Consider the following 144,179-nt stretch of genomic DNA (forward strand, 5'->3'; position numbering starts at 1 on the left):
TCTGCATGGTTTAATACACCTTCTAAGTGACAGGTTGGCTCAGAATGTCATTAGATACATAAGGAATAGGAGCAGAAGTAGGCCATTCAACCCCTCGAGCTTGCTGCATCATTCAATAAGATCATGGCTGACTTTTCTAACTGCCCTATAACCTGTCTACAATCCCCACTGTAGAGCTTGAACACATAATCTAGGCTGATACTTAAATACTGTACAAAGGTACATTTACTATGTTAAAGACACTATATGAATGCAAGTTATTGTTGCTGTTGTTGATCCTGCTACCTATGCAACTCCACCTTGCAACCACTGCCTCCCCACAAATGCCCATCTGTAAGTTTCCACTCTTGAAATCAAATTGCTAAAGACTATTTATTCCACATACTCTGCTTCTGGATCAGTGTACAAATGTGAATTCTCATTGAAGGTGAAGGTTTCATTTTGATGGTATTTTGTTTGGTTTTTTTTTGATGCACCTGCTACATTTTTTGGATTGTTTCCAGTTGACATCCAGTTGGTGCCTATTCTTAATTCATCAGACAGCAGAACACGTGAGGTTGCTTAAAATGACTGCAGTGCTCAGGCATATGATACAGGTGCCGGCCGGGGGAGGGGGATTAATTAAAGGTATTTCTCCTGTTACGACTGGTCCCCGGGTGAGGTCCCCCAATTTGTTATGATCCCAGGTAAGGAGGGATGAACTGGCTCCACTTCTTTATTCAACCCCCTTGGTTGGTCACAACAAGGTCAATTTAAAAAGGATCCCCCCCACCCGCGTGGATATCCTTTCCCAGTCCAAATGTATTTATGTTTTAAAAGGAGCCAATTTAACCAGGCTTTTTTGGGTCATAAAGTTAGTTTATTAGTTACTAAAAACCTGAGAAAATTTTTTTAAAAACCACAATACATATACACACAGATCAGAAATGAAAAGTTGAGTCTATAAATAAAAGTTTAAAAAAGATATACGAATCAGTCTTTGGCTTGTCTGTGAGGAATAGATGGTGAAACATTGTGGCCGTTAAGTTAGGTGATTCCGGTAGAGCTGATTTTGGCAGTTGAGCATTTGTTTGGAGACAATTAGTTCTGCAGGCTAGCTGAAGGAGCTATCCTCTTTCCTTTTTGACTGTGGCTTTGCTGACTTGTGACTTGTTCCCAGCAACCGAGAAAGACATTTTTACCGGCAAGCACACACTAGCACACGGAACTAGAAGATCAGAACTAGCACACACATGCCAGGTTTGCAGCTGTTTTTTTTTAACCTCTTTTCTTGTGTATTTCTGGAAGGGAAAAAAAACAACATGTCTTTCACCCAAAATCTGCTTTCTTTCAACTCAGACCATTTCCACATTCTGAGATATAACTCAACAGGAGATGGTTTCTGCTGAGATGGTAACCTGTCTCCATTGTCTCAGCCTTTTGTATTGCATTTCTCCCTTTCAATTGTCTCTGTCTGAAGTAGGCTTGACCTTTCCAATGCAACATTCGATTCTCTCTGGACTAGTTGGTCAATTGTAATCCACATATAAGTTTTCCTGCAAGTGATTACTTTACATTCTCAGCCAGCTTTTACTTGTAGGTTTTTAAAAAGTTCAATATGTCCATAAGTAATTCAGGCAGTAATCTGCTGTCATGACACTCCCCACTGTTACATTCCTGATAGCCAGGTGGTGAAGGAAGGAATCAGAGCCAATCTTTCCTTGGACTAGATTTATTCACAGAGTGAAACATTACAGGCATATACCTCTTGACTCCATTCTCCTCCTGTGTCAGTATGTGCTCAAGTAACTGCCCAATCAATGCCCTCCATCTGCATATATATTTAACTTCAATTGATACAACTAACACCAACAATCCCCAGAAAGGCATTGAATTTTAGCAACTAGAAATAACCAGCTCCATGTCACATAAAGTATTAGAAATCAACACTGCATAAACAAATTTAACAGGGAATCAGACTGGTATTTGAGGATGAGGAACTTGCAGGGTTACAGACAAAATGTGGGGCTTTGGGATTAAGAGCGATTGCTCTTTCAAAGAGTCAGAATAGACATGATGGGCTGAATGGCCTACTTCTGGGCTGTAAGTCTCTATGATGCCATTAAAAATGTATCAAACTGAGTAACCAACAGCCACAAGAACTTCCATTTATAAAGTGCCTTTAAGATAGGAAATCATTCCAAGGTGCATCACAGGAGCGTTATTAGACACAAATTGATACTAAGGACAGATAGGCAAACTGAAGACACTGCCAAATGCATCCAGAATAGAATCGATTCCCTAAAAAATTGGATCAGGCCCAAATCAGCATGAATCCTGAGTGTGGATAATGAAGTTTAATTCACATGCCTCATTAATACTGAACCAGCCAATGGGGTGCCACTCTTGGCCCCAGCTAAGAAGCTCCCAATCATGCAGGAGCTTTTATAGGAAGAAGAATCAACAACAGCAACTATGTGTTCTTTCAAGAGATGTGAGCATTGCTGGCAATGCCAGCATTTGTTGTTCATTCTTAATTGCCTTTGAGAAGGTGGTGGTGACCTGCCTTCTTGAACCCTGCCATCGAAGTGCTGTAGGCACCATGTACCATATACTGAAAGGAAGGGTGTTCTGGGATTTTGACACAATAACAGTGAAGGAATGGTGATATAGTTACAAGTCAGGATCGTGTGTGGCTTGGAGTGGATCTTGGAGGTGGTGGTGTTCCCATGTTTCTGCTGCCCTCGTCCGTCTAGGTGGTAGAGATTGTGGGTTTGGAAAGTACTGTCGGAGGAGCCTTGGTGAGTTGCTGCAGTGCACCCTGTATATGGTACATACTGCTGCCACTGTGCGTCAGTGGTGGAGGGAGTGAATGTTCAAGGTGGTGGTTAGGCACCAATCAAGCGGGCTGCTTTGTCCTGGATGGTGTTGAGCTTCTTGAGTATTGTTGGAGCCACATTCATCCAGCCAAGTGGGGAGTATTCCATCACACTCCTGACTTGTGCCTTGTAGATGGTGGGCAGTCTTTGGGGAGTCAGGAGATAAGTTACACGCTGCAGAATTCACAGCCTCTGACCTGCTCTTGTAGCCACAGTAATAAGGTATGAATAATTCGAAAGTGCGTCACAGGACTGTTCTTGGACACAAATTGAAGCCAAGGACAGACATGCCAACCTGAGGACACTGATGAACATGCAGTTAAATTTCTGGCCAATGGTATTCCCCAGGATGTTGATAGTGGGGGCTTCAGTAATGGTAACACCATTGAATGTCAAAGGGAGATGGTTAGATTTTTACTTGTTGGATATGGTCATTTCCAGCCACTTAAGTACAGACAATGTTACTGGAATTTAGATTCCACCAGCTGCCATGGTGGGATTTGAACCCATGTCCCCAGAGCAAAGGCCTGGGCTTCTGGATTGGCTGGTCCAGCAAACATCACCACAATGAGGTAATTTTTTTTTAAAAATTAACTCACTTTACAGATGGCAACCTCCAGTGGTGCCTTTTAAGCATTGCTGGCTGGGCTGCTGATTGACAGAAGAAACTGATCATAGCCTGCACATAGAAGCAGCAATCCTTTGCAGTTCAGATTTGCAGAGGCCTGAATTAGACCTTGGGCCCCCGATTTGCATATGCAATCTCTAAGGCATAATCCTGGATGCCTACAAAGGAAGCCTTACCCAATACAGCAGCGATGAACATCAAGTGCTAATTGAGTAACTGCACACTTCCTGCCATATTAGACACTTAGATGCCCATTTTATCTTATAAAATGGGAGCAGGGCGATCTAATTTCTAAGCTGGTGGCTCAGGCACTGACAGTGACGGTGGAAGTGCAGACCTCAACAAAATGTAGTGCTAGGTGTACGGACAGATTTGGCTTCCTTGCTCCTTCCTCCCCCAGTTTTAAAATGTATTTTAGACCCTTACCAAGGATAAGTAACATTTCCAGACTAAGAAGATGTGGAGGTAATCAACTGATCAGATATCACCCATCCTTTCTCAAATCATGGGACCCATTTCACAGAAAAAAATTAAGAATTAAAAATAGACACCTTTATCTCTGGATTTTTTTTGATAAAGCATTTTTAAAATGGCTATAAACAGGATTCACACTTTTCTGCAAAAATAACAACAATAATTATAAACCATAATGCTTATGTGCGGTTCTGATTTTCAGTTTTCATTTCCTGAATTCAGGTCAGGAAATCAATTGAAATCAACAGTAACCAGATTTATTTTAGGGTCCTAATAAAACAAAGGCTTGGAATGGGAAAACTTTTGACCTAAATATGTAGAATCAACAAAATAATTTTGGATGAAATTTATATAATATTTAAGTGATGAAGAGCAATGCCTGTCTTACTAAGTGTATTGCTAAAAGGAGTTGACATGCTACTGGATAAAGGGGACTAAAGTTGCACTCTTTGTGGATCTGATAATTTGTATGGGTGAGAGGTTCCTTGACTAAACAGGAAAAACATCACTGCGGAAAGCAGTCTGTCATTGATGACATTTCCAGGCTTTAGTCAGTCATGGCTAGGTGGTTAGTATCTTGCCTCTGAGTCACAAGGTTCTGGGTTCAAGGCTTACTCCAGGGCTTGAGCACAAAAATCAAGGCTAACAATCCAATACTATACTGAGGAAGTGCGGTGCTGTCTCTCAGGTGGGATGTTAAATTGAAACTCCTTCTGCCTGATTGGGAGGATGTAAGATATTCTGTTGCACTATTTTGAAGAAGAGCAGGGGAGTTGCCAATATTTATCCCTCTATCAACATCTCTGAAACCAGTTATCTGGGCATGTTACTTTGTTGTTTGTGGGAGTTTGCTGGGTGCAAGTTGGCTGCTGCATTTCTGACATTACAATAGTGAACGCACCTCAAAAGTACTTCATTGGCTGTAGAGTGCTTTGAGACATCTGTTTTTTTGTGCTCTATAATGCATGGTTTTCTTTAGAGAAAATGCATGTATGAAGTGTCTTTCATGCCCTCAGTATGACCCTGTGTATTTCACATACCAATGAAATACGTTTGATGTGTAGTCACTGTTTCAATTTGTGAGGTGCCCACAAGTTGCATCAAAATGTATGATCTGATAACCTGTTTTAATGATGTTGGTTGAGGGATTAATGTTGGTCCGGACACTGAAAGAATCCATCCCACTCCAAACAAACTTTTTCTTAGAACAGTTTGATGATGAAATCTTTCACGCCCGTCTGAATGGGCAGATGGGCCTTGGTTTAGTATCTCATCCGAAAGGTAGCACTTCTGACAGTGCGTCGCTCTCTCAATTAGATTAGAATTATGTTTAGATTGCTGGGGTGGATTCCTTGGAGGTTGTGGCGCTGTGAGTTGGACCTGCCTTTGGGAAGAAAATTGAAGATGATGTTTAGATTATGTGGTCAAGTCTCTGGAGTAAGGCAATGTGGTTTAACCCCAACTTTGGAATTTATCTTTTGGAGCAGAGCTATTATGTTTAATCCTCAAATCAGAAGGTTTACTCAGGTCCGCTACATTCAAAGCACGGACTGTATCAACATTTAGTAGAATTGAGCAGCAGAGGAGCTGAGATAGGAGAGGAGATAAGCACTGCTACAAGAGCTGAACAGAGTTGTCTTAGTAATGGATAGGACTTGGGTTTAAAATACAGTTCAGGGTAAAATCAAACATTAACGTTTTGAATGATTTGATTCAGCCTCAGCAAGTAGCTAGCGAAGATGTCAATAGCAATCTCATTCTGAGATACGGAGAATGGGAATACTGACTTCTTATGCGGTGCTAGGAACTTATTTGCCTTTGTGTGTGTGCATACCAAGGTCCCTCCATATCTCTGTAACCTTTTCCAGCCCTACAACCTGCCCAGGTATCTGCGCTCCTCCAATTCTAGCCTCTTGAGCAAGTATGATTTTAATCCCACTTTTGAATTAACCCACAATGAGCACTCAAACTTGCTTGAGCAAATCTTCAGCCAGTCAGAAAAGATGTTTAGCAGTTCAGGTCACCAATGTTATCGGACTGACACACATTCCAAATCTCCAATTTCACACTGAGCCCCATTCATGAAGATTTCACCAGAGCCATTTATCCAGAAGAATCCAAACATGGGTGGAGACAAGCTACCAGAAACCAATATCAGCCATGTCAGTCGTGACTCACTTGGTAGCACTCTCATCACTGAGTCAGAAGACTGTGGGTTCAAGATCCACTTAAGGGATTTGAGCACAAAATCTAGGCTGACACTGAGGAGGTGTTGCACTGTTAGAGGTGCTGTCTTTTGGATGAGATGCTAGAGCATTTGCCTTTCAGATGAGTGTAAAAGATCCCGTAGCACTGTTTCAAAGAGGAACACGGGAGTTCTCCCTGCCTAACATTCATCCCTGAAATAACATCACTAAAGCAGATTATCTGGTCATTATAGCATTGCTGTGTTTTTGGGAGCTTGCTGTTTGCAAATTTGCTGTTGCATTTCATACATTGCAACAGTGACTACACTTCAAAAGAACTTCATTCAAAAGAGAATTGAAGGAATGTTTGAAATGAAACAAAATACAGGGTTACAGTGAAAAACATGGGAGTGGGATAGCTCCAACACAGGTATGGGGGCTGAATGGCTCCTTATATGCTACTCTAGGATTTGCTGTAAAGCTCTTCCAGACATCCTGAGGTTATGAGAGGTGCTGTATGTGTAATAAACCATGGTTTAGTTGTCTTTCATTTCTGGGTGGGGCTCAGTTGGTAACTCTCTTGCCTTTGAGTCAGAAGGTTCTGGACTCACGTTCCATTCCAAGAACATTTTTTTATCCTGTCATGGGATGTGGGTGTCGCTGACAAGGCCAGCATTTGCTGCTCATCCCTAATTGCCTCTTGAACTGAGTAGCTTGCTCAGCCATTTCAGAGGGCAGTTAATTGTCAACCACATTGCTGTGGACCTGGAGTCACATGTAGGCCAGGCCAGATAAGGGCAGCAGATTTGCCTCCCTAAAAAGCGAGCCAGATAGGTTTTAATGATAAGTGATGATAACTTCCTGGCCACCATTACTGAAACTAGCTTCTAATTCCAGGTTTTTTAATTAATTGAATTTAAATTCCACCAGCTGCTATTGTTGTATGGAACTCTTGTCCTCAGAGCATTAGTCTGGGCCTCTGGATTAATTAGTCTAGTGAAATTATCACTACACCACCATCACCCCCTGCATTAATTTGGGCTGACATTCCAGTGCAGTACTGAGGGAGCACTGTATTGTCAAAGGTGCCATCTTTCAGATGAAAAGTCAAACCAAGGCCCGTTGGCCACTCAGGTGGTTGTTAAAGATGGCACTATTTCAAAGAAGAGCCAGTATTTATCCCTCAATCAACATCACAAAGTACAGATTATCGGGTCATTATCACATTGCTATCTGTGAGAGCTTGTTGTGTGCAAACTGGCTGTTGTGTTTCTTACATTACAACACCACCAACACTTCAGAACAATTGGCTGTAAATTCCTTTGGGAGGTCCTGAGGTTGTGAAAGGTGTTTTATAAATGCAATCCCTTTCTCTCTTTTAAAGCAAAATACTATGGGTGTTGGAAATCTGAAACAAAAACAGAAAATGCTGGGAAAACTCAGGTCTAATAGCGTCTGTAGAGAGAGAAACAGAGTTAATGTTTCGAGTCCGTATGACTCTTCTTCAGAGTTAAAGAGATGTAAAAATGTGATGTTTCTTTTTCTCCTCTCAGAATAAAAGCAACGGTGGGGGGGGGGGGGGGAGAGCCCCAAAAGCTTCTCGTGCATACAGCAAGGCAGAATATGCAATTTGAATCTGAAACAGGCACTTATTAAAACTCAAACAGTTAAATATCTAAGAATGTGAGCCTCTTCTGGAAAAACATTTTCTGTTGACCAGCCAGGCAGACTGGTGGCTGGATTCCAAGTCATCTGGAATCAGGGACACTCAGATCTTTAAAGATTTGGCTGTTGGCTCCTGCATTAATGAGCTATCTGTTCCCTGTTCCAAACTGGAGGCTTTAGTCTATTTTTGTGGGCTAATCAGGGTTGCCCCAGTATCACCAAACAAGAATCAGCAGAACAATTTCCCCTTTTAGGACACTACAAATATAAAAATGAAACATATAGTCCAATCAACTTAAAACACTTTCACCCTAAGCAAAGGAAAATCTCAACAAAAGCAAATGGTAGCTACTCAACTGAACCATTGTGCTGTTATCAGTTTTATTTCGTCCACCACCTTAGACATTCACTTCTTCCATCACCAGCACAGTGTGTACCACTTACAAGATGCACTGCAGCAACTCGTCAAGGTTCCTTTAATAGCACCTTCCAAATCCATGACTTCTACCACCTAGGAAGACAAGGGCAGCAGACTCATGGGAACACCACCACCTGCAAGTTCCTCTCCAGGTCACACATCATCCTGGCTAGGAGCTTTATCACCTCCTACCGAACAGTGGGAGTACCTACAATACAAGGACTGCATCAGTACAAGAAGGCAGTTCATCACCACCTTCTCAAGTGCTACTAGAGATGAGCAATAGATGCTAGCTTTGCCAGGGACACTCACATGCCATGAATGAATAATAAAAAAAAACTCTATACCCTGCAGTGCCCAATAATCATGGAAGGTCTGAAACATACCTTCAAGGTTTTGGGCTGGAAGAGGAAATTGCATTATATTCATAGCACAGAAACAGGCCATTGTGCAGCTGGTCTATACAGACATGTTCACTCCACCCAAGCCTCCTCCCAACCTAGTGCACCTCCCCTTATCAACATATCTTTCTAGTTCTTTCCCCTCATGTACTTGTCTAGCTTCACCTTAAAAGTAAGTTTATGGGTTTCAATCCCACTCGAGAGACCTGAGCACAAAATTTTATGCTGACACTCCAGTGCAGTGCTGAGGGAGGGCTACACATTTGGCATTGCCATCTTTCAGATAAGACATTAAACTGAGGCTCGGGGGCAGATGGGAATGTGGAATTCGAAACAAAAACAGATCAGTCATAATCTTAATGAATGGCAGAGCAGGCTTGAAGGGCCAAATGGCCTATTTCTGCTCCTATTTTGTAGGTTCATATGCCCTCTCAGGTAGACAAAAAAGATCCCATGACACTATTTTGAAGCTGCTGATGTGGTGTACATGGGCTTCTAAAAGGCATTTGATAAGGTGCTGCAGAACAAATATGTGACCAAAGTTAGGGTTCATGGAACTAAAGGGGCAATAGCAACATGGATATGAAGTTAGCTGAGTGACGGGAAAGCAAAGAGTAGTGCATGTTTTTTTGGACTGGAGAAAGGTTTATAGTGGAGTTCCTCAGGAATCAGTGTTAGGACCTTTGCTCTTCCCAATCCATATTAATGAAATCATTTTTCACACGATTCTTTTGATTCTTTGAGGACATAATAAGCAGGATGGATAAAGGGGAACCAGTAGATGTGGTGTATTTGGATTTCCAAAAGGCATTTGATAAGGTGTCACATAAAAGATGACTATAAGATATAAGTGCTTATGGTGTAGGGGGTGTGGAGGATTATTAGCGTAGATAGTGAACTGGTTAACTAACAGAAAGCAGAGAGTCAAGATAAGTGGGTCATTTTCAGGTTGGCAAACTGTAACCAGTGGAGTGCCACAGGGATCAATGCTGGGGCTTCAACTATTTACAATCTATATTAGTGACTTGGATGAAGGGACCAACTGTATTGTAGCCAAATTTGCTGACGATGAAGAGATCGGTAGAAAAGCAAGTTGTGTGGAGGATATGAAGCGTCTACAAAGGGATGTAGACTGGTTAAGTGAGAGGACAAAAAATTGGCGGATGGAGTACAATGTGGAAGATGCAAGGTTGTCCACTGTTGCAGGAAGAATTGAAAAGCAGAATATTATTTAACTGAAGAGAGTCTAAGAATGCTGCAGTAAAGAGTGATCTGTGTGTCCTTGTACATGAATCACAAAAAGTCAACATGCAGGTAAAGCATGTAATTGGGAATACAAATGAAATGCTGGCATTTATTGCAAGGGGCATGAGGTATAAAAGTGGGGAATTCTTGCTACAACTGTGCAGGGCATTGGTGAGACCACACGTAGAGCATTGTGCACAGTTTTGGTCGCCTCACTTAAGGAGGGATGTACTTACATTGGGAGCAGTTCAGCAAAGGTTCACCGGACTGATTCCTGGATTTCCTTATGAGGAAAGATTAAACAGATAGTGGGGAGGCAGTGGCGTAGTGGTTTTGTCATTGAACTATTACACCAGAGACCCAGGGTAATTCTCTGGGGACCTGGGCTTGAATCCCACCATGGCAGATGGTGGCATTTGAATTCAATATTTTTAAAAATCTGGAGTTAAAAATCGAATGATGACCATGAAACTGTTGTCGATTGTTGTAAACCCATCTGGTTCACTGATATCTTTTAGGGAAGGAAATCTGCAGTCCTTACCTGGATTGGCCTACATGTGACTTCAGACCCACAGCAATGTGGTTGACTCTTAAGCTACTCATTTCTCAAGGGCAATTAGGGATAGGCAATAAATGCTGGCCCAGTCAGCAATGCCCACATCCCAAGAATGAATTTGTAAAAAAGATTGAGCCTATCCTGGTCTAGGGAAGTTGCTGGGAGGATGTTTCCGCTTGTGGGGGAATCTAGAACTAGAGGGCATAACTTCAAAATGAAGGGGTCTCCCATTGTGATGGAGAGGAGGAGGAATATCTTCTCTCAGTGGGTCATTAGTGTTTGGGATTCTTTTCCCCAGTAAGCAGTGGTGAGTTAGACAGAATTTTTATTGACATGGGAATCAAGGGTTATGAGGGGCAGACAGAAAAGTGGAGTTAAGGCCACAATCAGCCATGATCATTTTGAGTGGCAAAGCAGGCTCAAGGGGCCAAATGGTCAATCCTGCTCCTATTTCTTATGTTCTTTTGACCTAGGCCTTGGTGTACAGGGCATAATTTCAAAATCTGGAATGATATGAAGCTTAGAGGTATTGCGAACCATGACGGGGATAGTGTAGAACTTCAAAAGCCATAGACAGATTGGTGGAATGGGCAGACAAGTGGCAGATGAAATTTAATGCAGAGAAGTGTGAAATGATTCATTTTTGTAGAAAGAACGTGAAAATAAAGGGTAGAATTCTAAAGTGGTGCAGGAGCACAGGGACCTGTGGGTGTATGTATATAAATCATTGAAGGTGGCAGGACAGACTGAGAGAGTGATTAATAAAACATACAGTATCCTGGGCTTTATTAATAGGGGTTTAGAGTAGAAGAACAAGGAAATAATTTCAAACCTGTATAAAACACTGGTTCAGCTTCAACTGGAATATTATGTCCAGTTCTGGGCACCACACTTTAGGAAGGATGTGAAAGTATTAGAGAGAGTACAGATAAGATTCACGAGAATGGTTCCTGGGATTAGTAACTTCAGTTACATATAGATTGGAGAAGCTGGGACTGTTATCTTTGGAGAAAAGAAGCTGGAGGGGAAATTTGACAGAGGTATTTCAAATCATGAGGGGTCTAGACAGAGTAGATAGGGAGAAACTGTTTCTATTGTTAGAAGGATTGAGAACCAGAGGGCACAGATTTAAGGCAATTGGCAACAGAAGTATGACAACATGAGGAAAAGCTTTTTCACACAGCGCGTGTTTAGGATCTGATTACATTCCCTGAGAGTATGGTGGAGGCAAGATCAATAGAGGCTTTCAAAAGGGAATTGGATTATTATCTGAAAGGAGGACAAAAATTGCCAGTCTAAGGGGAAAAGGCAGGGGAGTGGCACCAGGCAAATTGCTCCTTCAGAGGGCCAGCACAGAAACGATAGGCCAAATGGCTTCTGTGATTCTATATTTGGCCAATCATCGTCGGCGGTCGCTTGGAGTTGAGGATGACATCTGGTCAGGCTTGGTGAAACTTCAGATGACTGAGGAGCCCAATTCTGGATCCACATGTTTTTCCACAGTGGGGGCACGTTGTTGCGCAGGGGAGTGGAAATTGCAGCCCTGGGTTGGCTTCCTTCTTCTTCCTCTGCCACCGCTGTTCCACCTCACTATTGAGTCACTGAGCCTCGAAGTGGTTTGTGCCTTGGAGGACCAGGTGGTGCCATGCTGAGAGATGGGCAGCATTCTCCTCCCAGTCAGTGGTGTTAATGCCTCTGTGCTTTAGGGCAACCCTGAGTGTATCTTGATACCTTTTCCTTTGGCCAACCTTTTGAGTGTTGGCCAACGGAGAGCTGTGAGAAGAGACCTTGCCGAGGGAAGTGGTTTTCGGGCATCTGGATGCAATGGCCCTTCCATTGGAGTTGGTTCTGTAGGAGCAGGGCTTCACTGCTGGTAATTGCAGCTTCATGGAGGACGCTCGCGGTAGTCCAGTGGTCCTTGCATTTGATTCCCCAGGATTTGACACAAACACCGCTGGCAGAAGCACTTAAGGCACTTAATGTGGCGTCGGCTGACAGTCCATGTTTTGCTGCAGGAAAGAAGGGAGGTCAACACAACGGCCTTATAAACCAGAGTCCTTGTTGGCTTCCAAAGGTCCCTGCTGTCAAAGACACCTTGGTGCAACTTGAAGGCATAGTTGACTCAGAGATAAAAACAAAAAACTGCAGATGCTGGAAATCCAAAACAAAAACAGAATTACCTGGAAAAACTCAGCAGGTCTGGCAGCATCGGCGGAGAAGAACAAAGTTGACGTTTTGAGTCCTCATGACCCTTCAAAAGAACTAAGTAACAATAGGAGAGGGGTGAAATATAAGTTGGTTTAAGGTGGGGGGGGGGGGTTGAGAGAAGGGGGGATGTGGTTGTTGACTCAGTGTTGGTCTTCCTTATCGATGGTAGTCGCTTGGACGAGGTGGCTGCTGAGATAAGGGAAGTGCTGCACACACTCCAGAGCCACCCCATCTATGTGGATGGTGCGGAAACTGCTCAACTGACCCAGGGAAGGTTGGTGAAGGGCCTTTGTCTTGGCGATGTTTAAGGACAGGCCAAGCCTCTTATATGAGGTGTTGAAGAGGTCAAGTGTCCTTTGCATGTCCTGTACAGAGCTAGTCATCAAGCAGCAGTCATCCCCAAACTGAAGGTGATGGATGTCCATGGTGGTGAGTTTTGTGTTTGCCCAGAAGCGACCGGCAAACAGCACAGAGACAATGGGCCAAATGGCCTCCTGCTGTGATTTTATGTCTGGCCAATATTTATCCCTCAATCAACATCACTAAAGCAGGTTATCTAGTAATTGTCAGGTTGCTGTTTGTGAGAGCTTGCTATGGACAAATTGGCTGTTGCATTTCACACATCAAACAGTGACTGCACTTTACAAGCACTTCATTGCACGTCCTGTGGTGGTGAAAGGCGCTAGAGAAATGAAAGTCTTTTCTTTCTCAATGCATCCATGTCACTCGCCTCATCCATGTGCTCGCCAAGGTCGGTATTCAGACCCTCGTCAAGTTTTTACCCGAATTCCTCGTTTGATTTTCATGAGTGATTGTGTCACACTTGTGCCTCAGGCCACAGCCAGAACTACGATGCCCAGAATGCTTTCCGGAGAGTGGGTTGCGCAACTCACTGGCGTACATTCCCCTTTCGAGATCCCTTGTGCCTGCCCACTCCCACCAACCTCCCTCCCTGACGCGGTGCGGGAGCTGCCCTATCGAGGCTGAGCCTGAGCGCCCAGCTCCGCCCGCTGCCCAGGAAGCTGTGGACTGATGTTAATGTACTCGGCACGATTCAAGAGAGACACAGAATTATCAGCAGCTGCTCGCTCAGCATAACAAGCCGTGGAATGAACTTGTCTGAGACTTGAGGAGGGCAGTGTGGCGATATCCCGTTACTCTTCTTCAAAGTGGATTTTAAGCCTGAGCGAACATTGCAAGATGCTGCTGGTCTCTCAGCGAGTTGAAGCCCCTCGCATGGAGCAGCACATCTCGGTATGTAGAATCCCAACTTGGTGGTGGTGGTGGTGGTGGTTTGGGGGGGTGGGGGGGGGGGAGGTTAAAAAAAATCTTCCGCACGGGCTTTTCTGCTGGTGAGGTCGACCCAAAGATTGAGGGAAAGGGATATTGAGTGAGAGGAAAAAGCCTGATTTTCAGCAGGTCTTAGAATCCTCCGAAGACCTAGAAGGAGCTGTAAGGCTAGGCAAAAAGAAAAGCCCTCGTACAAAAACACTGCTGCGGCGTGAATAAACAGAATTAACTCAGAATAAGGGAGTTTGTCGTTTGTAAATCGGGACGATTTTTTTTTTAAAAAAAGCAGTGAAATCTCAATAGGTTTGGCCGGCATCAGCCCCCGGGGGGCACTCGCTCCAGTGACATTCACTAAATATTGCGAAAGATGTGTGTGTGTGTGTGTATATATATATATATATATTTCCTGTTTTTGTCTATTGTTGTCCATCTCGACGTCTGGCACCTTGTAGTTTATCTGTGTAATTAATAATCTGTTAGCAGCTTCCGATTCAACAGAGGCAGAGTGGGGGAAGGAGCTGGATCTTGATTTATCCTGGATTAGGATTGACTGCACAGGGATTAAAGAGGATTTTTTATTTTTGAAACTAGCAATAAACTCTCTTCTATAAACATTGTTTTTGTGTTACCCTTGCTCGCTCGCTCTCCCTGGAGCTGGTAATTGGCAAGTGCTTGTTTGTGGATGTGTATTTGCCAGGGATCTCTTTAAATGTGGATGAGTTTGAAGGAACCAGTAACAGACCCCTCTTTGTCTCTCGTTATCAGTGGGGTATCATCACTTGTCTGAAGCGGGGAGGTTACCTGGGACAGCCAGTCCTGAAAATGATTTAAATGTCTTTTTAAAGGAATGGGGCTTCTAGTTATTTTAAATTTCCTGGCGCTCTCTCTCTCTCTCTCACACACACACTGGAAAGGATGTCTTTTTGTTGTCGATCTGCAGGGGCGTTTTGTCGTTTATTGTTGTGTAATCTGGATTTTTTTTTGGAAAGCAAAATGTGCATTTTTTGTTGTTTCAAAATGGTAAAATAATCTTTGGTTGTGAATTGAGAACACGACGAGGTGGTTGATTGGTTCTGAGGGATCATTACCCAAGGTTAACACGGGATTAACTTCAGTTTGATTTCCAACCTACAGATAATTTCCACACAAGAAAATAATTGTTGCAGATGTTTTAAACAGGGACCAGTGTCAGTTAACCACTGTTGCACATCGGTTCTTAATTGTAACATTTTAGCACGGATTTTTTTTCAACAACAAAATGAGGAAGATCTGAAATGATGGGGGGGGGGGGTGTGGTGCTGAACGGGACAAACGGGTTCATGTTTAAATGTTCAGAAACTTATGGATTGGGAGCAGAGAAAGCGACGGAAAATCGCCCTCTTGTCTGGGATAAGCGGCATTTGTAAGCGGCTGGTGGCGGGGCTAATGGTGTCAATGCGGGGCCGAGTTTATGGTAATTAAGTTTGTACATAGACTGCACGCTGGTGGATGGGGGAGCCGCGGAATATTGAGTCGCGGATTGAAGTTGGAGAACTGATCACTTTTACTTATTCATTCAGCCATGTGACGGCGGTTTTTTTTAACTTGTTTCCGTGCATGAGGCAATGCCCTTGAATATACGTCACATTTACTGCTCTCTCCCAGGAAACCACGCGGAATATGAAGTCAAACCTGAAGGGGGCCCAAAAATAACAATAGAAAGCTGAGGCAGTGTTTAAAAACATGTTTCACACCCCCGCCCCCCCCCCCCAGCTCCTTATATTCATGGATGCTGATTTGTTTTAAGACATTAAGTCTGGACTAAAAGTGTGCGGTCCCCTCTTTGATCTTTGTAAGGAACTAATTGCACTTAAAAAAATGATTTATAATCATTTGGAAGCCGATTTGTCGAACAAACCTATCCTGAGATGTAAAGAGGGGGGCTGTGAAACTGTGCTGAAATTGACAAGTACATCACTACTGCAGAACTGAATATGCTGATATTTCATATAACCCTCCGTTTATTGTCCCATGGGCAGTAAATGTGTTTTTTTCAAAGTGAGCAGGCTTTTGCATTAAACCAATGACCGAGACCGAGCAAGGCATCTGGAGTGTTGTGAAATGTAGGCAGGTCTATCAAACACAGGGAGGAAAGGTGGGTGGGGTGGGATTGTTATGGGTTTGTACTTTAGAGAGAGCAAGGGATGAGTCGCTCTCGCCCTCTCCCTGTTCCAGCTCCTGTATCGCACTGGCTTAAATGAAGCAGCTGACCCGCTAACTGCAGCATATGGGGCCCGACGTGGAGAGGAGACTTAAATGGCCTTGAACCTGGCTGGGCAGCTGCTCTCTGCCAATAGAAGACGCATCTGAAGTCCCGAGAAGGGTGGGAGCAGGCAGGGTGCGAACGAATATTTACTACACGCATGGGAATATGGAGCCTGGCTCTTGGAAATGTGCGGGGGAAGGAACGGTAGACTGAACACAACTCCAATTTAGGAAGCATGACTTTTTATTTTTTTTTAAAATCTAATGTTTTCCTGCTGACGTGCGTGGCAGAGCTGTGTGGGTGGGAAACGTCACTGATCTTCCAAAGGCATTAGGCGGAAGTGTGTCTCCACTGTTGCTTAGCTAAAGTCAATAAATAGACTGTTTTGCAGTGTCAATATTTCCTCTTGTTTGTGTCACTCCTTGATTTTTCCCCCCATTACATTAGATCCTCGCTCTTGGCTCTGATATGAACGGACTCTTTTTATTATTGACAAAATATCAACCACGCTTTTAACTGATTCGACCTCCTTGCGTGGGCCAGTGCTAATTGTAACACGACACCCAATCTAAGGAAAGTAGTTTGTGAAGTTTCATAAACGGATTGTTGTGTTTTAAACAGTAGCGAGAATGTGTGCCATCTGTGTAGTTAAAGAAACATTCTTATGTGGGGCGATCCAATGTGTTGTTTTCGCTCCTCCTGTCTTCCGTGTTGTAGAGTTTTGCACTCGGCTCTCGCCTGTTATGTAGCCAAGTGCAGCAGGGAACAATCTTCTTTGCTCCACACGAGTGACTCCAGATCCTGTGTTACTGTTTCTTGCTTCGCTTTTATTCTGCCTCTTAAAAGACTTACCTATGGGGAAGTACCAGATTTCGGTTGATATGCCCTTGTGCAGCACCTTGGCATGTAAAAAGACGCTGTATAAATACACCACACACAGGGGCATGCAGCAAGCAAGTAGGATCATCGCCACAGCTCTGACAGGGCACGATCCCAGTAGAGTGGCCAAACTCCGCAGGTCTGCACTCGCATCAGTGACACTGCTTGGAATTGGTCTCTAGGGGACATTTACAATTCACTAAACTACGCTCGCCTCCACAACGCCAAACACGTTGAATAGGGTGTACATTGTTGGTTATGGATGTAATGCATATTAAGTACATCTATAGATGGATGTGAGCCTTGGTATCACTCACCTGAATGAGAGGTTGTAGTTCTGCTCCAGAGACATGAACAGGTAGTCCGGCTGACACTCCAGTACTGCACTGTCTGAGGGACAATTGTTTCCATGGGACATTAAACCGAGGCCCCTCAGGTGGATGTAAAAGATCCCATGGCACTGTTTCAGTGAAGACCCTGGGAGTTCTGGTGTCTCAAACAACATCACTGAAAACATTACCTGATCATTATTACTCTGCTGTGTGTGGCACCTTTTGCTGTGTGCAAATCCGGCTGCTGTGTTTCCTACATTATAACTGTCTACACTTCAGAAGAACTTCAGGGGCTTTGAGACATCATGAGGATGTGAAAGGCACTATATAAAATAAAACCTTAATTTTACTGATTGAGCAGTAACCAAAGAGCTTTTATAATTTAAAAAAAAATTCTGGCAAGCACTTTCATTATGCAACTGCAGCTAACTGGACTCTGCCATGGGTACCACAAAATGCTAAAAGGACCCATCCCACTCCATCAGCAAGGTAACTCATTAGCACTTGTTGCTTTAATAAGCAGCCTGGCAGTTTGGAAAAAGGTTTCAGGTGGAATGTCCAGAGGTGCTAGAACTGGAATGGTACAGCTGAGTCATGAATATGTGAATCATGGCTGCTTGTGTATGCTATATTTTTGTATTCTGGGTGCCCTAACTAGATATAGAATATTTCCTCCGGTCCCCATGTAGGCATCAGACAGTAATGTGATGCCAACTAGCTAATGTCCTGCCTTGGGAGCAAGTTGCTACTTGAAGAGTGGCTGAGATTAAATTTAGTTGGTGTAGAAACTAAATTAGATGTGACATGTAAAAAGGGATATTTGTCGCAAAGTCCAAGGTATTTCATACACGTCTAGACAGATAAGAGATTACAGTACTGCTGTTAATGTCATGTAGTTGTTTATAGGCCTGCGAAAGTCATTTGTTTTTCTGGAAATTGAATCAAGAATGTTTTCATTTCGAGGGTTGGATGCGTCCCATCAGTATGTTGAGCTACTGAACTTTAAAACTGATATTCAAACATTCTGAAAATGGTGATAAGAAAAATGTCAGGAAATCATTTCAAGCCAGCTGTAAAACAGATTCAAATGAGACCACATAAAAGAGTAAAGCATGCCTTGTATAGAGATTTTCCTCAGTGTCATAGTTACAAAGTGGGTAGAGTGGAACGTTTTAATTTTGTTTACGCTGCTTATTGTGTGGACTTGGTGCCACATTTGTTTCAATTGGCTTGTCCCTTTAACAATGAAGGGAAAGCCAGCATCCAAGTGACACATGTGTAGTCTGTTTTGTTTTGCACCAATACTTATACCGACTTTGCACTGACCAAACCTAGGGGCATAAATGTCAGTCACTAATCAACTCAGATGGAACTTCTTTATCCGGAGTGTGGTTCGAATGAAGAACTCACTGCTACTTGGAGTGATTGAGGCAAATTGCATTTAAAAGGAAGCTAGGTAAGTACATGGTGGTTGGGGGGAGGGGGGGAATAGAAAGCTATGTTGTTGGGGTTAAAGGAAAAGAGGTGGAGCCTAAGGTTCGCCAAACTTAATTCCTGGGATGGAGGGATTGTCCTATGAGGAAAGATTGAATAGCCCGGGCCTTTATATTCTAGAGTTTAGAAGAATGAGAGGTGATCTTGTTCAAACATACAAAATTCTTACAGGGCTTGACAGGATAGATGCAAGAAGGATGTTTTTGCTGGCTGAGGGGGGTCGGTGGTCTGAACCAGGGGACACAGTATCAGAATAAGGGGCAGGCCATTTAAGACTGAGATGAGGAGGAATTTCTTCACTCAGAGCGGTGAATCTTTGGAATTCTCTTCCCCCAGAGAGCTGTGGAGGCTCAGATGTTGAGTATGTTCAAGACTGAGATCGATAGATTTCTACATAATAACAACATCAAGGGGATAGGGCAAGAAAATGGTGTTGAAGTCGAAAATCGGCCATGATCGCATTGAATGGCATGGAGGGCTCGAAGGGCTGAATGGCCTGCTCCTCCTATGATGTTCATAATCACCGCCATGGAACCGGTCAACCTACTGAACTCTTGCAGCTAACTCCTTTCACTGGCAATGTGTCCACCAAATCTGTACTGAGCACAACCTGCCCACTTAAATAAGCCCTGTATCCGTACGATTTGTTACTGCCTAGAATGACACCAAGTGTCATTCCAGTCGTCCGCATCGTGTCAGATGTGCGTCCGGATCCAGATCACAGTCTTTGTGTACTTCAGTGTCTGCAGTCAACATCAACAAATATTCATCAGGCCTTTTTATTTGGAATCTGAGAGGAGGGAGGATTGAAATGGATCAGACACAAAAATAATAATAGTCGCCCATTTGTCTTGTTTAACTATTACCATTTAAGTTAAATGGTAATTCTTTTAAGTTTGAATGAATAATCGTGTTTGATGGGTATAATTATAAGATAGCTTGATCTGAGCAGAAAGGATAGGTGTTTCCAGGGACACATACAATGCAGGGAGCACTCGTAGACAAAGCCATATGTCACTTGCTAGGAAGAGAAATGATCGATGAACAGGGACTGGTTACTATGGATCACCATAATAAACCAGTCCCTCTGTCACTCAAAGGTAACCTTGGTAACACCGCTCCAGTGCGGGCTTTTTTTTTGTTAAATAGCAGAGTCGCAAACTAATGCATTTTGCCAGGCACAGAGCGATTGTTTGATGCTTCTGACTTCGAACACCAGCTTTCAGTCAATCACTTAAGGACAGGACAAATCTACGTGGGTCTGGAAGGTTATTTCTGGCTCCCAAGATCGAAAGTTGAATTTGCAAACCTTTGACCCAATGTTTCACTCCGGTGCTATTAAAGGTCAGACTAGCATCCATGTTGCTCTGCAGGAAGGTGCATTGGCTTCGGGAGAAACTTCTGACATTCTAACTCATTTTAACTCTGGCTCCCGTTTGGCAATCTGCAGTGTGCTCGATCGCTGATCGCGTGGAATCTTGCTTTGCAGTGAACTTGGTCCCAATCGAACAGCCGCTTTTTTTTTCACGCATTGTGCCAGGAAGATAATTTGTATCTTTTGTAAACGATAGTATCCGAGTTACATGAATGAAATCCACAGGACAACATAGGCAAGCCGGCTACACTGATGTGGGTTCAAGAATCCTCTCAAAACCGATCATACATGTTTTGGAAAAAAAAAAATCTGAAAAATACATTTTTAAAGAAAATCCGTTATCAGTGAATTTCCCCTCGCTATTTGTCATAACATTGAGGCAAATTAATGACTAAAGCAATGTGCTAATCAAGACTTCGTCTGCATTTAAGCATTAAGGTGACGAGATTGTTAATGTCATTTAACAAAAATCTTATTTTAACCATTCCTGACAGAGGGAAAGAAATTTCCTTTTTTTTAAAAAAAAGTTGTCTTTTTGAAATTAAAGGGAAAATGAGATTATTTCTGGTGATTGTTGGGGGTTTTGAAAATGTGTACACACTCCCTATTACACATATTTCTAGGTCAAACACTTGCTATACTTATCTTGAACCTATTACCCCTGCCATATCTCTATTAACAGGCTGCTAATTGAATTACAGCCACACGCTCGCTTGTGTTCAGGGTACCAGCTAGTTTTCCTTGAAGATAATTAGTTGAGAGCAAAATCTTGAAAGTTTGGCCGATTAACTAACAGGAGATGTCACGTTGGAACGATGTACCACGTGCCAAAGGTTAAGCAAGGATTTTCTTTGTCCTGGACGAAGGATGTAGCACGGCGTGCCTTCTTCAAATCCGTGCCTTAAAACCGAACATGTTGGGCATGCAGAGCAGGTCTATCCGCATCTGAGTGAATCCAGGTCAACATTTAAGGCGCAGGTCCTTGGTCAGAACATTTTGGGGTTTTCTCTTCTCGGCTCCGATGTTTTGTAGAATTGCCTCCCCCCCAAAAAAATTAGATTTGTTTCCTCGAAGCAATTTAGAGATCCCTTTTCAGTCCAGTTTTTACCCAGCCTTGCTGATGAAACGTCATCCCAAGAATCAGGATTTAATCAGTTAAGAGCATTGCCTTTTTTTGTGGGGAGGGGAAGGAGGGCTCCTGCTTGTGTTTTTATTGGTCACAATAGTCGTAAAAAGGTGCGAGTTGACCTGGATTGCCTGCAGTTCATGGCATGAGATATTCACAGGACGAATGCAGCAGCTGTGCCGAGTACAATTTCATCTGTACCTGCATCAGTGCTTAATCTAAAGCAAGTCTCTCCGGTATGACTGTTGGCTGTGTGCTGTCTGCATAAGGAAAAACAATCAATGGTCAGAAATTAAGTTACCTGATGAACTTGTCACTAAGACTCGGGGCAGTCTCTTTTTCAATCTTGCCCTTTCACAGAAGATGTGTTTTGTTTTTTGGCTGGCCAGGAGTTCAATCAGTCAACAATATCCATTTTAAAAATTAAAAAAAACACACAGAACAGCTGGGACTATTTTGATGAAAGTTCTCGAATTTCCCAGATTCCATGGTATGATTGGTTGGGAAGGAACAGGGAATGTTGGCGCGCTGCAATTTATCTGACCAACTAAACATTTTTACTCTCTCTTCCTGCCTCTCTGCCTTCCAAGATCGTATAAAAGCGGTGGAAAAGGGTAGAGGTCTAAATTGAAAATTCACCTGTTCCAGTTGATTTATGGATTATGCACAGCCGTCTGATTTCAGTTAGAGAGAAAAATTGGCTTAATGAAAATCTGCCCAACAGAAGTTTTTCATTTATCTGCCTCTCTAATGTTTGTGGTAACAAAGAAGGACTTGGATATCAAAATCTAACCTAACAATTTGGGAGTGTATACAGCAGGCTAATAGTCACTTGTTCCATGTCTTTTAGTTAACAGGACTACAGCAGCGAGAGCAGCATAAGGTTCCAATAAATCCAAATTGCCATTCCACATTGTTTGTTTCTCCAGCTGCAAAAAGCCCATTTACTGCCGCTTGATATGTCCCTGTAGTATCTCTGTAGTTTCCTCCCACTTTACTGTCACATGTGGCCCAGTCTGGCACAGGGAGGAGGAGGGGGAGATATGTTTAAATGTTGTTATGAACGTATTGCTATGTTTTTTTCACGTAGGAGCTCTTTTTAATGACTGGATTTCCAAATTCAAATCGAAACTAGCGCTCATTACTAAAGTGAAAAATGTCAGAGCATTTAAAATGTACTATTAAAGACCTGAACGAGGACGATAGATTCCCCTCTCTGAGTCCATCATTTTAGCATTGGTTGATTTTAGAAAAAAAAACGACCTTGATTTTTTTTTGAAACAAAGTGAAGGGATCCTCAAAGGCAGGAGTTTTGAATTACATTCTGCAAACCCTCCTTCCAAATTGGAAATGGGTACAAAGAGATCAGATGTCAAGGATGCAGATAATCTGCTAAATCTTTTAAAGGTCAATTTATTTGAAGCAATTTGCAAGCAGGTTACAACCAAGCTCGTGTAAGCCCCTAGTTGGATGGAACTGACCGATTTGCGGTTCGGAGTTAAACTGTTGTGAAAATAAAGCGGGTGCATCCCAACTCCCGATCTGTTGTGTTTAAAGAATCTACAGGTCCCTCTCTTCAGACCCCATTGCCAGATTCTCTTCCACTGTCGAATCTCATTTTACAAATTAAATTGAACAAAGACATCAGATCCCTTTTCTTACAGAAGGGGAGGGGAAGGGAGTGGAGTGGGTGGATGGGTGGGGGGGGGGGGGGGGGGGCGGGGGGGGTGGGGGGGATAGTAAATTGCTAGCCATGTGGAGAGGCGGAGCTTTAGCTGACCCTCAACAATCATCTTTGAGGCAGCATTCGTCAGAGCCCCCAGCGCACAACAGATCTGGGCATCTTCATTGTATCTGCTGATCTTATTCTGCAATTGGAGGAAGAGAGAAAAAGGACCCTTTACCACCCCGCTCTCCGGAAATGCGTGGAGCAGGGATGTTATAAGCGTTAGCTGAGGAAGTCCGTAAGGCAAGTGCTGCACAAATGCAGCTACGAGTTGCAATGAGCAGCTGTGTGGCCTCTCCACCTGCTGAAGGAGCTCCAAGTCCTGAAGGATTTGTGCTATCTGTGCCCTTCTGTTAGGCTAACAAGTATCACATCTGCCATAAATCGTTCAAGGTTTAAACTGGGCAGCGAAGAATTCTAGCAATTCGACCAAACAATAAGGATGGAGTAGGGTCCTGCACTAAATACATTCAACATGATCCTCTGGGTTAAAATGGAGTGAATATTAAATGTAGCCAAACAAAGCCGTGGATGGCATTTAGCTGCCTTGGCTAATGTCAGCTTCAAGCTGATTGTCAGTAAAAAGAGGACAGAAGATGCTGATATGTATTAAGTGGATGATAGATGGGAGGATGGGCTCGCTTCCTATCACGAGGATAAATTAAAAAAAAAGATGCACCGAAGACAACTTACGGCTGTTTGTTCTGTGTCATTTTCACTGTCAGTTTCTGCCTTTCCCCAAGAAGGCTGTCTAATGGGATCTTTTCGTGCAAATTACAGGCTGTGCTGACCTACTTCGGTCCTGTCCCCGCAGGCTGTTGCAGGCTGCAAGAGTGCATAGTGTGGAAATAAACAATCAGAAAAGAGGATTGGGCTGTTGCTGTTTGATACACTACCTTTTAATTAGAAAGCACGGCTCCTTAGAAACGTTATGCTGATAAATATTGAATGCGACGAAAACATCAGAGTATTTAATTGGAGTTGCTGTATTTCTACTCCGACCGCTCATGTTGGCTCAACATTGTTAACTTAACTGGAAAATCGGAGGATCCAATTAGTCCTAAAGTAATGCCTCTGAATTTGAGGATTGTGAGTAATCTGCCTCTATACTCGGGTCTGTAGGAAGTACAGTCCATTTACCACTGAACTACATTTGTGAAATTATCCTTGGTTCCCTCCTCCAAACGTGGAAATCAATCTAGAACAAAGGCCAATTCATTTAGATGATAAGCTTCAAGCACTGCAGCATTTTAACGCTGTCACGTATATCTTTTTTCATTCAAGTGACTTAAGTTACGAAACGCTTGGCACACGCACAAGATCGTTGTTAAGATCATTTATACAGTTGCAATGTTTCGTGGAGCTGCTGCCTTTTGCTTATTTTGAAATGTAAATTGGTTCTCAGTACTGGAAGGCTGATTGAAGTGTGGGAAATATCAGCCAGGTCTGACAATAGCTTTTGTTATGAAGGCGGTGTGGAGTTGACAGAAGCTGGATCTACCAAAGCTTGTAACAATTTGGCAAATTTGCATAAAAAACAATTAAGACAAATTTGTGTCGCTGCCGTGGGCCTCCACCATCACTGAGATTTGCATTGGTTCCTTGGGTTAATTAGGCGAATTGGTTTGGCAAATCTGGAGGAAAATTAGCTCAGCAAACTCGAGGAATTTCAAGCATTCACTCGGTTAACTTTTAGCTTCCATTCTGCCGTCTGAAGCCTTTGTGGAAGCGACTTTTGTCCTTTTTCATATTACCTAGTGCTTTCCTGTGACCTCCTGTATTTCATCAGCCAGGCTGCCGACAGGCTAATGTGTTGGACGCGTAACTGTTTCAGAACTATTCAAAAACTAAACACCTCTCTTTGAGTCACACAAAACTGGTCGCTGTTTAGCCGAGTGGCAACATTTTATATTAGACCTATCAAGATGAGGGATCTCCTTTCCTCTAACGTTAAGCTGCTCTTGGCTTCTCCTTTTGCAGGGACAAGAACCGCACTATTTTATTACATCTTTGTTAATGAATGAAGAGAATTGGCATTTACTGTGAGGTTTTATTAAACAGACAGAATGCAAAATGATCCAGCTGTGATACATGTTTGTCACATGTTTGTGGCCTTCTGTCACTTTCCAGAGTATTTACCCTAGTCCGGCCATTATCACATTCTGCTTTCCACTCTTAATGTCACCATTAGCACCTCCTTTAGCCAGTACCACTACTATTAACAACCCTTTGACCTTTTATTTATGATATCTTTTGCAATCTCTCCTTTGCCGCCACCTGGCCTTCGATCTAGCTTCATCTGTTTCACCACCGCCCCCGCCCCCCCCCCCCCCCACTCCATTAAACGGTATATATTTCACCACATTTCTACTTCCCTTTAGTTCTGAAGAAGAGTCGTACGGACTGGAAACGTTAACTCTGTCTTTCTCTCCCCAGAGGTTGTCAGACCTGCTGAGTTTTTCCAGCATTTTTTGTTTTTGTTTTAGATTTCTGGGATCCGCACTATTTTGCCTTTATCTTAGTGAAACGTGTTTGTTTCCTTTACCTCTACACCTGGACCTTCCTTGAAACTATAAAATGCTCAACGCTGAGCCCACTTTTGAATTAGATTTTACCCTATGCCATCGCCAGTCCTGTAGACTCAGGTTATTTTTATTTAATTACATGTATTATGCTTTATGGAAAGAGAGAGAGAGAGAACTGGTTTGCCAGTTGCATTCAGCCCCAGTGTCAGTGAATCTGTTTCTGCAATGTAGTTTGGTAGATTCGTGTGATCCATCAGCCCCCGCCTTTCACAGATACTTTCAAAAACGGTTAAAGTCAGTGCGGCAGGTGCTCCTTTAAAGGGAGGAAACGAAAATATTGTTTTATTTAGCAGCTCTTAATTTTATATACTTAGCCGAGTCTGGCAGAGATTCAGGTTTTGTGTGTATCTTTTTTGTGTGTGACAAAACTGGTATTCTGTCTTCAAGCCAACCTTGCACAAACTGTGCTCTCTTTGTAAACTGAAACAAAGCTGAACGCCGTTATTGTTTTCTCTGCTTCACTCCTCTGTGATGTAGTGGCTGCAATAAAAGTGCCTTTGTTTCCTGATCCAGCATCTTTCAGTAACCAGCTCATTTTTAAATGCCTTGTTTCACACTCGGCTCATTTTCTTTCGTCCCTGCATTGCCATGCAGTCTTTTAAGGTGGGGCGGGGGCGAGGGATTGTGGGTTTAATTGGAAAATACTTATATCTGTTTGGTTATCAGTATAAAACAATATATCATTTACTAATCAGAGAAATAAGCTGTGTTGTTTTGCTGCTTTTAGTATCTTGATCGTGGTCATTTCAGCGTGGATACAATTGCAATGGTCAGGACCAGACATTAAACCCCTTGGGTGCTGTTTAAAAAAAAACCTCACATAGCACTATCTGACAATGAGCAGGCGAGTTCTGCCCGTTTCGCGACCAATATTTATCCCTCAACTAGCAGCACTAAACGTATCATCCAGCCACTTATTTCGTTGGTGTTTGTGGGGCCTTGCTCTGTGCACATTGGCTGTAATTTGTCCAAAATTCCAACAGTGACTACTACGCTTAACATTTGGGGATGTCCTAAGATTGTGAAAGTTATTACGTAAATGCAGACTTAGCTGTCATCTCTCTCTAACTGAAGTATCACTGAGGTTTGGGACTTCCCGCGAGGAATCTCCCCATCATTTAGCTTGAAAGTACACTTCCTAATATCCAACCCATTTTAGGGGCTCATGCTTTCAGAGCCAGCAGTCTCTGCATTCTACTTTTCTACTGCACTTCCAGGGTAATGGAATCCTTGGGCTGCCCATCTGAGACATTGCAAGTCAAAGTCCTCATTTATAGACCGTATTCCAGGCTCAGCAATCAAATTTGGGAAGACCGGTTTAACAGTGTTACCCAATGTCAGCTTCAATGGATACATTTATTCTATAAATCTATTTTTACATGTTCTGCATGTGTGCACAATAGCAAATATTACACCTGTTTCTGTTAACAGGTGACAAAGACCAATCGAATTTCTATTAATATATCGCCTCTTAGGATGTCCCAAAATGCAGCACAACCATTTTGAACTTGTGTCATCACTGTGTAATGTAGGAAACATGGCAACCAATTTGAACATAGGTCCAAAAGACTGCACTGTGATCATGACCAATCTTTAAGTGCCGTGGGATCTTTTAGATCCATCGAGCGGATATGTGGGACCTCTGTTTAACATCATGTTTGCACGATACCTCAGACCAGTGCAGCACTTGCTCAGCAAGGCACTGAGGTGCCAGCCTAAAATATCTGCTCAAACCCCTGGTGTGGTACTTGAACCCACAACCTTCTGACTCGAGGTGAAAGTGCCACTACTGACAAGCTGAGGTCTGTGGTAATTCAGGTCGTGAGTCAGCTGATACTGACTGTGAGATCTGCCCCTTCTTGGCTACAATTGCTGAGCACTCCAAATCTTGTCAATTTGAGAAAAATAAAATTTGAATTTTGCCACAACACAATTCTTCTGCATCTCCTGTTACGTATATTCTAACTAATCAAATTAGGCTCTTTCCTACGGTTGGAATGGCATCTATTTATTTATAACATTAATGTCACAAAATAGATTTAAAATCCCAGCAATGTTACTAAATAAATATTTTAAAACTTTTTTTTTATAAAAATATGTTCAATGTTATAAGGTGAGGGGTTCAGTTCCTGTGGGGGAGGGAATGGGCTAAACTAAAGCTAACTTTCCCATTATAATCCCAGATCAATGCCTTATGGAAAATTTGGGAATTCTGACGTTGGTGAAGGGAGGAATATACAAAATTCAATTGATTCTTAATTCAGTGATGCTCAGTTCAAATGATCTGATTTCTGTTGCTGTTTGCATTGCGTCATTAAAATAATTGAATGATCAGTGCAAACAAGGCTTGGAATGACCAGGAGTACACTACAATATTGACTACCTTTTTTTTAAAGCAAAGCAAAACAGAAAAGTACTGTTATCATGTAATCGAGAATTGTTATTAGATGTGGCAGTCTTTTCTGTTTATGCTTTGTGTCTGGATGTCAAGTGTTTGAATGTCCCTCGGTGAATAAATCCTTGCTAAGTGCTGCCGTTTCAGTATGAAACTTGGGCAACAGATTCTTATTAGCATTGCCATGGCTGAAGTCTTATCGCATTCTAGACTGAAGGTCATGGTAATGTGTTCCAGCAAATATGCAATTGTTATAATACCAATATAAACTGGATGATTCAGTCATAGTACTGGGGTTTACTCAGGTGGGCTAGAGCTTGTACCGTGTAAATAGTTAAACAGCTTTGACTTTTTATACCCAGCGTAAGATACAAGAATCAGCTTAGTATCTGATTTGTCTCTGTCTCTCTTTCTTTGTCTCTCTCTTTTACCAGTGCTTTTTTTTTAGTAGTCCTGAGAATTTTCCCCTCCTGCTAAGTTGTAAAGATGCATTCCAACTGGCATTTATTTCTCTTGGATCGTAGGTGTCCAGACAGTAACTCTGTTTCCAGTGTTAAATCTGGTGTTTTTCTGTTCCTGCAGCAGTAAGGTGGGTTTGTAATTAAGAAGTGGGTCCACACTACTGTTGTTGGGGTGAATTATATTTGACAGCGTAACACAACAGTGTAAAAAATACCTTCAGTATTCTCCATTTACCCTACCTCATCCTAATGTTGAGATTAAGGCTCTTTGCATAGCATTCTGTTTCAGCTTCCATTTCCCTGAACCCCCAAACAATGGGACCTATTTTCACCTCCAGCACCTGTGTGATAATCTGGCATAGTGAATGGCCTACACAACGTAGAACCTGCTTGATTCTCATGCCACTGAAATACAGAATACACAAAGTTGATGGGAAGGGAAAGACCAGCAGGTCTATCAAGCCTGTTCAATACTGTGATGGATGGAAGGTCTTCCTTCCTACTCCAAGCTCCACCCCACAGCCAAGCAATCTCCTGGGAAAGGCAAAAATAGGGGAAAGCTCTTGGTCCTAAGACCTAAATCAATACAGTGAAAATCGGACAAGTTCTACAAGGAGGAGGGAGTGAGAATTTTCCTGCAGATTCACACCCAAGTGGTGAAGGTTTAAATTTACCCCATTTTCTTCCTCAGTCTGTCCTTCCTCCTCCAATGAATTATATTTTCAAAATGCCAAACTCGGTGCCATCCAATCACTACTGCCTGCTTTATCCAATTTGTATTATGAGCCTTTGGACTTCATCTATGTCTTGCAATGCTAAATGAGGAAAGCACAGCGAGCAGTTGTTTATCTTTGAAGCCTTCCTGCTAACCCACTAGTCCATGTGAATGGTCTGACACCTGTGGTTTAAAATGACTAAGCGTTAATGAAGTTCATTCAAAACACAAAAATCACTAGCTGTTTAACTAACGTGCCCTCAGCATTAATGACTGCTGGTTCAGAAGCTGTTGTTTGACCAGCATTGCTTGTAAAGGTATAACATTGCTGTTGGTAAATGATTCGATTGGAGAACAACACAGAGCTACAGATTGAAGTTCATGTAAAACTACTAGAGACTGGAGGGAGTTAAAGGAACTGAAGTAGATTCATCATTGTTTACCTTTTCCCAGCAAAATGATGTAACCAATGTGTAGAACTCCAACTGAATGGATGTCTTGCAGCCAAATCCTTCTTTTGTTAAAGATGTCTGGGCATATTAAAGCATGCTTTGGCTATTCCTAGACATTCCATCAATCTTAATATTAAAACATATTTTGATGTTTCTGACATGGTAAAAGTTCAGACTAGACGTCTAATTCTTCATTTTTCTGCCACTAATTCACACACTAAAGTGGTTCTTCCAAACTTGTATTTTACCTGAAGAGTAGCAGTGAAAGCCTTTGGGCTCAATGCTGAAAAAGTTGTGCACAGGTCCAATTTTGGTTGAAACAGGGCAGATTAACCTTTTTGAGTACTGACCTGTCTTTTGAAACTTGCACATTTGTTAACTGCTAAAAATGACTTTCCTCATGAATTCAGATCGGGTCCCCACCCCCAAACCCTGCTCCTTGGTGCGATGGATCCCCTGCAAACTGTAAGAATCTGCATTCTCAGGAAACCAAAGCTACATTCCAATGTTGGGTTATCAGTGAAAATAGAGGCACCAAATTAATACAAACTAATTCTTAACTGTAGAAATTGCGAGGGGCAAGAATTTCATCATCCAATATATCCTCTTAAAAAGGCCAGTTTTATAAACAAAAACAGACTTCCCAGCAGAGCATCAGAACTTGAAATGAAAAGGGTCTGTCTGTGAGTGAACAGGTCCTGATTTATTTAGGGAGGACTCTCAAATTTATTTTGACAAGACTTGGCTGTGATTCACTGTTGCCTCTTCAAATGCCAGTGACTATGACTGTTGTTGGGAGGAGATGATGTCATGCCAACAACATGTTGCGCATATACATTATGTGCTTCTAATTGCCTTTTTTGCTGAAACTAGTGTCTCTGAGGGGATAGACAGAAACAAACAAGGGCACAAAACTTTCAAAACCCAGTGAGGTCATTTTTTTTTAAAATAGCCACCATCGAAAAGAAAGAGCTTGCATTTATATAGCGCCTCTCCTGGTCTCAGGGCATCCCAAAATGGTTTACAGCCAATGAAGTGCATTTGAAGTGTAGTCGTTGTATTGTAGGACATGCAGCAGCCAAATTGCACACGATGTGATCCCACCACAAACAACAATGTGATAAAGACCAGATAATGTCTCTTTTTAGTGACATTGGTTGAAGGATAAACATTGGCTTGTACAAGTGATAACTCTTCTGCTCTTCTTCAAAATAGTGACCTGCAACTTTTATGCCCAGCTGAGAGGGCAGAAGGAGCCTCATTTTAATGTCCTATCTGAAAGATGAAGTTTCTAAACAAAATCCTGCAGAGGAGCTAATTTTCTTGTCCAGACACATGCCCACCTCCTACTCTACCTTAATCCTGTTGATTTGGTTTGCTACTCCCTTTTAATCTGATAATTGACTGACTGTTTCAAGTAGTGACTATAGACTAAAAAATTAAAGATGGGGGAGAATACCATCTAGGTTTACATAGGAATGGGAGTGTAGGCCATTTGGCCCCTCAAGCCTGTGCCACTATTCAATTTTATCATGGCTGATCTGTATCTTAACTTCATTCCCTCGCCTTGATGCCATAGTCCTTAATACCCTTGCCTAACAAATACCTATCAATCTCAGCATTGAAGTTTTTCAATTGCCTTGGCTGTTTGGGGAAGAGCGTTCTAGATTTTTCATTTGTCACTTCAGTCCCTTTTGCAGTTTAATTTTATAGGTGTGAATTGGATAGTTTTGATGTTGATTCAAGAGTCACAAAAGGCACATGAGATCTGAATTAAGATGGTCAGAAATGTCTGTTTGAATTGTCTGCTGAGATGATGGGCTCAGTGTTCGATTCCTTCTCACGTTCAGCTCTTCGAATCCTGTATGTTATGGCCAGGGCGCAACTTGGCTGTCATTTGTTGCAGGAAACCAGTGGATATCAACGTACATTTATCTGTTTGACAAATCAGGTGGTTGTTTCCTGCTATTGGCTTTTAAAAAAAAATCTGACCGTTGCAGCTTCAATTTCTTACGGTAAGTTGAGTCTTGTGCGTGTTGAGTTTTCGAGTTTTGTTTATGGTGTTTTTTAAAGCTGCAGATATTTGAATGACGGGGAGATTTTCAAATAGGGCGTTGATTAGTAACAAGACCGTTTGGGACAGGTGTATGCACTTATGACTATTACTGCTTTCATTTACTATAAGTTAAACTGTATATTTTTCACCAGCTCCTCCTGTGTTTGAAAACTTTTGCTTTCAACTATGAGGTGAGGAAAAAAACTGCAAAATCATCTTGTTTTTAATTGTTGTCTGCAGGTGACTACCATGGTTCAGAGAGTAGCAATCCTACCTCTTGAGTCAAAAGATTGTGGGTTTGAGTCTTACTCCAGAGCTTTGGATGCCTAATCTAGACTGACACTCCAGTGCAGTACTGAGGACATGCTGCACTGCCTTTCAGATAAGGTGTGAAAATAATGTGGCTTGTGCTCTCTCAGGTGGACATCAAAATGGTACCATGTGATCTGTCCAAACACTGCGGTGTTCTCCCTGGTCAATATTCATCATCAACTTACTTATCTAGCCCCTTTAACATAAAACATCCTAAAACGCTTCACAAGAGCGATATGAAGCAAAAATATGAGTTTGAGTCCCATAAGGAGATACTGGGCCATATTTTGAAATGCCGTGGAGGTAGCTGGGTCAGCAATTTCCTATCTGCAGCTGGTGTGCCAATTTGCCAGTATATTCCTGCCTATGAGCCAGTTTGGGGGTGGGGGAGGTGGGGTGGTTGGGTGGGAGGGGTGGAATGGCTACCCACCTGCAAGCTACGGGTAGCCAACTGGGCATCAGAAAGGGCCTTAACTCAACATGGAATTCAACAATTTCAGGCCGTGAACTCTGTCCCCTCACATTGTTTCCTTTTCTTTGCATTTTTTTCCTCCTTTTGTTTTCAGGCAGCAGCATACCTGCTGTAAGCACATCCGTGTCTTTGTTTCTTGCCCCATCACTATTTCCTTTGGCCCTGTAAGACTAACTCTTCTGTCATTCAAAGTCTCCTGCCACAGGCCTTCCATTCTCCTTGTCCCACCCACCCCCTTGTTCAATATCTATTACATCTATAACTTTTCCCACCTCTAACATAATCTTTCTGATGCAAGGTCATTGACCTGAAACATTAACTCTGCTTCCCTCCCCACAGATGCTGCCTGACCTGCCGAATATTTCCAGCATTTTCTCCCTTATGACAGATTTGCAGCATGCTGCTTTCCTAGCGAGAGCCACTCTGCCTGCCAATGCCGGCTGGAATGCAGTTCCTTCAGCTGAGGCCGAATCAGGGACCAGCGACCCCCATGGCAACAGCTGAGAGATGGCTACAGCTGCAGCTACAGGTTGCCCTGTGGAAGGGTCCTGTCTCCATGGTTACAGTCTGGTAGCCATGGCCACTTTTCACTTCACCTTCTGAAAAGTCTTCAGAGGGCATCTCCTCCTTGAGGCACCCTGCCTCTCCTACAGACATCAGCAGCTCCCACCTCCTGACAATGGGGCTGCTGATCTCTCTCTCTCTCTCTCTCTCTGTGCCGGATGGCCTCCTTAATGAGATGCTGAGTGTGCTTCCTGGCCACTGGTTGGCCAGTTCATCAAATATCTTGTTGGGCATCAGGCGCCAATGTGATGTAAAGTCAAGACCTGGAAATGCATCCAACATCGGGGTCCCGATCCCAGAATAAAAATCCAGCTCTTTAGGTCAGACGATCAAAAACTTCATCAAAGAGAGAAGTTTGAAGGAGTGTCTTAATGGAGGAACGTGAGGCAGAGTGGGGCAGGGAGGGTATTCCAGAACTTGGGGCCTGGCAACTGAAGGCACAGTCACCAATATATCAAACAGACAGTCTAGCCATTATCTTACTCTTGGTTGTGGGACTCTGCTCTATGCAAATGTTGTGTTTCCTATGTTACAACAGGGCCTACGCATCAAAAAAAATTCATTGCCTGCGAAGCCTCAGGTTGTGAAAGTTGCTGTACAAGTGCAAGTTCTTAATGGAAAAAATTGACCATTTTGAAAATGCAAAGTTTGTCAATGCAGTGTTGATATTAAAATCAGATATGGGGAACTTTTTTTTAAACAAGGATCACAGCTAGGCCATTCCTTCTGTTTGGGGAGGCTTAGGACATACAACAAATGTCAGAATTGGGTGTAGCTGGAAAAGATTCTGCAATTGTGCAGTGAGTTGGAGTGGTGAAGTAATCACAAAAGCCAGCACAGTGGAGAGGAAGCAGCTATCGAGACACGCGTGGCATCTTCCTTCCTGTTCCCAGAAACTGGAGACATTGGCCTGTGTCATTTCAGCTAACTGCAGGCTTTGTTTTTCTCGCGAAGGCCAGCTCATAAGACTTTCTGTAGGCTGTGATTTTTACAGTAAAATGGTTGAGGTTTGTCATTCTTTTGAACCTGGAGTGAAAAATTACAGGTATTTGCCAGGCAACTCAGACGATCACTTTCCAGCAAGTGTTTGTGTTAGAACCAAAGGAAACCTTATTCATTAAAGAGACTGGATTTCATTTTTTTTAGTCTCTGATTGAAATGAAGTGTATGGAATCTCCCCACTTGCCCTTATTGCCACAGGACTGTGTGGTTTTGCTCTCAAGGACCTTTTCATTTCTGTTTTCTTTAAATGAAACCTGCGCAATTCAGTTGGGGATTTCACCAACCTCATTTCTTTTTTCCATCGCATGCGAGAATCAAAACTTTTCTTTCCAGTTCAGTTACAAACAAGAGAAAACCAAACAACTGTTGCTTCTGGTGATCTCGAGGCTGAACTTTAGAAGGACCTGCATGTCATGGGGCAAACTCGTCACATATTTAGCATTTTATAACACTGTCACTGGTAGCAGCCAAAGGTTCACAGGGTGGCTGAATGAACAGGGAGGTGTTACCGTGACAGCATTATGCACCCATACTGCTGGACTGAAGACAGGGTTTTATTTTGTATTTAATTTTGTAAGCAAGAGCGTTATTATAATGGGGAATCTCAGATCGGCAAATTCCTGGAAGAACTTGCCCTGGGAATACTGATGTCATTAAGCTGCTGGAGTAAGTTTATTCTGTGACAGATGGCCTATGTGTTGTAAGTGAAACTTATAGCATGGTTTTCTTTATTTCTAGGAGTCTCTTTGATTGAACAAGGGCCAGTGATTTGCTGCTATTCATATCCAATTAGAAGACTTGCATTTTCACTCCTTATCCAAAATTGGTCAGAAAATCACATGACATGCTGGAGAGATTTACAGAATGCAATGCCAAGTCCTAACAATGACTGGGATCTCTATGTCAAAGGTCCACATTTAATAAAAGTTTAATAACATTTTTAAAATAAACTTTTACACCTTTCACCCCAGTGTCTTCAGCCATCTGGGCCCTTAGCTCAGGAATTCCTTCCCTAATCCTCTACACCTTTCTCTCCCCCTTTTAAACTTTAGGGGAGACGGTGGCATAGAGGTAATATCAATGGCCTAGCAATCCAGATGTCCAGGCTAATGTTCTGGGCACACGGATGGAATTTAAATGCAATTAATAAAATCTGGAGTTGAAAGCTCATCTCTCATTGATTGTCATAAAAACCCATCTATTGTCCTTACACGTGACCTGGCCTACACGTGACTCCAGACCCACAGCAATGTTTCCCTGAAATGGTCTAGCAGGCCACTCAGTTCAAGGGCAGTTAAGGATGGACAACAAATGCTGGCCTTGCCAGCAACGCCCACATATATATATTTTTTAAAGCTACTGCTTAAATCCTATCACCGTGATCAAGCATTTGGTGACTTGCCCTAGTATCACCTTCTTTGGCTCGGTGTCAATTTTTGTCTGAATTACCCTCCATAGCATCCTGGGGCAGTTCACGATGTTAAAGGTGCTATACACATGTTGTTATATGTTCGTTATTATTAAAAATTTAGAAAACATGCTTGGCAGGCACTTTTCAACAAACAAGAACAGAAAATGCTGGAAATACTCAGCAGCTCTGACAGCATCCGACTATTTCCATCATTTTCTGTTTTTATTTCCAATTTTCCAACATCTGCAGTATTTGGCTTTTGGATTAGATTCCTTACAGTTCAGTACGAGGGTGACTTAAACTGCTTGGCCCTTAATTAAAACATAATAATGCCCACAAAAATATCTTGCAAAATCTAATTTCAGGGGCTCAACAGTGGCGTTTATCAACAACAACTTGTATTTATTTAGTGCCTTTAACATAAAACGTCCCAGGATGCTTCTCTGAAACATTATCAAACAAAATGTGACACTGAGCCACAAAAGGAGGTATCAATATCTTGGTTAATGTTTAAGGAGCATCTTATAGGAAGAAGGAGAGTCGGAACGGTTTAAGGAGGGGATTCCAGGGTTTCCAGGCAGACGAAGGCATAGCCAACAATGGTGGAGCAATTAAAATCGGGGATGCTCGAGGTCAGAATTGGAGGAGCGCAGATACCTTGGAGGGTTGCAAGATTGGAGGAGATTACAGAGATTCGTGTAAGATGAATAAGTTTTTTTTTGTAATAGTTGGATTTTTAAAACATGATTAAAGATATGAAAATGAACCAAATGACAACACTTGAGCTTTCAACCTCAGTTTGGTGTAGTATAACTCTTAGGGGTAGAAAGCTGTTTTGGGCAGCGAGCTGTATTGTATGTGAAATGTTTCACTTCTTGAAGTGAAGTAATACTTGAAATGTTTGAGATCAAAGACAGTTTGTGAGAAATAGATCTGGAGCAAAGTCTCCTGATGGAACTGTGTAGGAGTAACAAAATTTAAAGCTATGATTATTATAAATAACTGACATGAAACTTCTAAGTTATGTAACATGTTTAATGTTGTTGTTTATTTACAAATGGCACCTTCTGCCACACATCGAGTACCTGTGTGGATATTCTGGTTGTAATATTGTTTTTTTCACCCCTGACACCAGAAGGTGCCGTTACCCCTCCTTTCTAAAGTGAATAATCTGGGAAGAATTGAATTGTTGGGGTGAACTCGTGCTTTGCAACGATACCATAAACCCTACAGCTGTGACTACTGAGACTTTCCAGAAAATTCTGAGATCATAAAATAAATCTATTTGCTTTGCTTTGTGAGCTACTGTTCTGTGGAAATTTCTTTTCGCAGCACAGTTAATATACACCAGTGAGCAAAGCCCGATGTTACTGCACCACACTGGAGAAAGTGGGGGGGCGCGGTCGGTCCTAGAGAGAAATGCATTTATGTAGTGCCTGTCGTGACCTTGGGATCACCCAAGCACAAAATGCTTTACAGCCAATGGAAGGACTTTTTGAAGTGTTGTCACAGCTGTAATGTAGGAAATGTGGCAAACAATTTGCGTGCAGCATGGTCCCACAAGCAGCAACGAGATAATGACCAGATACACTCTCTTTGTGGTGTTGGTTGAAGGATTAATATTAGCCAAGATATTGTGAAAACTCGTCTTCTTTGAATGGTGGCCTGGGATCTTTTAAATCCAGATGAGAGGGCAGATGTTTAACATCTCATCCATAACCAGATATCACTGCTGGGAATATTAACCAATGAACTATTAATGAGGTGGAATGACAGTGCGCAGTCTAATGTGTTAAAGGAGGTGTTAATCTATTTAAAATAAATGGGTTAATGCCTCCCATTTAAATCAGCAACCAGATAAGAGGTACGAACATGTTACGTATTTGCCCACTTATCGTAACAACAGTAATTTCTAGATTTATACTTCCCTGTCTTAGATTATTTCTTAAGTGACCCAAAATCAAGAATTCCTCTGGAATTAAGTTACTGCTTCTTCACCAGGAATAATCGATGCCCTTGTGATATCAGCTCAGAAACGTTTGATCTTTTCATCACTGGTTCTCAGGAGGGAAAAAAAAAACTACAGAGGAGCAATCTGGGTTCAATGTTTGCAATCGGTGTGGACATCCTGGGTAAAGCCCTCTTGAGTTGTGCTGCTGCTGTTTTATGTCAGTAGGGTATCTCTGTGGCAGAACCCCTCCCTCCACCCACCCCACACGTGTGCAAACAACTACAGCTTTCTCAGCTTAAAACAAGAAAAGGTGGTGGTGACAACTGGTAAGATGGGTAACCACAGCCTGCATGATTTTGTAAGGGATGTGGTGGGTGGAATGGTAATGGGATGGGATGTGGTCTCAACTGCAATGTGCATTTGGTTTTCATCTGAACTGGCATCTCCATGAAGTGAATCACAGTAGCTGGCCTCTTTTTATAGAGCATAGATCGGTCAGCACAAATTATACAGTCTGCTTTGTAACCTCCCCCAGCCCTGCAACCCTCCGAGATATCTGTGCTCCTCCCAATTCTGGACTCTTGCACACCCTCGATTTTTGATTCCGCCATTGTTGGTGGCCATGTCTTCAGCTGTTACGATCCTAAACTCTCAAATTCTCTCTCTGCACTTTTCCACCTCTCTACCCCTCTTTCCCACTTTTAAAACATACCTGTTTGACTAAGCTTTCAGTCACCTGTCCTAATATCTTTTTATGTAGCTCTGTGTCGAATTCTATTTGATAATGCTCTTGTGAAGCACCTTGGGGCGTTTACTATGTTAAAAGTTCTATTTAAATGCAATCTCCTGGAGGTCCAATGTTGGACATTTTTTTGTTCCCTCTCTCCTTTGAAGCATGACATATCCACAGAATAAATTTGTCTCACCTCATGGAGAGCCCCCATCAGTGACATGGCCCAAGATGGTTTGACAATCAGGCCCACTGATCTTTCCGACCTCCCTCATTCACATTACAGATCAGCTGTTGCTCCCCATTCTCTGGTCTTACTTTTTTGGAGCATTCCATCATGTGCTGGACCAGCATTTCTCATATTTATATTGGGAGTATCCAGCAATTGTATAATTTATTACAACCCTTTGTTTAAAGGAAAATAAATCCAAATGTTTTTTTCCATTCCATTGCATTTTGAGGAAAGGCAAAGGATAAATCATTTGTTTTGGCCTTTTCACCAATGGTTATGCAGCACACACAATATATCTGCTTGTGGGCAATGCTTTTCAGAATTGCTTTTGGCTTACTCTGGGCTCCAATGTCTGTATCCAGTCAAACTGTGTATTTGTCCCACCTGCACTGCATATTTACTGTTGCATCTACTGTTTTGTTTGCACTTGGTATCCATTGGGACTGTGGGCACAAGTCCAAGGTCCTGCAATGTTTCTTCTATGGCACAATCCAGCTGCACGAGCACTTGGCATAGGCAGCAGTGTCATATTGCTGCCCCTGGTGAAGGAGACAGTTTGTGTTTATTTGGGGCCTCACCCCAGGGCTGCCTGGTGCTGGCACTACACACTGGCACTGGTTCTCCTGCGTGAAGTCCCTCTTGTACAGAAGGAGCAAGTTTTCTTTGGTACTGTCAACATGCCAGCGTGAATGTAAGTCGCAGAATGGATTCTTAAAAAAATTAATTCTTGGGATGTGGCTATCGCTGGCAAGTCCAGCATTTATTGCGCATCCCTAAAAGGCCTCGAAGGTGGTGGTGAGCTATCGCCTTCAACCACTGCAGTGCATATGGTGCAAGTTATCCCACAGTGTCTTTAGGGAGTTCCAGGATTTTTAACCCAGTGACATTGAAGGAAGTGCAATGTACTTTCATGTACTGGTTGATGTGTTGTTTGGGAACTTGGAGGTGGTGGTGTTCACATGTGCTTGCTGCCCTTTTATTCATCTAGGTGGTGGAGACCATAGGTTTCAGAGTTGCTGTCAATAAAGCCTGGGTGAGTTGCTGAGTGCATCTTGTGGCTAGTGCACATTGCAGCTACTGTAAACCAGATACATAGATACTCCAGAATGAGCAGTGGCATGCGAATGGGGATCTGCAATTCATATTACTGTCTCTCCAGTAATATGATTAGTGTCAGTTGTTAATATTCTGTGCGAGATGTCACTTTCTTATGTTTAGTAACTGTATGGGGGCGGGGGGAATACAATCCCACTTGTTCTGAAACTGTGAATGAGTGAGCTGTTGCGTTTCTGGATCTGCACTGGTACTGTAAAATTATGGAGATCCTTTTGATTGCATTGATCAACTGTGCTTTTCCTGTCAGTTTCCAAACATGGCGAGCAATGTAGGAGTAGCTTTCTTTGTATTTTTGTGTTTGCACACCAGGAAACATCACTGATTCTTGGAAGGAAAGTCTGATTTATCTGTTCCTGGAATCATAACCCAAAGCAGACAATGCTCTGCTACAAAAAAAAAATTCTCTCGATAGGTGAATATATTAAAATTAGAAATGCGAGTTTCTTTAAGAGAAGGTAGGGAAATGGGGGCTGCAGTATATATTGGATCACTTTGTTAAACCCAGAATGGACATGTTTAGTAATTACCCACACAGACAAAAGTGGGAACAAAATGATTTGCTGAGAGTTCAGACAACTTAATCAGCAGGTAATGTGGCAGATTTGTTCATTTCAGGATAAAATGCAACAAAGCAGTAATTGGTAAATGAAACTGTATGTATTCAGTTAAACAGGTAGCTCGAACAGGCACCTAACCCTATAATTACTGGCCATTAGCATCTTTAGCTTGGCACTTGGTACTGACTTCAGACGTCGTTTTTAGGATGTGATTCTTGAAGGTACTACTCCAGAAGCGCTATTTCAAGGAATTCAGACAAAATCACTTAACTAAATTATGTACGCTGCTTGGGAGTTAAACGGCTGCTGTCGTCCATGATGCAGCTTGAGCTGAAGAGAGAGAATGGCTCACTCCTGGCTCATTGATAGTAACAGCAGTGATTAGAATCCTGCTCTGTAATACCTGTCTGTCTCAGTACAATCCTCCTGGAACCAGGAAATAGATATCTTCATTTTTTTTCAAGCTACCAATTCCAGTGCAATTGCTTTAGAATTAATCCAGAGCTAGTCACTAAACCCTGTATGTGGTTGTGTATAAGTCACCATTAAGGGCAATGCCTGCTGCCTACATCTGCAGGTGACAGGCTAATTCAGGCTACAGCTCTCTTTACTTTCAATAACGATCTGCCAGGAAGGGAAGTAATTGATCCCGACAGGCAGATAACTGGGTAATACAAGAGACTGTTGACATCAGATGCCCTGTAACTCCCACAGTTGAAACTGGGCACCTTGTAATGAATGACTGTGAGGAAAGGGGATGTACCCAAATTGGTGATTGGAAGACAGTGGAGCAAGCCAGACATGTCTCAGCTTTACACAGCTTATCTATTCGTCAACCCAGTGCAGTCAATGTATTATTTTTAAAGAAGAACCAATTCTTGAAGCTACAGTCGGAGTAAGTTGAACTGACAAATGAGCTGTGGCTGCTGGGAGAACCTAGTGTGTCAAGTGAGTCTTGTGAATAGGAAGTTTTAGAAGTGACATGGGTGGCAGAGGCTGCAATAACCTGATGCCCGTGTTTCATCTTGAGCAAGATTTGAGAAATTAGCAACTGCTGCACAAAATTGTTTCCCTATGATTGTAGTTTGCATGCAAATTAGATTTGTTCCCTTTCCGTCAATCTGCTGGGATATAGACTGCAGATTAACTTGGTCTGGTCTGCAGAGGCTGGGATTTGGAAGTTCCTGCCAAAAGTCAATGGACTTTTGGCCACCTCTCCAAATTTTCCATCCCTCCCGGCACAGTTCCTGCCATGGGCCCAACCGGAAAATCTCGGCCAGAGTTTTGGTTGGGTCTACGCTTTGGAACATAGGTCTGCCTTCATTCTTCACCCCTGTGCTCGCCAACCTACACTAGTGCCTGGTTCAGTTCTTATCCCTCCTCCTGTCTCTATAACCTCCTCCACACCACAACCCTCCACACTTTTCCAATTTTGGCCTCTTGCGCCGCCCTGATTTTAATCACTCCACCATTATCGGCCATGCCTTCTGCTGCCTGATCCATAAACTCTGGAATTCCATCCCTCAACCCCTCTACCTCACTTTTCTCCTTTTAAGCTGCTCCTTAAAACCTAACTCTATGACCACGCCTTTGGCCACCTGTCCTAATATCTCTTTGTGTGGCATGGTATCAAACCTGGTTTGATAAGACTGTCGTGAAGGTCTGTGGGTTGCTTACTGTGCTAAAGGACAGTACAGAAATGTGAGTACCTCTTTGGTTCATTACAAATAATTGTGCTGCAGTGAGGTCATCATTGGTGCAGTTTTTTAACATAATGAAATATTGGTTTCAGTAACAAAAATGTCAGACCTCCAACAAGTGATATGTGCGAGGAACTGGGAAAAAAATTGGGAGGATTGGTTGGGGGAGTTGGGGATGGGGCTGGTCTACTTGCGTTTGCAGCCTGTCAGTACAGGCTTGTAAATGTCTGCCTGTGTACCTACTTTGTAATTTTAGTGCAGTGTAGATTGAATAACAGCAGCTTACTTTACATAATAATTCATTCTGTCATATTGAAATAATGTATTAGGTTCAGAGCTACTTCCTCAATAAATCAAAATGTCAAGAGATATTATCAGCCAGTATAACTTTGGGATACTAACAGATGACAATCAGTGTTCAGCTACAGAAAGATTAATCATTTGATTAAGCTTGTAAACAGAGTAAATTAAATTCATTATGCAGTCTTTATTTCTGCAAAAGTTTTAATTATTTTGTTTATTTGGATTTCCCGTTGTCTCCCAATCATACCTGCAGCATCTCCAAGTCATTTATTTTTTAGTCACCTTTTGATTGTCTCTTGTACCTTTTTGAAATTAATCAGTGGAGCATAATTGCTGTAATTAATTAATTGGATCTTATTTTTTATATTTCCAATGCAAAATAGGAGGGAGGGGAGTGAGTGATTACAGAGGTGGTCAATTCCATCTGACTGCGTAGTTGGTAATTTGGCATCGTTGGACAATGTGCACATTTCACACATGCGCTGCCTTGAGATTGTAGTCCTGAATTTAATTATCCGATGGTCCTTCCAGTTCATGCTGGGGGAGTGGGAGTGGGGGTGGGTGCACTGACTAGGTGGCTTTGAATTTGTGAAACTCACAAATAGTTTTGAAGATGAGAAATACTACGCCAACATTTTAATAAGGGTTTCGCCCTATAGGTTTGAACACAGCTAAGTCCAGACTTAACAGTCTTGCGTGAGAGTAGCTGACAGAGGTTTCCTGATTTAAGAATTTCCTGATTTTGGTGTTTGGATTCATTCGTAAACTGTGTGTTCCTTTTGATGCATCTTTTCAACCAGCACGAGTATCACAGCAATCTAGGCAAACCCACTACATTCCCAGATGCAAGGCCTTTGCAAGAGAGCTATTCTGTTACAGAAATGCTAAGTTTACAACTTTGGGACAAAATCCCATTGTACAATTTGTGTGGCCTCTAAACTAAGTTGCATTCTCTTATCTTGTCCGTGTAACAGTAAGATTTACGGTCCTTGGCTGTGAGATAGTATTCTACCACACATCTGGGTTTTTCGAAGTCATTCATCAAGCTTGTGCGCTACTCTTCCATTACAACAGTGACAGCATTTCATTCAAAAGTCAAGCACTCTGGGTCTTGAAAGGCACTATATAAATGCAAGCTTTTCCCTCTTTAGAGGGGCTGTTTTGTTCCTAGGATTATTTTGTTGCACCTTAACTAGTTGCTTCTAGTTCCTAAACTCAGTAATGCTCCGACCTTCTCGTCTTACTACTTTTCAACTCTTCCGATGCTGCTTCCTCCTTATGGCTTTTACTCTATTTCCCCTTCCAAAATAGTAAAGAAATACAGCACCCCAAAATGAGCAACTAGAGGTGTAGTCCAGTTGCATTCCTTTTGTACTGACCGAGTTGTTCCACATTGTCTTTTTATTTGTCAAGTGACTTTCATTATCACTGAGTGGCATGGGCAAAGTGCATGTTCAGAGTATGAGTGAGTTTATAGGAAATCGCTGGTGAGCCACTTGTATCTGCCTTGTTTATGAACTCTGCAGCAGCATTCAGTGGCTTCATTTTCCGTGGACCCCTATTTCTCGACATGCATTCTATAAATTGATTGGGACTTCACCTTAATGACTGACTATGATTTTCAAACACAAGCAGTCATTCAATGGACCTTGTGCACAACGTCCTCTCTCACATCATCTAATGTACTAGACTGTACCGCTGCACCAGAGATCTAAAAGCAACTTGTGTTTCAGATAATGATATTTATTGTTCCACCTTCTAAATGATATAGTTGGAAGTTAGACATCTCAAATGTTGCTTGATTCCAAAGCCTAAAGACAGCTAAGCCTTATTTGAGTCTCCATGTGAAGTTCACTCTTCCATATCTAATTGCACAATAATTAACTGCTGTGCACTCCACAGTTCTGAGGTGCCTCAACTCCAGATTTTGACCCAAATGTTCCATCCTACATGACAAGTACACCCACCCCAACAAACCCGCAAAGCAGAACTTGAGCAGGCAAACAGTGTGATGGCAATATTGTATGTCCTAAATCGCTTGTCTTACAATCAGGACAATACTTTGGACAGAGTAGATGAATTTAACTTCCACTTGTAATTTTGAATGCTATTAAAGTCCGGGATATTGTGTTGTAAGTCCTGCAGGAGTCCCATTTAAATGAAGTGTTATTAATAAGTTAGGTTTAAAAGAAAGAAAAGCTTGCATTTACGTAGTGCTGCTCAGGATGTTCCAAAACTGATTACAGCCAATGAAGGACTTTTTGAAGTGTAGTCACTGTTGTAATGCAGGAAATGTGGCAGCCAGTTTGCAAACTGTAAGCTCCCACAAACAGTAATATGATAAAGGCCAGATAATCTGGGGGTTTTTTTAAGTGCTGTTGGTTAAGGGATAGATATTTCTGCTCATCATTTGAGATAGTGCCATGGGATCATTTACACCCACTTGAGGGGCAGCTGGGGCTTTGTTTTAACATCTCACCTGAAAGGCAGCACCTCTGACAGTGCCGCACTCCCTCAGTACTGTTCTGAAATGTCAGCATGGATTGTGCTCCAATCTCTGGAGTAGAACTAGAATCCACAACTTTCAGATTCCTGAGGTGAGAGTGCTACCAACTGAGCCAAAGCTGACATATCAGAATTAAAGTGAATTAACTTTTACACACTACTTTGATTTCCCCATATACGCGATTAAAGTAAAAGACCAAACACAACCCATTTACAGTGCGTCTTTGAGACAGAGAAGTGGATGCAGTTTCTGCCTTTGCAAGGATATTAATAAAAGGCAGGAGGTGAATTAGACTGACAGGAAATGGAAGCATATACAGTCATGACTCAAAAATCTGACCACAGTTGCAATTGGCCATTTTTCTGGATAAGCCGAGCTGCCAGATTAGCAAACCTAATGCATGTATCTCATGAAATGCCAAATCATCGCAATATATTGGGTCATTTTATCAAAATGTTTGCAAGTGTGTTACACAACCAGAACAGATGCTGTGAGATGGGAAGAGTATATCGCTATGGTGAAACTATAGCTGAAACATGAGTGACTGGTAATTGCCTGTGTGGAATAAAGCCAGAAATTGTGCATATTTGAAAAACAAAATTGTTTTGATATCAAAATGCCTGAGGATTTGAAATGAAAGGGATCTTGTTTGAAGGATTCTTGTTGAGTTGAATAAAAGTAGGCTGAGTGGAATGAGTTTTGATCTATGACCTATGGCCCACAGGAGTTTCACATACAATAGTGCTAAATGTTTAAACCCTACTTCCTTCACCAGTTGCATTTTTAACATTGAATTTATATGAAGAATCCCCATCAATATAAGCAGGGAATATTCAATGTGATTGATTCCGGTTATGGCACTTTTGGGTGAGATCATGGCGATTGTCACTCAGAGTTGGTTCTTGACATTCTGCTGTGATTAGAATGGCATCCTTGAAATTTAGTAAGAAGATAATGAATTGTGCAGCCTGATTAGTCTACCAAATGCCATCCAAGGAGCAATATTAATGGTTATTGTTCTGGTATCTTGTGAACCTTTTCTAAGCCTTACTCCAGCTTGTTGTTTCTTGATATACCTCAGAACCTTGAGAGTAATGTATAAAAGGATGCCGTGGAGTGATTGCATTACAAGTGGCATCGTTTGGGTGTATCTTGTGGAAGAACTATATTAGTTTGTACCTGAAACACTAAAAATACTCCTGAAGAAATCCCGGCTGTAAACCACAATGGAACTCGAATTCAGAATTGTGTCCCCTCGTCCTGAAATTAAATGCCCTCATACTGCAAATTTAGCACTTAGCCACTTGGGTGTTTGAGTTGCATGCTGCACTCCTCACAGTTGCATTTTTGCACCTCCGTGTCTCTCTCTATACATTGTGATGACAGCCTGCTGACCTCTTTCTGTGCAGCCCATAGGGTACAGTGTTGCCTCTTCACCAGTCACACCTTAATTTGGCAAACTGAAAAGCCAAGGTTTCTCTTCAAGGCACGTTCGAGTCCCATTTTGTTTGTGGGTTGGCTCGTAAAAGCAGTCTGCCTTCTAGGGGCCACATGCGTGATTTGCGCTGCTAAGTTTGTCAAGTGCTCTTAAAGTGCCCATTGTGAAGCTGTTGGCCAGAACTTTGCTACGGTCATGACAGCGAAACTCCACTCAAACTGACAGCACCTTTGGGAGTCTGCCATACACAGAATAATGTGGAAATCCAGGAGTTGCTGTCAGTGAATCTATGCTCCTCCAGATGATGAGCTGTAGAGAATCTGACAGACAGCAGTCTTTGCAATGATGATTTGATGACAGCTTCCAAACTTGCTGTTTAAAAATCCTGGAGAAAGTTACACCTTGTTGAATGAGGTGTAACTTGCTTTTTAACAATGTACTAACTTAATTACTACTAAACATCCTTGTAAGTCCTGAAAAATCTAATTTCACATTTGTGGAATTGCAAATTTTTCCTCAATGATAGAATTGCATTAATTTTTTAAAAATATATTTTTCTCCCTTTTTATTAAAAGCCTTTTATCTTTATTTTATCTTATATCTTAATACAGTCACACATTTATTTCATTATCGGAAAAGTTAAATTAATTAAAAGTGATGGATCTTAAGTGCTTTTAACTTCCTGATTTGCTGTTTGTGTGAGTGCTTCAATTTGATTGGCTACTTGTTGACATCACTGCTGCTGTACGCCACATCCCTTGACTTGGTGCCAGGTATAAACAGCCATCAGGAAAGGGCAAATTCCCACCACAGAGGTCACTAGATTTTTGTGGCGAGCTTCCTTCAAGATCAGGGGTGAACCTCCTGCATTGCTGTTGACTGTGAAATCCCCGGTATGGGGTTCACTATAAGAGGTTATCAAACATACAAGTATTGGTTCCTTTTTCCCATGTAAATGGGTTATGCTATTGGAAGTTTTCCACAAATATTTGAGCACCTTGGTTCAAGAAAGGATGTTTGCTTCAAAACACTTAGAGGATTGGATGTGTTGTCAACAAGGACGGTTTAGTTTTATGTTGGAAAGAAAGTTCTTTTTTGGGTCGCTGTTCGATGCCCCATAACAAAAGAATACATCTGTAAATCTTAATTGGCAGCAAACATTCTCAAGGTTGTTTTTGTGAAAAGATCTCATTCTTCTAAAGTGTGAATCTGAACACTCACTTTCCAGCTCCCTCCATTGCTTAGCAGGTAATTGTAGCATCTATTGTGCTGTTAAACCATTCAAATTAGGCTCTAAATTTGGTCCCTGGTCTACACTGAGTTGCTCATCTTTGGGAATGGTAGTGTGCATCAGTTGGATTTAATGTGCATAGGTTTCACTTCCATTCTTGTGTTCCACACAGATGCATGTATGCTCTGTCAAAGAGATGGTGGTGTAGTGGTAATGTCACTGGACTGATAATCCAGAGATCCAGGCTAATCTGGGGATGTGGGTTCAAATGGCAGCTGGTGGAATTTGAATTCAGTTAATAAATCTGGACTTATAAAGCTAGTCTCAGTAATGGTGACCATTATCACCGTTATCATCGATTGTTGTAGAAACCCATCTGGTTCGCCGGTTCTTTAGAGGGAAGGAAATCTGCCATCCTTACTTAGTCTGGCCTACATGTGACTCCAGAGCCACAATGTGGTTGACTCTTAACTGCCCTCTGAAATGACCTAGCAAGGTCAGTTCAAGGGCAATTAGGGATGGACAACAAATGCTGGCCTTGCCAGTGATGCCCACATCCCATTAAAGAATTTTTTAAAAGTAACATGTACCCCTAAATGTGAGTACACCAGTTTGCTGCAAAAACTGCTTCAACAGCCTGTCCTAACCTTGACTTCAGATGAGCTCCCTACACCTTCTCCCATTCCCACTTCACTATACATTCCCCACATTAAAAATCCTTCTGATTGAGTGAGAGCTTATAATACAACTTGACTTTACCCAATCTTTGGCTACATATTTCCTGATCACAAGGAATTGAATGAAAACTGATTAATCTCACCTGGGTTAGGCCACTATCAGCTATCTGAGAGAGGAGACATGTATCCTGTCAGGATTTATGCGTTTCAGCCCAACTCCCAAAGAAATAAGGATAGGTCTAAAGCACTTTGCTGGCCAAACCCAGTTCTGCATGATTGAATATTAACAGAACTTGGTGTTCCTTGGTGCACTGACTAGAGATGTGCTTCATAGGATAAGTTAAGCTCCACTGAGGTGAGATGTGTAAATGCCATAAAGCAATATTGCACTTCCAGCTAGAAATGGGCTACTTTAGTGCATTGCACTTGTGACTAGAGGATACAAGAAAAAGCCTCCCTCATGCCCAATATGCAGAGGCACAAAGCAAGTCTGGTTTTTCTGTTGGGGAACAGAAATTATGGAAAATAGTTGAGTTTTCTCCCTCCTTCATTGTGCAGATAGATCGTAGCCATTTTAATTTACGAAACAAAGCCAGACAGCAAACTGGGCTCTCTGGCATGTAAATATGTTTATACGGCTATTTGCATAGAGAATGCGACGAGCAAAAAAAAAGAATGAATTTTTAAATGGATTGCATAGCATGACACTATTCACTGCTGTTTCATAACAGCACAGTTAACCAGGGACAAGAATCAAGGGTTCACAGCACAACATGGCACATGCAGTGCCTTGCTGGATACTTAATGCATCATCAGTATTAGTGGATTTAAACAAAGGCTGATAACAAAGCAGCTTTAATTTAAAAAGAAAACTATTGGAAAACAAACTGCATAGAAGGAAAAACAAATGTTGTGTGTCACTGGCTTTGAAATGAACTCCAATTACTTTTTTTCCTATGGCACGTTTTTTAGAGTGCACTAATAATAGATTAATGACCTGCTTAGTGTTTGGGGATTTTGGGTGCATTATGATTTACTTCATGGTTCTCCTGTGAAACACCAGATGTTCCAAGAACTTTAGATGGGATAATCTTTTCATAACACACAGTTTGAAAGCCCTAGTGCAGTACCTGCCAGTCATTGCTGCTGGGTCTGAGATGTGTGGAACAATCTAGGCTAATGCTCCAATACGACTATAAAGAGCCTTTGGAGAACATTGCTATGGTTAGCAATGTCCCTTTTATTAAATGCATACAAAGATATATAATCTTTTAAAACGAAAACAACCACCCAGCAATCTGCATAAAAATATTTTAGTAAAGACCCCTATTTATCCAAAACTAAGCAAAGAAATTAAATCATATTTGAAGACAACTGCAGGTTGCAGTGTACACTTAACATGGAATATTTCCAAGTCGGATACAGGGAGGTGCACTATAAAATGATACACTGGGCCAGGTTTTCATGTTAACGTGGGAATTGGGAGATGAGGCTAATTCCACCATTGGAATCCCGCCTCCATTGTGAGACTGCCAGCAGGCAGGATCTTCTGGGCCTTAAGTAGCTTAGAGGCAGGCCTGCTGCAATTAGTGTTTACCCAAATATAGTTGAACCTCTGACCACTTTAAGCCTCACACCTCTCAAACCCCCATATCCATCCTCATCCCCTTGCCCTTTATCCACTTTATGAATAGAACTCACAAGCCTGTTATAATAGCTGGGTGCCATTCAAGAGCCCATAAGTCTCCCTGAATAAACAAACAGACTTCAGAGCTGCCATTTCAACAGATGTCTAGACTGAATATATAAAAACAATGGGCATGTTGAACAATTTAAACATTACCATCATACTCAGCTACCCTTTCAATAGTTTGAAATGCATTCTATCTTAGATTAACTTTTAACTTATCTGAAAACTTCCATTTTTACAATGTTGATCTTTTACTTGACGGCTTGCCAGTTGGCATAAGTAATAATCTGACAGACACATTTTCCAATCGCAGCACTATTATATCTAACCTTACTGAACATCAACACAGCTCATGGTACGCATTTAATGATAAACTGTAAAGGAGGCAAAACCATTTTACTTATCTTTTAAACTCTTCCCGCCTCCAATCCATGGTTCATGCCTGCATGCAGCTGGTGTAAAAACTCAATAGTTGCTAAAGTCCGGCCACCTCCATGAAAATTAAAAGACTTAACCTGGAGACAGGGTCTCAATGAGCCCAAAACATTGCCAATGTAACCTTCATGGGAACGAGTGTGTTCCAGGGCCTGTTCTCTCCTCCCTGTCCTTATGAAAATCCCCCAGGAGAGGAATGGATGTGGGACCTCCGGGCATCTGGCTCGGCAGCCATTTTCCTCTGGTCTCACCTGTATTTGGTCCCAATGGAGACCACGAAAACCAGCCCACTATTTTGTGAATTGATTTGTATTTGCACCATACGACTGCCAGAAATCAGACTTGTGATTAGGAGCTGATCAAAGGGAGGAAGAGTCACCTGCCAACACATTGCAAGCCCTTGATCAGCTGGCTCCCTTATCCATCCATCTATCATAAAGCTCAGGATTGAAATAATCAGTCAATCAATCTGTATATCTATCTCTGCTGAAACTGTGCGTTTATTTCATAATCTATACAAGGCTTTAAAATAAAATACTCCCAAACAAGGCCCATGGTTTCCTAAGCAAAAATCTGGAACATTTATGATGCAGAAGGAGGCCATTTGGCCTATTGTGCCTGTGCTGTTGATAAACAGCTACCCCTGTCTAATCTCACATTCCTCCTCTAGGACTGTAGCCTAGCAGGTCATGACTCTTCAAGTAGTTATCCAGGTAATGTTAATGCAGTGAGAGTTTGTCTGCCTCTACCACCTTTCACAAGGTGCATTCCAGATCCCCACCACCCTCTGGATGAAAAATTGTTTCCTCATCTCCCATCTAATTTTTCCACCAATTAGCTAAAATCTGAAATTTATACTGTTTAAGGGGGGCTGGAGCAGGTGGAGCTGGATAGAAGGTCAGTGCTAGGTGGGGGCTAAGAAGAGATTGACAAAGACGTCATAGACAAAAATACAAAGGGAGTGTTGATGGTAGTGATAAGGGCTAAAGAAAGTGCAGATAGTGGCATAAACATAAGAAAGCAGAATGTGTTAATAGCAGAACAAGGGTCAGCACCCTGTGAAAGAACAACATGGAACAAGTAATGGATGGCCCTTTTGGGGATGGGATGTGGGGAGGGGGTGGTGGTTGGGGAAAAAGGATACAAAAAGAGATAAAAATTGGATAAAACAATGAATAAATGAATAACAATGAAAATTAGATAACAAATAAAAAATAAATTTTAAAAAAGAGATGAAAATAGGGGTGAAGATGGAAGAGTGAGTACATGGTCTGAAGTTGTTGAACTCAATGTTATGTCCGGAAGGCTGTAAAGTGCCTAGTCGGAAGATGAGGTGCTGTTCCTCTAGTTTGTGTTGAGCTTCACTGGAACATTGCAGCAAGCCAACGATGGACATGTGGGCATGAGAGCAGGATGGAGTGTTAAAATGGCAAGCGACAGGAACGTCTGAGTCATACTTGCAGACAGACCGAAGGTGCTCCTCAAAAGTGGTCACCCAGTCTGCGTTTGGTCTCTCCAATGTAGTTGGGACCGCATTGGGAGCAGCGAATGCAGTAGACTAAATTGAAGGAGGTGCAAGTGAAGCACTGCTCTCATGCCCACATGTCCGTCCTTGGCTTGCTGCATTGTTCCAGTGAAGCCCAATGCAAACTGGAGGAACAGCATCTCATCTTCCGACTAGGCACTTTACAGCCTGCCAGACTTAACACTGAGTTCAACAACTTCAGATCATGAACTCGCTCCTCTATTTTCATCCCTTTTTTAAAAAATTATTTTTTATTTACTTTTTATTTTTATTCATTTATTCATTGTTTTATCCCCTTTTTTAATCTTTTTTCCCCAACCATCACCCCCTCCCCACACCCCACCCCCAGAAGGGCCATCTGTTACTTGTTCCATGTTGTTCTTTCACAGAGCGCTGACCCTTGTTCTGCTATTAACACATTCTGCTTTCCTACCTTTATGCCACCATCAGCACCTCCTTTAGCCCTTATCACTACCATTAACACTCCCTTTGTCTTTTTGTCCATGACATCTTTGTCAAATCTCTCCTTAGTCCCCACCTATCTATGGCCTTCTATCCAGTTTAATGTGCTCCATCACCCCACCACCACCCTTAAACAGTATAAATTTCATCAACATTTCTGCTTCTCTTCAACTGTGAAGAAGAGTCATACAGACTCGAAACGTTAACTCTGTTTCTCTCTCCACAGATGCTGCCAGACCTGAGTTTTTCCAGCATTTTCTGTTTTTAATTTCAGATTTCCAGCGTCTGCAATATTTTGCTTTTAGTTAAAATCTGTGCTGCCTGGTTTTTGACTCCTCTGCTAAGGTGAATAGGTAATTCCTATTTACTCTTTTAGGTCCCTAATAATTTTATCCACCTCAATTAAGCCGCCCCTTAGCCTCCTCTGTTCCAAGGAACGGTTAATTGAGTTGAGTTGCAATTTTTGCCGATGGAAACAATGCCCAAAAAGTTCCACAACAACATCTCACTTTTAATAAAATCTTCCCCAGTAGGTGGATCGGAGCTTTGATCTATCTCAGGGTTTATACTGCTAACTTGCAAGAGCAGTTGAAAACACTCCTATAAAACCTATCTCCGGCATAAATTATGTTCAGAAGAGCGTTGTTGCAACTGAAAGCAAATTGTGGCAACATTGAGAACATGATCTTCTCCTTTTTGGTTTATCAAGTCCTTATTTGTAAAGTCCTGTCACTGACTGGAGTACGGGAATAAAGAAGTCTTGCTGCAATTGTACAGGTTTTTGGTGAGACCACAGCTGGAGTACTGTGTGCAGTTTTGGTCTCTACATTTAAGGAGGGATAGACTTGCATTGGAGGCGGTACAGTGAAGGTTGATTAAACTGGTTCCTGGGTTGAGGGGATTGTCCTATGATGAGAGGCTGAGTAAATTGGGGTACGTTCTCTGGAGTTTAGAGGAATGAGAAGTGATCCGATTGAAACATAAGACGATTCTGAAGGGGTTTGAATAGGGTAGACACTGAGAGAGTTTCCCTTGGCTGGGGAATCTAGAACATGGGGCAGAATATTCTGGTCAGCGTGTGGGGGCACACCGAGGTGTAAAATGACGCGCGGTGACGTTGGGGTGACGTCACCGCATGTCATTCCGATCTTCAGTTTGGGTGGGCGCGCACCGGAGTCGGCTGCGCGCCTGTCGAACTGTCAAAGGCCTATTAATGCTATTAATGAACTAATTTAAAGTGTTTGACAGGGCTGCCTGTCCAACCTTAAGGTTGGCGGGGGGGGCGGGGGGGGGGGGGGGGGCGTTGGGGGGGAGCAGGCGAAGAGCTCAGGCAGCCTTTGCGTTTTTCATGGAACCTCATCCACAGGCGGGACGAGGTTTCATGAAGGGTTTATTAATTCCGTAAAATGTTTCAAGAAAATTCATTAACATGTCCCAGCTCATGTGACAATGTCACATGAGGACACGCATCTGAATAATTGTATTTATTCTTCTTTTCAATTTTTAATAATGAACTTCATCTCCCTGAGGCAGCTCCATGCCTCAGGGAGATTTCTGCGCCTGCAAAACAGCACAGGCCCCAACCCTCCCTCCTCCTCCTTCTCGCCCACACAGGTAGCCTAGTGCACGTTAGACTTGGGGGGGGGGGTCCTTAATTGGCCCGCCTACATAAAATGGTGGCGCGCAACCTATCGCAGGCGGCAATTGCCCCGCGCAGGCTCCTGATGGGCCCGCCTGACTGGGAGAAAATTCTCCCCATGGAGGCACAGTCTGATGTTAAGGGGGCAATCATTTACATTTAGTACTGAGGGACCTCTTCACTCAAAGGATTGCGCATCTTTGGAATTCTCTACCCCGGTGGGTTGTGGATACTCCATTGTTGAATGCATTTAAGGCTGGGATAGACAGATTTTTGGTGTCTCAGGCAATCGCGGGTTATGGGGAGCGGGTGGGAAAATGGAGTTGAAGACCAAGGTCAGCCATGATTGTATTGAATGGCAGAGCATGCTCGATGAGCCATGTGGTCTACTTTTCCTCCTATTTCTTGTGTGTTCTGACAACAGATTTGAGTTCTCCATTGAGCATCTTATGTACTGAAGCAGCAGAAGTGGGGTTGGACTCCATCTTCAAAACCTCTTTTCATGAATGCTCTTTCAATCGGACGGTTTTGCAGCGGGATTTTTTTTACTGTTCTCCACCTCCAGCCACCTAAAGCACACATACTTGCATCTTTTATGGCTGGACTTCTGTAAAATATTCTGTCTTGTAGCATGGCAGAGAACTGAGGAAACCAGTGAATGAAATGTCAGTGGACCTGTGGCTGGGCTCTGGACCATCCCAACTTTACTGAGGACTTCTGGTTGATAGTCCAGTTTTTAAGTAATGGGATCTGTAATATTTTCTACATCCATACTTTTATCCATCTGATTACATTGCTATGAGTGATGTAGTGTTACTGTGTATAGTGTTGTTGTGTATTCCCCAAAGCAGTGCAGTATTATGGAAACCATTGCTTTTTAATGGGAAAGTCTGTACTGGACATGTTACTGTATGTTTTATGACTGAGAGATTTAAACAGGAATGCATAAAACATTTAACTTTCCATTAACATCTGGTTTCTTCTTTTAAATTAATAGTTACAGCCACAGACAGTAAACATGTTGCATTTTCTAGTCTTGATGGGTAAAATAACCTGACAAAGGCTCAAAGGGTATGGATAAAATTAGGCTGGCATGTGCTGATTTTGTAACATTCAGTTTTTAAAAAGTGAAACCATGTTGTATGTTATGGTTTTTAATCTATTAGTAGGTATATTGTCATATGTTCAGCTGGAGAATATAGACCAGGGGAAATAATCTGCTGAGGTCATTGGGATGACAGCTCACACCTGTAGGACGAAGTGACTTGCATTGCCTGGAGAGACAGTTTGCGTTAGCTTGGTTTGGTTGCTTACACTTATCGCCAGTGTTGTATATTTAATATCTTGGAACTGGGCAGAGATGACAATAGTTTCTATGTATGCAGGAACTTAATTTACAGCGCTCTAAACTACTCCCAGCTTCTAGCTCAGGCATCCAGCTATTTCTACAGTTTGTTTACTTTTCTGAGTCCACACCCAAGCTTAACCAATCGAGCACAGTGAGCATTCATTGTGAACAGACCCTCATAATCAAACACAGAATAATTGAACCATTGACCACCACAGCCAGGCTAGGAGGTCAGGGATTCAAGCCCTCCTCTGATTTTTGAACAAGTAATCGATGCTGACGCTTCACTGCAGCACTGAGGGAATGTTGCACTGCTGAAGGTGGTATCTTCCGGGTCAGATGTTCAAATGGGCATAAGATCTCATGGCACTAGAGTTTTGTTGACATTTATCCCTCAACCAATGTCAGCAAAAATACATGAACATGTACTTGGATTTAATTGCTGGTTGTGGAGTTTGCTATATGGACATTATTTGTCATGTTTGCCAACACAACGAAGTGAATACATACAAAAGCCCTTAATTATCTTCGGAGCATCCTAAGGATGTCAAAGATTCTAAATAGATGCATGATAATGAATTCCAAATCAGCCACCTTGTATTTTGATGAAACTAGTGCTGGTATCTTTGCTTAAAAGTAAGTTCCTTTGAAAGAAAGAAAAGAGCTTGCATTTATTTAGCACCTTTCACATTCACAGGAAACCCAAAAATGTTGCAATGGGATCTTTCATGACTACTTAATGGGGCCAATGTTCAACATCACATCTGAAAGACAGCACCTTCGGCACTCCTAAATTCCCTCAGTCCTGGAATAGATTGTTAGCCTAGCCTATACTCATATGCTCACATATGGGTCTGGATTTCTGCAGCCCCCCCCCCCCCCCACCCACCCACCCCCAAAATCAGGATTGGATGTGGGTGATGCTGGGAATTAACCTTGCTGACTGGCATATCGGTTTCCAGGCACCATCCCACTTCTGGGCTATTTTAAAGAGTTGCCCACTTGTGATGACTATCTAATCAGGCTCAGTCAGAGACTAATTGAGGCCAATTAAAGGACGTCAGCTGAGATTTTCAAGGTTCCTGCAGGTGGGCACCTGGAGGCAATTCGGGTAGGGGCACCTTTCCAGGTGGGCCTGGAGACCCTCCTTGGGTGCCTGGCCACCCTGAAGAGGGAACCCTCCCACTCTAATCCCATGACCCCCACTGTGATGGCCTATTTTTTAAATTAAGGATTTAAAGTTGGAGAGAGGACACTTCCATCTTGAAGCACCCCCTCTCTGACTTACCTTCCATTGCAGCCTCCTGCTCCTCTCAAGCTGGTAGGCTTCTGATTGGCCCTCCCACTTTGAGAGTCCACGAAGAACGGAGAATCTGCCTTCTGGTCCTTAACTGGTCGCTCTGGAGAAAACCAGAAGTGAGTGACTGTTTCCCCCTGGGAATGCGTTTGGGAGCAGGAAACAATTCCAATCTCCGTTTCCCACCCCGAAGAGGAAAATCCAGCCCAAGAAGTTGGACTTGGGCCCATGACTCAAGGTGAGAGTGCTACCAAATGAGCCCTGGCTAACGTGATGCCAGTTTTAAGAGTCCAATAGTGTCCTAAGTTGGCACTAAGTTAAATGGTTAGGAAGCTGCTGCTATCTGTGCTGTGGCCCCATCAGATATCAGCTCATGTAGGGCCTGAGTGTGTGATTACAGGCACTCACTGTTCACCAAGGGCAATTTTGTCAAGTGCAACTGAATTAGAGAGAAGTCAGAAGAATAGAGCACCAGAGAAGAGGCAATAGGGCATTGTAAGGATGGGAGGAAAATAGAGCATCAGGGAAGAGGCAATGGGGTGTCGTGAGGATGGGAGGGACGGAGAGAGAGAGAGATGAAGAAAAAGAGAGGGACAAGCTGGGAACAAATGAGTAACTGCCAGCCAGCCACAAGTGGCTGACTGGGTGGTACTTCCAAATATTCCGGCAGTGGCACATGAGACATATGTTCCAGCATTGGAAAAACGTGCACATGTGGAATGTATTTTTGCTCACACATGAGAGGGAACACTTGTTTTTTGTTTTGAAGCAAGGCCACAGAAAGGTTACATGTTTTGTAGCAGTGGCCCTTTTTAAAAACAAAGAATGTTGTTCTCGTTTATTGATTGGGAAATATTTTGGTCTCCCTCCCACTGTAGAAAGTAGGTTTAAAGTTTTGGAAACCTGCAGCCAGCCAATTTAGTCAGCACTTAACCATCCACAGTTTGAAAAAAAAACATAGTTGGCAGAACTTCGAAGAAAGTGCTTAAAATCAGAAGTATATGTGCAAGTGAAAAAAAATCTCCCAATGGCTCTTAAAAAAAGGCCAGAAGTCTAAAAATTAAGCTACAGCCAAAGAAAATATATACCAAATAATCCCTTTAAAATAAAACTAAGTTAAGCCAATTTAATTTAAAGACATTAATACAGTTTGATCAATTTATACAATTTGATTAAAGCAGTGAGTTAAAATGCAGCAAAGTCAGATCTTGTTGGAAGATGAAATTGAGAATGACTTTTTTTCATTAAAACTGGCTAATTACATAAAAGGATTAAATAACAGTCCGATGGAACTTCACAATACTTAGCATGCTGCACAGTTCTGGTCCAAATATTGTGAGCACGGGTACAGCCAAAAATTTGTCTTAGTTGACTGCTATCGCCAAAGGACGAGTGTTCTTGTAGTTTGAGAAAAAGCTGGAGAAGGGAGCAATTAGTTGCCATAGTAACTTGTGCAACAAATGAATGCAGACGTTTTGGAAGCAAGAGTTATACACTGGATGGAACCTTGTCTTTCTTCACCAACAAGACTTCAGTTTGGCCTGGTGTGTGTAATATTCATTATGTTAATTTTATACATACGCAGCTTGACCACATGTCATGAGTGGTGTGCGATAAGTATCTTTTGGCCATTTTTATTAAATGGTGCTGGAGTCCACCGATCAGCTGCTGCAGCCAATGTTACATATCCCAGGAAGAAGCCTTAGGAAACCATAGTGTGTGCAGTGCACACCAAGCAGCCCACAGTACATAACAGATAGCTGACTTGTAACTGGAGCAGCCCGGACAGCTGAGCCACACTGATGTCACACTGTTTTGTGTATCATGCCTGTGTTGATCTAGTTCTTTCAATTTGGCTAAAAAATGATGAGTGATTACATTGGGATGTGTTGAGATTGAGTGGATCCATGACTGGCTGTTATCAGTTTAGCTAGCTGTGGTTCACTTGGTAGCACTCTTATCCCTTGAGTCAGGAGAATGTAGGTTCATGTTCCACTCCAGAGACTTGGGGCAGGATTTTCCCTTTGTTGGGTGGGTGCAGCGGGCAGGCCTGGGAAGGGCCGTGAGACAGACCACCTCCCGTGATCAGGCTCCGACCGCGATTTCACACTGTATGGCCAATTAACCGCGTGCTGAGAGTCTCAGCGCCGCCGGAGTGGGGGTGGGACGACTGCTGAAGTCTGCACACGTGTGGGGGGAGACACGCGATGAAAGCTCCTCCTCGGAGCTGAAGAATTTTCAAAATGAAAAATAAAGATTTTAAAAATAAGGGAAACGTGACCCCCAGCATGCGACTCAGTCACATGAGCAGGGACATCATAAAAATGATATTTCAACTTTTAAAAAAATTACTGTTGGAAACCTCACCCCGCCCGTGGATGAGGTTCCCTCAAAAATGCAAAGGCCACCTGGCCTATTCGTCCACCCGTCAACCGTAAGGTTGGATGGGGCATTGAAAAACAGGATTAAATTGATTATTGACCTTGATAGGCCTCTTAATTGTCGGCGGGTGCGCTGCAGACTCTCGCCCATGTCCGCCGACCGAAATGTCATGCAAGCGTGTGATGATGTCAGGACACTCGCCCGATATCATTGTTCGCTATTTTACTCCCGATCGGTCTAGTACTGAGGGAGTGCTACACTGTTTGGACAAATGGGGAGGAATTGAATGCCCTCCCCAGAGTTTGGTGGCGAGTTTGATGTCAAAGGGCATTTAACCAGGTGGGAGGGTGGCAGGTGGAGACCCCACCACTTCTAACCTCCACCCTGATTAAGTCCAAGGCAGAAAGTCCCATTTGGGGTCGAGGCGGGAGAGTTGGGGGTACCCCTGATCACTAGAGCTGCCAACCTCTGACTTCCGCGCCCAGTATCCTTGATGCTTAATTAGCACTTAATTCGGCAGGCCTTCCCTAACAGGGGATTTGGGGCTCCCTTGGGGCAAGACTCCGTCACCTCTGCTAAATACTGCCCACTGACATTAGGATGAGAGGCCCTGTCTGCCCCCTCAGGTGCATGTAAAAGATCCCCTGGCAATATTCTAAGAAGAGCAGGGGAGTTATTCCTGGTGTCCTGGCCAATATTTATCCCTCAATCAACATCACCATTCTGCCTGTCTTGCCTATGCAGGCTTATGGAAACTGCTACCCAATTTAGTTCCACGGTCTAGCTTTCTCCCCATAACCCTGCAAATTAGTCCTCAAGTACCTGTTGAGAATGGTTGAATTACCAAGCCAAAACAGTAGAAATCAAATCCGAAGAGATCAGGGCTGCAGCGCACCTTGATTACTGTATTCCATCCAAAAAATGATTAAGGTTCTGGAGGTGGCTTACTGAAGAACCCTTTTATCCAACCAGAGAACAAGTTTTTTCAGTCAAGAAAGGGGGCAGCTGAGAGGTGACTTTTTGGAACTATATGAGATTGTTAAAAATGTAGAAAAAGTTAACCCACAATATTGTTTTAAATTAAACGATTGGAGTAGAAACGAGGAATAAAAGAGATGCAAACTAGTAAATTATAATTTTAGATAAACACTCTAGATCGAGCAATGAAGGCATAACCTCTTGAATCATTTTGGAAACTACAATGGGGATAACATTGGGGTCTCTCTGGATGGATGAACTACATGGGCTGAATGGTCTTTCACCTCTGGTTATTTTGTTAAATTTATGGTGAGGATTTTCCTTGCAGTGAGTTTTCAATCTCAGCTGATGGAAGAGGAAAACACTTGGTACTTTCCCACAGGGAGGAAGTGAAAATTAATGGGTTCGGCCCCTGACTATTCTTGCACAGCTCCTAGCAGTTGGTTGCAAAATTTTGAAGAAAGGCCTAAAATGGAGGCCTGCCAGTCAGTCTGAGATAAAGGGAAGGGAGAGTGACTGTGTGCTCCCCCCCCACTCCCGCTACCCCCACTCCCCCCGGCCAATATAAAAGAAAACTGCAAACCTCTCTTGACTCCAGGAACACTGTTACAAAAGACAATCTATGTTAAAGCAAAATACTGAGGATGCTGGAACTCCGAAATAAAAAGATAAATTGCTGGAGCAGGTCTGGCAGCATCTGTGGACAGGAAAACAGAGTTACCATTTCAAGTCGAATATGACTCCTCTTAAGGACAGGATATAGCAACATAACCCATATTGGTTGGTTTGCTATTTTTAATATGACAGTATTACTTGTGTATAACCTATTGCATTATTGTGACTCCTGTTTCTTTAAATAATGGTACTGATTAACCTAATGAGGAATTGTTATTTTCCTCTCCACCCCTAATACTATTTATGTGATGATCGTGTTCAGCAATGTAAGCACAACATTTTTCCAGTCCTTAATATACACCTTTCCATAATATACAGTGCACAGTTCTGGCCTCCATATTATCAAGAGGATATAAAGGCACTGGCGAAGGTTCAAAATAGATTTACAAGAATGAAATCAGAATCGAGCGGTTATACCTATCAGGATAGACTGATCAACCTGGGACTTGAAGGCTGAGGGGCGACCTAACAGAGGTCTTTAAAATTATGGGGAGGTTTGATAGGGTGGATGTTAAGATGTTTCCACTTATGAACAAGTTCACAATTAGAGATCATATAAGATAGTCACGAATAAATCCAATAAGAAATTAAGAAGAAACTTTTTTACCTGGAGAATGACTATAGTGGTCAAGAAGGCAGCTCACTACCATCTTCTCAAAGGCAATTAGGGATGGATATTAAATGCTGGCCTAATCAATGATGCCCACATCCCATGAACTAATATTTTTAAAAATGTAGAACTCGCTACCACAAAGAGTAATTGAGGCGAATAACATAGATGCATTTAAGGAGCAGCTAGATGAGGGAGAAAGGAAAAGAAGGATATGTTGATGGGGTTGGATAAATGCTGGCATAGACTAGTTGGACTGATAGAATGAGCAGCATAAAAACAGTCCATATAATTCCACATAAGATTCCAGAGGGAACCATCCAAATGTATTGTAAAAACCTCCAGGAGCATCCTGCTCAACCAGTCACTGCAAAGGAAGTGAGCTGCAATTGCCCGGTTTCGGAATTATTGTATGTTCTCTACCTGCTCTAAAGGAAAATACTGGGCTGTTTTAGAATATTGCCATGGCATTTCAGATCATAAAGGATTATTTGGACTTGCAGTATTGGCATAGTTTAGCCTTCAGGATGGTTTTCTGCTGCAAGGAAGCCTTTTAGGTGACGGTAGTAACTGGAATTGAGGAACAGCACACTGTTGTGACAGGTTTGGATTTAAACTGAATGTGAAAATTAAAGCTGATATTCAAATCCAGTGTCTATACTACAGAACGCTCGGTGCAGCAAATTTGTGGTGTATTTTCCTTTTGTGTTGGTTTCCTACTTGCTGGATTCCTAATCTTTGCCAGGTTCTCTATGGAAGGTGTTGAACAGAGGTGAGGTGCTCCTCAACGTAGAGTTGACCAGGGTTTTGCTTGTCTGCTTCCAGGAGGCTAGTTTAGAATATTAATAACAGAGTGAGCAACTGACTCAGGCGCCTTGGAATTTTTGTCTATCTTTAAAGATAGAACCAAGCAGCAAAGATCGAGGTCATTCATCCCATCATGTCCATACTAGTTCTTTGAAACTAGTCTCACTCCTCCTGCTCTTCCTCCACAGCCCTGCAAATTTCTCCTTTTAAGTATCTATCCAATTTGCTTTGGAAAGTTATTATCGAATCTGCTTCCATCACTCTTTCAAGGAGTGCATTCCAGATTGTAACAACTCACTGAGTTTCTTTTTTTTAAAAAAAAACTCCTCATCCTGCATTTTTTGACAATTATCTTAAATCTGTATTTCTGGTTACAGCCCCTTTTGCCAATGGAAACAGTTTTGCCCCACCTCTTCTTTCAAATGCCTCAGCGAGAGGTGCTATCTAAATGGAAATAGTAGTTGTTGGTTGCCTGTCCTCTTTTTCTTAAATTAAGGATAGCGAATCAACTGAGAGACAAGCGGGAAAAATAATTGTTTGTGCCTCTATATCGATGTGTAAGACTGGTGAACATTTGAACAAATAGGAAACAATGTCAGTGGTGGCACTGGATATGACAGAGAAAGGGATGACCATGCAGACAGTAATCAGTCACAAACTTAGATATAAAATACTAAGTGTTCTCGCGCTTCACACTAAACTCGTGTATTGTAAATCAGGTTTAAGGGCTGATGTGGCTTGGAGTGAGATTCCCTCCTGTTAGTTCAGCATGACACTGGAGTGAGTCTAAAAATCTAGATTTGGACTGCTGTTGCCACTTCACACTGACTTTCCAGTGATTGTGTAAATGAACTCTGAGGTCCCTGAAGGTGCCTGCAGTTGATTGTTTGGTGAATACGGGGAGCTGCAGAGGTTTATGGCACAGATAGAGGCCGGATGGCCAATTGTGTCCTTGCCAGCTCTTTGTTAGAGCACTCCAAAACTAATCCAGCACTCCAAAAACTAATCCCACAGCCCTGCTATGTCTGTAACTGCCTCTGCTCCAAGTGTTTATCTATTCTCCCTTTTGAAAGATAGGTTAGTTCCTGCCTCAACAACAATATGTGGTAAGACATTCCTTGCTTTAACAACTCACTGTGGGAAATTCAGTTTCTTGGTGCTGGTTCCCTTGTTATCCCATTTTATCTGTGTGAGATATTGACTTGGTTCCTTGCCAATAATTGACTTTGCGTTTGAGGTTATATGAGATTTGACCCATTTTACTAGCCATTGCTTGCTCTGTAGCATCAATTTTTTGTGTGTTCATGTCATCTGGTGCAGATTGTCTAATAAGTGTATACTTTGTCCTATAAAATCAAGGATTTCTGCTATTTACTTGAATTTGTTTACTGAATTTATAAACAGTGGCCCCTTACTGCATAGAACATTTAGTATGTTAGTAGACTGAGGCAACAGACGTGAATTGGCAAAGCATTTAACCTGTGAGAATAAGAAGGCATAATGAATCCTTGCAACAGATTACTTTTTTAGATCAGTGTTGCTTTAGTATTGGAGATGAGTAATGATGGATCATTTTAACTGTGTTGTACGTTTCTGGTGTAAAGCTGATGTAACCTCACGTCCATCCTTTTCTTTGTTTCAGCTCCAAGGATCAATAAAGAGAAAGTTGGAAAGCAATGGCTCACCCACCAATCACGACAAAATCAATGAGCTATCCGACGGTGCATTCTCGAGCGAGGTTAAAAGGATCTGTCTTGATGATGTCAGTCTTCCGATGGGTCAGGGCGACACCTCCAGTGTCCTTCGCCCAGATGTGCAAACCTCCTCACTGACAATTGGGCATCGCAGCCAGGCCCTGCAGACTCCATCTTCCATGGGGCCCTCTTTGGGATGTGTTGCGCCAGGCGCCAATGCAGGCCTCATGGGTAGTAACCAAGCAAATGGGAATGACATTAGCTCACAATTTGCTGTGACATCCAATGCTGAGATGAAACCCACTGTGGGGGACGGACACAACATATTCTCGTTTGACTCCAAAGGAGTCAACAATATGCAAACAATGGATCAGGACTTGGAGGATCTGTTGGAGGAATTGACAAATATGCCGAACCCTCCCCTAAATGAACTTGACATTTTGACCAACAGAAGTGACCCCCTGAACCTGGGTCTTGTACAAACGAATCAGAGCAGCACTCGGAAGCCATCTCCTCAAGCAGCTTCACATTTGGAGAATGCCATACCAAACCGAGAATTTTCTCCCAGTTACAATCAGGCACCAGGGGGGTCTCCTCAGCGGAGGCCCCCCTCTACAGGTACATCGTATCCATTACCAGCTCCACCCAATCCCATGCCATTGCCCATGTCTTCAGCATCTCAAAACCAAGCCCCAAACCAGGCCCAGCCACCTTTATTGTCAGGCACCAGTGCCAGCCGAGTTGGGACCAACTGGCACGAATTGTCGCATGCACAGCAGTTAAAGAAGATAGCAGCCAGCCAGCATCAGCGTTCAGTTTCCCAACAGTCCCACCCACAGCAAGGCCAGGCAGCAAACTGGCCCCCGGTTCCTTCCTCTGGACCTTCCCCGCCCTACCGACCGGACAAACTTCCCAGTCCCTCCCTGCATCAGCAGCCGTTCAGCCCTCCGAATGCGATGCTGGCCAACATTCCTCCCTCGAGCAACGCCATTCAGAGTTACCTCTACAATAAAGCACCATCCAGCCAGCCTAACCGTATCCCCATGATGGTGCAGCAGCAAGCGAGTTTGAGCCAGGGTCCCGTGAGTGAGAACTCCATGCCTTCGGAGCAGCTTTCATTTAGCAACACAAAGCCGCTGTCACATTTTGACCCTGACCTGTCCGCTCAGAAAATGCCACAAGTGGCTGGTGGTCAGACTCAGCCCTCGGTGGTGCATTACATGCAGCAACCAACCTCAGCAGTGCAGCAACCTCCACAACCTGGGCCCACTCAGCAGCCAAACCCCCTACAGCTGCAATTTCGAAACAAACTACGGATGCACCCAATGAGACTGCAGGGCAGCCTTCAACAGTCACCGGTAAGATTATTTTAAAAATAAATCGCTAAGCGTGAACTACTTCCGTGTATGTACCTCTTTGAACCAATCCAAGGTGAATAGCCTTCTGGAATTCTTGGCTTATGAGATAGAAATTCCCGTGTGTATACACGTCAGCCTTTTAAAAATGATTCCAGAATTATGGGCCTTTTTTTTTAAATAGTTTATCACAACGTGAAAATGCACTCCTCACTGGAAACCCTTGCCGGCGAGGTCGGCGGAATGTGGAGTTGAGGCCACAGTCAGATCAGCCATGATCTTATTGAATTGCGGAACAGGCTTGAAGGGGCTCAATTGCCTACTCCTGCTCTTAATTCGTATGTTTGTATGTATGAAAATAATGTCTTTCCAGAATGCATGTGCCATTAAAATTGTACTGGTTGGAGACTTCAGTTCTCTAAGGTGGCTACTGTTTCTGACAGGAATTTCTGGCTTGCAAGCCCTATCAAGGGAAGGGAATGTTCCTCCTGAACTGGTAGCTGTCAAGTGTGAATGTTGTTATGAGCCAGTTCTAGATGGCCAAGCACGTGATTTTACTGCTTGCGAGCTAGATTTTGCATAGGGCGCCACAGATAGAGACCGATCAGCCCAACCAGTCCATGACGGTGTTTATGCTCCATTCAAGCCTCCTACCTTTCCTTGTCTAAATCTATCATCACAACCCTCCCATCCCTTCTCTCACATGTTTGTCTAGCTTCCCCTGATAACTATGGTTTGGCAGAGATCTATTTAAACGGAGCATTCAATTTTTATTAAGTGGATTACTGGTGCTGCCAGTACATGCTTTTTTCTTGTGAACTCTTTCTTTGCTAACTTCACTGGCTAATGTGATGCTGCCTCCTTCTTCCACACAAGACCACTTACCTCCATTAAGCTTCCCTTTCGCTGGAAATTGGGGCCCCAACCAGGGCATTGGTTTGCTCTATGATCACTTCTGCTGTTCTTAAAGAATTGGCCCCATTGTTGTTAGAAGTGAGGTGAATATGATAATAGCTTAGAGCAGCTTGAAGTGAAAACACCATCCAAAGAGCTGGCAAACAGTAAGTCTTTTGACTGACATTTTTTCTGGTTTCTTTAAACAGTACTTCAGTGTGATGATGATGCCATTAAAATTCTGTAGAAATAACTGTGCCACTGTCGCATTCGGGGATTTCTGACTTGCAAATCTAGGAGTCTTGATGACAGGACCTCTTTAATTGCCTTTCAGCAGTGTTGCTTGAAATGTATCAGGCAGAATAGACTGTCTTAACGTCTTTTGAAATTCATGAACCCTTGCTTATTGCCGAGCAGTGTGATATTCTAAAGCTTTCTGCTTGGCGGACTGACTCGGAACTGACGACACTGATCATAGCAAAGTTTGGTCAAAATCGGAACCAGGCCTCGAGCCCCCTCAAGCAGCTGTGGTTCAGGGGTAGCACACTCACATCTCAAAAAAGAAGTTTGGGAGTTTGAGACTCACTCCAAAGTTTTGCGCCTGTAATCCAGGCTGACACTCCAGTGCAGTACTGAGGGAGCGCTGCACTATTGGAGGTGCTGCCTTTGAGATGAGACTTTAAAATCAAGCTCACTTCTCCTCATTTGGCTGGACATCAAAGGCCCCCATGGCACTATTTTAGGGAAATTTTCTCTGGTGTCCTGGCCAATTTTTATGCCTCAACCAACTTCACCTGGGGTAAACATAGCTGAAATATGAAGACAGGCTACCTAGACTGGACTTGAATTTCCACAAACGTTGGAGATTAAGAGATGGCCTAATTGAGGTGTTTTACGATGATCAGAACATTTGATAAGGTAGATAGCGAGAAACTGTTTCCTCTGCTGGGGAAACCCAGAACAGGGGGAGTATAGTCTTAATGCTAGGATGATCAGGAAACACTTCTTCACAAAAGGCGATTGGAACTGCAGTGTCCCCTCAAAATGCTGTTGAGGAAGGGCAATTGAAATTTTCAAAGCTGAGATTGATGGATATAATTTAGGCAAGGGTATAAATGGTTACAGAACTAAGGCTGGTAGATGGAGTTTAGGTACAAATTAGCCATGATCTATGTAGATGGCAGAACAGGCTTAAAAGCGTTGGATGGCCCCTTCCTGTTCCAATGTTCCCATTTGTTTCTGTTTGTGGGATCTTGCTGTGTGCAAATTGACCACCATATTTCCTACATTGCAACAGTGACGACACTTCTGAAGTATTTAATTGGCTGCAGAACGGCTTTAGGAGTCCTGTCTTAGTGAAAGGTGTTAAATAAATGCAATTCTTTCTTTACTTTTTTCTACTATCTGTCTCAGCTAGAAAGCTACTTTCATAAATCTCCAATATTACACAAAAAAGGAATAAATTATGACCATACCCACTGTTTTCCAACTAATGGCGATGCATGTTCACTATCACAAAATCAATTAATAACCCGCAGACCAGCGCAAATTTCCAGTTAGCCACAATGAAGGGAAAGGCAAAGTAAACTGTACACTTGGAATGCAGATCCAAAACTGGTGAAGTTCACTCAGCAGAAGGATAAAAAATGGCTGTTGAGCATTGGACGCCTTTCCTCTTGTCCTCGTGCTTTGGGCGGCAAGTATTCTTTTTCTGGGAATGACTCAAGCAGACCAGCAGAGAGGTCAAAGTTCACAGCGAGGCAGAGATTTGTGGGCGAAGGTATGTGGAAGGTAGCCAGCTGGAGAGGGAACAAAAAAGCCATGAAATCTGATCTGTGTAACAGGCAGTGGAAACACAGCTAGCAGCTGTTGTATGGGTCCCGAAACTTTTTGTGTGCGTGTTCTTGTTAGTTCTGTGAATGGAAAGATGAGCGTTTTCACTTTAACACAAATATGCTTGTATAAATGTTTTTTTTCATTATATGTGTGAGCAGAGTAGTCCCAACAGTGTTTGGCCTCTGGGTTTTAACCTACACGTTTTAAAAATGCAAGTGTACCATTTCAATGAGGTAACTAAGATTTTTTTTAGCCACAGAGACCTCTGTTGTCTGGCAGTATAGAGCGAGTGAGCTTATGTTCAAAATATTCTTGCTTCCTTTTAGGCTTTTAAGGAATGTCTAACTGTGTTGAGGATGTTAGAATTAAAATGGAATTCTGCGCCCCTCCCCTCCCCCTTTGTCACCCCACACATTCATCTTCATTTTATAACTGGCTGTTGAACTATGGAGTAAATCTCCACAAACATGCTGGAGAGTGAGAGACAGGAGCAGGGGGAAAGGGAGGAGAGAAAGGCATACAAACCAGAGGGAGGGAAGGGGAGACAGACGGGGAAGGGAAAACAGACAGGGAGAGACAGACAGGGCATAGAGGGAGTGAGTGAATTGGGGAGGAAGAGAGAGAGGACAGAGATGGGGGGGGTGGTGGGGGGCGGTGTGGTGAGTGGTGAGAGGAAAGCTGGATTTGATTTCAAAGGGCTGTGACAATGATTATGCCAGACTGTGAGCTTTTGAGGGTGTATACAGCTTCTGAACTACAGCAGTAGCCCCTGCAGCTAATTGAGTGCCTTTGAATGGGCGAATAAAGGATGATGAATCAGTGCTGTCTCACAGCAATGAGCTGGAGGCTTGGCTTCTTGTTTCCTCACTGGTGTTAGCAGTGACTTGCTTAGTGGTCATTTTGTTGTTTTTCATGTATAGCAATGCTGCCCCAAGGCACTGCATTTACACCCTCTGTATTGATATTAAAAGGAGAGCCACTCAGCTGAATCAGGAAACTTTGCCGAACCTTTTGACTTGGGTAAATTCAAGGCTACCAGTTATTTTCTAAAGGATAATTTAAGTTTTGTTTTAGCGTTCATAATAAAATGCACCGGTCTGCTTTTTTTAAAAAAAAATATCCTGCTCCCTCAATCGATAAACTCTCCACAAAGCAACAGCTTCAAGCTCTAATAAAACTGGAGAATGTCACGCATTCTGACATTAGTTTACTCGAAACTAGCTGGTGCCATGGGAAACTTTACACCAAAAAAAGCCACTCCTGAGCAGACTGGGGGTAAGTAATGTTTGGAGCCAGTTGTTTTGCCATCAATTTGTGCATCAGCCAGTTTGATGGTGACTGATACTGTGGCCTGAAAGCTTGACGTGCAGTAAGATTCAGTGGCTTTCAGTTGGCCTATCTCGTGGGGTATCCAGTGTTGGGGAACAGGATATTAGAGAACGGCCAATCCTAATATGTTGTGCTGCCTCCTGCTGACTAGGTCCCAGAGCAATTGTAATGCTGAAAACGGCGACGAAATCTTCAATTCATCCATTCATACACCTCTTCTCTCTTTTCCCCCATTCTTTGTCTCTCTCTTTCTCTCTTTTCTACCTCTCTCTTTTCCCCTTTTTCTCAATTTTATTTTTTCTATCGTTCTTTCTCTCTTTTCGCTTGCACCGTCTCTCTGATAGTTGTGAGAAGTAGCATCAGTAACATGACAGTTGACAGAGCTGGAAGTTCATCAATAGGAGGACAAACAGTTGAGGGGGGTGGGGGGGAAATCACATTTTCCACCCTCCCCCCACCTTACCAAAAAAGGCGTTGTGAGCCCTTAATTTGGTTCTTTCGTCTGGCTCTCACATCATGCAGTTTTGAGAAGGGTGTTGTACATGCCAGTGAACCTATTGTACCTACCCCTGTATCACACATTACCCTGGGAAACCTGATTTAGCTTAGGTGGGAAAGTAGCGGAAGAAAGCTGTGTGTAATATCAGTTCCCCATGCTTGAGTGGATTGAAAATATGTAATTGTTTTGCAGAAGAACGAGTCAAATGCATTTTTATGTATAGCTTAAAAGCGCAACAAAACATGATTGTCAGCCACTCAGAACAGAATCCCAAGCTAGTAGCTGCTGAGGTTTGATCTTGGTCAGACAAGTCCCAGAAATATTCCAGCAAGACAGCATTCTTACATCAATGACGTGTCTGATTAACCTGTAACAAGTTAAAGCCACATCAAAGTGAAATGAGATACAAGCTGGCAAACTCTCAGAAAAATGTAGATCAAAAGTTTTTCCATTTCGGCTAAGCTGTTTTTTAAGCAACTGAAAATTCTTTAGTCGGATTGCTTATTTAACTGAAGAAAATGGGTTGTATATGCAAAACATTTCTCAAAAGGGCAGGAGCTATCTACAAGTGAATCGAAATAAACAGGTTTTTTTTTGGTGTAACATAGCCTCAAAGTCGGCAGTGCTTGGAATGAAATTAAGTTTCTTTTTGTTGGGGGGGGGGGGAGAAAGTGCAAAGTTCACTTTCAGTTTCCCAGTGAGCACTCTTCAGCTATAATAAAAACTGGAAAAACTCCACAGGTCTGGCAGCATCTGTGGTGAGAGCAATAGGGTTTCGAGTCCAACTGTGTCTTCAGCTGATGGGAGAAAGACTCAGAACTGAAGTTGGGCTTTTTGGAGAGATTCTGTGTAGGTGGGGGGGGAAATGGTAGTAATTGTAAACAGAAACTTGCTCTTGCTCATGAAACCTCAGTTAGTGTATTGGATGCAAAGCAGACGCAGTTTCATAAGGGCTGTGTGGGACCTTTGTACCCAGAACACTGAGGATGAATCAGTTTAAATATCAATCAGTCCAGCTTTTGATGACCTAATTTCACCTCAGTGGGACATGTAGTGTCATCTAATTTTCATTAGTAAATGGTCAGGGCGGTACTTTTTAGTTGGGTTACTAGAAGTCAGTGAAAGAAGTCTCCATTTTTAGCAGGCAAAGCAATAGAATTGTTTTGATAAGCCCTTGTTGAACCCTAGGGTTTCAGAATGACTTCCTCCACCATGTCCTTTACAACATGATGTTTGTTTCTTCCTGCCGACTCAATGAACACTGTACACTACCTAATACTTCACTTCCTCAAAATGCATTGTGCACTTGTCATTCTTACTTATTTTGCTTTGGCACAATAGCATTGTTGATTTGCTTAGACACCAAACATATTCAACTATGCTCACCTCACAATATTTGTTTGATATTAAAATTTGAAAGAAAAAATCCCATCAGTTCTAGATGACTCTGCACAATCATGCTGCTTTTAAAGAATTGACTGGAAACGTGAGTATGTGTGAAGGTAAAACTCTCAATATTGTTCTGTGATGGTTTAGAATTTCACCACAAGCCCACAGGACTATTATTAATAGAAGATTTCTTTTTAGGGGAGAAATCTGGACTAAGCCCGCGATTGTAGTTAAAACACTTCAGTGCCCTGATTGATATGAAAACTGGAGGTACAGTGCCAGTAAACTATATTTTAGTCAAACTCTATATTTCCATTAAATGATCTGCATTTGCCTTTTCTTTCAGTGGAATAGAAAGTGATTTTACGTGATCCACATTTGAGCTGGGTCATACAAAAACCTTTACCCCGAAACCACATTGGAACTGTCCTGCTTTTTGAAATGCAGCATTTTAATTCACTAAGAAAGTGAAATCTAGTGTGTCGACAGAACATTTCTGTTCCATGCTTGGGGTACATTTATCAATTTCTGGCATCCTCTGGGATACCAGGGGCATTGGAGGGTGCCCGGAGGCAGTTACTTTGTTGCAACTGGTAAAGGTTAATTGGGGCTCAGAAGGCACCGGGGTGGGACTGTGCATGTGGCAGTGGCTTTTCTGCTGGGACATGGAGGGGATGGAGAGTGCATTGTGTGGCAAGTGTCGTCTTCAACCACAAAAAGAAACTGTAGATTTTCCTTTCTGATTTGATGAAAGAAAATTCCCCTTTCTTGTTTTCACGAGAGAGTTTAACTGTAAAATGTTATAACCACAATGACGGCTGGGAGTATAAAAACAAAACAACTTCAGCAGCACCCAGGGTGCACGGCTGGACTGAGGAGGTTAAACCCCAAGCTCTCTGTCTGGCCACCTTGCATTATGCACCAGTATGTCTCCAGCTTTTCCACTGACCCTTGAGGGATGTGTGAAGGAACAGCAATAACTGGTCTCCATGTCAACATAGTAATACCTTGATGCCATGTCATTTGGCAACAGTTACATTATATCTGCTCTGAAGCAGGCAATGTTACCACAGCTTAATAACCCATTTTAGAAAGGCAGTGTTTCTATATTGATTCCCATTGGGCTGTTTCAGTAACTCGTTGAGAAATGCGGAAGTGCCAAGTCCAGTGTTGTGCCTAAATATTTTTCTTAAACATCCTCAATCAATATTTCTGCCCAATTGTGCAGGCCTGCCAAATAAGGTCAGTCACTCATTTTGTTTTTTAAATGGTGCCTAGACAAAATAGCCATGTGTTGAAATGGGTTTACAAGTTGTCCCATTGATATGAATCTCGCTCCTGTAACATTGCCCAGATGGTGACTGTGCTGCTCCCATCCTGAACCTGCTCCATGGATTTCAGAAACAACCAACCTGACTATCCAATACTGTCCAAAAACACAAGGTGGAGAGCAAGAGCGAGGGGGTGGGGGTGGGGGCAGAGAAGGGAGAGGGACCTGGGTGCAGTTTAATCCTGTTTAGACAATGTCTGATCACAAGTAGGGGCATTGAGTCGAGCACTCTAAACTGTGACGATTCCCTGCAGAGAATATTTAAAACTGGAATTACGCAGTCCCCATCTTTCTCATTTCCAGTGAAGGAAGGATCTTACTCCCTTGTCACTAGGATTTTGCTCAGTCTGGAGCAGTAATGATGGCCTCTGCAGCTGTGGAACATTCGCATAGAAGCCTCTTTGTGTTTCTCCTTGTGAAGGATTTCTCCACATTTCCTAATTGGCACATGTTCGGATCGCAGCAATTGCAGACCGAATGGGAAGGCAGCCGTTGGACTCTCTGGCGAAAGTGGGGGTGGAGGTGGGGTGAGGGAACTTTCTTGAGCAAAGTGGTAATGTTTCGTACTGGATTGGAGAAATAATAACAACAATAAAGCCAGGTTTTAAACGTGTCTAATTGATTATGACGAGTCCCTGAACGCAGTGTGGTTTGGATTCCTTCGCTTTTGCTAATTATATGCGCTCTGAATCTGCAGGAATCTGGATCAATATGTATTTTAGCATCACAGATGTTCAGCGTCTGGATTCCCAGGAACTGGGCCTAAACCAAGCATTGTGTGGCAGTTGAAAATCAGGAAAATCGCTATCTCGAGAGTGAGCAAGTTGGGCTAGTTTGAGAGGGCTTTTCCTGTGAAGTTTTACAAGAAATATACATCGCGCTGTGATTGTCCTGTCTCAAAATGTTGTGATGCAAAAGAGCAGTTTCACAGCACTGCTTTATGTAACTAATTCATTCCCGAAAGGAGGGAGCCCAGCTTCAAAACACCAGAGTGGAGGGAAGGTTTCCATCTAAATGGATTTAATTTTATTGTGCAGTTGGGTATCAAAGAATTTTAAATACGTCTCTTTTCTAATTCTGCTTTCCCCATGAGAGAACTTACAAGTTGTTATTGGGGCAGGGTGGGGAGTTTGTGTGTTGGGGGTGGGGTGTGATCTTTTGTATCTAATTTTAAATCAAAATGCCATGCCGCACTAATGCTCCATTAATAGCATATTTTAATACTTTGCTATGTGAGAGCTAACTGGTTTGACAGATTCCACTGGGAGCGATTTCTAACCAACCCATAAATGTGTCATGTGTGTGCATGTGTACAAAACGTCTCCATTTTCCTCTCTTTCCACACACCCCCACCCCAACTTCACCCAGCCCTTGGCCAAGCTCTGCAGGGCTCAGCACTGGGCTGAGGTTGCTGATGAGAAGCCTGTTTCCAGGCCTCAGTTTGTGCTACTTTTCACCTGACTGTTTGTCAGCACCATGGCTGCATCCTTCCTTTTAAACATTGTTCCTCAATGTGGAAGCCAGGTCCCCACACCACACGTACACATCGCCCTCACAGGGATGCAGCTCAGACCCAGAACCCAGTGGAGTCTAATACTGAACTCACAAACCCTCCGTTCTGTAGCATATTGTTGCTAAGAACCCTGGCCACTGTCTTGAATTGAACCAGACTCTTTTCTCAACCTCAACCCTGAGCTGAGCCTCCAACTCCAATTTCCACCACCCTCACCCCGCCCCCTCCCCCTCACCAACTTTCATTTCTTCTGTAACTTCATCCATTTCTGCATCTGCCTCGTCCCTGCTTTGACTACCTCAAGGCTTGACTATTCCAATACTCTGCTGGCCTGCCCCGCATCTTCCACCCTCCGTTAACTTGAAGCCATTCAGAATTCTGCTGCCCGCGTCCTAACTCGCGCCACGTCCCATTCGTTTAGCATCCCTGTGCTCACTGGCCTTCACTGTTTCACCACGCACGCAAGTTGAAAATTCTCACCCTTGTGTTTAAATCCCTCCATGGTCTTGCCTTTTCCCTACCTCTGTAACCTCCTCCAGCCCTACCATCCTCTGAGAACCCTGCGCCCCTCTGATTCTGGCTTCTTGAGCATCGCCTGCTCCCTGTGATCCAGCATTGGCTCTCACACCTTCAGCTGTCTCAGCTCTAAACTCTACAATTCCCTCCCTAAACATCTCCACCCCTCTGTCTTCCATTTAAAAACGCTCCTTAAAACATACATCTTTGACACAGCATTTACCAGTCCTAATGTCTCCTGGTCCTGTCAGGTGTTGTTGCTTGATAAGCGCTCCTGTGAAGCACCTTTGGGATATTTTGCTATATAAATGTACGTTGTGCAGTGCCATTGTTGTGCATCTTTTATTTTTATCCTACAATAACATGAGAGGTGAATGGGTGGTATTATGTATGGTACAATGAAGCAAATGTTGTCCATTTTAATATTAATACTGTCTTCTGTCCTTCACTGCAGAGAGCCCAGAGCGATAGTTGTATTTCATTTCCTAGTGCAGGAAAGGGATCGCATCTCACCAGAGATCCACGCCTTATTTATTTCAATGCAATGCCAGGTTTTTAAAGTCACACTTCTTTCTCTTGGTTTTGGCAATTTTACAGTCTCCAGGCTGTCAACAAGACACTGTGAAGTTATGGAGTATTTGGAGCCCACAGTCGTGGCTTTTAAGTCAATAATGAAGATGGTGTGCATTTTAATATAGGGTTTGGAACACTGGGGAGTCTCCTGCCCTGAAGGAAAGTTGAGGATTAGATTGTGTCAACACAATGTGTGTTTTTTTTCACACGCTTTTTTTTTAAAAGACACATTTGTGTCTGTGCTCGTTCCTCACTTTACAAATCCACCCCTGATGTAGAACAGTGAGAAGCTGTTGCCTGGCTGAGTGGAGCTGTGTGCCTCTGGTGGCTCTTTGCTACCCGGAACACCCTATTTTACTATCAAGTACAATCAATGAAAACTACACTGCCAGCAGCTGTAGTTAGATTCCAGGAATTTGGAACTTGTTAAGGACAGAAGAAATAGGAGCAGGAGTAGGTCCTTTGGTCTATCGAGCCTGCTCCACAATTCAGTAAGATCATGTTAAGGAACCCTTCTCATTGCTTCATCCCTTAACACTCCACCTCAAAGAATTTTGAGCTTGGCACAATGCTGAGCTCTTCTTCCAATGCCTTTGCCTCTGTGCCCACTTGCTTTGGCCAGAACTCTCTTCCCCCTGAACAATGGACTCTTTTCTCCTGTTATCAGAATTGTAGTTTCGCCTGGACCCCTCCCTCAGGCCTCTAGCCCTGTTTAGACCTTTCTATTTGGGAACAGCTGGCAGAGCATCGACTGTCTCAATTTCTCTGTTCCCCTTATTCAACCTAACTTGTCTCCCTTTGAACTTGCAGCACTGTTCTCTCAGGTCCAACCCTAACTTCGTCATTAACTCTGCTGACAATGGTGCTGCTGTTGATAGCTGGCGAGCCAACCTCTACCTTCCAGAAGTTGAATGCCAACTTTCTGCTCCTTCCTACCTCCCTCTGGACCATGACCCCACCTCTGAACATCAAGCCATCACTTCCAGGACTTCAACTCCTAGGAGATCTCCCCTTTACAACCTCATAGGCCCCCAGCCCTATGCAACCAGCTTCTACCTTCCTCCCACGATTCACAAACAGTTCTCCTTTGGTAGGCCTATACTTTCAGCCTGTTTCTGTGCCAATGGAACTGATTTCCTCTTATCTCTCCTCCATTTTTTCTCCCTTTATGCAGCTTCTCCCCACCTGCATCCATGACTCATTGGCCATCATCCCACCACTTCAACTTTTCTAGTTTCCTGGTCCTAAGTGTCTCATTTTCACCTTGGACATCCATTCCCTCTACACCTCCATTCCCCCACCAGCACAGCCTGAGGGATCACTGCTTCTTTCTTGAGTGGAGGCCCAGCCAGTCCCTATCCTCCACCACACTCTTCCGCTTGGCTGAACTTGTCCTCACATTGAAGAACTTTGCCTTTATTTCTACTCACTTCCTTCAAAGTTAATGGTGTCACTATAGGGACTCTCCTGGGTCCCAGCTATGCCTTCCTTTTTGGGGATATGTGGAACATAGTTTGTTCCAGTCTTACTCCTGTCTATTTTCCGGTACACTGATTACTGCACCAGTGCTGTTTCCTGATCCCACCCCTGAACTAGAAAATTTCATCAGTTTTGTTTCCAGTTTAAACCCTTCCCTCACCTCCATCTGATCCATCTCCAACTCTTCCCTTCCCTTCCTCGATTTCTCTATTCCATTTCTGCAGATTGACAGTTGGCCAATTATCTACTTACTGTAAACCCACTGACTCCCACAGCTAGCTTAGCTAAACCTTTTCACACCCTGCTCCCTGTAAGGACTCTCTTCCTTTCTCCCAGTTTCTCTATTTCTGATGCATCAATTCTGACAATGCCACTATCTCAGAGGAGAGGGGCTCTCAACTGTATCTGGTCCATTTCCTGCTCTCCTGTTTTCACCCTTTGCCCTCCTTTCCTGGGATCATCCTCTGCCGTTTCCACCACCTCCAGAATAGTGTCACCATCCAGCACATTTTCCATCTTCCTTTCCCCTTTAGCATTCCAAAGGGGCTGTTCCCCCAGTGGCACCCCGCTCCACTATTAACCGCCCTCATCCCCCTCGCCCCTCCCTTCCCCCACAGCAGCGTCCCATGCAAACGCAGGAGCTGCGACACTTGAGGCCAGGTTTTTCCATCCCAGATCAGGACTAGAATGGAAGTGAGATGACAAAACAAAAGTGATAGTGACCTCCATGCCACCTGTTTCCAACCCTGATGATTTTCCCGAGGTGGAGGGAAGAATGGGGGAGGGGGTGGAAAAGTGAAGCTCCACCTACCACATAAATTGGATGGATTGAGGTCATTGTGGCACTTTTTAAGAGCGTGCCTTCCGATCCCCTGAAACTTTAATAGGGACGGCCATTATGAACTCTCTGAAGCTGACCAGCTGCAACCTGGTGGGAACAGGGCCGGCAGCACTGAAACAGTTTTATTTAATGCCAAAAGTTGAAAGTTTGGACAAAAAGACTACTGAGCAGTGATAAAATTTTAGGAAGTGGCCTTTCCCTACCTTATATCCCGTGTCCCATTCTCCATTTGCCTTGGCCATTGGAAGAAGATGATCCTCTTTTTTTAAAGCCATGCACTGATGGAAGCCACATCTAGGCCATTATCTAGCCTGCATCCCTGGTGTTTGCCCCTCCAACACCCCCCACTGGTTACTAATTGGCACTGAGCTTCACGGCACGCTGGGGTTGGGTTCGTGACCCAGAATCAAAATCGCCCCCCTGATTCCCACCTCCCATGGAGAAATCTGGCCCCTGGCCTTTTACCCCCTCCATTCCCAGCATCCAAGGCCCCAAACACCACCCCCCCACCCCCGCCTCCCCCCTCAACCGGTGATCCAACGAAGCATGTACTATTTTCAAGTTACTATACTGTATTTGAGACGAAACACCAATTGGGTGCCCTCTTTGTTCAGCTCGTATGTGTGACCCTGAGCTGGTTGCCTGTCATTTTATTACTGTGCCCCATTCCCCTCGGCCTTGTACATTGTTCCAGTGAAGCTTGACATAAGCTTGGGAAACAAGAAACACCTCATCTTTCAAATCCGTACCTTACAGCCTTCAGGACTGGATGATTTCGGAGTGTGACCACTGATCCCATCTTTCTTGGACAGCAAGGAATCGCTGCTGAATTTTCTGCTATTCCCATTTACCCTTCCCTTCCTCCATCCACCTTCAGTGCTTTCTACCTTCAGAGGACGTGTACAGGGGAACCTGGATAAATAGGCGAGGGAGGAAGGAATAGAAGGATATGCTGATGGGGTTAGATGAGGGGGGGGGTAGGTGGAAGTTCATGTGGAGCACAAACACTGACATTGACTGGGTGAATGGCCTGGTTCTATACTGTAAAACCTAACTTAAACGCCTCTACAGGGTTGTAGCTTATGTATATACATTACATGTTTACCTGACCCTTTCTAAAGATTGTATGCACGTGTGTTTACCCATATGCTGAGTTACAAGTGGTGGTGGTGGCAGTGAGGTTTGTGGGATCCCTCATTTACATGAAGAGAATCTGATTAAAGGCAGTTCACATGGAGCAGGTTCATGTCGGTGCCAGTAACGCGGGTGAACTGTACTTGGAATGAAGGGGATTCCCCCGTCCTTTAACGTGGTAACCTTTTTAAATTCCAATTAACCCTTCACCCTTTTACATGTAAAAACAGGGCCTGTGCTTTGTACTGGAATCAAGCCAGTGGGTGACAAATAAATTACAGGAGCTCCCTGGCTGACTCTAAATGGAATCTACAACACAGCACAGGCCATTCAGCCCAACTGGTCTATTCTGGCACTTATGCTCCACATGAACCTCCTCCCACCTCTCCATCCCATCCTATTACCATATCCTTCTATTCCTCTCTCCCTCCTGTCATTATCTATCTTTCCTTTAAATGCATCTATTAAGGCCCCACGGTTGGCCGGCTGTATTGAATGGAGGCAACTGTCACTATTTTCTGTAGATGCACCTTTTTTGGCTTGCTGAATAAAGGTGCTGGAGTCCAGACCAGACTCAAGTCAGGCAAAGACTGTCCAAGCAAAAATAAAAAAGCTTCCTGTAAAAGTTGGGGCTGGGCTGGGCTGTTGTGGAAGTTGGAGTTGTGCAGTGAGACAGGTCTTTCCTGTATCCCAGGCACCAGACTGTCGAAGGAAGGCCGGCACCAGGCCGAATTAATGTGATGGATAGGGACAGCAGGTCAGTGAGCTGAGCTAATTGGTGTGCAGCCATTAAATGATTCCAAAGTACTGATGCTTGGTTGCAGCTGACATTTCCCCCACATCCCAGACAGCACGACGTTGAATCCAGTGAAATGCATGAATTTTTGACCATATTCTTGCTGTATGTTTTCTGGGTACTGTAACACTGCACCTGCTTGTAACAAGAAGCCATTCGCTGTGTGTCTGTGTGTGTGTGGGTGAGCACTTTTGTGTACGTAAGAGCACATGTGAGTACGCCTCTATCATTCATTGTTTAATTTCAGGGTGGGATCAGAAGGGTTAAAGGTCAGAGGTGGAAGCTCCACTTTATTGGAAAAATCAATCACAAGTCGTTTGGCTGAAATAGTGAATGAAGCTGACCCAGAGTAATAATTATTGTACAGTTACTACAAATCAGTAATTACTTTGTATAATCAATTGTTAATTTAATATTGCCATTCATGAGACCAAGTAAAAAGTATGTTAAAAAAAAGCTGCACTCATTAAATATTCATAAAAGGGCTACAGTTTAGTCCTCAACCATAGCTGTTTTTTGGCTATTTTTTTTTTTCCTGATGCGCATATGTCAGTTTGCTAATTAATTGTGAGCTAAAAATACATTTCTAGTATTTATTTTGTTGTTTCAACAGTACCAGCAGCCTCTTGAGGTAGAGGAAGTGAAGCACTGGTTTACATGTATGCAGCCGTGTGTCGTTCTGAAGCTCACGGGATTAAATGACAGACAGTTATCTATTTTGCAGCTGATTAACATTTATTCTGCGTTATATTTCATCATCTATCACAACCTTGATAAGACTGTGGGGGGGGGGGGGTGGTGGGGTGGGGGCGGTGAGCTGTGTGGAAAATAATAGACTTAAACTAGGAACATGGTGTTAAACACCAATCAGAAACAGACAAGATACAGAACAAAAGTACTTGATGTAGTGTTTCAGGTTATTGGAAGTGCATCATCAGTTGGATCCTTGGAGTAATCGCACTTGAAATTTATCCTGTACTCTGTATATGGCTGCGTAAAACTTAGCGAGTGTGAACAATTTTTACAAGAAAATCCCAGGTGACTCAGTTTGTTAGCTAGGTGCCAAAGCTTGGTTTTCCTTGTAATTGCTCTCACCAGTCAGTGTTTAGAATTTCTTTTTTATGCCTTGTTACTGAAAGATTACATTCGCAATGTCATCACAGTGAGGGAGAGTTAGAGACTCATCGCCACCAGATGGTTTCCACGAAGTGCTGTTGATTTTCATTTGTATTGCAGATGGCTGGGAGTTTCTGAAAACCATACTTGTGACTGTTTGGCAAATAGTGCACATGCATTCTCCTCCTATTACTTTCCCCCACCCCCACTGCCCTTCCACACATTTGAAAATATAGGGCTCGTCCTATCTACCCGAGCAGGATGAGTGAGTGAATGCTGCTATTTAAACCCACAATTTACTGACCCCGGCTCCCGCCCTCGGCTGACTAAACCACAGTTACTACACTGCTAAGGCTATAGGATTTAGTGAGGGGTGTGATGTTAAACAATTTTGAGCGGGTTTATTTCAAACCCTTTCCCTATTCCGTTTAGTGTGTGTATCATTGAAGTGGGGTTATGTTGTGGTGGCATTTTCCCACAAAACCCTACTTGTGAATTCAACAGCTTATTTAGAAGAAAATACATTTGGATTTAACTAACTTTCTCATCTGGGTCCCTTGTCATGAATGTTTTTTCTGGGAACAATGTGTATAAAAACATAGACTTGACATCCTAACAAGCTCAAACCCTGTCACTAGGTTTCAGGTTCTCGAGCCAAGTCTATCTCTTCATACATTGGGGTTTTTCCCTGTCCCCACTCCAGTCCTACAGCTGTCCCAGATCTGTGTTCCTCCAACTCTGTCCTCTTGTCCAACCCTTAAATCCTTTGTTCTGCCATTGGCAGTTGTGACTTCAGCTGCCTCGGCTCCAGAAAGTCTGGAAGTCCCTCCCTAAAACATCCCCTGCCTCCACCTCTCTGTCCTCATTTTAAGACCCTGCTTAAAACCTACCTCTTTGACCACATCACCTTATGTGACTCGGTGTCAATTTTTTTTGTCTGGCTACACTCATGTGAAGTGCTTTAGGAATTTTTATTATGCTAAAGGTGCTATATAAATGTAAGTTTTATTCTAAATGGGTGTGTTAAGATCCCTACATAAGAGGCATTTTTCCCACCAGTGGTGGGATCTCAAAACCTTGACCACATTAACCTGCTGCGATTGACTTTAAACACTGCATTATATCTTCTTTACTCATGCACAGTATTATTGCAACATTAAGAGTTATAACATGGCCCTTTCGCTCTTTTTCACCACCACCATCCACCCCTCCTCACACCTCATCACTTAAGATGTTTTTATTCTTTTGTGGGATGTGGGTGGGTCTCACTGGCTAGGCCAGCATTTGTTGCCCATCCCTAAGTGCCCTTGTGAAAGTGGTGGTGAACCACCTTCTTGAACCGCTGCAGTCCATGTGGTGCGGGTAGATCTACGGTGCTGTTAGGAAGCTCCTGGATTTTGATCCAGCAACAGTAAATGAACAGCGATGGAGTTCCAAGTCAGGATGGAGGGGAACTTGCAATTAGTGGTGTTCCCATGCATCTGTTGCCTTGTTCTTCCAGGTGTTAGAGGTTGTGGGCTTGGGAGGTGCTGTTGAAGGAGTCTTGGCGAGTTGCTGCAGTTCATCTTACAGATGGTTAAAAACTCACCACCAGTGGCAGCAAAGGCATGAATGTTTAAGTTAGTGAATGGTGTGCTGATCAATTGGGCTGCTTTGTCCTGGATGGTTTCGAGCTTCATGAGTGTTGCTGGAAGTTGCACTCATCCAGGCAAGTGATGAGTATTCCATCACACTCCTGAATTGTATCTTGTAAATGGTGGACAGGCTTTGGGGAGTCAATAATAAATGTCAATACTCAATAATGATATACACTTTCTGCTTCATATTTCAAAACTGCTGGGTCTTGAGTAAAATATTGAAATAAAGTAACTTGCATGGGTAAAATATTAAATTCTTTCCATCGGTTTGCTGCTGGCAGGTTCAGCTACCTGCTAGTAGGAGGGCAATGCTGATTGGTGAGGTAGCTCACCATCCATATTCCAAGTAGGGTTACCAACCCTCTGACATCATCCTGGAGTCTCCGAATTTACAGATTTACCTCCTGGACACAGCTACAAGTAACCCAGGAGAACAAAAAACCATAGGAGTGTTAAATAGAAATGTGTTTTAAGTATTAGTCATGAGAACATCGGAGGTGTGGAAAGAAAGACTGTTTGACTGAGGGCAGTTGAGGTGGGAGAGCCAGGAATATATCCAAGATAATCCTGGTTTCAAGAGCTTCTCCACTTGAACTTAGTCCCTGGTCTGTCTGTAAACGACAGTCAAAGGCAGCAGCAGAACTCAAGTGTGGGTGGAAAATTAACAGCCGTCCAAGAATTCGGGCCCACCTGCATCATTACATTATACCAAAACTTGTTTTAAATGCACACGGGCCTGTTTGTGCTTCTTGTACTTTCTTTATTTTGAGTGGCTGCTATGGGTGAGAGAGGGGAGTGACTAATAGCTTCTGGCCAGAAATTATAATGGAGAAACAAGACTTAATAACTGTTAATTTCATTTTTAAAAACACGGACACACACACATAGTCTGTACCAGTTGCGCCTTCAATCTTGACTGTCTGTCTAAAAATGTAGTTGTAACGTTGGAGCTTTATTGCCACTGCTTTCTTTCTCTGGCTTGAATGTTACAGTACATTTGACACTGTAATGTGAAACAGATCTTTCTCTGTTCCCTGAGTGAACTTAAAGCAGAAAGATCTGTAAATTGCCATGTTGTAAGACTGAGGTTTTGTTGAACTGCCTGTGGTCATGCCCTTTCAGGACCAGGGTGTGTTCAAAATGGAGATTGACAATCATCGTACAAATGCAGGAAGTGAAGTAAAACTGCAGCGCTGTGATGGTCTGGGCTGGGCATGGCCTTCCGGCGTCATGGTATAAATGAACATCCCCAGTTACAGGGAGGGGGGCAGACTTGAGGTAGTTTTCATCTACCCAACCGTTGGCTGAAGGTGTGTGACGGAAACAGCAGTTTGCACCTTTTGGAGCACCTGTAACACAACAAGACATCCCAAGGTCCCTCACCAGGAGAGTTGAGTGAAGAGTTAGAGATGTGGTCAAAGGTAGAGGCAGGAGCATGATGGTGTAGCAGAGAGAGGCAGGGCCTTCACTAGGTCATAGTGTAATGTGGGTTGTGGGTCTGTAGGAGATTTCACTGGTAAAGTGGAGCAAGGCGTGCAGATCTTTTAAAGGAGAACAATTAAGATAAGTAGCTACTGAGATGGGGAACTGGTCAAGGATGTGTTTTAGGTTAGTGGGATTTAGCATAAAATAGAAAGTTGATGAGTAGGAGTTTGCAAGCTATGGGGCTGAGGAGACCGGTGAGGAGAAAGCTGGAGTGGTCAAGTCTGAAAGTGACAAAGATGTAGATTAGAGTTTCCACCATAATGGGATGCATTCTAAGGGAAGTGAGCACGCATGTTCTTAGTGATGGAGTAGAGAGAGCTTTGAAACTCAGAAGAAAGTTATGCTAGACCCCTCAGTTGTGCACAGTTCAAGCTGTGAACGACTTGGAATGTGGTTGATGTTGATGGACATGGACAAGACAGGGAGGCACCAAGGTCCAATGTTACTGTTGGAGGTTGAACCATCTGGATACAATCTTGCCAATATTGACTGGAGGAAGTTCTGGCTCATAGAATAGAATTGTAGAATCTTACTGCACAGAAGGAGGCCATTTGGCCCATCATGCCCTGTGCTGGCTCTTTGAAGAGCTATCCAATCTATCTTTTCTCCCCATAACTCTGAAAATTTGATTACTTGTCCAATTATCTTTGAAAGTTGGTATGGGATCTAAATTGACCATCCTTTCAAGTAGTGCATTCCAGATCTTAACAACCCTCTGTGAAGGAATTTTTCCTCGATTCCCCTCTAAATCTTTTGCCAATTATTTTAAATTTATGACCGGAGGAAATAGTTGCTCTTTCCTTGCTCCAATATCACCCCTCCTAATTTTGTATACCTCAATTAGGTCTACCTTTACCTTCCATGCTTGAAGGAGAACAGACCCAGTTTCTCCAGTCTCTCCACATAACTGATTTCTCTCATCCCTGCTGCCTCCTCTGCCCCCCTTCAGGGCCTTGATATCCTTCCTAGAGTGTGATGATGTGCAGAATTGTACACAATACTCCAGCTGAGGCCTGACCAGTGACTTAGAAAAGTTTAGCACGACTTCCTTGTTCTTGTATGTAATGTCCCTATTAACAAAACCAAGTATCCCATACATTTTCTTAACTGCCGTATCAATTTGCCCTGACACCTTCCCAGGATTTGTGAATATATGCATCATGTGTTGTCAGATAGGACAATGCAGCAACCGTCCTGGGGAGGTGTGGGAGGGGGAGAGATGGAGGGGTGGAGTGGGGAGGAGTGTGCGGAGGTTTTGGTGAGCAAGTGAGGCTGGCTGTTTACTGGTGTGCAGAAGCTGGTCTTAGCTGATGGTTTCCTCAGGCATGGCATTGTGTGGGTAGTAAAGATGGTGGAGGCAGTGCAATGTTCTGATAACGATTTTAAGCACTTTAAATACACCTTTTACTCTCAGGCCTACATGTGCTCGTCAGCATGTGTGCTATGTGTCAGAAAGCCAATTTAAAAAAAACATTAAATCATTACATTTCGCCATGGACTGGTAAATGTTTCCCTCTTTGACCTTTCTGAAAGTGATGACTTAAGGTTCTACGGAAGTCAGCACCACTTCAGTATCTAACCAAACATGCATCTTTTTTTTTCAATGTGTGGACTTGGACAATAGGCTATTGAATCATGGGGATAGTCACTTGGGGCAGACAACTTGTTGAGGCACATCACACAAGGAGGCCTGTGATAGCATTCACCGGTGCAACTTTCCCAGTCCAATTTTCCCTTTTGCTGGACCTTAACGTATTACTCAGCAGCCTGTGTTTAAAGTGCCAGTGTCCTACACGCTATAGCACTAAAATAAAAAGTTCCCAACTGGTTACCGTAACAGTTGCTTTTAGCTGTTACTGGTGTTGCTGCAGGCTAGTGTCAGAAAGCAAAGTGCCGGTAAGTGGAGTGGAGCATGAGGAACTGGTTACTGTGCTGCTGGTCAAGCTTCTCAGTTCCCCACCAGACCTCTGGTTCAACCTCTGGTGTTAAAATGGCACTGCTGAGCTGAGGGCCTCCAGAGTGGCAGAGCACCCAGTTTACTGCGGGCCGCTGAAACCTTCCTTTGGTTTACTCTTGAGCAGTAACGGGTGCGGAGGAACACGAGTCGGTTATTCAGCCCCTTGAACCTGTCGGTGACTAAAATTACTGCAGTTGGGAAAAAGCGACTGCGACTGATTTGTAGCTTTGCAGGGGAGTGGGGGCTGGGGAGAGAGGGGTGGGGAGAGAGGGGTGGAGATAAAGGTGGCCCTGGTAACCATTTGCAATGTTTGCCAAATCATCCCAGTTGACCCTGTCTTCAGCTGCCATCCACTTCCTCATGCTCCCTGCAGGGGCTGCTGGTTACTGAGCAGGAACGCCGCCTAGTACTTCCACACCCCCGGTTTGGCCCAGAGAAATGTAAGAACGTAAGCAATAGGAGCAGGAGCAGACCACACGGCACTTCCAGCCTGCTCCAGAGAGACTGGGGCTAATTAAAGCATCCTGCTTTGTTCACTGGTGCTGTTTGAATCTCAGCAGATGTGGAACAGAACAGAGCACTTTGCTGACTGCATGACGAGACTTTACAGTAACTGGCTGCTCTTGTCATCTTAGCTGGAGATCGGTTAACTTGCACTGATCAGGGATCAAACCTGCAATCTTCCTGCTCCATTAGTGTCCCACAACACGATGCACTCACTTAATGCAAAAGCTGCAAAAATAAACCTTCACCCTGCTTTTCATCAGGCACCTCTCCAGCAAACAAGTCCAAAATACGTTCTTTTCAATTGATAGATTTAGGACCCTTGCAGTCCTGATTCTTAAAAAAAATCCAATTGCCCCAGTGGTCTGTATGAAAGTTTCAAACCAGCTCGTAGATGTACAGAGGCGAACAGGCTTCAATGATGTTGTCAGAGGTAACAGCCAAAGCAAACTGGGAGAAAGGATGCTGTTATGATATCACTGCAGCATCAAAGAGTGAACTATTCGCCCCTCTACAATCATGCAGCGTGGGTCAGTATGGCCTCTGGGCAGTTTATATCTTCACTGTGGTTAACCCTCAGTGTGTGATTCAAGTGCATTGAAAAGAGTTACCATGGGACACTGCTGGCTGAGGAGCGCAAGTGTTTTACACTTGCCAATCCAATGTTTTCGTATGTAGAAGGTGAGACTGGTGGTTTCTCCTGATGTACTAACACTCATAGCAGGTCATAAAATTTTACAGCGCAGAAACAGGCCATTGGCCACCCCCCAACTACTCCACACCAGTGTTTATGTTCCATCTGAGCCTCCTGCCACCTTCATCGAACCCTATCAAAAGATCATTTCTCCCTCATGTGCTTACCCAGCTTCTTCTCAAATGCACTTATGCTATTTGCCTCAACCGCTACATGACACAGCACATTCCACATTTTCGCCAATCTGCATGCAGAAGTTCTTTTTTATTTTTTTCATTCCTTCATGGGATACGGGCGCCGCTGGCTGGACCAGCATTTATTGCCCATCCCTAATTGCCCTTGAGGGTGATGGTGAGCTGCCTTCCTGAACCGCTGCAGTCCGTGTGGTGTAGGTACACCCACAGTGCTGTTAGGGAGGGAGTTCCAGGATTTTGACCCAGTGACAGTAAGGGACGGTGATATGGTTCCAAGTCAGGATGGTGAGTGACTTGGATGTGAACTTGCACAGGTGATGTTCCCATGCATCTGCTGCCATTGACCTTCTAGGTCGTAGAGATCACGTGTTTGGAAGGTGCTGCTGAAGTTGCTGCAGTGCATCTTGTAGATGGTACACACTGCTGCCACTGTCGGTGGTGGAGGGAGTAAATGTTCAAGGTGGATGGGGTACGCCAGTCAAGTGGGCTGCTTTGTCCTGGATGGTGTCAAGCTTCTTGAGTGTTGTTGGTCTTTGTCTAAAGGAGGTGTAATTAGTTTTGTACATATACCCTCCCAAAGATAATTGGAAGCTGACGGTCACGGTAAGCGTGTTTGCACATAATTTTTTGTCAATAATGCTATTTTTGAAATGTTGAACATGATCATCTTGCAGAAGTTTCTGGATGAAGATCACATTTATTTATAGTAAGTAACGTAATTGGAAAAACCCTGTTCAGGGTGAGCTGCTGATGGTTTCTGCTACTCAAACTAATAACTGCAGTCTCTCAATGTTCATCCGTTTTTAGAGATGAGAAGCTGGTCCATGTGCCTGACTGTCAAATAAGTACAGAAATCATGGAGATAACGTTTGATGAACTAGTTTCTTGTTTTGACTTTGAACAAGGGCTCTAAGTGCATTGTGTAGGGCCAAAGTTTGAGGATATGATACGTGTAATTTCAGTCATGACATGTAGTGAGTGCAGCATGCATGTCAGGATCAAGTGACTTGGACATATGGGCCGGGGTTTTCTGGTCCCGTTGTGGGCAGGACCCGCTGTGGGTGAGGTGGAGACCCAGCCAGAAGCCCATTGACTTGTGGCGGGTATGGAAGATCCCGCCCTCGGTTCCCAAAGCTCTCTAGGATTAGGGCTTTCCTTGTGCCAATTCAAACTCTGTTGTTGACTAATTGATGGAGATTGATTGCTGTGATTAATCAACAACTCCATTATTGTCGTATCAGGATGTTAGAGGATGAACTCGATGGAGCATGAAACCTTTTTTTCATGAAACAGTTCCAGTGATTATTTGTCGAGATGAGCTGAATTCATTGCATACTTATTTCTGAAGAAAAGTTTGAATTATTCTTGCGCCATTCCATATTTGATTCCCCTCCCCCCACCCACCCCCATTTTCTTTAATGCAAGACATCCTATACCGATATGGCTAATCACACTGACTTTCTGGGATACAAATTCCTTGCTCTCTGACTTGGAAAGAATATTTGAAGCTCCTTTGCTCTAAGTTGTTCCATTCAGTGGATCAGCCAAGAGAGTTCATAAGTTTTACCAGAGAAGGTATTCAAGTCTTGGGCACTGAAATTGGCAATTCAGTGCCGTTTGTAACTTAGCTCGGATAGAGATAGCAGGAAACCCATGTGCTAGGGAATGATGCATAACTGACCAAAGTTTCCATAGGGCTGTGCAGATAAACATATCAACACCAGAAGATAGTGAACCCTGGAGGGCATACTATTTGAGTGGCACCATTACATCTTATCCTGTAACTCATTGATCTAGTGATTTGAGTCCATACCTTCTGGTACAAGTCTACGATCGGTACTTTGAAGATCTACTGGAAACTTGCCTCCTAACAAAAGAATTGCTTTGGATCCGACTGGCTCTCTCTGCAGCAGGAAGAGCTCAGTATTTCGGTTACTGCTATGTTTCCTCCTTTCTTTTAGCAAATGTCTAACACGGAGCAAAAAAGTGAGGGAGTCAAGTAAGATTGCACTTTGAATCAGTTTTATTTAAAATGAAATGTTTTGAATTTAATGTCATAATTTTTTTTTTATTGCTGTGTTTTTCCATGTCTAAATTGTTGATCATAAAATCAGTACACTGCAGGTTGAGGGATTAGAGCCAAGATATCCATTTTTCTTTTAGTCAGTACAGGTCTGTCCGTGCCAGAGCACTTCTGTGATCTCAATGGGTAGACAACATGGCTGTGGTAGGAACATTTTCATTGGGAGAGAATAAACAACGTGTGGCTGAACACATATGCTTAAGAAATGATTTTTCCTCTTTGAAGTTGGCTGCTTTTTATTTTGAATATTGATTGTTGATTTCAGCAAAATAACCACCACTTTAATCAATCTTTTTTTTTAAAATTAAAAGCTGAGCCAACCCGAAACTATTTTCATTGCATTCCGAAAAAAATTATTTCTAATATAAATGTGATTAATCCTGGCAGCAGTGGGAGCAAACTATACAGCATGAAAATCATTTCAATTTCTTAGCACATTGAAAATGGAACTTTTGTGTTATTTGATTATTTTTGGATCTGCTACAGAAATGTTACTTTTGTCTTCAAAGGAGTCGGGGAGGCTGGTGTGGCCGGTGGAGGGGTGGGGGTGCGGTGATTAAAGCATTTGACGATCAAATTTGAATTGTGGGTTTGGGATCAGATTCGCCATATGGTCAATGCAGAGTTAGACAATCTGAACTAAAAAGGGCACTGGGTGAAGGGCTGAGGTTATGGAAAGTCAGTCAGGGTTCTCGCTTCCAATTGTTATCATAGGCAGGTGAAGTGAGTGGGTAAGGCAATAGTAGAGAGAGTTTAATGTGGGTAAGTGTAAAGAAAGATAAATAAAAGTATTTTCTGGATGGTGAGAAATTCAGGGCTGTGAAGAAGCAAAGGAATTTGAGTCTCAAATACGCAAACCAACAACAACTTACTTGTATAGCACCCTTAATGTCGTAAGACTTCCCAAGGCTTCACAGGGATGTTATCAAATACAATTTGGCACCATGCCACACAGGATGATATTTGGGCAGATCAAAGAGGTAAATTTAAAGGAGCATTGTAAAGAAGGGAAGAGATAGGGAGAGGTTTAGGGATGGAATTCCGGAGCTTAGGACCTTGACAGCTGAAGGCACATTGGCAGTGATTAAAATCGAGGATGCTCAGGGGGCGAGAATTAGAGGAGCGGTTGTGAGGCTGGAGGAGACTACAGAGATAGGGAAGGGTGAGGAGCGATTTGAAAACCAGGATGAGAATTTTAAAATCAAAGTGTTGTTTAACTTGGAGTCGATGCAGGTCAATGAGCATGGGGTGATGGGTGAACGGGACTCGGTGTGAATTTGAACACTGGCAATAGTGTTTTGAATGACAAGTTTATGGAGCGTAGGATGTAGGAGGCTGGCCAGGAGTGCATTGGAATAGTCAAGTCTATAGGTAACAAGGGGAGATGGTGGCATAGTAGTAATGTCACTTGACTAGTAATCTGGAGGCTTAGCCGAATGCTTTGGGGACATGGGTTCAAATCCCACCATGGCAGCTGGTGGAATTTGAATTTGGTTAATAAATCTGGAATATAAAGCTAGTCTCAGTGATGGTGACCATGACAACCAACATTGATTGTTATAAAAACCCATCTGGTTCACTAATGTCCTTTAGGAAAGGAAATCTGCCGTCCTTACGTGGTCTGGCTGACATGTAACTCCAGATCCACAGCAATGTGGGTGACTCTTAACTGCTCTCAGTTCAAGGGCAATTACGTGTGGGCAACAAATGCCATCCCAGTGATGTCGGCATCCCAGGAAAAAATAAAGAAAAAGAAACAAAGGGGTGGATGAGGGTTTGAGAAGGAAATGAGCTGAGCTAGAGGTGGAATCCAGCAATGTTATGGAAGTGGAAATCGGCGGTGTTAGCGATGGTGTCAATTATGTGGTCAGAAGCTCATCTTGGGGTCATACGTGGCACCAAGATTGCAAACAGCCTGTTTCAGACCAGAGTGATGGATGGAGTCAGCTAGAAAGTTGTGCCTGTGGTGGGGGTCAAAGATGATGGCTAATGACTCCAATAGTCAGTCGAAGGACATTTCTGCTCATCCAGTACTGGACATTGGACAGGCAATCTGACAATTCAGGCTCAGTAGGGGATGGGGGGGTATTTAAGTAGAGTTGGGTGTTTTCAATGTACATGTGGAAGCTGATGCTGTGTTTTCAGATAATGTCAGCGAGGGCACTGTATTGATGAGTTAGTAGACAGGTATAAAAAAATCCTAATGGCCTTATTGACAAGGAGGCTGGATTGGTAAGGTGATGAAGTGATGCTTCAGTAGTGTAGAATTTTGGACAACCCCCACCCCCAGGGTGAGTACTATGTTCAGTTTTGGACACTCCCCCAGGGTGAGTACTATGTTCTGTTTTGGACACTCCACCTCAAGAAGAAGAGATTGGCTTTGGATGAGGTGCAACACAGATTCGGCAGAATGATACGGGGGCTTAGAAGAGTGTTAAATTACAAGGACTTGTTGCATAAACTTGGCTTGCGTTTCCTTGAGTATAGAAGGGTGATCTGATCGAGCTGTTCAAAATGTTAAAAGGATTTGATAGGGCAGAAAGAGAGAAACTATTTCCTTGCATGGGGGAAATCGAGAACAAAGGGACATAATCTTAAAAATTAGAGCCAAGACCTTTCTGAGTGAAATCAGGGAATATTTTTTCACAAAAAAGTGCTGAAAATCTAGAATTCTGAAAAGCTGTGTGTGCTGCAAACATTGAAGCTTTCAACATTGAGATTGATAGATTTGTGATGGGTAAGAGTGTCCAGGGATATAGATATGGTAAATGGAGATGAGGTAGAGGTCAAGCCATGATCTAATAGAATGGAGGAGCAGGCTCGAAAAGTTGAATGGCCTTCTTCTGTTCCTATCCAATGACCCATGTAGAAAGGGGGGCAGATTTGGTTGTCAGCTGTCACAGGACTGTGCTTGGCTTTAATGACCCCCCCCAACACCCCCCTTCCCGTCCAAAATGAACAATCTTTCGATGACTAATGTCCAGGGACACATGCACAGATTAAGTAGTTTGATGAGTGCCTGTCGGACAGTGCCCTGACATCAGACCCTGCCGTTTGGGTGTGGGCGAGACAGGATAAGCTTCCCCCTACCCCCCGCCGCCTCACACCCCTCAACGCTGTATAAACAAGCGATGCCCTTCTTTCATTTGTATAATTTTAACATCACTGACATGCAATTTAATAGCGACGAAAGAAAAAAATTACATTAATATTGCACCTTTCACAATGTCCCAAAGCACTTTACAGCCAATGAGGTACTCCTCTCAGTCACTTTGCGCACAGCAAGGCCCCACAAACAGCAATACAATAATGAGCAGATAATCTGTTGCTTGTGATATTGGTTGACTGACCAATGCTGGCCAGGACACTACTGAGAAACTCCCCTGCTCATCTTTGAAATAGTCCCATGGATCTCTCTCGTATGTCCAGCTGAGAAGGCAGTACAGGGCCTCAGTTTAATGCCTGAATGATGACACCTCCAACAATGTAGCACTCCCTCAGTATTGCACTGGAGTACTAGCCTAGAGTTTGTGCTAAAGTCCTCTGGAGTGTGACTTGAACCCACAGCCTTTTGACTCAAGAGACAAGAATGCTACACACTAAGCCACAGCTTCATTAGGACTCCTCTTCCCCACTCCTCTATTTCTGTGGCTTCCATAATCTTCTTATGTTGATGATCTTTGCAGTGGTTGGTTGATTGACTGGAACCCATTGCTGTTGTGAACACAGATGGATCTGATTATATCTAGTTCAAGCTGCATTGTTCCAGGAATATATGTTTTTTATTTTAGAAGTTTTGCCACATGCCAAAAATTGCATTTCAATTGTGCTGATTCTCATTGATTCCAATTTTATACATTAGCTGAAGGTATAAGGAACAGGGGAAACAGCTTTAAGGTTTTGACCAAGGGGTGCATGGGGAATGTGAGGAAGACTGTTGTTATGCAATGAGTGGTAGTGACCTGGAACTAGCTGTCTATGAGGGCAGTGGAAGCAGGGGCGATAATTGATTTGAAAAGGAAATTGGATGGGCACTTGAGGGAAATAAACCTGCAGGGGGCTTTGGGGGGATAGAGTGGGGAATGGGACTCACTGGATTGCTCTATGGAGAGCTGGCATAGACTTGATGGGCCGAATTGTAACAAATGGCTTTGTTACTCTATTACAGCAGAGATTGGATTTGTTGCTTCACCCCAATTTCAGGTTCATTATCGATGGGAATAAAGACCGTTAGTGAATGTTTGAGTAAAGCATTCAATAGCGCACAAATGAACAGACTTAAATAATTTTTGGTGAGTTGCCTGTTGGTTTAATATCAAGTTATAGCAATCCTTCTTGACCAGCCTGACTATGGGCACCACAGCTACATTGGAAACTGGAGTTTTCTGCATTGGAAGATAGATGGGGTTAAAAGGAAGGGTTTGCAATTTGAAGCAAAATGTCAAAGTATTGTTTGGGTACTGAAATTTTAAAAAAAATTATTCTGAGGTTTTCCAGTAACTTTAACGTTTTTTGCCCCAAGTCAAGGCTTTGATTGCTTTACAAAATGTAAGAAGTTAAACTGAAAAAATAATTTGATAAAGGGAATTATTTGTGTTAAATTTGATAAGGAACTGGATTGTCGAACACAAATAAAGCACCTAACGTCTTTTTTTTCTCCATGTTTAAAGTCGAAGTCCTGTCGAATAATTCAGTTGTGTTTTTGGAAATCTCGCAATGCTCGTACAAGATGCAATGCCTTTTTCTGGCCTCCTTTTGACTTCTATTTCCCACCTCCCCCCACACCCCCATGCTCAACAACCAAACCTAAAGATCTAGACGTCTGACCTTTTGCACACACCCAGCCAGTTCCAGAAAAGTTCCAGCCGTTTTTCTTTCCAACAGAAATTCCTCACAAAAATCTCTTCATCCATCCCTGGGAAAAAAAAATAATAATCTGCAACCAATCATGTGACCTTAATGAGAAGGATGAGGTAAGTATTATTAACGCTTAAGACGGCCTTAATTCTCAAATCTTTGCTTCAATTGGCCATTGTCAATTTATCCGTTTTTTGTTTAAGCAAGCTACCCTAAAGGCTTGCAGCCTGAATTTTGAGGAACTGCTTAACTCACAGATCACTTAAAAAAAAACCCACACCTCCCCCCCCCCCTTCCTTTCCTAGTATTCTTATAAATGGACTTGCGTTGTAAAATATTATTTACTGTACGTGGATGAGCCATTCTGCAGCTGGTTTGGGGGAAAAAAAAATTTGTGCACAGTTTGCAGTTTCTGCATGACAGAATATTGAGGTGCCTGGAAGTGTATGTACGCTGATCGTAGGCCTTGTTTTCTGACCCACAGCTAATATTCTGCTAGTCACATGAATCCACAGAAGATTCCTGAACATAAGAAGAAGAAGAAAAAAAATTGGCCATTTTTCAATGATCTAGTAATAAAGTACAATCATTTTCTTGTACCGGCGTGTTGTTTTTTTTAAAAAAAATATTCAGCCTGCTTAAATGAAGAGTACCATTGATGATGTAAATAGGTGACTGAGTGGTAACAGAGGGTGGGCTGGCTGGGGGTGGATAAGAAATATCTCTGAGGGCTGAGGCGTGTTGGGGTTTGCCAGTCACGGACAAAGCAGCATTTTGTTTTCCTCCTCGGCAACGACCTTATTTCCCAAGGACAAACCAGAGCTTGACGAAATGAGGCTGCAGATGGCCACTGATCAGAAACGCTAAGCAGTAATAAAAGTAAGGGAGTGGAAGGAGTGGAGCACTTGGGGCAAAGGGAAGGGAAGGGAAGGGGGGAGGGAGGGAGGAAGGAGGGAGGGGGAGGCTTTGGTCAAAATAAAAGGTTGTCCTGCCAGGGAATAGCGAAAGGTTAATTGAACGGCCTCCTGCGCGTTTTGTGTGTCTTTGCCTCCGCAGACCTGTTGGATATTGTCTTTTTTTAAGGCTGCCCCTTATGTACCGGGAGTTGTCGGGAGTTTGAACGAAACTTCTGTGACCCAGATGGGCTCTGAGTGATGTCAGAGCCCACTGGAAAGTCAGGCACCCCGTGCGAATGTTATTTTGCTGGTGCAAATCCACCTTTGTATTTTTGAACGTGATGAGTGGGGATGAATCTATTTATAAGAGGACTTGCTGTTAAATCAAATGGAACCATTTTGAAGTCTGATGCCACTGGCTTCTTAGGTTTAAAGGAACCGTGTTTTCTTTCTCTGAACGCTCTGATCTATAAAAATTCCTTTGGTTGGGGGGGGTGGGGGGGAATATCCTTTTTGCTTCTCTCATGGGCGGTATCTTGAGTAAATAATTTACTTCCATGCAATTTACATCATTGCGTGTGTTTGGAAGAGAAATGAAAATAGGATTGCTGCTTGCTCAGTGCTTGTGGCTTTCATAACTCAGCTACACAGGTCGTTGATCCTAGGAATAGAGCAAGTATCCAGCTGATTTCTAAAATGATATCCTGCGTTTAAATAAATTCTTAATTGGAATGCCTACCCCAAAAGGAAAATGAGGGCCAGAGGGAACAAAGGTCTGTTTAAAAACTATATTCACATTTAAGAGAGCTTGGAATTATATCAAAAGGTGGTGGGTTACTGTGTGCAGGTTAAAAGTTCAGATTAGATCTGTGCTGATCCAGTGTCCTTGAATCAGTACTGGCATTGCACTGCCTATAGTCTCAATTTATTCTGGTACATCCGTTTTTTTACAGTGTGTCCCCTAGAGCCTCAATGTTGTCAGAAGGGAGATCAGCAAATTGACACTCTTCCCCAAGTCATAATGCGCTTAGTAACCAGGGTGTAGAATGTGATGCCAATCCGTAAAAATATTTGTTTACACACATGCCTCCCCTGGACTCTCCAATGTATTTGCGAAGTTGGCTGCATGCGGAATGTATTCCTTTTCTGCTTTGTTACAGTTTCCATCGATAAAGTTGTCAGCCAGGTGTGGCTGTAAGAGTCATTGATTCCCTTCAAAGAGCGGCTTGGCTTTGTTGTGCAAGTGTGTACTTATCAGTGCCACAGGGGCAGAGGAGCAGAAGGCACTTAAAAGGGCTCGTTCAGTACACGGTGCCAGTGGATCAGTTACTGCTATCAAAAAAAAAACACTTTTGTGATGGGCAGCTCTCGTGACATGTACAGTAATTTGACACGTGATCATTCTTTGTGCATTGGTACTTCAAAAGGTGTGTGTATGAAAACAAACACTGAACCTACCCTGGATTTGCATTCAGGCCTATTACTATATTGACTGTATCAGTGCTGTAACCGATTACCCAGCGCTATATTTTTTGTCTTTTAAATTGCAGTTCCTGACAACATGCAAAGCAACTAATGTCCAACGATAGTTGAAGCAAGGGTTTTATGTTTTAACATCCAGTCTGGGGAATTTCTTCTGTGTCTATTTCTCCTTGAGAACCATTTATAAAATGAGCGTGTATTTGTGATATTGTCCTCTCTCTCTTTCAATTTTTATCCAGTCAGCTCTTTTTCCTAGGGTCCTACTGAAATCCCCAAACCCCTCAGAAAAAAACCCCATCCTATTTGGGAATGAGCTAGAGTCATAGAGGTCTACAGCCTAGAAAAAGGCCCTTCAGCCCATTGCATCTGCACTGGTTAAACAAGTACCTAACTATTCTAATCCCATTTTCCAGCACTAAGCCCATAGCCTTGTATGCCATGGCATCGCAAGTACACATCCAAATACATCTTAAATGTTATGAGGGTTTCTGCCTCTACCACCCTTTCAGGCAGTGAGTTCCAGATTCCCACCACCCTCTGAATGAAAAATTTCTTCCTCACATCCCCTCTAAACCTCCTGCCCCTTACCTTAAATCTATGCCCCCTGGGTATTGATCCCTCCACCAAGGGGAAAAGTTCCTTCCTGTCTACCCTATCTATGCCCTTCACAATTTTATACACCTCAATCATGTCCCCCCTCAATCTCCTCTGCTCCAGGGAAAATAACCCCAGTCTATCCAATCTATCCAATCTAACTAAAACTGTCCAACCCAGGCAACATCCTGGGTCTGCACTCTCTCTAGTGCAGTCACATCCTTCCTATAATGCGGATTCCAGAACTGCATGCAATACTCTAGCTGTGGCCTAACCAGTGTTTTATACAGTTTGTTCTATACCTCGGCTAATAAAGGCAAGTATCCCATGTGCCTTCTTAACCACCTTATCTACCTGTCCTGCTACCTTACCTACCTCTTGGGGAGAGAAAAATAAATACCCCTGATGAAATTTTTAAAAATCCACATTTACTTCTTAAAATTCTAAGAGAGTGGATTTTGTCTTTAAATTTCATGCCAGCGCATTACTTACGTTCCAGCATTGGATCAATCCTGTAGCAAGATGTGGCAGCTCTAACTGTTTTCACCTCATAACGGAGATTGTAGCATATTATTTTGAGGGAGAGGGGGTTTAACCAAGTAATCACAGTTTAACAGCTAATATCTCATTCACGCTGGTAAACAGTGACTCCAGACCACTCAGCCTGGGCACCAGTCAATCGCGTTTAATTTTTACACTGCAGCAAACCTTGCCTTTTTAGATAAGTTGCCTCACTGACATCAAGGCACCTATTTACTGTGTTGATAACAGTGGCAACTGTGCCATGTATATACATGAGGGATTTACATTAGCAAATTAAACTTTTAAAATTAACTTCCGTGCAGGGTTTGTATTAGAGCACCTTTTAATAAGCATTTAGTAGTGTGAACTTTGAAGCTGTTCAATCGACATCAAGGATTAGTTTTCTGCCCGACTGTTCTGGATGTTCTGTTCAGCGCTGGATGAGCAAGACTTTTCTTCGATTAAATACCGGGGAGATTGAAAAGACGTTGTCTTCAGTCCCTGCCGCAAACTCTGCTCCCTTGCCATCGATTTTCTATTTCTCGCCCTGGCAAAGGCCGGAGACTGAACCAGACATTTCATAACCTCCATGTTATATTTGTCCACGATGCTTATTTCCACCTCCACAGCATCACCTGTGTTCACCCCTGCATCAGATCTTCTGCTGCTGAAACCCTCATCCATGCCTTCCTTGCCTTCAGACTTGACTATTCTGACTGCCTCCTGGCTGGTCCCCCACCATTCTACCCTCTGTAAACTTGAGGCCATCCAAAACTCTGCTGTCCATGTCTTAACTTGCATCAGGTGCTGTTCACTCATCACCCCTGTGCTCAGTGACCTATGTTGGCTCCTTGTTTAACAATGCTTTGATTTCAAAATTGTCACCCTTGTTTTCAAATCCCTCGCTCCTTCCTATCTCTGTAATCTTCTCCAGTGCCGCAACCCTCCAAGATACCTGACTTTTCTAAGTTTAGCCTCTTGAGCATTCCCAATTTTAATCATTCCACCCTTGGTGATTGTGCCTTCAACTGCCTAGGCCCTGAGCTCTGGAGTGCCCCCTGCTAAACCTCTCTGCTTCTCATTCCTTCTTTAAAATGGACCTCTTTGACCTGCTATAATATTTGTTTGAGTGACTCGGTGCCAGATTCTGTTTGATTACATTCCTGTGAAGCACCTCGGGAAGTCTTAGGAAGTTAAAGTGCTACGTAAACTGAAGTTGTTGCTGTTCTAGTCTATATTTACATATAGCCCTTAAAGGGGCATTGTCATCATATTCTTGTTTGACTCGGTTCCCGAGATTACCTGCTTTGGAACCTCCATTCACGTCCTCTGTATTGACCACAGGTGCTGGCAGGTGAACTTTCACAACACGGCCCTCCCCTTTGCTTCATTAAAAACACTTTTAAACTTGCATTTCCCTCGAGTTTTGTTTTGCAAATTTTGCGGCAGACTTGATTTCGGCGATGTGGCAGGCACTGTGAATTTGCTTTGGTAAAGGCCGATCTTTACTGGAGAGGCTATTTTTCCAGCTCTGTCTTTCTATGGACATACAGCCTTGCCTTGCTATGTAGAGAAATGCAAAGTCATTTCAGACTTAACAGCTGATTGACTTGAAAGGAGATTGTTGGGGTTTTTTTTCAAAAAAATTCATTCTTTGTACCTGCGCACAAGCAAGGGCGGGATACTTATGTTGCAGGGCGATCTATATTTTTCTCGTTTACTTATTTAGTAGATTGTCTTGCCGGTTTTTCTTGCAGCACCGACTTTTCATTTTCCTCCCCTTTGTTCTAATCTGCTCTTTGTCTAAGAGCTGCCCAACAGTTGCCTAGCAGTGGCCACAGGCTGCTGTAGTCTGCCATTATTGATCAATGTAATAAAACATTGCTGCAGCAATCTGCATTACATCACTGTCAAGCAACAGTGAAGCTGGTACTGCATTTGAAAATGTGGTAAATAATACAGTGCATGCCAGGACTGCTTTAGGTGGAGAGAGAGAGAGAGAGGGGTGGGGGGTGGGGAGAGGATTTGGACTAACATTTTTCATAACCTATCACTAACCTGCAGTCTCCCCCCACCTCTCTCTCTTTCTCTCACTCGCTTTCTCTCTCTCTCTCTCCCCACTTTGGTCCCACTGTGGACAATACCTTGAATTAATGAATGAATCACAAAGTGATTAATACGGTGTAATGTGGTCTGATTTATGGAAATTGACCGTGATAATACATGATTAATTACAGTGTGAAATATCCTGTGTTCAGCCTCCACTATTAATTTTGAGTTATATTAAAATAAGTAAAGACACAATACAGTCCTTTATCATCATACACCAACTGAAGCTGCCCAACCATTGTTTGAATGACCCATTAGCTTTTCATTGTGTGTTTAAGGGACCTGTTAAATGTGGACTGCTCTTTTTTCCTTACAATCTCTCCTGGAAGGTTTGTTGGAAGTTTTGAAACAGTTTTTCGCTTGGTCTTGCTTGGTGAGGAAGCTAACTGGGATGTTTCCAAGGAAAGAAGATTATCTCATTCAATAACTATTCCATGTATCTGACTCTCTAGCCACCCATTAAAACATGCCACTCAGATCAAAAACTGCTTCTAATGGAGCACTTCTGAAGGACACAGTCTTAATAAGAGACACTGGCTCCCACTAGTGGCACATCTATGTAACTGCACAGTAGCAGGGTTTTTGGGAGGTTAACATAAATTGTCCTGATTTTCCTGTTGTCTCTTGCAATGTTTCCTTTACCCGCCTGCCCCCCAGAGAAATTTAACACTGAAATAAAAGGGAGGTTTTTTTGTCTTTAAGTTTGATTAAGTTACTGTAGAGCTGGATGTAAATCAAACCCAGGAATCAGACATCAAAGGATCATTATTCCACTTTGCCTGAGATGCTAAGTCCATGAGAAATTTAATGTGCCCTAGAGATATGCATTGAAATTATTCCAAATACGCCTTTTTAAAAAAAACAGATGCACGCTATTGCCTCAGTAGGCAGGGACCATTACACACAACAAGGCAACTGAAAAAGAAACACTACTGTTTTTAGCCCAGTTTTTCTCGACTGCTGCCATATCTATTCAGTTGTGGAATGTACAGGAATAACATTCTTCATTCTCAGCCTGAAAGGGTGGTAGCAGCAGGTGGATAACTTGTAATAAAGTTAAAATTATCTAACTACTTGATGAAAAAAAAAATGCAGGACTATGAGGGGGGGAGAAAAAAGTGTGTGGAACTAATTGGAAAGCACTCTCAAAGAGCCAATACAGGCATGATGGCCACCTCCTGTAGTGGGTGATTCTGTATCCACCATTTGCATTTTCCTGAATGGTAGAGTAAGGATTCAGCTTTTATCCCCCCTTTTGTAAATATCTTGTCATAAAGCGCAGTGGTCCTCCCGAAGGCTTTGATTTATTTTTGTCTGTGCTCCTGTGATGGAAACGTGACCACGACACTCTTGCAACACAGCGACAACAAATGGAGGGTGATTGATGCTGGTCCAGAAACCAAAGCTATGTGAGACAAAAATCTATTGGATCAATAATGCAAACTCTTATTTTCTCGTGTGGTCTTTCATTGCCGGTGTTCACTCACATCCCAAGTGTGGTGGAATTTACCAAGCTCAGCGTATCCTCTTCATAACAAAAACAGAAATGCCTGGAAAAACTCAGCAGGTCTGACAGTGTCTGCAGAGAGGAACACAGTTAACGTTTCCAGTCCATGTGACTCTGTCAGACCTGCTGAGTTTTTCCAGGCATTTCTGTTTTTGTTTTGGATTTCCAGCATCCGCAGTTTTTTTTGCTTATATCCTCTTCATAGATGCTAAAGTGACAACTCAGTTTGACATGTTTTAAAGCCTAAGGATTGTGCAGGGAGGGAAACCATAAATGATTTGAAAATCCTTCAGTGTTTGCATAGTTGGACCCGAATAAACTGCCTGTTCTTCTAAAAGATGTAGGACTGACCTCGAAAAAGCTGTACTGAAAGATCTATTGATCATGGCAATGGGGTTTTCCTCTGTCCCCGCAGCTGTTTAAGTCTGGCGCCAACTCAAGAGAATCAGCAGTAAATGTCAGCAAGCAGGGTAAGCAGCCAACCGCATTGAAGAATTCTCACAGACAGCAAAAGAGGAAGTTAAAAGCACTAACTTTCCTTCACTTTTAATTTAAATTTGCAGATACCGAAACAAATGATTGATTGGATTTAGGTAGAAGCTAAAATATCATGAACGGACTTTAAAAAAGATCTTATTTCACTTATGTGGATTTTTTTATCATTATGAAGAAATTTTGACATTCCACAAATATAAAATTAGCTTCTCAGGGCTGGCAAGGGCATTCAGCAGTAATTATGAAGCTAGTACGCCATCAAGAGTCCAGTTACATCTCATTCAAAAAGGGTGTATTTTTTAAAGGGTTTTAACAATGAGACTAAGCATAAAAGAGGAAGTTTTTGTCGATTCACTAATTGCTTAGGGATTGTACTCTGGCGCAGTGGGAGGGGGAGGATCTCAGCACACTCCCTGGAGAGCACAGAATTTGTGTTGTTCTACGCCTGTGCAGACTCTTGAAGTTGTTGACAGTTTCAGTGGAGTCGTGATGGTGAATGCTGACAGTTTTAGCATCATTACCACCATAAAGTTTGAGCCATCAGTTTTCTTTCTCTCGCTTCCCCTTCCTTTGCTCCCTGTTCTCTCCTTCTAACATTGACTTTGACTTCTCAGTGGGATAAAGTTTCATGGGCATCGGTCACTGTCATGATGTTGGCCGCGTGGGCGTTTATTCAAGTGATGATGTGTGTTTTCAGACTATTTGACTATAAGGGCCATCACAGTCAAGTCCTTTCCCTGACATCCCCCGTGCATGCCGTTCCAGTAAAAGTCATTGTGCATAGCAATAAGATCCGGGAGCTGTGCCTGACTCTGTCCCCCCCCCAAGCCAATTATATCACCTCTTCTGACGCATTAACTAGTTTCAGTATTTCCTCGCAGGTCAGGAATTTAACATGGAATTTGGAAGCTTCCTGGTCATTGAATGATGTCGAATTTACAGCACAGAAACAGACCATTAGGGCCAACTGGTGTGTGATGCTGTTTATGCACCAAACAAGCCTTCTCCCATTTTAACTTTGTCTAACCCTGTCAACCTATCGTTGTACTCCTTTCTCCCTCATGTCCTTATCTAGCTTCCCTTCAAATGCAGCAATTGTTCAAATAGCTCTGCTACCTATTGTTAAGCAGGCAATGGCAGAACTGTTGGGGAAGCTTGAATGATACACTTGAAAAGTGTGTGTGTGTGTGTGTTTGTACAAATTCCACTTTAAGAAGCGTCAGGGGCATATTCTTTATTTGATATTGGCTTTCCATTATCTTTCAGAACGCTGACTTCCCTTTTAAACCTGTCAGCTGTGGCTCGTTTGACATTCTCACCTCTGAGCCAGAAGGCAGTGAGTTCGAGTCCTACTCCTGGGTTTTCAAATGGGACATTAGACATCAGATGGACATAAAAGATCCCGTGACACTATATTGAAGAAGTTACCCCTGATCTCCTGGCCTATATATTTATTCCTCAATTAACATTATAAAAACAGATTATTTGGGTGTTATCACATTGCTGTTTGTGTCAGCGTGCTGTGTGTAAATTAGCTGCTGTGTTTCTTTTATTACAACAGTGACTACACTTCCAAAGTATTTCATTGCCTGTAAAGCGCTTAGGGACGCCCTGTGGTCAGGCAAGTTTCTGTATAAATGCAAGTCTTTTTTTCCTCTCTTTGTACCTGTCAAAAATTGTTCCTATCTCCTTGCAGTGAACCACACTTATTGCTGCATTTTCATTTCAATCACTGGCTGTAGCTACCTGCTGCTCAGGATGGCGAATTAAAGCAGACGGTGGCATAGTTCATTGCTGGGTTTTCGCAAAGTGATGTTAACCTGGAGCAATGTGACTCGAAGAAGTCTAGCATCGTTACAGCACAGAAGAAAGCCATTCAGCCCATCACGTCCTTGGTGACTCTCCTAAGGAGCAATCCACGTCCCACCATCCCCCCACCTCCTGTCCTCTCCCCACATCCCTGTATATTCCTCCTGTTCGGATATTTAGAAATTTAGAATATGTAAAAAAAATAATAAATTTACGGCTTGGGTGGTTCTTTCCTCTTCTGTTTCCCTCCTCCTAACCCCACAACAAAAAAATTTGTGTTTCTACTATATCATAGCCTGACATAGGAATTGGCAATCCTGCTTTTCTGGGTATTCGCACACAAGAAATCATCCTGTATGTGTTTTGGGAGAAAATTGATCTAAACTCGTCACTCCCCAATGCGTGTGTCCAACAATTTAGATTGCTGCTTCTGTTAAGAGGTGATTGAGAGCAGGGAATGTATCAACTCTGAGGAAGAAAGATGAAGCCAAAATGGAAAGCTCCTAGGTTCTTTGTGGAAAGGTTGATTGCTTTTTTCTTTTGAATATCAGGAGCCCGTGGAGAAAAATTAACGCTTTAAAAAGAAAGTTGCAAGCAATTGGCCTCCAAACGTACAATAGGTATCGAGTTGATTAAATCTGAACTGTTTCAAGTGGAGGTTGAGGACCGTACAAAACCAAATCTTTACTCGCTGCAAGTTGTCTCAAAAACTCAAAACAATGTTCCCCGTGCCCAATTCTGGGTTGGGGGTGTGCGGGATGGATTCAAAATTCTGCCCCAGTTTTTAGGAGAGTGATTGCTGGAGGATGAATATACATTTCCGTTTCCAGTTCATTGGTCCTAGAATACAAGAACTTAAACGTCTGCTTCAATTTTCACTCAACGGTGTAGAGCAATGGGCCTCAGGATAGTTTTATTTCCTTTTTTGAACTAATGGGGAAAATTGATTGTTGCTGATGGACCATCAATACAAACACTCTCCTGTTAAATTTCAGTAAAAGCAAAAAATGACCTACACTCATATAATGTGGGCTCACGGGTCATGACCCTGGCCTTGGTGCGGGCTCACGGGTCGCGACCCTGGCCTCAGTGCGGGCTCACAGGTCGTGACCCTGGCCCTGGTGCAGGCTCATGGGTTGCGACCCTGACCTCCGTGCGGGCTCACGGGTCGCAACCTTGACCTCCGTGCGGGCTCACGGGTCGCGACCTTGACCTCCGTGCGGGCTCACGGGTCGCGACCCTGGCCCCGGTGCGGGCTCATGGGTCGTGACCCTGACCTCCATGCGGACTCACGGGTCACTACCCTGACCTCTGTGCGGACTCATGGGTCACTACCCTGACCTCCGTGCGGACTCACGGGGTCACGACCCTGGCCCTGGTGCGGGCTCACGGGGTCACGACCCTGGCCCTGGTGAGGGCTCAAGGGTTGCGACCTTGACCCCGGTTCAGATTGAGAGATAGTGATGTTTGCCATGTCTGAGGTTACATGAGTAGAAGTGCCCGCTGTATATTTTTGCCTCTAATGTATCAAAATAAAAACCAAAAACACTCAGCAGGATCAGGCAGCATCTGCAGAGAGATAAATGGAGTTAGAGGCCAGTGACTTTGTATCAGAACTGGGCAAAGTCAGAAATGTCATGGGATATAAACAAATAAAAGGGTGGAGGAGTTGGGAAAAAGAACCAAAGGGAAGATTTGTACTAGGATAGAAGACAGGAGAGACTTAATGACAAAATGGATGGGAGTGCATGACAAAGGGAGGGGTAATGGTAAAAATACCATCAGCAGGTCTTGGGTTTGGGGTTGGGGTTGTGGGGGGGGTGGTGCGGGTAGCAGTGGGACATGTCTCTCTTTGTTACTTATATAACTTGCTTTGAAATATGAAATGAGGAGTTAACACTCTGTTCTTTAATTAGCCCATGCTTGTGATTTTAATGTAAAGATAAGACAAGTGGCAAAGGCTCAGTCTGGGCCCTGATATTAAGACCTGTCCTCCTTCAGCCGATGATGGAAAACCCCTGTGAACCAGGGTTATTTCTGCAGTGCTCAGTAAATTTGAAGTCTTTCCTGTATCTTATCGTAGCTGTTCCTTTACACATTGCACCAAGCTTGAAACATTTCCTGCTGGTTCCTCCCAAAGGTTGAACTTCCCACTAAGTTACACTTCCTAGTTTTATTTCTTCCGATTAGTGTTGGCAGTCCTTGAGAAACCAAAACTCACATGAGCCTTTTCCATCGGTGAGCAGCATTGGATGTAAGATTTATATTTCAACACTTATAACCGAGGATGCATAACTGCACAGGAACGGTAGGGATTAAGCTCAAGTGAGCTGTAGACAGCTCGGGTTTCCCCTTTCAGGGTTTTGCTTGCAACCTCCTGTGTTGTTAACCTTGTGGTAATTTAGCGACCGTCCAATCACAAGCCACCTTTAGAACATCACAACTGACCAGCTCCGTGATGTGGGGGCTTCAGGTGCATGGAGGACAGGTTCAAGGTGAAGCTGCCATTGTGGGTTGTACCCCTGGAGGGTTTGTCACCTCTGGCCTGCAGCTGCTTCCGTTCAGTCAAACAACAATGTTTCCTCATCTCCAAAGTTTTTTACAACTAAGAGGTGTAACTATTGAAAGAAAATGAAGGATAGCCGCCCTTTATTTACCACCCAATCACAGGATTAACATTGAAATTCCTATCCAAAAGATGTGCAGGATAATGTTCTGTATTCAGGAAAGACTTGCTGGTTTCCACAAGCCAGCAGGGCTGAATTCTACCGGTCTACGGGAGAAGGGGTGCAAGTTGGGAGGCGTGGGTTCTGGTAAAAGCAGGGGGAGCCAGACAGATCAGAGACGAACAGGCAGCTAGATCACGTAATTAAAAGGTAGAAAGACAAAGCACTAGAAAAACTCAGCCGGGCCTGGCAACATCCGTGGAGACAGAAACAGAGTTAACGGGCGGGATTTTCCGGCCCTGCTCACCACCGGGGTGGTCCGGTCCTGCCGGAGGACCTTTGGCTGGGCCGCTGAATCTCCCCTGGTGGGTCCCGCTACAACAGGGCCGGAGAATCCTAGCCAGTGTTTCAAGCCCGATAGGAGCCCTCTTTAGAACTGAACTACTGAAGGGCCCTAAAATTAAAGGCCCTAATAAGGGCCATTTGACATTGGTGTCTGTAGTTTTCTGATGGCAGGGTGAACCCCTTGCCACATGGGAAGACTGCTAATGGACATGGCCTCCCAGCAGCAGCCCAGGGGGTGGGGAGGTGCAGGGGGGAAGGGGAGGAAGGCTCTATGGGCCAAAGAACAGAACGTGGGCGAGAGAAGGCAGCACCCGAGGCCTTAACTATCTCTCTGGTGGTCAGGGAGGGGGTTGGGGTGGGGTGGAATTCCCCTTCGATACTCAGATTTTTAATGTTTATTTCTTACTAACCTGCCCGAGGTCTCCTGCATTCAGCGAGCCCACAGGGGTGGCCAATTAGGAGGCCGCCTATGGTAAAGTCGTTGAGCAGGTCCCACTGCTGGCAAGGGCAGACTTGGGACCCGCTCGGCAACCCTGGCTTCAGGGCTCCTGCCTGGTAAAATTCAGCCCTGTGGGTTTTGTAACGATTGGCAGAAAGTGTTGCATTCGCTGCATCTTAACTTTACATGTGACTGTGGAAATCATTGTCCGCTCCTCGTTGCACATACATCAACTGGATAGACACGTAGCCGTTAACCCATTCTTGTTCACCAGCCTATTTGATGATTATATTGGACAACAATAAGCTGAGTCCTCTGCTTGTGGGTTATTGGTCAGCGGGAAACGTTAGTTTAACAACAGCAGACTCAGATTGTTAAAAGTCACCAGTAAATAGAGATTTATATAAAATTCTGGGTTTTTTTTTTCCTAATTCCCTTTTCTCTTCTCCTTCAATATAGGATCATAATCCTGGTAACAATTACATAAAAGCCACGTCACATGCCTTCCTCAAGCAGCAACTTCTGAAGAAACAGCAACATAATTTTCTCCAACAGCAGCTCATGGCTGACCAGGTAGGTCCTTCTGTTCTTGAAGCACATTCTGACTGTACCCCAATATGACATCACTGAAGTAAGCAGTGCACTCTATCCCTCCAGTGTTTGTTGGTAACGGGAGTGCAAAGTCAGTACGCTAACAAAGCAGAATCAACCTCATACACAAAGGAAGGCGCCCTGCAGCTTCCTAACTGGAAACCTGCAACAAAATACTGGAAAATGCTCAGCAGGTCAGACAGCAATTGTGGAGAGAGAATCAGTGTTAACGTTTCAGGTTGCTGACCTTTAGCTAAAAGCAGCTAAAACTTAAAAACATATAAATCCAGACGTTACTCATGATTTCCATTTAAAGCAGAAGAGGTTGTAGCTCTAACTGGGCTAAAGAACACTTGTATCAAGGGACTCGTGGCAAATTGGGTTTGTACTCCTTTTCCAAGTTTCCACATATGCATACCTGAGTTTGTAGTGAGGACCAGTCAACGAGAGATTCATGCAAACCTCCAAATCCCAGATCCCTTTTCCTCATTTTTTCTGAGGCGAAACCTTGCTAAGTGTTAGTGAAGCTATGGCCCTTTGGCTTAGAGTTTTGGCCTGGATAGATTGGTCATTGTTTAAGGGTTCCTTTGACGATATGTTCCTTAGTGTGTAAAAAAAAGAAACTTCAAAGTCTCCCAGTATCTAAAAGGTTTGCTCAGGTGCCTTTGGAGCATTCATTTCTGTGACCTCCGCTGTATGAGGGATTGGAGGACAATTCTGTTCTGATTAGCAGATCAAGTTGAGTCCCTGGCACGATTCAGAACCTTTTGCCGGTACAAACTGACAGATTTGCGACACTTGCCCTTCCCTTTGTGTGGCTTTGAACTGGAGTTTGGTGAATTGGTCAACTCGCCATCTTAAGAAACTAAAGCTCCGAGTTTTCACAGATGAAATACAGGTGAAGCAGCAAAAGCTTTCTTAAAGGGTCCGTGGAATCAGGAAATTCTGCCTTGCCTTGCCTTCGATAAAGAACATAAACCAATTACTTTCAGAGCCCTTGAGACCCTTAACAACAGTGCAGCCGTTTATTTCATCTGCCTGAAAGCTTCCAAACTATACGGCTGCAATTTTTAACACCCCAGCCTCACCCGAGTGCCTAAAATAAAAGCAAAATACTGCAGATACTGGAAATCCAAAATAAAAATGGAAAATGCTGGGTAAACTCCGCAGGTCTAGCAGCATCTGTGGAGCCTTGAGTCCAATGTGACTGTGCTGAAGAAGAGCCATATTGAACATTCACTCTGTTTCCCTCCCCATACTTAACTGCCAGACCTGTTGAGGTTTTCCAGCACCCAGTCCTTATTTCTCATTAGGGTGCCATTTGCCGACATTCCTGACCAAAGAGGTCTGTGGAAAGCGGCTGCCTGGCTGTTGAAACTAGGTGACAGGAGGTGGCTCCTGGGGACTAAAGGATATGTCCCCAGGTCGGGGTATGTGCACTGGGGGAGGAGTCCTGGTGAGGGAGGAGGAAGACCAGGGCAGGACAGAGAAGGGAGAGGGCTACGGTTTCCTTGAAGGGGCCTAGGAGTACTCATGCTCTTTTTCTCCCACAGAGAAGCAAAACCATTTAAATATACTTGTAAAAAATCTTCTGGCCCCTGCCTGCTGTTATCAGCAGGTTTTCTTTGGCGTGGAAACCACCACTGCTAAGACCTTAGGTGAACATAGCAGAATTAACATATTGGTTCAACACACCATATATATGTAAAAGATGCCTCCTCCAACAATGCGGGACTCGCTCGGTACGGCACTGAAGTAGCCCAGATCATGGACTCGAACCCTGGAGTGGGAGCTCGGCCACACAACTTTCCGACTCGAGGGCAAGGATGCTACAAGCTGACACTGTGTTGATTAACTTGCTGACGTTCCTTGTAATTGTGTGACAAGGCAAGAGGCGTTTCGATATAGCGGCAGAGACATTTTGTCCTGAGTGTTACTTCTTTTGCTGGCCTTGTCTTCCACGTACAGACATATTACCGTAATTGGTATAAAATATTCGGGAAAGTCCCACCTACGTTGAGGGGCTGAAATATGCAAATCGTTAGGGTGACAAGATAACTTCTTATTTGCCATGAGTTTAGCCTTGCCTCGTTCATCACTACAGGTTCAGGATTGACTTAAAGGGCTGTACCCCCTCCTGTTTATGTTTCAGGAGAAGCAAAGGCAACATGATCAAATGAACGGCCACATGATCAGAGTGTCCCCTGACTATAAGGAGCAGAGGAACACGTTTGGAGTTCAGCAGTTAAGTCAGTTCCAAGGTAAGATCGTATTGGGGCTGTGCAGCTTTTTTAAAAAAAAATATCGCTTAAGGGTGTTTTGAATGTACTTTATCTAGAATTCATCTCTGGCGTGCTGCAGGAATTGGTTAATTCAGTGGGAAGCAGAGCTGTTCAATAAGGACAAGTGTGTGCCTGTCTGCAGAATCTAGATTTGAAGTGAGAGCGCCAAGAATAAATGGGAGAGGCGCCTCCCCACATGACCGGAATAACCAGCCACTTCTTTGACATTCCCATTTCATCTCTTGCAAAACGTGCCGCTCCCCTCCCAGCACACCCTGGCAATACCACTTGTGGTTTTCCTGCCCAGGCTCCAGAAAGTCTACATGCAGAAAAGTTTGAGCGTAAACACCAGCCTACAGCAATCAGTTGATGTGGGAGACGAAGGTTGGAAGAGTGGGGGTTGGAGCCGGGGAGGGGAGTAGAACTGGTGTTGCATCATTCCGGGTCAGGATATTGTCTAATTGCCGCAGGTAAATTTCTGAGAGCGATCCAGACCATGTAAGATACCGACTGAGTGGAGGCCAAACGAACTCATTATCCCGTCGAAATTAATGACAATAATTCAGGTTTGTCCTAGAGTGACCTACAACACAAAGCACGAATTGGGCACTAGCTCGTGTTCATTTAAAAGGTAGGCTCAGAGATCCTGAGGGATTGTGGAAATGCTGCTGGATGTGGTGGATGTTTTTCTAAAGTTTGATTTTGTTGAATACTCTTAAGAGAAGCTTTGTGTGATGCCTGTTTGGGGAATACTCGATGCTTTCACCAGCTTCTAAAATTGAAGAATAGTTAAAACGCTAGTACTTCTACAAAAAGAAAGACCTGCATTATAGCACATTCAGGAGACCCCAGAGCAGGCAATGAAGCACTTTTGATGTATAGCCACTGTTGCAGTATAGGAAATGTAGCAGCAAATTTCCACATTGCAAGCTCCCACAAACAGCAATGTGGTAATGACCAGGCCAACAGTTCTGTTTTCAGTGATGTAAGTAGAGCAGTAAATGTTGAGCAGGACACATTGGGGAGAACTCATCTGCTCTTGTGCACGAGTACTTGAGCTAAATCTAATAATTCCTCCACAAAAGATGAATCCAAAATCAACATTTAAATCCAGAAAAGCAGCAAACAACATGCTGCCACTCTCCTGCTCGAGTGCAACCATCTGCTCTCTGTGCCTGTGGATGCCTTTGTCACCTTTCAGTGTCCCAAGTCATGAATAGACAGCTGAACGACGGGAGGACCTGTTGAAGGTGCAGCTACTGGTGTGTGACTACTCTTTTTTCATTTGGTGCAGACAGGTTGAGGGGCAGAATTGTATAGGTTCCCGCTGGTGGGCATACGGTGTGGGGGAGGGGGCAATGAATATCTCTGTGGTCTTGCGATCACCTTCCCACCTACCCCCGAAATGTCCAGAATACTTTGGGGGGGTGGGTGAGGACTTGGGTGGCCTACCCATCCTCGCCCATTTAGAGGCCCTCAAGTGGCCATTTTTAAGCTTACAAGAGGGGTTTGGGGCATGCTCGACAGACCGGCCTGTTAGGCCTCGGGCGGAAGAAGGAGGGCGTCTCCATTATGGGCCCCCTTTTGAGATCGGGGTCTACCCCCAACACCCTGCGCCCCCCCATCAAGGTCAGAAGATCAGCCCTCCCCTGGGGTGCACGCTCACCGCCCACCCTTCAAACTGTGACCCCACCTCCCTGCCGAGGTCTCCCCCATCCAGGTCCTCCCCTCCCCTCCCGTCCTCACTGCAAGACCCCGGAATTTGCTGTGTCCTGAGACTCTGGCACTTTGACTCTGGGGACTGCTGGTTGTTCCAATGGTCGTGGGACATCCCTGATTGGCATCTCTGCCATTGGAAAAATTCTGCCCTGGCTATATTTTACCACTTCCCTTCAAAATGATGCACTGCAGGAATTCATCAAGGTTCCTTCAACAGCACCTTCCAAACTCACGACTGCTATCATCTAGAAGGACAAGGGCAGTGGATAGATGGGAACACCACCACTTAGGAGTTCCCCTCCAAGTCACTCACCATCCTGACTTAGAAAATATATCTCTGTTCCTTCACAGTCGCTGGGTCAAAATCCTGGAACTCCCTCCCTAACAACACCGTGGGTGTACCTACATCACATGGACTGCAGTGGTTCAAGAAGGCAGCTCACCCCCACCTTCTCAAGGGCACTTAGGGATGGGCAATAAATGCTGGCCCAGCCAGCGAAGCCCACATCCTGTGAATGAATAAAAAAAACCTGCTCTTGGAATTAACAGATTTTTCTAGTTGCAAATATTTTGGTTTATTTTTGACGCAAGGAATAAACGCAGGGCAAGACTTTAGGTTGGCGCGATCGGTGGGACCGGGGTCCCACACTGCCCGTGATCGACCCCCGACCGTGATTTCACGCTGCCGGGGTAGGGGGCAGGAGGAGGGCAGGCGCTGGCGTAAGTGCGGGCGCAGGCGAGCGCGGAATGAAAGCTCTCTGAAGGAAGAGAGCTGCCTCGGGCAGCTGAAGGCTCCAAAACAATTAAATAAAGATTTTAAAATCCGGAAACCGTGTCCACGCATCAGAATCAGTCACCTGAAAAGCCTCATGATGAAAATTTCTGTCCACATGTTTTATTTTTTTTAAATTTAATAACGGAAACCTCGCCCCGCCCTTGGATGAGGTTTCATCAAAAAATGCAAAGTCCGCCTGGCAGATTCCCCTGTCCACCAGCCGTAAGGTTGGACAGACCATGAAAACCCGGGGACGATTGGAACCTTAACCCTTCTATTTTTCATCTTAATTGTCGGCGGGCGCGCTTCTGACACCCGAAATATCGCACGAGCGTGGGCTGAGGTCGGGACGCTCGCCCGATGACATCTCGCGCGATTTTGAGTCCGATGGGGTTGGGTCCACGCCCACAGGCCGGCCTAAAGGTGCTGCCCATGAATTTGCAACTGCTTTTGCTTTTCTCTGAATTGGAGTTAAGGATAGTTTCAGCAAGCCCATGCACCCAGTGGGTTCCTCCTGTGCTAGGCGAAAGGACAGACCAAAGATAGGATATAACACTGTGTACGCTTTATACATAGGAAATGCTGCAGATGCTGAAAAGTGAAAATCCTCCTCCCACCCCACCTGATGTAAGGACTCTTATTTCATTTCCTTGGCTTATCTGTCTCCATTGCAGCTGTCCTGCCAATGCTACCTTCAATACCAATGTTTCCAATATGTCCCCTCCACAGTGAGGGTCATGGCTTCCAACAGTGTTCATTCCATTTCCTGCTCTTCAGCTCTCACCCTTCCCTTTCCTTCCAGAACCACAGCAGGATTCTCCTGATTCTCATCTTGCCCCATCGGCCACACCTATCAGCTTCCACTTTCAACAGATCACACTCTGCCATTTCCGGCACTCCAGTACCACTTCCAAACACCCACCCCACCCCCAGCATTCCAATTGAACAGTTCCCTCCAAGAGACCCTGGTCCACTCCTCAATCACCTCAGTGGCCCCTTTCCATGCAAGCGCAGGAGTTGTCCTTTCACTGTCTCCCTTCTCACCATTCAAGGTCCCAAACACCCGTTCCAGGAGAAACAGCAATTTATTTGAACTTCTTTCAGTTTTGTGTACTGTATTCACTGCTCGCACTGTGGCCTTCTCTACCTTGAGGGAACTAAATGCAGGTTGGGTGGCTGCTTTGTGAAACACTTCTAATCACATCACAGTCGTGACTCCGAGTTTCTGGTCACCTGTCATTTTAATTCTTGGCTCCACTCGCATTCGGACCTCTCTATTTTTAGCCTCCTACGCTTTTCCAATGTAAGCTTGAGAAAGAGCACCTCATCTTTCAGTTAGGCACCTTGCAGCCTTCCAGACTTGAATATTGAGTTCACAATTTTTAAATCATAACCTCTGCCCCCGTTTTCTGGACATTGGCTGTCGGTGATGGTTCTGCTATTCCACACTTACACCTTCTCCAGACCCATCTTTTTTTCTTCATCTCTCCTGCCTTCCACCCTATTACAGATCTTCCCTTTTCTTCTCCTCCCACCCTCATCCCCCTTTTCCTGACTCTGTACTTCCTTAAAACCTGTTACACCTCTGTAACTTTTTCCAGTTCTGACCAAAGGTCGTGGAACTGAAATGTTAACTTTCTCAGTAGATGCTGCCTGACCCTCTGGGTATTTCCAGCATTTTGCATTTCACGTACAGTAGCCCTGTGTGTGCGGGATCACTGAATTTACCAGTTACAACCTGAGAACCAGGAGCCCCCAGCTCAGTATATACCTTTTGGGCATCTTATTTAAAACTGTGCAAAGATTCGTCTTTATTACTCCATTGTTAGAAACGTATATTCCCCTCACTATGGACTGGAATTTACCAGCCCTTTGGGGCTGGGCTGGGGACGGGAAGCCTGACAAGATGGTGCGGGAAGGTGGTGTACCCATTGTCTTCTCACTGCTGTGCCACTTTGTCAGTGGCAGGAAGCCTTGCCCAGAGCCCAACTGAGTCACTTAAGTGGCCAATTAAGGGTCTTTAGCACCCCCCCCCCCCCCCCCCCCCCCCCCCCCCCCCCCCCCCCGTTGACGTATTGGGGTAGGGAGCTTCCATTGTATTGGGAGACTGCCAGGTGAACCCTGGTCACCTCCTGGTGGGATCTGGGGTGGGGTACCCAACTTTGTGGGCACTCTTTTTGGCCCATGGAAGGGGACCTGGCAGCAATGGCATTGAGCAACGGCTCCACCTGGCCTGAACAATGCCCCACCCCTCCCCCAACCCACAGCCCCAACCCCCATCCTGCTCCCTCAGGGCCCTATTTACCTGATTGTTCGAGCACACGTCCATTGCAGTGCCCTCTTCTGGGTGCAGTCCCAGCAGTGGTCACTGTTAGCTGTGGCACTGTTGAGCTGCTGGCCCTCTGATTAGGTGTCGCCAACGAGGTGTGGCCTCAATGCTGGCTGACCACTAAAACAGGTTTTCTTTCCCTCCTGGTTTATTAATCACCTGCTCCACATGGTCAGCATAAAATTCCTGTGACAAGTACTTGAAAGCGATTGAGGAAACAATAACGCCAGGATTTAAATTTTTTTCCCCTCCCTCTCTGCTGCCTAACGGCAGGGGCTCATGTCGGAGTATGGTCCCGTGGGGTGTCCAAGCCTCCAATATCTCACTCCAGTGATAACCCACCATATCTGAATCTTCTCGGTGAGTCTTCTGGGAACTATCTACCTCCCCAAACACAGGCTGGGATCTCCTGTCCCTGCAAGAGACTAGGAAGGTAGGTGGGCGAGCCTGAAAATTTGGCAGGCTGGTGTTGGGGCTGAAACCCGATGCCTTCAATTAATGACCACTTAAGGGCCTCTCCCTGCCTCTGCTGCAAACTTCCCGGTGTCAAACGGGCCTGCCGACAGGTGGTCTGCACGCCTGATAACACTGTGCAGGCTGCATGTCTGCTAGAGGGGAGGGGCCCCTTGACCTGCACTAATCCTGTTCCTGTTTGAGGGCATGGACATAGGGCAGGCAGGCAGGTGGCTGCTGACAGCCACCCCCTACCCTTGTTGCTGGGCCATGGCCTTCCCCCCCCTTGTGTCACCCACCCTGCGAGACCCACACCACCCCCCCCTTCCCCCCACTCTAAAACAGCATTTACCTGTATCCTGGATTGCTCCACAATCCTGGGTCTCCAGGGGTTGATGCTCCTGCAGCAGCCATGGCCGCCTCTGTGTGGTGCTGCCGAGTGCAAGAACTGCCAGCCTCTGATTGGCTGACAGCTCTTGGCGGGCAGTGCATCATCTTCCGGCACCCTCAGTCCGGAGGAAGGCCTGCAGTTGTCCACTTAACTGCCTGATGTGCAGATGATATGGTGGCCTTCCTCCTCAGAGTCAGTGCAGGTGTCTCACCACTTTTTTTTAGGCAGCGTGCAAGACACTCGCCGAGAATGGAAGATTTTGGCCACAACCTTTTCAACAGGAGCATTGGAAGGAGGAATTTGGAGCTAATGTCCTTCACTCCCCACTAAGACTAATTGTGACATCCCAACTGCACTCTGGCTGAGATGAGCTGACTCTTCTCGAGTGACAGATTTTGTGGTCCAATAATGAACTGCCTGGTGCATTGGATGGGGGAGCATGAGATAGGGGTTGGGAGTTGACTGAAAATGCCTTATTCAACTTTACTTCACTAGCCAAATAAATTCTGTGAGCAGGTTAGAGGCTGGGAATTCTGCAGAGAGTAACTCACTTCCGGCTTCCCCAAAGCCTGTCCACCATCTATAAAGCACAAGTCAGGAGTGTGTTGGAATACTCTCCACTTCCCTGGATGAGTGTGGCTGCAACAACACAAGAACCTTGACATAATCCAGGGCAAAGCAGCTTACCTGATAGGTGCACCATCCACTACCTTAAACATTCACTCCCTCCACCACTGGTGTACAGTGTCTGAAGTGTGTACCAAGATGCACTGCAGCAGCTCACCAAGGCTTCTTTGACTGCACCTTCCAAACCTGTGACCTCTATCAATTAGAAGGATGAGGGCAGCAGATGCATGGGAACTGCCTGAAGGTTCCCCTCCAAGACATACACCATCCTGACTTAGAAACGTATCGCCATTCCTTCATAGAGAAGGAGTTAAAATCCTGGAAATTCATTCACAAGATGTGGGTGTCGCTGGCAAAGTCTGTATTTACTGCCCATCCCCAATTGCTCTTGAGAAGTTGATGGTCAGACACATTCTTGAATACAGCTGAATGACCTGGGCCATTTCACAAAGCATTTAGGAGTCATATACATTGCTGCAGGTCTGGAGTCACATATAGTGCACTCAGTGGTGAGGATGACAGATTTTCTTCCCTAAATGGCATCAATGAACCACATTACTATAAGCCAGTAGTTTCATCATCACCATTACTTTGCACTTTCTGATGCCAGATTTATTTAACTAATTGAGTTTAAGTTGCACCAGCTGCTGCAGTGGGATTTGAACTCATGTCCCAGATCATTAGTCCCCACCTCTGGATTAATGGTCTGGTGCTATAAATAGTATGTTATCCATACCATACCGACCTCTCTGTCTAACATCACTGTGGGTGTACCTACACCACACAGACTACAGTGCTTCAAAAAGGCAGTTCACCAAATCTTCTTGAGGGCAATTAGAGATGGCCAATAAATGCTGGCCATGCACTAATGCCAACATCCCATGAATAAATAATAATAAAAAAGATACATATTATACTTAGAGCCTAAAGTAGTATGTATAATCCAAATTATAATCAGTAGTGATGTAGGCAGAGTTTATTGGAGATACTGTCCTCATGAAAATATATTAGCTAAGCCTTCTTTTGTTTGATAACTATAGCTTTGTCTGCAAATGATAAGCTGACACATTTCAACATCAGTTGTGTCAACCTTAGTTCGGTGTTGAAGCAAATATGTTTCCCTCTAGAAACATTACTACAAAAAAATAGAAGATCCGGTCATTATCACTTTGCTCTTTGTAGGAGCTTGCTACTTGCAAATTGACTACTGTGTTCCTTCAATACAATGGAGGCTACACTTCAAAAGTATTTCATTGGCTATAAAGTGCTTTGGGACGTCCAGAGGTTGTGAAAGACATGATATAAATGCAAATTTGTATTTGTTCTTTAAATGCATTTCAGCAAGGAAAAAGAACATTTACCAAGTAGCTTTTCTGAAAAGGTATAATTGCCCAGGGTTATCAATTACTTTATCTTCACATCAGTACTTGTGGAGTATTGTGCAAAAACATAACAATCCCTTTTCTCATTTTCTTTACAGCTGTGGCACAATCTTTGCCCACAAACTCTGGTCAGCCTTTGCCAACACCACCATCCGCCCATTGTGGTATGCGGCTGAACACTGGCCTTCTGCAAGTGACGTCTCAGAATAACCTTGGACCTGGGATTCCTGCGGTAACAGCCAGTCAGGGTGACCGGACTATGGGAATGTACCCGACTAATCCCAGCAATCAGCAGAACATCTACATACCATCATCTGGCATCAATATGCCTCTCCGACCAAGTCAAAGTGCTTTGGGAATGAGATCAACCAGCCAGGCAGTGCCAAGCCAGGCTATAATCCGCCAAAGGACAGCAATATCAGGGTTCACTGGCTCTGTACCAAACCCTGCTGTACCTCCCCAGCACATTAGACAATCCATAAACCAGACAGGAACCAATATCCCTGTCCAAGGAATCTCAAATGCATTAGCCACTTCAGGCATGGCTTCTCAAATGTGGCCACAGCAAAGGATTCCAGCAATGCAAAATCAGACCAAAATAGATGGCAGCATGCAGCAGTTCTCAAATAACCCATTGTTCTCCAAGCAGACCATGAGGCCAAACTTGTCTGTGCAGCCATTTCCTCATCAAACCATAGCACCACCAAACCAGATAGCACCGGGAGGACAAATGAGGCCACTGCAACAACTGAACCCAGGTCAGACTGGACAAAGCTTGGTCTCCATGAGTGGTCCATCACCACGGCACAATCAACCAAGGCTACCCTCGGCAGCTATGGCTAGCATGAAACCTGTGCCACAAGGGATTGCCAATTTGAGCCAGACTCACCCTGTGCCAGGTCTAGCTCCTACCAGCTACACTTCCACTGGACAGTCATCCGGATCCTTCAGCCGTATGAACCCCACCACCGAGGTTTCTTCTTTTGACTTTCTTCAACACAATAACAGCAATACCTTGGGGGGAGCTCGCAATGAGTCTGACTTCATAGAATCCATTATGAAGAGCAGTAGCAGCAATGATGACTGGATAAATGACTTGACTCTTGATGACTTTCTGGGGCAGCATTCTTAAAGCCTGGCTGCTGGGTATGATTTATCTGACCACCGGGCTGTTGTACATAGAGGGCGCCCATCTACACATTGTGGCATTGGACTAAAGACTATTGAGCATATGTGTAGGTGTGGACACTGTAACTTTCCATATACTAGCAGGTATAAGTCACTGGATGTACCTAGTGTACTGCCTGCAACACTGAGTTTTAAAGTGGCAATACATAAATTAATGTATTTGTTCAAAATAATCTGTAAATTATGTTTTCCTAATAAATATTGTACGTCAGGAAGGAGTAATTATACTTTGTTGGATCATTTGTCAATAAAATGCAGTATAGGCAAAATCATTGTTTTTATATTAGCAAATTTGTTTATTTTTATTTGGTATAAAATATGCAGACTACATTGTTCAATCAGTAATACTATGTATTACAATGTTAAAATACAGGTTGTGTTTTTGACATGACATAGGCAGTGCAGTCTTGTGTTGTACAGGTGATTTATTCCGGGTTTCATAGATCTTCATTCACCATCAATCCCATTTTGATTTAAATATGTTACCACAGTGAGCATTGAACTGATGGAATAGCTGTCAATATGAGATTGCTTTCTTTGTAATCCGTCAACTCGTGTTGACACTCTGTACATTTTAGATGTGCATTCTACCAAGATATTATGAACTTCATAATGTTTGTTGCTGAAACCTTTGTGATCTTATGTTTTATTAGTTACATGTATTTTTTTTTCCCTGCCATGAATGTGTTTTCTTTTATTTTTAATTTAATACCATCTTGGAGCACAAATAGTATGACAAGTTTTTGCTTCATATCATAATAAACTTGCCTTGTGCCAAGACTGCATTTTGGCTGACTACCATACTTCAAGCATCAAATTCAGTGGTAGCATTTACAACATCATTGCCATGTGTTTACCACCAACCACTTACGCTAAAGTATTTGAAGTTTCTGTCATGTGTTCAAACCCAAAGGTTGGACACTGTCATTCAGCATAATATTCAATTTCTTTCATATTTCCACTCATTATGCTTCATACAGCTCAATTAAGATTCTGACACCAATAGACATCATGTTCAAACCATTTTCTGGCCACCACTCAACTGTGTAAAAAAAAAAAATATGGGAAGGAATATCATGCATAGCCTTCTGAATCAATGTAAACTAGACTCAGATCAAGGAAAAGGGCAGGGTGATGTTGAAAGTGGTAGGAATGGTATTTCATAGACTCATTATTTTTTAGAAACTATGGCCATTTTCTGATCGTGAAGTGATGGTAGCACAGTGGAACACTGAAAATATCTACAACTTTCTCTGGATTGGGTCCTCTCTGGGGAGGTGGATGATGCTGAGTTCTGGACAGGAACTTCCCTGTAAGGAGGAGGGGGAATCGCTACCTTCCACTCGTATTTGCTATTTGCTGTTTTTCTGACCAAGGCCAAGGACCAGTACCCAGGCAGGGATGGTACATGAAACAGGCCAGAATTTAGAACCTTGCAGTAGATTCTACTTCCTCTCTTTTGTCTGGCGAACATAAGAATATAAGAAATGGGAACAGGACACCACACGGCCCCTCAAGCCTTCCCTGTCATTCAATATAACCGTGGCTGACCTAGGGCTTCAACTCCACTTTCCCACCCAATCCCTGTATCTATCTCAGCCTTTATACCCTCTTCATCTAGGAGTGAGACAGATAAGGAGACTCAGCAAGTATGTGAGAGGAGAAGGGAATCGAGATGTGGAAAAATATTGCTGGACTGATTGTTTGGCTATTCTTTTCTAGTTAACAGAATCACTTAAAAAATTCCCACCATATAAAAAAACCACTTTGAGCCAATGCAGAACAATAGAGCCCAAATTTATTTGCACCCAAAAAGTCTCAATCTGGAGATGAATAACAAGTCTAAAGTGATCCAATCCAGTACATCTTGAGCTTGCATGGATTCTGATACTACTTTCTTTAAAAGGAACATATTTACCAACAAGATTGCATCATGTCATTTTACATTCATAGAACTCAGAAATTTCAATCGCAAGTCAAACTGTTGGTTGTGATTGTGCTAAAGGCTGGAAAGCCAAACATTTTTTAAAAATGCTGTTTGCATGCCAACGTACTATATTTTTCTTTACCCTGGCATCTCATCATCATGATGTGTGTCCGCCCAAAGGCAGGTCCTTGACTCATAGCAGTCTTTCCATATCTCTCTCTCTCCTGTGCCATTCTTTTCATTTGCAAATAACTTGCTTCAATTTTCAATCCATCCAGAATTGATATTATTTTCCCTCCTCTTCCTCTTTTTCCTTGTAAGCGACATTGTGGAGTGAAGATTTCAAGGCTGCTTCCCCTCAAGACGCATCCTACCCAGTCTCTCTGCCTTTTCCTAATTACGTTCAGCAAATTCCTTTGTTCATTTACTCTCTTCAGCACTTTATCATTTGTTACTTTTTCTGTCCAGCTGATTCTTTCCATCCTCCTCAAGCCACGTTTCAAAGCTATTGAGCAAGTTGGTTTCCTCCTTCCCTATGATCCACGTCTCACATCCATACTAAACAATACATTCCATATCAAGCTCTTTACAAATCACTTTTTGAATTGTTCATTCAACTTTCCAGATGGCAACCATCTCTTCATACCAGATATGCCCTTTCTCATTGCTACCTTGTTCTTATGTCTTTGTTACATTTTCCATCTGCAGATATTATGCTTCCTAAAAACGTGGATTCTTATATCTGATCTAGTTATCTTCCTTCTATGAATATATGAATATTACTTGATGATTTTGAGATATGTATCATTTTGATTGTCAATTTTCACTTTCTTTCCAAAGTTCATGCCTGCTTTTACTAGTCTATCTATTGGCTCTTGCAATCCTCCTTCTGTGCTTGCTACAAGTGCTTCATCATCTGTAATTCTAACTGATATCATTGGCCTGGCACACCCTCCTCCCCCCCAACACACAAACACACAATCTTAATGCCAGATTCTGTGTAACGCTTCGTTGATTATTGCTTCTGCATAGACATTGAAGAGAACTGGTGATAAAACAACACCCTTGCTGAGCTCCTCCTCCAATTACACATGGTTCCCATTCCCTGTTGGTTACACTCACTGTTGCTGTTTGACCTATGTACAGACTTCTTATGAGTTGTCTATCTCTCTACAATCTGCTCCAATGTCTTTCAGCATTATTAAGAGCATAATCCAGACAACCCAATTGAATGCTTTTTCAAAATCTACAAAACAAATATGATTCCTGTCCAAACTTATTCACTCATTAAGCTTTTAATACCAATTGGTTCTCTCGTCCCTCTTCCTTCCCACCCCTCTCTTTGTTAAAACACTCAACACAACTCTCAATGCATGGGCAATCAGACTAATTGCATGAAAGTCAGAAGACCGGCATGCCTTTGGCTTCTTAGAGTCATCATTATTGTCTGCAGGAAGTCCTCTGGCCATTCTCCAGATAAGTAAATATCTTTGCACAGCTTAGTAAACATTGCCACGGGAATATTTAGTATTTTTGGTGTGCTATTAGTATCTTCTACCGTGAAGACTGATACAAAGTATTTATTCAATTCCTCTGCCATTTCCTGGTTCCCCATTATTATTTCCCCAGCCTTATTCTCCAAGGGCCTGTAATGACTTTGGCATCTCTCTTCCTTTTTATATATTTAAAGAAGCTCCTACAGTCCATTTTTATGTTACTTGCTAGTTTACCCTCAAAGTTTATTTTCTCCCTTTTTATTATTTTTTGGTCATCTTTTGTTGGCTTTTAAAACTTTCCCAACTATCTGGTTTACCACTAACCTTTGCTACATTGTATGTTTTTTTCCTTACACTTTGATACTATCCTTAACTTTATCTCCTTCCTACAATCTTTCTTCCTCATTGTGAAATATCTTTGTTGTGAGTCATGAACTAGTTTCTTAAATGGCTGCCATTGTTCATCAACTGTCTTTTCTGCTAAATTCCATTCCCAGTCCACTCCAGCTAACTCTGCCCTCATATCTTTGTAATTACCCTTATTTAAGTTTAGCACTGATGTTTCCAAACTAAGTTCCCCACTCTCAAACTGAATGCTAAGTTCCACCATGTTATGGTCACGGTTTCCTTGAGGATCTTTTACTCTGAGATCATTTATAAAGCATGCCTCATTACACATTACCAAATCTAAAATAGCCTGACCCCTGTTTGGAACCACAACATGTTGTTATAGTACATCGTTCCAAATACATTCTATGAATCCTTGCTCGTGGCAACCTCTGCTAATTTGATTTTCCCAATCTACATGGAGATTAAAGTCACCCATGATTAATATACTGCTTTTTTTTTACATGCCCTCATTATTTCCTGATTTATTCTCTGTCCAACAGCATAGCTACTGTTAGGGGGTCTATTGGGTGCTCCCACCAGTTTCTTCTTGCCCTTGTTATTCCTTACTGCTACCCATATGGATTCCACAACTTCTAATCCAAGATTATTTCTTCCTATCATACTTATTCCATCTCGTACTAACAAAGCTACTCCATCACCCTTTCCTTCCTGCCTGTCCTTTCAAAAAGTCACATACCCCTGAATATTTAGTTCGCAGCTTTGGGCTCCTTGTAACTATGTCTCCATAATGGCTATAAGTTCATACCCATTAATCTCTACTTATTCCATTAATTCATTTATTTTGTTCTGAATACTACATGCATTTAAGTAAGGAGCCATTAATTTTGCATTTTTACAATTTTTCCCCCCTTTGACCCTATATGCTGCTGTTTTTTAATGTTTATACACTCTATCCCTTACTGTCATACTCTGGGTATCATTACCTAAGCAGCTGCCCTGCCTTTCCCCCTTGTGGGAATGCACCATGACTGTACCCAAATTATCTGCTTTTTAAAGGGAGCCCATTGTTCAGTTATGGTTTTACCTGTTAATCTTAGATTCCAATTTATCTGGGCTAGATCTGCTCCCACCACACTGATGTTGGCCATCCCCCAATTAATTATTCTTACCCTTGATTTCTTCTTGTCCTTTTCCACAGCCAACCTAAAACTGATGATACAATGATCGCTATTCCCTAAATGCTCCCCTACTGATATTTGACCCACTTGGCTCGCTTCATTCCTAAGAAGCAGATCCAGCAATCCCTTTTTTCTTGTAGGACTGAAACATTGTGTCGTAGAAAATTCCCCTGAACACACTCTAAGAATTCTTGCCACTCTCAGCCCTTCACACTATTACTATATCAGCCTATATTAGGATATTTAAAGTGCCCTATTAAAGCTGCACTGTAATTCTTCCACTTCATTGTGATTTCCTTACAAATTTGTTTCTCTATATCTTTCACATTAGTTGGTGGCCTATAGTATCCACTGAACAATACGATAGTCCCTGTATTGTTTCTTAACTCTAACCAAATAGCTTCTGTCCTTGACCCCTCTGGGTCCTCCTCTCTTTCCAGAAACATAATGTTCTCCTTAATCTATTCTGCCAGATGTCCTCCTTTCTTTCCTTCACTATCTTTCTTGAACACCTTGTATACAGTAACATGATCATGGGTTCTCCCCCTTTCCTTCCCTTCCTGTACATAACTAGCCAACCTCTGCTGGTATCTGCCTGGCATTATGACTGAGGTGATCTCCCTTGTTACATAAAGAAAATAACCTAACATTTAAAACACTGCAAAAGGCAATTCAGACCAAGTAGCCTGCGCTGGTGCTCATGTTTCACATGACTTCCTCAGACTAATTAATCTAAGTTATCTGCAAATCAAAGGCTTATTGCTGCAGATGTAAACTTGTATACTATCTGACCATAGAACAGGGCAGTCATGGATATTTTAATTTTGTTACACCATTACAACCGTTCTATATAATGTTCTCCTTATCAAGTTTAGATCATCAATAGAAACTCCTTTCCACCCAATTGCTGGCATTTAATGTAATAAGATTGTGTGTGATAAATTTACAATTCTCATCCTGCTATTCAAATTCCTCTTCCTATCTCTGTAACCTGCAGCCTGACAACCTTCCAAGAATGCTGCCTTCCTCCGATTCTCGTTCCACATCCCTGACTTCCTTGGCTTAACCATTGGCAGCTGTGCCTTCAGCTGTATAGGCCCCATGCTGTGGAATTCATTCCCTAAACCTCTCTACCCTTTTTTCATCCTTTCAAGACATTCCCTAAACCCTACCTCATTGAACAAGCTTTTGGTTGTCTGTCCTAGTGTCTCCTCCTTTGTCTCAGTATCAATTTTTATCTCCGAAGCACCTTGGGATTGTGGTGATTGTGAGAATATTTTTGAGGAATATTGTGCTATTCTGTGAAGAAGGTTGTGTGTCTTTGTGTATGTGTAAATGATTTAATTAAGCTGGTGAAAAGTTACTATAAGACAGATTGTCTTGGGGATAAAAGCATAGAGGTGTTAGGTTTGAGGTACAAGTGAATAGGCTGGATCTAACATTTGCACTTTTAGATAAGTTGAGTTTTTGTTTGAATATCAAAGGTAAGTCAGAGGTAATAAGAAACATGTTGATATTTTGCAGGAGTTCCATAGGTAAATAGAAGAGGGCATATTATATTTTATTGACCTGAAAGCAGAGACAAAATAGAAACATGAAAGATTTTATGTTTGGAAGGGTTTGAGTTTCAAAAGGTATGAGAATAATGGAACCTGAGATGAAAGGGGGCAAGATGTATTTTAGAGTTACAATGGAAAATTGGTTGCTGTTGGCTGCTAGCTGTAGCTGTGGGCTATTGGCTGTGTGAGGAAGATCTCCTGGAAGCAGATCTAGGCTGGAAGAAGATGCAGTTTCAATCAGCCATCTAGACAAGCCAGAAAAGTTATGGGCTGCAAAAAGCAGCCTTGTTCTGAAGTCTTGGATTTTCACAGCAGAATAGGAGAAAATTTAAGAAGTCATGTGGTATGCCTTTATTAAAGCTACAGCAGTTTGCCTTGGGTAATATTACTGGATTTTTCTAATTAAATATTTATAAAGGAGTTTTGCCTGGAAGATGTTTACATGTGGGTCTGACCAAATAGGGAGTCTTTTTGGGGGAGTGTGTTGTAAGAATTATTTTAGCTGGGTAACTGTAATCTTCTGTGCTTGATTTTTAGTTTTATTCTATAAAGCTTTTACTTTTAATTTTTTAAAATCCTAGAAGTGTCATTGAAATTCTTGCTGCTGAGATCAGTACGTTTTTTTCTCGTTTTCAGAATACAGAAAAGAAAGGTATATCCAGTAAGCCAAATTTCCCTCTGGGATTTGATTTATGTAGCAATTAACATCTGCTGTGGTCATAACAAATTTGGGGGCTTGCCTGGGATTATTAAAATTCCTTGATGGGTTGGAGTTTGTGAATCCAAGGGATATGAGTACTAGAAGAATATTGAACTCAGGCATTTGTGTTGAGGGATTTTAAAGTGGCTGGGCTGCAAAATGGCTTTGGCAATTGCTACAACTTTTCAGGGAGTGGAAAATGTGACTGTGGAGTATTTGAAATCTCTGACTAAAATAAAGTTGGGAGAGTTAGCAGATGAAGTGCAGGTAGAGATAAAAGCAGATTTTTATAAGGCTGATATAGTTAAAGTATTTACCCAGCAATTAAAGTTGGAGGAAGGGATACCTGAAACTAGTGTGTCACAGCTGGAGGTAGTGAGACATCAGTTGCAAAGGAAGCAGCTTGATATAGAATGGGATGGAGGAAGGCAAAAGCTTGAATTGGAAGAGAGAGAAAAAGAAAAAGAACTGAAAAAAAAATGAGTTGGAAGGAAAGAAGAAAGAAAGAGAAATGAGAGAACTTGAAAAAGAGGATAGATTAAAGGAAATAGAAATAAAAAAGCTTCAATGGGAAAAGAGGAATAGGAAAAGGAAAAGAAAACATTACAAGACATAGAAATGTGAAAGCTTGAACTTCAACTTCAAAGAGAGAAGTTAACAAGTGAGGAAAGAGAGAATGAAAGCGATTGAGAGTTTCAGAGAGCAGGAAATCAGACAGTATGAATTGTCTAAAGTGAAATTTAGAATAAGGGAAGAGAGGAAAGATAATGATTCAGATGGTGACTTTGATTCCTTTGAGGAATTTGACTTAACTAGAAACTTTTGGTTAGTGCCTAAATTTACAGGGGATGGAGTTGAAAATGGAGATTTCACCTCATTTGAAAAGATAGCTATGAAATTGAATTGGCCTAGAGATGCTTAGACTATAATGTTACAGAACATTTTGTCAGACACAGAAATTATTGTGTGTGCTAGTTTAACAGATGAAGCCTGCAGATTACAAGAGAGTAAAGAAGGCAATGTTAAATGCTTATGAGCTTGTCCCTGAAACTTATTAGTTGAAGTTTAGCGCTATAAGGAAGAAACCTAATAAAACTTTTGTAGAGTTTGCAAGAGAAAAAGAAGTTATCTGGGATCAATGGCTCAGGGCATTGAAATTAGATAGGGCTTTTGAAAATTTAAGAGTGGTTATGATTACGGAAGAATTTAGAAATAGCATTCCAGTAAACATCAAGGCATATTTAGATGAAAAACAAAGCAAAAAGATCAGGGAAGCTGCTGTTTTATCTGATACATATGATATTTCACACAAACAGTTAAATGTAGGAAAAGGGTCATTTGGAAATCAGCAGGGAAGTTGGAGATTTAGAAAACCTAATGATGGCAAAAATGTTAATAATAAAGATCAAGCTAAAGGAGTCCAGTCTATTAAAGATGAAATGGTGGAAAGTAGAGTTGAAGGGAGGAAACTGATATTTTAACATTGTAGTAAGGCTGGATTTACCAGGTCAAATTGTTGGAGGTTACATGGGAAACCGATTGCATTGATGGGAACTCAGAAGTGTTCTGTAAGTAAGAGTACTGTGGGCCCTGAGATTCAGGGGCAAGATAAACCAGTGGTGTTTGTACAGGTGGGGCAGAAAGAACCAGTGGCAGCTGAAGAAGTGGGCATGTGTTCACAACCTACTCAAGGGGGTTCTGAAGGGCAGGTTACAGAGATGTTTAAAGAGTTTATATGCAAAGGGGAGTGTATCCATGTGTACAGAGAAAAGAGCAGGAAAGGAGGTCAAACTTCAAGGGATGCAGGGGCTAACCAGCCCTTAATGTTATGGGGTGGTGCTATCTGTTGCCCAGAAGAGTAATTGCAGGAGAGAATATTAATCAGGGGAATTCATGGAGAAGTCAAACCTATATCATTGTATAAGATAAATTTTAAAAAGTGATTTGAAAACAGAAGATGTGATTGTTAGGGTAATAGAGAAATTGCCCATTGCAGGCGTTCAATTTATTCTAGGAAATGATATAGCTGGATCACAGATATTGACTATGCCTACTGTAGTAGAGCAGCCTGTTGAGACACAATCAACAGAGGTTTAGCAGAAAGAGCATTCTGGATTGTTTCCGGATTGAGTGGTGACAAGATCATCGACGTACAAGTTTAGACAGGATCTAAGAGACAGGAGGACAATGCTGAAATTCAGCTGGCTGGATCAATCTTTGAAAAGATTACCTAGGAGAAGATTAGAAAGCTGAGGCTGATGCATTTATTTCACTGAAGTTAGTGGAGTTACAGCAGTAGGATCCATATCTGAAGCAATTCTACCTGACAGCCTATTCTGAAACAGAAGCAGAATACATCCTAGAGTATTACTAAATTAAGAACAATGTGTAAGTGAGGAAATGGAGACTGCTTCATGTTCCGGCCGATGAAAAGTGGGCAATGGTGCAGCAAGTAGCGATTATATCTGGGTACCGGAATGAAATTTTGAGAGTGCCTCATGAAAATCCAATGGTTGGACATTTGGGAATTAGGAAAACTCAAGTTAAGATACAAAACATTTCTGTTTGCCTGGACTACATAAACATGTAATCAAATTCTGTCAAACATGTCATACCTGTCAGGTGATAGGAAACCCTCAAGCAGTAATTAAACCTGCACATTTAATTCCAATTCCAGCATTTGAGGAAAAGTGATTGTAGAGGAGTTAACCAACTCTTTACAAGATATGGATTACCAAAAGAAATACAGTCAGATCAGGGTTCAAATTTCATGTCACAGCTGTTTAAAGAGGCAAAGAACAGCCTGGGAATCAAGCCATTTAGGTCAACAGCCTATCACCCTGAATCACAAGGTCTCTTAGAAAGGTGGCATCAGACTTTAAAGACAATGATTAGAGCATATAGTCAAGACAATCCATATGATTGGGATCGAGGGATTACATTCTGATGTTTGCTTTTAGGGACTAATGAGCCAACAAGGGTTCAGTCTTTTCAAGTTAATTTATAGTCATGAAGTAAGGGGACCACTCAAACTGATTCAAGAGGAATTAGTGAGTCAAAGTTCTAAAGCTACTCCCCTAGAATATGTGACGAAATTCAAAGAAAGATTAGATAAGGCATGTAAGCTAGCTAGGAAACATTTAAAGATATCTCGCAAGTGATGAAAACAAATGCAGATAAGAGGGCAAGGGCTCGTAGTTTTGTGGCTAGGGAAAAAGTGTTAAGGCCATTAAAAAAGTAATTGAAACCAATTTTTCGTTGTCCATGCAGTCGGTGCATAGGCAAAATGAGGAGGCGGACAGTCGACAGTTTGCAAAACCTCAACCAAGAGCAGGATAAATAGAGTCAGCAGCATTGCCAGTGCGAGTAGTGAAGAGTTTGAGAGATAATTTGTTGCTGGTTGCTTATTGGCACTTGGCAGCTTCATCTCTGTTCAGGGCTTCATTCTTAGCATTTCCAGGCTTCACTTCAAGACTCATTGGTGTCTCCAAGGCCCCCGGAGGATTCAAACCATGTGGACCCTTCCAGGTATCAGACAGCCTTCAGTGACCCTGTAATGGAGATGGTGGTCTCCACTGGAGGCGCCTCCTCTGAGGAGGAAGAGAGGAGCAGAAGGGGAAAGAGGCCACATGTCCCAATGCAGCTGCCAGGGGAGTGATCTGTGGGTCGAAAGGCACAGGTATGAGGGGTGCAGGGCCAGTAGGTAGTCCAAAGCATTAGGGGTTGCAGAAGACGCCACTACCCTGCTGCCAGGGTTTATAGGCAGTGATGCAGCTATCTCAATATGTCCGAAGTGCAATGCTGAAGGAGGCTCCGCCTCTCAAGGGAGACGGTGATCTCCATCTGTCAGATGATTGGGCCTGAGATCAGCTCTGACTGTGTGGTTGGACACCCCATGCCAGTGGCTCTGAAGGTCACAGTGGCCCTCAACCTCTATGCCTCCGGCTCTTTCCAGGGGTCAGTGGGGGATCTTTGTGGAGTCTCCCAATCAGCTGTCCACAGTTGCATCAAGCTGGTGATGGACACTCAGTTCAGGCAGGTGTTGACTTTCATTCATTTATGTATGGACGAGGCCACCCAGGCTGAGTGAGCCAGAGGGTTCGCGGCGATTGCTGGGTTCCCCCTCATCCAGGGTGCAATCAGCTGGACACATGTGGCCATCAAGGTGCCAGCAGGTCAGCTGGGTGCCTTCGTCAGCAGGAAGGGATCCCACTTGATGAGCACCTAGATAGTGTGTGACCACAGGATGCAGATTCTGGTACCCTGGCAGCTCCCATGATGCTTATATCCTGAGACACTCCAAGGTGCCGAGGCTCTTCAGTGCTCCAGCCTGATTGGATGGATGGCTGCTGGGTGACAAGGGCTACCCATTGAACAGGTGGCTTATGAAGCCTCTCAGCCACCCAAGAACAGAGGCAAAGCAGTGGTATAACACGAGCCACGCCTCCACAAGGACAGTGATAGAAAGGACCAAAGGTCTTCTGAAGATGCGCCTTCAATGCCTGGACCATTCAGGGAGAGCACTACAATACTCGCCAGAGCAAGTGTCACTGGTCACGGTTGCATGCTGCGCTCTCCACAACCTGACACTGGCAAGGGGGAACCCACTGGAACAAAAGGATTTTGATGCAGCTCCACTGGCCACAGATGATGATCCCAGCAGTGAGTCAGAAGGGGAGCATGGTGAGGAGAATGCTGAGGGCGTGGAGGCAGACCTCAGTAACTTCCAGGAAGCAGGGACACCAGGGAAGCCTTGATCCAACGCTTTATCAGCTAGGCTGCCAAATAATTGCCATGGCTGCCGGCTCCATCCGGGATGTCTGTAATGACACTTTTATAAGATCACAAGACCATAAGATGTAGGAGCAGAAATAGGCCATTTAACCCGTCAAGTCTGCTCCACCATTCAATGAGATCATGGCGGATCTGATAACCCTCAATTCCACTTTCCTGCCTTTTCCCCATAACCCTTGATCCCCTTACTGATTAAAAATCTGTCTAGCTCAGCCTTGAATATACTTAATGACCCAACATCTGCAGCCCTCTGCGATGAAGAATTCCACAGATTTACTACCCTCTGAGAGAAGACATTCCTCCTCAACTCTGTCTTAAATGGGTGCCCCCTTATTCAGAGATTATTCCCTCTTGGTTCTAGACTCTCCCACAAGGGGTAACAACCTCTCAGCATCTACCCCATCAAGCCTCCTGAGAATCTTATATGTTTCAATAAAGTTGCCTCTCATTCTTCTAAACTCCAAAGAGTTCAGACCAAACCTACTCAACCTCTCCTCATAAAAAAATCCCTCTATACCCAAGATCAACCTAGTGAACCTTCTCTGGACTGCCTCCAATGCCAGTATATCTTTCCTTCAGTAAGGTGATCAAAACTGCTCTCAGTATTCTGGGTGTGGTCTAACTAGTGCCTTGTATAGTTCCCTCTTTTTATACTCCATTCCTTTTGAAATAATGGCCAACATTCCATTTGCCTTCTCTATTACCTGTTGAACTTGTATGCTAGTTTTTTGGGATTCATACACAAGGACCCCCAAATCCCCCTGTGCTGTAGATTTCTGTGGTCTTTTACCATGTAAATAATATTCAGCTCCTCTATTCTTCCTGCCAACCTCACATTTTCACACATTGTATTCCATCTGCCAAGTTTTTGCCCACTCAATTAACCTGTCTATATCCATCTGTAGACTCTTTGTGTCATGCTTACCACTTGCCCTCCCACCTATTTTTGTGTCATCGGCAAACTTGGTGATAGTACATTCACTTCCCTCATCTATATTGTAAATAATTGTGGCACCAGCACTGATCCCTCTGGCACTCCACTAGTTACAGGTTGCCATCCTGAAAATGCCCCCCTTATCCCAACTTTCTGTCTTCTATTAGTTAGCCAACCCTCGATCCATGCTAATATACTACCATGGACTCTTATCTTATTAAGTAACCTTATGTGCGGTACCTTATCGAATGCCTTTTGGAAATCCAAATATATTACATCTACTGGTTCCTATTTAATTATCCTGCTTGTTACCTCCTCAAAGAATTCTAATAAATTTGTCAGGCATGATTTCCCCTTCATGAAGCCATGCTGACTCTGCTTGATTAGATTATGTGTTTCTAAATGCTCTGCTATTACATACTTTATGATAGACTCTATCATATTCCCAATGATGGTTGTTAAGCTAACTGGCTTACAGTTACCTGATTTTTGTCTCCTTTGAACCCAAAGTCCATTCAGTGCCTGTGTAATAAAGTTTAGAGCCACCCATGTCCAGCATTACATATTGGCATTCCCTGCACTAAATAAATAAAAAGTGAAGCATACTCAGGCCATTACGAAGAAAAAAAATTAATCTCATTTTGACAGTCCAACCAAATTAACCAAACCTTCTCTGGTCTTCAGCCCCAGGCAACTACTCATAAACAAAACATTGCACAACAGAATATCACCCGTGACCAGTTCCACTTGTGCTCATGGTGCCTTAATCTTACGTTTGTGAGTGATATGCCTTGGTGCTCCCCCCTCGCTGGCACCAGCATTGGAGACAGCCTGCTGACTCTGGTGCCTTGTTGACATTGATGACCTTGTCGGTTGTCCTGTGGCCAGTGGAGCCTGTGCTGGCCTTGCCTGGAAGAGAGAGACCAGGTTGGCCTCTCCCCAGTAATCACAGCCTCATCAGATGCCACGGTCATTGGCAGAGGAGCAAGGAGATGCTGCTGTCATCCAGAGCACCCTGAGAGGAGCCCGCAGAGGCGACAGGCAGCTCATGCGCCAATGCAAGGTCGCTCTGGACTTCCCTGGATGGGCACCTACCTGGGATACTGGTGCCTCATCCATCTCCAACACTGACACTGACCACCTGAGGTCAGTGAGGGCTTGCAAGTCCGAGCGCAACCCCAGGAACCCCTGATTCTGTTCCTGGATCTGCCTCCCAATGAGAGTCATCATTCTCTCAATGGAAGAGGCAGTGTTCTCGGCCATGAGGGTCAACGCAGTGCTTATGCTCTGCATGGACTCATTCACAACAGAGACCATGGCACGCATACCCTCATGGATCTTCGCCAGATCCTCCTGCACATCCCACTGGTCTTCAGAATCTGCCACCTGATGGATGACTCCAGAGACTCATCTGCCTTTGACCTAGCATTGCCCTGGTCTCCAGCAGCCCTCCGACAGCTGGCACCCTGAGCACTTTGCCCCCGCCTGCACCTCAAGCGAGTGTGAAGTGCCCTCACCGCTGTGCACTGACATCATAGCCGTTGATCTAATGCCCATCGAGGTGCTGGTGCCTGGTTCAGGGAGTGGGTGTGATGCAGGTACATGTGGAGCCTGACAGTCCCCTGGCATCAGGGGTGGCTCTTCGGAGTACTGTGTTTGGATGCATGGTGGTAGATCCAAGGGAGAACAATGACATGTCATTGGTTAAAGTCATCACATTGTCACTGTGGATGCCAGGCACCGTGGTGAGACAATGGAGATCTGCGTCATGGTGCCATTGTCTTTCAATGATCAATGGTGAATCCAGTTTTGAGACTCCCTTCAGTGATGAGACTACACAAGAATATTTGCACCGTCTGAAACACTGACCCCTGTGCATTGCACTCTTTTCTTCATCTGACACCCCAGCCTCTCCATGGCCAGTTGACCGAGGTGCGTGGTGCGTCTCCAGCTCCAAGATTCCCTGCTCACACCTTGTTAGGATTAGGAGGTTTTGGGGACCTCTGCCAGTCTGTGACCTGTCAATGTTGTTATTGGCTGCCTTCTCCTGAAAGGGCAGAGGAGCATGGATTAGCCCACTGTCCACCTGCAGCACCATTGCAGCCTGACCAACCCCACCTGAGGAATGCCTCGCAGGGCACATTCAAGTTGTGGCCCTCAAGCTGCAAGGCACTCAAGTCCAGGCAGCCAGGGCTCACCCCCTTGGCCAGTTCCGGCGTCTTTCACAGTTGGCACTCAGAATCTAACACCCCTGAGTTCCACGGGGGGATTGCCAGCCCTTAAACACTTCAACACACTGATCCATGCCAACACGGTACTCGCCCTTCCTGAGCGCAGCAGGTCCTTAAATCTCTTGCGGCACTGGACACACATAACACCATGGCTGCTGACCAGCCCTGCTACCTTCTCCAAAGCTCTTTTGGTAAGGTGTGGTGGCCTCCTCCTGCCATCCCTGCAGATAAGGGTGTCCCTTCTGGCAGCCACTTCCTCCAGGGGGGTCGTGAGGCACTCACCCAAAAACCAGAGGGCCGAGTGCCTACCTGACCTTCCTTCTTTCTTGCAGTCTGCAGCCACACTTGATGCCATGGCTTCATGGTCACAACACCAAAGATGTGTTCATTGCTGGCAGCCTTCTAGGGGCTGCCTGTGCCATTTTTAAACTGGCAGCAGGATCACCATTGGACCTGGAGACTGTCAGGCCCCAACCCCCATCCCCACCCCCGCCCGGCCCTTCCCAACCATTGGGGAGCCGCGTTTCACGCTATATGGGTCTTAATTAGCTTGCCAGTCATGGGACAATAGCCGGTGGAGGCCCATTTCCCAGCCAATCCCGGGCCTGCCAATCGCTCCCGCCCGCTGACCTGAAAATCCTGCCCTATTGATCACCGAAAAGTGAACACAGCAACAAAGGCAGATTCATACCCTATTTCCTGATTGGAGGATTGTATTGAGAAAGTGGGACAGTCAACATTTAGCACAAAAATTGAATTGCTGTGATTTGTTGCTTGCCAAAATCAGCAAGTACCCTTATTGGAAAGGCAAAAAGAGATATCAGCTTTTGTGACGCTGGATGGTCAATATCAGTACAAAGTAATGCCCTTTGGTATGAAAGATGCACTAGCAACATTTCAGAGACTAACAAAGTGGTTGAGGGACTGAGCAATTGTGCTGTTTATATTGATGATTTAATCGTTTTTAGTCAAACATGGGAGGAACATTTACAACATTTAAAGGAACTGTTTGATCGACTGCAGGAAGCCAACTTGGTTGTAAATTTGGCTAAAAGTGAATTTGTGAAAGCGCAAGTTGCATTTTTAGGCCATACTGTTGCACATGGTCAAGTGGCCCCATGAGTTGCAGAAGTAAAAGCTATTGTAGAATTCCCAGTGCCTACAACAAAACAGGAAGTTTTGAGGTTCCTAGGCATGGGTGGATTTTGTTCTAAATTCATGCCAAACTTCAGCAAAGTGGCTGCTCTGCTGACTGGATTGCTAAAAAAGAACAGAAAATTCCAATGGACACAGGAGTGTCAGAATGCATTCGACAACTTGAGAGCTGTACTAACTACCACGCCTGTTCTATCAGCACCTGATTATACAAAGCAGTGTAAGTTGGCTATTGACGCCAGTGATGTGGGTGTTGGTGCTGTGTTGCTACAAGAAGATGAATGTGCATCGGAAGAAATATTCAACTATAAAAAAAGAGACTTTAATTTTGGTGTTGGCTTTGCAGCATTTTGAAGAGTATGTTACAAACAATTCTTCAGAGACAGTTACACATACTAACCACAATCCTTTGAATTTTCCAGAGAAGTTTCAAAGCAAAAATGCCAGACTGTTTCGGTGGAGTTCATTATTGCAAACTTTCAATTTGTATGTTATACATGTGGCTGGATAAGAAAATTTAATTACAAATGTGTTGTCAAGAGTTTAAAATTCAAAAGAACGTGGATATTGTCAAATGGAGAATGGACTGGAATGAACTCTATTTTTACAAAAGACTTGTATATAGTTACATGGTTGATGTGTGTACACCAGAGAGTAATAGTTTGTTTGTATAGATAAATACAGTGCAGAAAACAAAATGGGTTGAAAATTGAAACCAAGTCTTTGAAATTATGCTAGTTCTTTTTTTTACAAGTTAGGCGGTGTGAGAATTGATATTATTTTTAAAATATTTTTGGGGTATGTTGTGTTATTCTGTAAAGAAAGTTGTGTGTCTGTGTGTGCGGAAATGATTAAGTTAAGCTGGGGAAAAGTTACCAGAAGACAGATTGTCTTGGCGGTTTAAAATATGAAAGGATGGAGGCATTAGGTTTGAGGTACAAGTGAATAGGTTGGATCTAACATTTTCATTTTTAGATAAGTTGAAAGCTTGCTTGAATATCAAAGGGGAGTCAGAAGTTATAACAAATATGTTTGCATCTTGCAGGAGTTCCATAGGTAAATAGAACAGGGTACATTATATTTTATTGACCTGAAAGTAGAGACAAAATAGAAACATGAAAGATATTATGTTTGGGAGGATTTGGGTTTCAAATAGGTGTAAGAACAATGGAATTTGAGATGAAAGGGGGAGAAAGATATTTTAGAGTTCCGTGGAAAGCATATGGTAGCTGTTGGTATCTGTTGGCTGTTAGCTGTAGCTGTAAGCTATTGACTGTTTAAGAAAGATATCCTGGAAGCAGCTCTAGGCAGTTTCAATCAGCCACCTAGTCAAGCCAGAAAAGCCTTGAGCTGCAAAAAGCAGTCTTGTTCTGAAGTTTTGGATTTCCACAGCAGAATGGGGGAGAGTTTAAGAGTTGATGTGGTATACCTTGATTAAAGCTACAGCAGCTTGCCTTGGGTAATATTACTGGATTTTTATAGTTAAGCATCAATAAGAGAGTGTTGCCTTGAAGATGTTTACTTGTGGGTCTGACCAAGTGGGGTGTCTTTTTTGGGGAATGTTTTGTAAGGCTTATTTTAACTGGGTAGCTGTAATCATGTGTGCATAAGCTTTCTTTTATTCTTGTTAATAAAACTTTTACTTTTAATTTTTAAAATCCCAAAGGTGTTACTGGAATTCTTGCTGCTGAGATCAGTACATTTTCTTCTCATTTTCCAAATACAAAATAAAGGCTAAGCCAAATTTCCCTCTGGGATTGATTTACGCAGCAATTAACGTCTGCTGTGGTCATAACTGTAGTATACCTTTAAGGGTATTAATATGTGTCTGTATATATCACCAGAAGGGAAATGATGCAATATGTCATGCGATTCAGTCTTTATGTCACTCTCTGTATAGAATGAGCAGGCAACAGCTCAGACATGTTTCCAAGCTTTGCAATAATGTAAGACTGCTATTATCTATCTGATCCTTAATAAATCAACCTACAAATAAGGTGTTAACTAATCCCTTATGCATGGCTGGTGCCTTGATGTTTATATAGCAAATAAGTTCAAGGACTTATTTTATAAGAACACAGCATGGTGGCAGCATGGTGGATTTTTAAAGGGCTCCACATGGTAATATCTTTGAGAATTTTCAAGGAGACCCTCGACACGGTAACAGCGATTAGAGTCACTCCTTTTTAGGCCACAGTGAAGTCGTAGCATCAAAGAATTCTTAAAATGCAGCATGACGATTGTACTGAAAAGCATTGAAAACACAGCATCATGTCAATGCTGAGACTGTTTTACGATGTTAAAGTTTTTGTCAGGATCATTTCTGCTCCAGTAACTTTAAAATATAATTACCTCATCTCACATGTTGTTCCTCACAAGACTTGCAGCACAATAGGAATGTTTAGGTGTTGACCTAGTTCATCCTTTTAAGGCAATTACTCAGAGATCCCAATCCTCAGGCTGACCATTTTTTCTGGCAGCCTTATGGGCCACTTCCTTTGATCGAATGCAATCTTTAACTTCTTCTGTTAGCCATGGTTGATGCACCATTCTTTTGGGTTTTACGTCTTAGAGGAATGTATATTTGTTTTAGACCATGTAATGTTTCTTTAACTACTAGACATTACCTGTCTACCATCAAATCCTTTAATATATTTCCCCAATCCATTGTAGCTGACTTGCCCCTTATACCTTCACAATTTCCTTTGTTCAGATTTAAGACCCTAATTTCAGAATGAACTATATCACTTTCAAACTTAATGTAAAACTCTATCATATCATGATCACTATTTCCTACTGGCCCTTTTATAGCAAGGTTATTAATTAGTGTCAAGGGACTATCACATTTTCCTTAACATTATTGTGGGATACTTTAAAGCAGGCTTGTGCGTGTGTGCATCTAATTTAATTAAACTAGAGATGGTTAGACTGCAAGGTTTAAATTATCAAAGAATTGAGCTGTAAAACAGGTGTTTGAAATGGAAATGAGTAAGGGGGTGAGGTCTCAGCAGAGAAGGTAAGAATGAAATTTGCATTTTTAGATAAGTGGAGAAGTGTTTGGTTTTCAAAGGGACATGGAAAACATTTACAACTGGCAAGATAAGTAAAGCAAAGTTATTACATTGATTTTTCCCAAAGTGTTGGCCATAATGGGAACATGAAAGATTTTTATATCCTGGGAAAAATAGCTTCTAAAGACAAGTGGAAACAATGGGATTTATAAATCAAAAGGGATAAAATATATTTAAAGATGGCTGGAAGGCTGTGTGAAGGGTGACATGTGAGATCTTGAAAGGTGACTGTGTGAAACAGACTAGGGGAAAAAGCCTCCAGCCACCCTGCAGAAGTTTGTGGTTCCAATGACCAAAATTGTGTTAAACGGCTTTGAAATTCCATTGTCCAGTGGGTGCTAAAGGTATTATTGCTGAATGACTTTGTAAATTTGGAATCTATTTGAACTGTTGCCGTAAAGAGAGTATGTAGTTGGGAGTCTGGTTAAATAGAAATTTTGGGAACTGTTATAACTGTCTAACTGTAATCGTGTGCGTGCTTATGAAGGTTCAGTAGATTGATCCCGGGCATGGAGGGATTTTCTTATGAGGAAAGGTTGAGACAGTCTAGGAGCAGAGGGCATAATCTCAGAGTAATTTAAAGCAGAGATGAGGTGGAATTCCTTCTCTCAGAGGGCAGTGAATCTGTGGAATTCTTTACCACAGAGGGCTGTAGAGGCTGGGTCGTTAGGTATATTCAAGCCTGAGATAGACAGATTTTTAATCAGTAAGAGAATCAAGGGTTATGGGGAAAAGGCAGGAAAGTGGGGTTGAGGATTATCAGGTCAGCCATGATCTCATTAAATGGCGGAGCAGTCTTGATGGGCCAAATGGCCTACTTCTGCTTCTACGCCTTATGATCTTACGGCCTTATGCCTGGCGATCACCTATTCCCTCTCTGCCTGCATGCTCCAAATCTTTGGTCTGACCATCTCCCTAAACATGCTATCCACATAATTCACCCCCTACCTTGCAGATACGCCATGGTGACTTCAACCGCTGCTTGAGTTTCAAAACCCAGAGCTCAAGCTTTTGCAGCCGGAGACACTTACTGTAGATGTGTTTGTCTAAGACACACGGTGCATCCGTGACTTCCCACATACCAACATGAGGCACATTCCATTCAGCCGAGCTGCCCTGCCATACCTTAACTTTACAAACTATTTATTATTATTAGGATAACATACCAGATACTCACCAATCAGCTCCTTCCACTGTACCATTGTAAGAGCCAAATACTGGAGGGTGGGAAAGGTAGAAAAAGAAAGGAGCACCTCATTCCCACTTCATCGAACTCCCTCATTCACCAAACTCCAAGCTGCTCACTGAGTTCAAGCCGCACTGTTTCTCAGGGGGGTAATTGGGAATGGTGGGGGAGTTTGGGAGGGTAGTCGGAGTGATTGGGTAGTCAAGGAGTGGGGGCATAGTCGAGGGTGTAGCTGTGAGATTGGGAAGGTAGTTGGGGGTAGGGGGTGTAGTCAGTGGGGTGGGGTGGTTAGCCAATGGTTCAGTAGAGGGTTGGTTTGCGTTTAGTACTATTGTTACCCAGGAATTAGAAATGGTTTAAAGTCTTCCAACCTTTCCTGGGTAACCATTCTGCTAAGAGAGCTGGAACCATCTGAAGCCTCCAATTTAAATCAGAGTATTGGATGGTTCCCAGTACAGGATAATTGCCCCTCAGAAGTTTGAACTTCCCAGGCAGTTGATGTGCAGCCATTGTGTGGGGACTTCCGAGGGCCCCCCAGCGCACCTCCTGGGGTACCTCTAAGGTACGACAGCGTGAAACCAGTTAATGATCGTCTGTTCAGCCCGCCAATGGCGGGGCGTGTTTCCTGCCATTGGACATTGGGAACCTCATTGTAATACATCTACATATAATTATAAGGACAGCCCACGGGAATTGTTCCCCACCCACCCCCAGCACTGGATTGTCCATCCACATTGGCGGGAAAGCACGCTGACATGTTTCACAACAGCACATAAAAGGCATGCACTTGGCAGCCTGCACTTTAAGGGGAACATGGAAGAAAGTACACAGTAACGTAGTGTATTGCTCTCCTGTTGGGCTTCAAGCTTGAGGGGCGTTGGGGGGTGTGGCTTAAAGGCAGCCCTGTCATTGAGGCAACTTGGTGGGGGGGGGGGCGGGTGGGGGGGAAGGTGGTACAAGGACTGCCTTGCGGGTGAAGCACCTTGTGGAGGGGGCAGGGCAAGGTGGGGGCCAGGGCTGCCCTGCCGCTGAATATAGCGCACAAGCATTCAGGGTGGGCGAGGGAAGTGGCCACACATTAGGGACACCTGTATAAAGTGACCATTCTTCTGCAACTGAGACAGTTCAGGCACAGCCATGTTGATATGATTGGAGCTTCTCGCTTATCTGCCCACTCAAGCAATGCAGAGGCATCAAAGTGCCACCAAGTGCTCCAAAACTTCTCACCCCTCCACCCCGCCAGCCCCCAGCACAGATTGCAGAGTCACGAGCGTTTTAGTGGACTGCAGAACAGCTGGACTACTGGGCACGTTGTACAATCTCCTCGCTAAAGTTGCCCATGGAGCAGCCACTGGTAGAGGCGCTCACAGCCCCTTGCATTGTCAGTATCCCAGTTTGGACCAGTCTCCCCCATGGTTCAAGCTAACAGTGTAGCCTTGCAGTGCAGGTTAGGAGAATGCATGCACCTGAGCTGAGAGCGCAGCATGCAGTCCAATGGGCAAGGCTGCCGCCAATTGGTCAGGTGGAGTTGGGGTTTTGGGCAGTCATGCAGCGCACTAATCTCTGGCCACCCAAGTGGTGGTCAGCACTCTCCAGGATGCAGTAACCAGGACAGGTTCTTAGTACACCCATGATAAACATGTGTCTCTCTCTTTCATCCTGCAGGAGGACTACATCAGGGCCATGGAGACTGGTGAACTAACTGTAGCCTCACGGTGTACAGAGCGTGAAGAAGACAGGGGAGAGAGCAATTGAGGCTCCTGACTGTGCAGGGGCAGGAGCAGCAACCTCAGGAAGAAGGGTTGGCTGGGTCTCCCACACACACCGCCTAAGAGCCACAGTGAGCTGTCACTGGTTGGCGCCTAGTGACACCCAGGGTCTATAGATGCTGCCTTTCATTCCTGCAGATGACCAAGTAGACTGCATGTCTAGGGAACTGGTCAGTCACACAGCATGATTTGGCGTCAAGGGGACATGGAAGGCATCCTGGCCATGAAAGTGACTGCAGTGCTCAATTTTTATGCCAGTGGTTCCTTTCAGGGCTCCGCAGGTGACCTCTGTGGGATATCACAAGCTTCCACCCACCAATGCATCCATGAGGTCACGGACACCATCTTTATGAGACTGTGCAACGTTATGCATTTTGCCTGAGACCAATCAGCAAGAGCGATTGGATTCGCCCAGATCTCAGGTTTCCCACAGGTGCAGGATGCGATCGACTGCACTCATGTGGCGCTCAGATCCCCATTGCAACACACTGTGGACTTCATCTACTGCAAGGGCTTCCACTCGCTGAATGTGCAGCTGGTGTGCAACCACCACAAACACACCCTGCAGGTATGTGCATGGTTTTCATGGAGTGTGCACAACTCCTACATCTTCAGTCAGTCACAGATCCCTGAAGACTTTCACAGAGACTGCAAGGATGGCTCCTCAGGGACAAGGGCTACCCACAGAGATTGTGGCTGATGACACCCATGCGGTGGCCTCAGACTGCAGCAGGGCAACGCTATAATGAGGCTCATGCTGCAACTCGCAACTTGGTGGAGCAGACCATCGGGATGCTGAAGATGCAGTTTTGGTGCCTAAACCGGTCTGGTGGAGCCCTGCAATACAGTCCGCAGAGGACGTCATTGTCTGCTCTGCCCTTTACAACCTGATGCTTCAACGGGGAGATGGACTGGCTAAGGAGGAGATGGAGGAGCTGGAGGTCTCATCTGATGAGGAGGACACCGATGGGGATGAGGGTGAAGGGGTCCTCAAAGGTGAAGATGACAGGGCTGAGGCCCTCGCATTGGCTAGGTGAGGCAGGCACACTCAGGAGGCCCTCATAGCTGGTAGATTTGTGGAGGATGATGATGATATGCAGTGAGGTGACCCCACGGATCCTCACATTGCATCTGTGAATGTTTGACTCCAGTCTGGCTTAAGGTAGTATGAATACCCTCTGTGATAATGTTCTTGTCATGGAGATGCAGTTGAGGCCCTAATAGTCACACAGTTGCAGGAGGATGATGACAAAATGCTGTGAGGACACTCCATAGATCTTCACATAGCCTCTGAGAATGTCTGACTCCTGTCCGAGGGCAGCTCACTTGCGCTCCATGATCAGGTTCATATCATAAAGATATGAAACTTTAGAAGCATCTGATCCTTTGTCTGCTTTCAGCACAGCGTCAGTGGTCACAGATGCTGAAGAGATGGGGCCAGCCCCGCCTAACAGGAGCTGAGAGCACACAGAGAAAATGACGGAACTCTATGACGCCTGCCCACAACATCCTGGCAGCAATGACCAGCACCGCCGAGGTGCAGGCATCAGCAATGTGTTCGGGGAGTGTGAGGCCTTTGATCTGAAGGCTGCACAGAGCACAGGGAAGAGGCCCTGGACTGAGACACCTGCCTTTATCTTGTCCTGAAAGGTTTCACATCTGAGTGACAAGAACACTGCTCATCAGAACAAAGAGACATAGACAGGGAGACATTCTTGGGAGTTTATGTACAAGTGATTAAGACCCATGCCCAGGCTGTGCAACTAATTCTTCTTAATTTTCCTAACCCTGCCGTTATGTCTTGGTGCATCCACGGCTGAGGTGGAGGCAGCCTGCTGATTGCTACGCCCTGTTTGTGATGACTTTGGTGGGCATCCTCTGGAGGGCCGAGACTTGGACTTGGGGTCCTGCTGTGTGTGGCAGTGGCACCCTCCTCTGCCTGTGGAGATCAAGCTGCTGAGGTCACAGGAAGAGGGGATTCAGGTGGGCCAGACACTCCCAGAGTCACCCGGATGGATGGCCCCGGAATGTGCACTTGTTGATCCTCCTCCTTATGGGTGCCTGAGGGCCCCAGGCTGACTCCTTGAGGAGAAGGGGTACCTGGAGAGCGATTAAGTTGCTCAGCATCCCTCTTGCTTACACACTGTTGAAGGCCAACTATGGCAACAGTGATGGAGTTGAGCCTGTGCAGCAGCGACATCCTGGACCAAGGTCTCCATGGCGGCCACTGTCCTACCAGTGTTGACTTCAGTGCATTGGTGTGCCAGTGCTATCACCTCAGAATAAAGGGGGACAGGCTGCTCCATTGTGCCTTGCAATCTGAGGACTGCAGTGGACATCCCTTCCTGATATTCCCGAGCTTGCCTTTGTAGCTCCAGCAGCTGTGACACGACCGAGTCCAGAGGCTCGTCACCTGATTTGGACTCAGCAAATTTTTGGTCTCCTACAGTCTTCTGAGTGCCGGACACCTGGGGAGTCCCTGCCGCCGCCTGCTGTGGATCAGACAGTGCGATGTGCTCTCCAGATCGTGATCCCTAGGCTATTCTAAAGCTAGGTCCCACCGAGGTGTGTGTCTCTGTGCTCGTGGAGGGTGTGGGTGAGCGCTGACGGGACTTCAAGGAGGGTGCCTCCAGCTTCCTTTTCAGAGGTTTCTTTGGGGCTTGATTGGAGGCCCTGGGTCATGGACTCCATCGGCTGTTTCCCAGATGTGCCTGTGAAAGCAAGGGGAGATAATTAGTGCAGGGCAGTGGCCTGTGAAACAGGACACATCACTCACAGCATGTCTGTCTGATGTATGTTGCACTGCTGGACCCTCACTTCATGGAGCACCGCTGGCCTCACCATCAGCACAGGACCAGTCCCAGTTATTGCCGGCCAGCTGGATGGCTCTGCTTTCAAAGTTCATGAGAGCCTTATGTCAGGCATTCCTCCACCAGCCTGCGACCTCTCCCTGTTTTTGTGAGCCAGCTGGTCCCGCATGAATAGAAATGGAGACAATATAAGCAGGACACCTGCTGGGCCAGATGATAAGCATGCCTGGCATGTGTGGCTGGTGAGTGGATGGGATGAGGACAATGCTGGTGAGTGTGGGAGAGTGAATGGTGATGTCCCTTGAACCGGCAGTGAGTGAGGGCCCTGTGGATGTGTGATGGGTTTGTGAGTGTGTAAGTTGAGAGTGATGAGAAGAGTGACTTACCCTGGCGGAACAGAGGAGATCATTCATCCTCTTGTGGCACTGGTTGGCTGTCCTCTTTTGAAGGGCATTGGTGCTGACCACCGCTGCCACCGCCTCCCGAGCCGGATTGGTTAAGTTGCTGCCAATCCTGTGGCCAGAGCGGGCGTACAGGACACCCTAGCGGGCCTCCACCATGTCCGAAAGGCGTTCCAGTGATGTGTCGCTGAACCTGGGGGCTGCAGTCTCTTTTCCTTTCAGGGCCATGTCTTCCCTGCAGTAATCGTGGGATGGAAGCAGTGAGGTGTGAGGGCGCGGCTGGACTTTAAGTATGGTGCCCGGTGTGATGAAGCAACGAGGTGATGGCGGGCGGGAAAATGAGAGCTTGCCCACCATGGAAATGGCGTGTGTCCCGGGAATGCATAAATAATGTGGCGGGTTTGGGACGACACGACGTGAAAACCCACCATCGCAGCCGGCGGATAAAACATCGTTTTACCCACCCGCTGCTGCACTTTGTGCGAACCTGG

The 144,179-nt window shown here is 43.7% G+C and overlaps 1 protein-coding gene across 2 annotated transcripts; it reads left to right on the forward strand.

The window, feature by feature from the left end:
• The first annotated feature begins 13,573 nt into the window (after nt 1–13,573).
• LOC121282580 (mastermind-like protein 2) lies at nt 13,574–118,906 on the forward strand. 2 transcript variants are annotated; one of them, XM_041196328.1, is made up of 5 exons: nt 13,574–13,893; nt 63,463–64,872; nt 106,849–106,962; nt 109,133–109,241; nt 117,037–118,906. In XM_041196328.1, exons 1-5 carry the CDS (start codon nt 13,840–13,842, stop codon nt 118,068–118,070), a joined length of 2,721 nt encoding a protein of 906 aa, XP_041052262.1. In that variant the 5' UTR covers nt 13,574–13,839; the 3' UTR covers nt 118,071–118,906. The 2 variants fall into 2 exon arrangements, with proteins under 2 accessions (XP_041052262.1, XP_041052263.1); XM_041196329.1 differs by lacking the exon at nt 13,574–13,893 and adding an exon at nt 15,295–15,382.
• Nucleotides 118,907–144,179: the final 25,273 nt, after the last annotated feature.

This window comes from Carcharodon carcharias, chromosome 9 (assembly GCF_017639515.1).
Source record: "Carcharodon carcharias isolate sCarCar2 chromosome 9, sCarCar2.pri, whole genome shotgun sequence".
NCBI lineage: Eukaryota > Metazoa > Chordata > Chondrichthyes > Lamniformes > Lamnidae > Carcharodon > Carcharodon carcharias.

What these genes read in the sequence shown, in the direction of transcription:
- LOC121282580 (XM_041196328.1), top strand. Translation starts at nt 13,840, where the DNA reads ATGCTGCTGGTCTCTCAGCGAGTTGAAGCCCCTCGCATGGAGCAGCAC. An exon ending in GCATGGAGCAGCACATCTCG is followed by an intron (nt 13,894 to 63,462) that starts GTATGTAGAATC and finishes TCTTTGTTTCAG; the next exon opens with CTCCAAGGATCAATAAAGAG. An exon ending in GCAGCCTTCAACAGTCACCG is followed by an intron (nt 64,873 to 106,848) that starts GTAAGATTATTT and finishes CCTTCAATATAG; the next exon opens with GATCATAATCCTGGTAACAA.